This window comes from Lithobates pipiens, unplaced genomic scaffold, assembly GCF_037356315.1.
Source record: "Lithobates pipiens isolate NorthernLeopardFrog02 unplaced genomic scaffold, aLitPip1_a1.2 Scaffold_22, whole genome shotgun sequence".
Lineage (NCBI taxonomy): Eukaryota > Metazoa > Chordata > Amphibia > Anura > Ranidae > Lithobates > Lithobates pipiens.
The window spans coordinates 58,799,932-58,934,467 of NW_027507784.1; the positions used below are offsets into that span (position 1 = coordinate 58,799,932).

At 45.6% G+C, this 134,536-nt stretch overlaps 2 protein-coding genes across 2 annotated transcripts; one reads left to right on the forward strand and one right to left on the reverse strand.

Annotated features, from left to right (window-relative positions):
• Positions 1–639: 639 nt before the first annotated feature.
• ERMN (ermin) lies at positions 640–17,586 on the forward strand. Its single transcript, XM_077447657.1, has 3 exons — positions 640–1,115; positions 11,693–11,803; positions 16,034–17,586. The coding sequence occupies exons 1-3, from the start codon at positions 905–907 to the stop codon at positions 16,459–16,461; spliced, it is 750 nt and encodes a 249-aa protein (XP_077303783.1). The 5' UTR covers positions 640–904; the 3' UTR covers positions 16,462–17,586.
• A 9,097-nt stretch (positions 17,587–26,683) lies between these two features.
• Positions 26,684–102,562, reverse strand: GALNT5 (polypeptide N-acetylgalactosaminyltransferase 5). The gene is made up of 10 exons (XM_077447658.1): positions 100,251–102,562; positions 62,805–62,971; positions 59,277–59,396; positions 56,725–56,860; positions 50,786–50,905; positions 47,814–47,931; positions 43,292–43,615; positions 40,644–40,724; positions 38,479–38,637; positions 26,684–34,244 (listed from the first exon to the last, which is right to left on the reverse strand). The coding sequence occupies exons 1-10, from the start codon at positions 102,179–102,181 to the stop codon at positions 34,104–34,106; spliced, it is 3,297 nt and encodes a 1,098-aa protein (XP_077303784.1). The 5' UTR covers positions 102,182–102,562; the 3' UTR covers positions 26,684–34,103.
• Between the last annotated feature and the right edge of the window lie 31,974 nt (positions 102,563–134,536).

Below are 134,536 nucleotides of genomic sequence, written 5' to 3' on the forward strand. Positions count from 1 at the left end.
TATTGTATTATTTTACACACTAACTCCCATGCACATGTGTGGGAGTAGTGTCATCTCTCGCCAGCCAATCAACATGGCCAAAGACCCAAACCTGGAAGAAGACAGGGGGAAGATGGTGGTGCCAGTGAAACACATTGCAATGCTGGAGCTGGGGCAGTTGTGCGTTTAACAAGCAGTGAAATAGCAGTAATTAGCAGTATCGTATCATATATGTATCATGTATCACGTACATACCACCATTCATGACATTCAACTGCTTTTCCAAGTTTATTCTATAATACGGCTGATCTACTAACCAACCAATAGCCACAGATGGGTACTTTTTTTTAATTGTGTCAAAAGTTCAATAAGAATATTGAAGTAATTAGTGTTTCAAATTGGAAGCATTTGTCTAACGACGTTCCTGAGCAGATTAATAGAACAGAATGGTCAGTGTTGAATTATAAGCTGGTTGCCGGGACCTAATGTGACTAGCAGTGGTCATTTGCTCCGGATTAAAGATTAAGAAACAATTGTTTCTCTTGTTTACAATCAAAGCACAAAGGGCCATTCTTGTAGAAACTGAAAATCTCCACTGCTATCGGCCTAAAATTTGTAATAACTACAGGCTGCTTACACAAAAGCTTTATTACACTGCCCGTCCCCTTATAAGAAAGGCAAATGTGTCTACAATGATTCATGCTAACTAGGAGAAACGCGTGGGGTAACATCTCTGGAAGAATGGTGTTTTTCTGGAGATCGTTTTAATCTCCATAATGTCATTGGACCCTGTTTGTTTAAGCTGTGCGCCTTTGCTTCAGAAGTCCTAACCCAACCAAGAAACCAAGGCTATCATTTATTCAGAATTATTTGACATTGTCAAGTTTCACAAGAAGGATTTACAGTTATTTTTAAGACACTTATAATGGCAGACGAAATCCACCTCTCTGAATGCAATGGAGACAGACATCCTGAAATACCACAGATAACCAATATTATAGATGAAATGGATACATTTACAGTATGCGAAAAGCGTGAGATAAATCCAGTCGTTTCAAGTGAAAATAAAGAGGGATCTGGTATCTGTTTAGAAGACAAGATTGATTCTTTGGAAATCAAGGAATACACTGAAGAAGGTAATAAAAATATATATATTTTTTTAGGTTTTTGTAAATTATTTACTAGGTTTATTTTACTACTATTTTTAGGCAAATAGATCACTCTGAACATAACAATTGTTAAGGTTTCCACAATCTGGTTAATTGCCATAGTCTAGTAGTCCTGATGGCTAGAAAAGTGTTGATTGTATGGCCAACATTAAAAATTTCTCTTGTAGTGGATGTCGTTTTTTACCTAGTTGTCAAGATACAGTTTTATAAATATCCCCTTTATGTTGTATAATTTATACATAATTGACAGTTGCCAATTGCTAATGGCTACTAGTTTCTTGCCTCACTATAATAAACTTTAAACATAAGAAGTCCTATGATTAAAGTTGAGAGAACTGGCTCATGCAAACAAAGGTGTGACCTGGGTCAAGCCATGCCAGCTTGCCCAATTTCAATATCTGCAAACTTTTGACTGTTTATGCCAAAATTATTTGTGACATTTTGACATTGTGCCTTTGTGCAAATTGTTCATGGTGACTTGTCATGCCTGCCCTCTTGTCACAACTATATTTAGGCATCAAAAATAGTATAGCCGCACTCCCGATTCGATGCAAAAAAGAAAATTTATTGAGGAGTTTGAAAACAAGTACAAAAGATCAATGACATAAGCAAAGGCAGGGTGCAAAAAGGTGACATGTTTTACCCAACTAGCGTTCTTCGCCAAGCTAGTCGCTAGCCTTTGCCTATGTCATTGCTCCTTTGTACTTGTTTTAATACTCCTCAATACATTTTCTTTTTGCATCGAATTGGGGGTGCATCCTATTTTTGTTCATCTACATCTTCCTGCAGCAGTGACAGGGCATGCACACCACCTGATGCATGTTTATTTATAGCCTAGCAGTTTTCAACTGAAGCAGTTATTTTGTTTCATTATATTTAGGCATCATCCTGCACACCATGATTCTCATCATAACATGCAACTATTTAAAGAGGAAGTAAACCCTGATGAGTTTACTTCCTCTTTTTTTCCCTGCAAAGGTAAAGCATAATGGACTACTATGCATCGCATAGTAGCCCATTATGTGTCACTTACCTGACACAGGAGCCAGCGAAGTCGCCGCTGTCCCCTGTAGTCCGCCGCATCCATCTTGCTTGTGGCGTCTCGCAGCTCCGCCGAATGACAGCGGCGAAGCCGCGATGACGTCACTCCCGCGCATGCGCACGGGAGTGGCGTCTCGCAGCTCCGCCGCTGTCATTCGGCAAAGCCGCGATGACGTCACTCCCGCGCATGCGCACGGGAGTCGACAAATGCGGCAGCTCCATTCTTGGAACTGCCACGTTTAGTGCGCCTGCGCGCCGCTGTCTACGGCGCATGCGCCGTAGACAGCGGTGCCCGTTTTCGGGCAAATATCTCCTAAACCATATACCGTATATACTCGAGTATAGGCCGACCCGAATATAAGCCGAGGCCCCCAATTTACCCCCCAAAAAACTGGCAAACTTATTGACTCGTGTATAAGCCGAGGGTGAGACATGCCTGTCCATCCCTGTGTGTGTGTCCGTCCATCCCTGTGTGTCCGTCCATCCCTGTGTGTCCGTCCATCCCTGTGTGTGTGTCCGTCCATCCCTGTGTGTCCGTCCATCCCTGTGTGTCCGTCCATCCATCCCTGTGTGTGTGTGTGTCCATCCATCCATCCATCCCTGTGTGTGTGTGTGTCCATCCATCCATCCATCCATCCCTGTGTGTGTGTGTCTCCATCCATCCATCCATCCCTGTGTGTGTGTGTCTCCATCCATCCATCCCTGTGTGTGTGTGTCTCCATCCATCCATCCATCCCTGTGTGTGTGTGTATCCATCCATCCCTGTGTGTGTGTGTCCATGTGTGTGTGTGTGTGTGTGTGTGTGTGTGTGTGTGTGTGTGTCCAGCCTACCTGTGTCCCGAGCCTGTGTCCCGTGCCTTGCCTCCTTGCCTCCGTCCCGTGCCTTGCCTCCTTGCCTCTGTCCCGTGCCGTGCCTTGCCTCCGTCCCGTGTCGTGCCTTGCCTCCGTCCCGTCCCGTGCCGTGCCTTGCCTTGCCTCCGTCCCGTGCCTTGCCAGGATCGCCGCTCTTCGTCGGCGCCTCGGCGGACATTCTACCATTCAAACGCCGCGCCTCCGCCTCCGCCTTCGCCTGTGATAGGCGGAACACTGAATTTCCCAGCAGCCTGTGTTCCGCCTATCACGGACATCGTCTCATCCTCGTCCGTAGTACGAGGATGAGACGATGTCCGTGATAGGCGGAACACAGGCTGCTGGGAAATTCAGTGTTCCGCCTATCACAGGCGAAGGCGGAGGCGGAGGCGCGGCGTTTGAATGGTAGAATGTCCGCTGTCTGTCTGCTCGACACGCTGATCGAGCAGGCAGACAGCGATGACTCGAGTATAAGCCGAGGGGGGCACTTTCAGCCTCAAAAAAGAGGCTGAAAATCTCGGCTTATACTCGAGTATATACGGTAGGTTTAGGAGATATTTCTTGGACCTACAGGTAAGCCTTAATCTAGGCTTACCTGTAGGTCAAAGTGGTTTGTAAGGGTTTACTTCCTCTTTAAGTAAAAAAATATTTATTATAGAATGTGCTATAGATTCATGCATGCCATCTGCCATAAAATCCTTTTTAACTATAGAAACTAGAAGAGACGAGAGGTGATTTCAAGTTTCTTGAACCAGAGTGAGTCTTTTGACTCCTGTCAACAAGCACTGGACACAGTTCCATCTATTATTAAATTATAGAATTTAACCACAAATGTCCAGAGGTGGCAAGAAGATAATGAGGCTTGGTGATGCCCCCTCTAACCAGTGGCGGAATTATCAGGGTCGCAACAGTCGCAATTGCGACTGGGCCCTGTAATTCTCTGCCACTTCAGGGGGCCCACCGGCAGCCCGCCCGCCCGCCGCCCGAGGGGCCCACCTGACTGTCCGGCCGGGGGTGTGTGGTGACGGACCCGGTGTGATTCACTGTTGCTGCGGGTTCATGCCGTGGGGAGGAGGGGTGGCTTCCTTTCACCCACTACAGTGGAGAGACCAGCGTGAGAGAAGTGCTTTGTGGGCTCCGCCCCCGCCTATCCAGAGCAACTGTAAGGGAGGCGGGGCGGACACAGAAAAAACTTCAGCCAATTCAGTGAAGGCGGGGGAGGAGCTCTCTGAAGCAAGGCATTCCTGGAGGAGGCACGCTTTGTGGAGGAACTTTGCATCTGCAGGATTCTGAGGAGGGGGAATTGATCGATCCTGGATTGATTGGCGGTAAGTCACCACCCCCCTCCAGATTGTGCCCCCCTCCAGTGCCACCACACACCCTCCAGTTCCACCAGCCCCCCTCCAGACTGTGCCACCCCCCCTCCAGTGCCACCACATGCCCTCCAGTGCCACCAGCCCACTAGCTACTGTATTTGTATATGTGTGTTTGTGTGTGAGCATGCTTGTATGTGTGTGCGTGTGTGTCTGAGCATGCTTGTATGTGCATGTGTGTGTCTGAGCATGCTTGTGTGTGTGAACATGCTTGTATGTGCGTGTGTGTGTGAACATGCTTGTATGTGCTTGTGTGTGTGTGAACATGCTTGTGTGTGTGTGTGTGTGTGTGTGAGCATGCTTGTATGTGCGTGTGTGTGAACATGCGTGTGTGTGTGTGTGTGTGTGTGTGAACATGCGTGTGTGTGTGTGTGTGTGTGAACATGCTTGTGTGTGTGTGAGCATGCTTGTATGTGCGTGTGTGTGAGCATGCTTGTGTGTGAGCATGCTTGTATGTGCGTGTGTGTGAACATGCTTGTATGTGCGTGTGTGTGAGCATGCTTGTATGTGCGTGTGTGTGTGTGTGAGCATGCTTGTATGTGCGTGTGTGTGTGTGTGAGCATGCTTGTATGTGCGTGTGTGTGAGCATGCTTGTATGTGCGTGTGTGTGAGCATGCTTGTATGTGCGTGTGTGTGAGCATGCTTGTATGTGCGTGTGTGTGTGTGTGTGAACATGCTTGTATGTGCGTGTGTGTGTGTGTGTGTGTGAACATGCTTGTGTGTGTGAGCATGCTTGTATGTGCGTGTGTGTGAGCATGCTTGTATGTGCGCGTGTGTGTGTGTGTGTGTGTGTGTGAACATGCTTGTATGTGCGTGTGTGTGAGCATGCTTGTATGTGCGTGTGTGTGAGCATGCTTGTATGTGCGTGCGTGTGTGTGTGTGTGTGAACATGCTTGTGTGTGTGTGTGTGTGTGTGTGTGAACATGCTTGTGTGTGTGAACATGTTTGTATGTGCGTGTGTGTGCGTGTGAGCATGCTTGTATGTGCGTGTGTGTGAGCATGCTTGTATGTGCGTGTGTGTGAGCATGCTTGTATGTGCGTGTGTGTGAGCATGCTTGTATGTGCGTGTGTGTGAGCATGCTTGTATGTGTGTGTGTGTGTGAGCATGCTTGTATGTGCGTGTGTGAGCATGCTTGTATGTGCGTGTGTGAGCATGCTTGTATGTGCGTGTGTGAACATGCTTGTATGTGCGTGTGTGTGTGTGTGTGAACATGCTTGTATGTGCGTGTGTGTGTGTGAACATGCTTGTGCATGTATGTGCGTGTGTGTGAGCATGCTTGTGTGTGTGAACATGCTTGTATGTGCGTGTGTGTGTGAGCATGCTTGTATGTGCGTGTGTGTGAGCATGCTTGTATGTGCGTGTGTGTGAACATGCTTGTATGTGCGTGTGTGTGAGCATGCTTGTATGTGCGTGTGTGTGAGCATGCTTGTATGTGCGTGTGTGTGAGCATGCTTGTATGTGCGTGTGTGTGAGCATGCTTGTATGTGCGTGTGTGTGAGCATGCTTGTATGTGCGTGTGTGTGAGCATGCTTGTATGTGCGTGTGTGTGAACATGCTTGTATGTGCGTGTGTGTGAGCATGCTTGTATGTGCGTGTGTGTGTATGTGCGTGTGTGTGTGTGTGTGAGCATGCTTGTATGTGCGTGTGTGTGAGCATGCTTGTATGTGCGTGTGTGTGAGCATGCTTGTATGTGCGTGTGTGTGTGAGCATGCTTGTATGTGCGTGTGTGTGAGCATGCTTGTATGTGCGTGTGTGTGAGCATGCTTGTATGTGCGTGTGTGTGAGCATGCTTGTATGTGCGTGTGTGTGAGCATGCTTGTATGTGCGTGTGTGTGAGCATGCTTGCATGTGCGTGTGTGTGAGCATGCTTGCATGTGCGTGTGTGTGAACATGCTTGTATGTGCGTGTGTGTGAACATGCTTGTGTGTGCGTGTGTGTGAGCATGCTTGTGTGTGTGTGTGTGAGCATGCTTGTATGTGCGTGTGTGTGAGCATGCTTGTATGTGCGTGTGTGTGAGCATGCTTGTATGTGCGTGTGTGTGTGTGTGTGTGTGAACATGCTTGTATGTGCCTGTGTGTGTGAACATGCTTGTATGTGCATGTGTGTGTGTGAGCATGCTTGTATGTGCGTGTGTGTGAACATGCTTGTATGTGCGTGTGTGTGAACATGCTTGTATGTGCGTGTGTGTGAGCATGCTTGTATGTGCGTGTGTGTGTGTGAACATGCTTGTGCATGTATGTGCGTGTGTGTGAGCATGCTTGTGTGTGTGAACATGCTTGTATGTGCGTGTGTGTGTGTGAGCATGCTTGTATGTGTGTGCGTGTGTGTCTGAGCATGCTTGTATGTGCGTGTGTGAGTGTGAGCATGCTTGTATGTGCGTGTGCATGTGTTTATCAGTGGCGGTGCATCCAAAAGGGTGCACAGGTTCCACCCCCTCTATGACCAATGGATAGATTCATGCATAGCATGAATCTATCCATGGCCACCGCTGTCACCCCCATATTTAGGTGTCTGGCCCCTTTTCGGGTGCTGGGTGCCTGAATTAGAGCGGCGGGGGGGTGTTTTTGCAGCACCTGATTAAAGCCATGGGCTCTAATAGGCTTCAAAATAGGTGAACTGCGAGCACCATGCTTGACGCTCACAGTCCACCCAGGTGTGTTAGAAAAGTGAATTAATATTCACTTTCCTAACACTGAACCGCCTCTCCACCAATCAGGTGTGCGGGTCTGTTACCCATCACCCGATTGGCTGAAACGATAGACACAGCTATTGGACGCCCATCAGGAGGAGAGGACGGGAGATGAGGATGGCAGGAGATGCATGGAGGACCCCGCTCATGGCCGTTACCCGCTGCCCCACCAAGACAGGGTAAGTGGCGGGCAGACAGCGAGCGGGCGGTGGGGATTTACAGTGGCAGCATTTGATGGGCACAGTGGCGGCATTTGATGGGCACAGCGGCAGAGTTTGATGGGCACAGTAGTGACATTTGATGGGCACAGCGGCTGTAATTGATGTTTTTTAAATCGGTTCCTTTATATGCGGCCACCCACTTGGGACTGGGCCCTGGTGTTCCACCATCGGGCTCAGAGAAAAGAGCCCTGTCCGGAGGTCGGGGGGGGGGGGGGGGGCCGCCATGGTTTCCTGCATCGGGGCCCTGAAGGTTCTAGTTACGCCACTGCCTCTAACCCTGCTGCCCTAGGCCTTTGCCCCACAGCTCCCATTGTAGAAAATACAACTCTGCCTCCCATCTTTCTATGCATCTCTGCCCACCCTTTCCCACGACTAGTTGGGCAGGGTTGGGTCCTTAGACACAGCTCCCTTATTAAATCATCTTTACGTTCATCCTCTTCTTGGGAGGAAAAAGGCACAGAATTAACATTCCCTCCTCTCTCAAACCTCCTCCCACTTTTTTCGTTTTCTCTTGTTTGAGAGTAGTTGGAACCACTTAATCTAGTTACTTGTTTTTACTTTTTTGAGCAGGTATTTTCCTGTTAACGGCCTATTTTCTACAAAGTCCAAAGTCAAAGTTCCTCATGCTCTGTATTACGATTAATCAGATTTTATGGACTTATGGAAGACCCATAAAAAATGTATTGAAAAAAAAAAAAAAATCATAGGAGAACATCTCCCATCTTTGTCTGGGTATAATCATTCCTGACATTATCTCTTGATCTTCATTATCTCAGCATCTTCATCATCCTCCATTAGTATACTTTCACATGGTGCTTTAATTTTATCATGATCATTATTTTTCCTAGACACAGTGCATTTGGTAACTGTCAGCTGCCAGGAATTCTTATCAGTTCTTCTCAATGAGTGCACAATAACTGCAAAAGAAACTGAAGGTGTTGTCCATCCTGTTTACATAAGTGAAAGATAAGTTAGGAAGGGCCAGTTGTATGGTCTTTTAGTGACCTGTGTATGTTCAATACTCAAATGTATCCATACACCTATCTTGCCCCCTCTAGAGCATGTCCCAGAACTATATTTTTCTTTTAGTTTGTTCCGGTAGCAAGAAACAGCTTTTAATACTCCCTGTAACATCGCCAGGCTTGTAAAATGTTTTTAGGTACAGTACTGGGAGGTATGTTCCTATTAAGGTAGACAAGCCCCCAGAACTATATCTCCCAAAAGCCCTATCCCTAAGTACAGAGCAGAGGCAGGCTCTTGGGAGCAAAAGTCAACATTGTTTTGCATGTAGGGTGGGACAGAATGGTATAGGTCCACGGTCCAGCATTCCGGGCTGAAAACCTTCTTGGGGTTTCTGTGCAACGAAAGTACTGGGGTTGACTTACTAACTAAAGGCATATAGGTTGTTCACTTTGCGAGGGAAGTTGCACTTTGCAAGGAAATTTGTCCCAGAGCTTAATGAATGTGTGAAGTTTCACTTTGCAAAAAAATACCCATTCATGTGCAAGGTAAATAACCCCCCCCAAAAAAACAGCATTTCTACTTGCACGTGATTGAATGATGGAAGTCAGCAGAGCTTCATCTAATTCTTTAAGCTATGGGACAAGTTGTTGGGGAGATGTACTGGGCTGGGGGGGGGGGGAGGTTAATATATGCAGCAGACTAGATAAAAATGTTCTATTGAATGTAAAGAAGCTATTTAGTAAATTGTGACAAGGTGAAAAGTGGGTTATGGAATTCTCTAAGAATCTCATGTATCTGTTACTATGATAGATTACTGTTATGTGTGTAGCACCTTTCTAGGTAGGCTGCTGTTTTTGTTTGTTTTTTTGGTAAGGCAAATTTAGTAACCAGCAGAGCTGTGTGTGATTGCTTTGGGCTGCTCCGGGCTCTGCAGACTGCAAGTCTGGCTGCTTCCTCCTGTTTTTCTGGAGCTTTCCGTTACATAGTGGGTGGGAGAGTCAGATGATCAGTCTAAATATTTGTGTAACCCCAGCCATTCCCTGGGAAGGTGTTGCTCAGAAAATGGTTTGTGGGTACATAAATAATTCAGAGCCTATGAGAGCAGTGTTCTTGTCCAGGAGGTAAAGTTCCCAGCCAGGGAGGGCTGCCTGCCTTCCTGGCTGTATTGCTGAAGGTCCTGCCTGCTCACCAGGATCCCAGCCTTTGCTGAGAGGGCCTGCTCAGCCACAAACCCTTTCAGGGACTAAAGAGGGGAGCCACAGAAGACCTGACTTGGGAGTTTACAGGAAGAGCCTGTCTGCTGGAATTAGAGTTGCATAGTATGCTGGAAGGACACTGTGAGTACTAACCAAATGGAGAAAGGGTTTCAGTGACCGTTTGCCTTCATCACCCCTGCTGCACAATGTTCGAGGTTTGCCTGGCCTGGGTCATTGCTATTGGTGCCCCAGCGCTGTCCACTTTTTTTTCCCACTGTTTAAGAGACTGTTCAGCAGAGCTGCTACAAGGAAGAATGTCCTCATTGCTCCAGTTAGTAATGTGGAGTATCTCATAGCTCCCTGAACCCATTCAAGTTAATACTGCAGGGGTCTCCATACTTTCTAAACAAAGGGCCAGTTTACTGTCCCTTAGGCATAATGTTACCAGTGAGAGTAGAAATTGTCCTGGCATCAGTGAGAGTAAACAGTCCCCCATCTTTGGTATTAGGGGGAATAATAGTGCTCCATGACTGGTGTCAATGGGAAGAATAGTGCCCCATTGTTGGTGTCAGTGTGAGAAATAGTGTCCCATTGTTGGTGTCACTTGCAGGAAATGTGCCCTATGTTTTGTGTCCATTAGGGAAATAGTGCTCCAAGGGCCAAATGAAGGCAACCAAAAGGCCACATCCAACCCCCGGACCACAGTTTGGTGACCACTGTAATACTGCAATAATGCTTCTAAAAGGGCAACTCTTATGGACTGTGTTTCCTGAATCAGAGTGTGAAGATGCTGTTTGCCGGGATGCTGCACTAGCAGGAATAGAACATGGTTCACTAAATCAACAGCCCTAGTCAAGGGTAGTGTTACATGTGATTCAAGAGCTCTTGGCCCTCCACCCTCCTGAGGATCCTCTGTGGGATTTCTTTTCTGTACAATTTTTTTTTCATAAAGTTCCATGTGCCCCAAACAGCATTATCCTATACAGTAAAACCTTGGATTGCTAGCATAATTCATTCCGGAGGTATGCTTGTAATCCAAAGCACTTGTATATCAAAGCGAATTTCCCCATAAGAAATAATAGAAACTCAGATGATTCGTTCCACAACTATTTATTCAGAAGACCTTCAGTTTATAGTCCATGTAAAAAGATTATAGCAATGTGACCAGGTTGCGTAACCATAAAATGTCCATCCACAAATGGCAGCCTCCACAACGGGATTAGAAGCAAAGTCCAGCAGGTGCTTCAGAGTATAAAAGAGAAGAGAGGCACCTCTAAGTGTAGCAATATGATTACATTTAATGAAGGCACAACATTTAGAAACTCACATGGTTGATGATTAAGAGGCACATGTAAGTATGCAGGCATTCGGGGGAAAAGCTGCCCACATAGACCATCCCCCACACCGCCAGCTCTCACCACTATCAGTCTGCAATCGAGCATTTTGAAAGCGAGGCTTGAACCACTCGTAGAGCGCAGCGTGGAAGGATGTCAATAGTTGTGTGGAGGACGCTCTATATGGACAGCTTTACCCCAGATACCTGCATACTTAGATATGCCTGTTTTAATCTTCAGCCATGTGAGTTGCTAAATGTTGTACCTTTATTAAATGTAACCATATTGCTACACTTAGAGGCACCTCTGTTCTGTTTTATACTCAGTTGTGACGTGACGCTACTTGTATATCAAGACATCACTTGTATATCAAGTCAAAATGTATTTAAAAATGTTGCTTGTCTCTCAAACCAAGTTAATCTCAAACCAAGGTTTTACTCTAAATGCAAGCTGTTTCTATTACTGGAGTGCATTGTGTGCTGATTGCTGCTCACAGTTTTACAGGTAACCAAACATATTAGATTAAAAAATTATTTTCTATTGTTGTCTTCTTTATTATGAACATTATCAGTCTTCATAGCCAGTCCACTGGATCATTAATGGGCCCAATTTTTAAAGCACTTTTATCTCTACCGATGACAGTTCAGCACGTTTATAAAATGATGCAGGGCAAAGGTAATGGTTATCTTAGGCCCGCTTATCCCCAGCAGCATATACTAACCTCTCCTGACTCCCCTCTAATACACGTATCCACTGGGAGTAAAGAGAAATACCAAGTTGTACTAGGCATGGGTAGATATGAGACTCACGCTCATCTGTCATTCAAAATAATGAATGTTGTATAATTCTAATGTACTTATATTTTCATCTTTTGCAGAACATCAGGCAGAACAACACACAGTTCCTGCACAAGATTCTGGAATGTTAACCATCCATAATACCCATTCCGAGGAGCACAACAATGGAAAAGATTGTCAAACCACATTAGGTAGAAACAGGACTTTTACCATTTCTATCTTATAGCACAATTATATTTTTAAGTTGGCTATGGATCTTTTTACTTCACTTTATGTGTGTCGTTTACCCTTACGAGTGGCTGGTATTGGATATAGTATAAAAGCCCTACTCCAGACAAATGCTTTTTATTGTTTTAAATAGCAGAGGACGTAAAAACACCTGGCGAGTATTTATTGATGGCTGCGTTCCAATAGGGAGATTTCCCCTCACTTCCTGTCATGTGTAAGATGGTCAGAAGTAAGCAAGGGATAGGAAATTTCCCCAATAAGGGGAACAAAAAAACATTTTTTACAGAGTGGGTACAGTCTAAAACAGTGGTGACATTTCAACATAAAAGTTTCCCAAATTGCACAGTTGGGTACCAATATCCTTCAAATTATGAACAATAGAAGACCAAACATACATTGGATTTTGAAGGTGCCTGCTTACTTGACAACAACCACAGGCAGCTTAAAGGAGAAGTACATCTAAAGCTTGTTTGGCTGTACTTCTCCTGTGGATAACGTTTTCAGCAGACAGCAAGCTAAAGCTCGCTGTCTGCAAACATCACAGAGCAGGTCCAGGTTTGGGCAAGATCGTGACAATGAAGTCAGGATCCGCCCACATGCCTGGACCGGAACCTGGCTCAGCCTCTCAGCGGGTTGCTGAGAGCCTGAGCCAGCAGCTCCCGCCCCTCCACAGCCCAGTGCTCCAGTGAGCATGGGGGGGGCAGAGCAGAGAGCTGGTGACTGACGGTCATCAGTTCTCTGCTTGGGGAGCCCTAAGAACTGAGCTTTCAGCAATGTTTGATCGCTCAGCTCTCAGTGTTAGAGCCGGCAGGGTACAAATGCGGCATCAGACTGATGTTAAAAATGATGGGGCCCCATACAGCCTACCTGACAGGGCCCCCCTTCCCCCCAAAAATAATAAATTATATTTTCATTAAAAATAATCTAAAATCATTATTAGTGGACACAAACACAACAAAATGTGTGCTAAATCTAAAAGAAAAAATGTATTGAGTTAACCACTTAACAACCGGCCCATAGCCGAATGACGACTACAGGGCGGTTGTTTAACTCTGGGAGGCCGTCATATGACGTCCTCCCAGAATTCCGCTCTCGCGCGCCCCCTTGGGAGCGCACTCGAGAGCATCCGTGACCGCCAGGTCCACAGGACCCGGCGCATCACGGATCACGGTAAACGGCCGCTCATCGCGGGCGTTTACCACGTGATCGCTCCGTCAAATGACGGAGTGATCACTTGTAAACAAACCGGCGTCATGTTATGACGCCGGTTCCTCCCTCCCCTCTCTGTACCGATCGGAACAGCGGAGGGGGAAGAGATCGGTGTCAGCATCGATGTGGGCTGCATCTGCAGTGCCCACATCGCTGCTCACCGAAAATTAACCCCTCAATTCCCTGCCATTACTCTGCAATACACTGCAATACCCTGCAACACTCTGCAATGCTCTGCAACACCCGCCAATACCCTGCAACACACTCTGCAATACCCTGCAACACCCGCCAATACCCTGCAACACTCTGCAATACCCTGCAACACCTGCCAATGCCCTGCAACACCCGCCAATACCCTGCAACACTCTGCAATGCTCTGCAACACCCGCCAATACCCTGCAACACTCTGCAATGCTCTGCAACACCCACCAATACCCTGCAACACTCTGCAATGCTCTGCAACACCCGCCAATACCCTGCAACACTCTGCAATGCTCTGCAACACCCGACAATACCCTGCAATGCTCTGCAACGCAATACTCTGCAACGCCATACTCTGAGATACCCAGCCATACTCTGAGATACCCAGCCATACCCAGCCATAGTCGGTGATACCCTGCAATACCCAGCCATAGACATCCGCCCCCCTCCCACCGTCCTCCGGTACTTCTACCGACTCGCCAATACGATCAAAGCCAGAATCTTTTTTTTTTTTTTCAGGCTTCCCAGCTTGGAGGTGAGATGCGGGGTCTTATTGACCCCATATCTCACTGTAAAGAGGACCTGTCATGTCATATTCCTATTACAAGGGATGTTTCCATTCCTTGTAATAGGAATAAAAGTGATCAAAAAATTTATTTTTGGGGAAAAAAATGTAAAACTAAAATAAATAAAGTAAAATAAACAATAAAAAAATATATATTTTTTTAAAGCGCCCCTGTCCCCATGTGCTCGCATGCAGAAGCGAACGCATACGTAAGTCCCGCCCACATATGAAAACGGTGTTCAAACCACACATGTGAGGTATCGCTGCGAACGTTAGAGCGAGAGCAATAATTCTAGCCCCAGACCTCCTTTGTAACTCAAAACATATAATCAGTAAAAAAAAATTAAATCGTCGCCTATGGGGATTTTGAAGTAGCGACGTTTGGCGCCATTCTACGAGCATGTGCAATTTTGAAGAGTGACATGTTAGGTATCTATTTACTCAGCGTAACTTCATCTTTCACATTATGCAAAAATTGGGCTAACTTTACTGTGTTTTTTTTTTTTTTTTTTTAGCACAAAACAGTTTTTTTTCCAAAAAAAGCATTCGAAAAATTGCTGCGCAACGACTACCATTGTATTCTCCAGGGTGTTTGCTAAAAAAACATATATAACATATATAATGTTTTGGGGTTCTCTGTAATTTTCTAGCAAATAAATGATGATTTTTACATGTAGGAGAGAAATGTCAGAATTGTCCTGGGTGCTCCAGAACGCCTGATGGCGCTCCCTGCATGTTGGGCCTCTGTATGTGGCCACACTGTGTAAAAGTCTCACACATGTGGTATCGCCGTACTCGGGAGTAATAGCAGAATGTGTTTTGGGGTGTAATTTGTGGTATGCATATGCTGTGTGTGAGAAATAACCTGATAATATGACAATTTTGTGAAAAAAAAAAAAGTAAAAAAAATCTTGATTTTGCAAAGAATTGTGGGAAAAAATTACAACTTCAAAAAACTCATCATGCCTCTTACTAAATACCTTGGAATGTCTTCTTTCCAAAAAGGGGTCCATTGGGGGGTATTTGTACTTTTCTGGCATGTTAGGGTCTCAAGAATTGAAATAGGCCATCAGTACTTCAGGTGTGATCAATTTTCAGATATTGGCACCATAGCTTGTGGACTCTATAACTTTCACAAAGACCAAATAATATCCACCAATTTGTACTTATTTTTACCAAAGATATGTAGTGGTATAAATTTTGGCCAAAATTTAAGAAGAAAAAATTACTAATCTGCTCAATTTTATAACAGAAACAAAGACAAATTCATTTTTTTTACAGAATTTTCTGTATTTTTTCTTTTATAGCACAAAAAATAAAAAACCGAGCGGTGATTAAATACCACCAAAAGAAAGCTCCATTTGTGTGAAAAAAAGGACAAAAATTTCATATAGGTCCAGTGTTGCATGACTGAGTAATTGTCATTCAAAATGTGAGAGCACCAAAAGCTGAAAATTGGTCTGGTTATTAAGGGTGTTTAAGTGCCCAGTGGTCAAGTGGTTAATAAACAAAGTTCTGTGTGTGAATGAGGTTTCCATCCTAAAATGACCCCACTGTGTGCCCTTAGCAGCTGTCAGCGGGAGGGAGAGAATAGGAGGGAAGCCAGCAGAATTGCAGGTGAAAGGGGGGCTCACAGGAGGTCCTGAGCAGCAGAGGAATAGTGATGATCAGAGCAATGGAAGAGGGGTGGAGGGGGTGCCGTTACTAGGACCAATATCGGGGCGTTGCTAGGTCTACAAAAGATCTGGAGCTAGAGCCCATAGCAGCGTTGTAAAGAAAGTCATACGCTTAGTCGGGCATACACATGTATATAATGTGTGTGTGTGTGTGTGTGTGTATATATATTCCCAGAGAGCCCCCCACTTACATCAGGGTCCCCAGAGAGCCTCCCCCTTAAATCAGGGTCCCCATGGAGCCTCCCCCTTGAATCACGGTCCCCAGAGAGCCTCCCCCTTAAATCAGGGTCCCAGAGAGCCTCCTTTTAAATCAAGGTCCCCAGGGAGCCTCCGCTCTGCATCAGGGTCCCCAGAGAACCCCCAGTTACATCAGGGTCCCCAGAGAGCCTCCCCTCCCCTTGGGGACCCCTGCAGAGACTTGAAGCTATGGGCCCCAGATTCGGGGTTATAGCCCCAAAAGCCATCCCCTAGCGACACCACTGCACAATATCATGTACTTTGTTTTTTTTTGTTTTTTACATTAATGTTATATACTTTTACAGAGGTGGAAGGTGACAATGCCCCAGCGCATGACTCTCCGGGTCTGGAAGAAATAAACAAACCAGAAGACAAAGTAGAAAGCAAAGTCAAAGCAGAAGATCTATTTATATATGAGCCGGCTAAAGCCCTTTCTGAAACTAGGGAAGAAGAGATGCTGACTGAGACAGAGGAAGAAAACACATCCATTGAAACTGACAATGATAACGGACATGGGTCATGTGATGACGAAGAAGATAACGGCCCTGGGCCAATGTACTCGCTCAGTCCAAGTGGCAGCCATCTTGAATCCTACTCAGATGAGCAAGCACATGGAAACCACCCAGACATCTCCAAGAACAATTATTCCAGATACGACACCGTATCATATCGGAAGATCCGCAGAGGAAACACAAAACAGAGGATAGATGAATTTGAATCTATGATGAATTAACAATTGCCAAAGTTGCTTTGATTATTTCCTGTTCATGTATGCAATGTGTTGACTAATCATTTCCTCTATGATTTCCTCTGTGTAAAGAAAGCAGAATAACCCACTTTGCAGTAGTTAGCATCAAGTAATATCTCTTTTTGTTTCCATAAGGTTTTTATTAGGAGAGTACAAGCAAATGGAGAGTATTATGCCGTGTACACACGACTGGACATTCCGGCAGAATAGGTCCGACGGACTCATTCCGTCGCATAGTCCGATCGTGTGTGGGATAGTCCGATTGTTTTTCTTTAAAAAATTCAGACGGACCTAGAAATAGAACATGTTTCAAATCTGTCCGACTGACTCAATTCCTATCGGGAAAACCGTTCGTCTGTATGTTGGTCCGATGAACTAAAATACGATGCAAGGGCAGCTATTGGCTACTGGCTATTGAACTTCCTTTTCTAGTCCCATCGTAGGCCACCACGTTCAAAACAAACGGATTTTCGAACGGACATTAGTCCGTTCATGTGTGGGCAAGTCCGTTCGTTCGTAAGTCCGTCTAAAGTACGTCGGGAAGATCTTTTCTGATGGAAAGTCCGGTCGTGTGTACGCGGGAAATAACAGAAACACATAATACAAATCAGATGGCAGTTGGCAGGGTGTATTAACGGCTAGACTTATAAGGCTTTGAACATCAAGATGTCAATTATCGATACGCTGAAGGGAGTGAACTTTGTATCAATGAGGATTGAAACCTATTGGGGTTCATGGATTCTGGTAGGACTTGTGGATTTGTAAGTCTGAGTCAATATAATCAAGTAATATCTTAACAAAGAATTTGAGGTATACATTACTATGTCCTATTTAAAAAGATAATTGTGTGGAAATGATATATTCTGAGGGAAGAGTTCCCATAGCTAGAAGAATAAAAAAAATAGAAAATATAAATTAAATAATACACTTGTATTCCCACTTTTATCTGGTACTTCATGTAAAAAGGGGTATAGAAATATATGAATATGGCCATTGTTTAGCACAGAACTAGTCAAAAACTCAGAAATTAAAAAAATAAATAAAAATGATGTAATGTAAACTTTTATCCTTGGTAACAAGGTATAAACCGTGTGCTTGCTAACAGAGCCAGCTATACACTCACTGGCCACTTTATTAGGAACACTTTGCTAGTACCGGGTTGGACCTCCCTTTACCTCCAAAACTGCTTTTATTCTTCATGGCATAGCTTCAGCAAGGTGTTGAAAACATTCCTCCGAGATTTTGGTCCATAGTGACATGATAGCATCACGCAGTTGCTGCAGATTTGTCAGCTGCACATCCATGATGTGAATCTCCCATTCTACCACATCCCAAAGGTGCTCTATTGGAATGAGATCTGGTGACTGTGGATGCCATTGGAGTACAGGGACCTCATCATCATGTTCAAGAATCCAGTGGTGAGATGATTTGAGCTTTGTGACATAATGCATTATCCTGCTGGAAGGAGCCATCAGAAGGTGGGGACACCATAGTCATAAAGGGATGGACATGGTCAGCAACAATGCTCAGGTAGACCGTGGCATTTAAATGATGCTCAATTTGTACTAAGTGGCCCAAAGTGTGCCGAGAAAATATTCCTGTCACCATTACACCACCATCAGCCTGAACCTTTAATACAAGGCAGGATGGATCCGTGCTTTCATGATTATGCCAAATTCTGATCCTAACCAACTGAATGTCGCAGCTGAAATCGAGACTCATCAGACCTACATTTTTCCAATATTCTATTGTCCAATTTTGGTGACCCTGTCCGAATTGTAGCCTCAGTTTCCTGTTCTTGGCTGACAGGAGTGGCACCCGGTGTGGTCTTCTGCTACTGTAGCCCACCTGCTTCAGGGTTCGATGTGTTGGGCATTCAGAGATGGTATTCTGCATACCTTGGATGCAACGAGTGGTTATTTGAGTTACTGTTTCCGTTCTATCATCTCAAACTAGTCTGCCCATTCTCCTCTGACATCAACAAGGAATTTTCATCCATACAACTTCCGCTCACTGGATATTTTCTCTTTCTGGACCATTCTCTGTAAACCCCAGAGATGGTTGTGCGTGAAAATCTCAGTAGATCAGCAGTTTTTGAAATACTCAGACCAGCCTGTATAGCCCCAACAACCATCAGTCACTTAAATCCCCTTTCTTCCCCATTCTGATGCGCAGTTTGAACTTCAGAAAGTCGTCTTCATCATCTCTAGATGCCTAAATGCATTGAGTTGTTGCCATGCGATTGGCTGATTAGCAGTTTGTAACAAGCAATTGAAAAGGTGTACCCAATAAAGTGGTCAGTGAATGTAGATATTAGATCATATTAGATTAGATTAATGGGCAGTTAGGTACTCACTGAGATCTGGAGGTCCTTCAATACTGCCATTGACTGCTCTATAGGGTTGAATGTTTGCTTTTTAATGCGGTAAAAATGAATTTCAGGCATTGTTATATTATACCTGTACATTAGCCTAGTTTGGATCAATGTAACTATACCACTCCCTGACCGATGTTCCTGGAAGATGTAAATCACTGAAGTAGACATCCAATGCGTTTTGGGGGTCAGAAAAAACTCCACCGTCATCAGGGCTTCAGTTAACATAAGAATTGAATGGGCTTGAAAAATAGTTTTCCTGTGTAAATCTATGTAGGGAAGCTAATTACCGGATCAGGAGAGTTATTGGACAGCAGTATCTGCGTGAGCAACGAAGACCTTGTTCTTGATTGATCACGCAGATACTGCTGTCCAATAACTCTCCTGATCCAGTACTTAGCTTCCCTACATAGATTTACACAGGAAAAAAATTTTTCACGCCCATTCAAGATTCTTATTTTAACTGAAGGCCTGATGAAGGTAGAGTATTTACTGCCCCCCCAAAAAGCATTGGATGCTTTTTAGTATAAACTAATAAATTAATTTGGGCTCTTTTATCCTTTGGTATGGCACTTCTTCCATTAGTGCATGTTTTTTTTGGAAAACTTCCTGGGGTACCCACTGGAGGATAGCCTTCTCTGTTGTGAACAGCCTAACCTGAGCTTTTTAAATGTTGTTGTCCTCTCATTATTTTGTATGAACTCACATCAAGTCCCAGTGGGTGCTTTTTTCTTCATTGTAGATGAAAGAAAACTGTGCAGTTTTGTCCAAAGATGAATAATTGCCCTGAGTATGGGTGGTCATCTATGTACCTCCTGCAGCCTTGCTGAAAAATTCAGAGAAATGGTACCCCCGACCGTGCTGCCTTGTTGCTAGGACATTGCCAAGACACTCCCAGCTGGTCATGCCCTCCAACCAGAAGCAAGCTCTCAAACCCCTGCACATACATGGTTAACTATCTCATGCATTGCAGCATCACTGAACTCAGAGATACTGCAACAGGGAAGAGAGAACACATACAAGGGGGTTTGAATCAGAGAAAGTTTGTTCCTGTGATGGTGAAAGTGAGCAGAAATAGCTGCAAGTGTCTTAGCAATGTCTTAGCAACAAGGCAGGATGGGATGATGCCATCTCTGGGAGTGTTCTGGCCAGGCTTTGAGAGGTACACAGAGAATCTCACAAAAGTGAGTACACCCCTCACATTTTTCTAAATATCATTTTATATCTTTTCATGTAACAACACTGAAGAAATTACACTTTGTTACAATGTAAAATAGTGAGTGTACAGCTTGTATAACAGTGTAAATTTGCTGTCCCCTCAAAATAACTCAACACACAGCCATTAAGGTCTAAACCACTGGCAACAAAAGTGAGTACACCCCAAAATGTCCAAATTGGGCCTAAAGCGTCAATATTTTGTGCGGCCACCATTATTTTCCAGCAATGTCTCTTGGAGTTCACCAGAGCTTCACAGGTTGCCACTGGAGTCCTCTTCCATTCATCCATAACGACATCACAGAGCTGGTGGATGTTAGAGACTTTGCACTCCTCCACCTTCCATTTGAGGATCCCCCACAGATGCACAATTGTGTTTAGGTCTGGAGACATGCTTGGCCAGTCCTGTATCTTTACCCTCAGCTTCTTTAGCAAGTCAATGGTGATCTTGGAGGTGTGTTTGGGGTCGTTATCATATTGGAATACTGTCCTGCGGCCCAGTCTCCGAAGGGAGGGGATCATGCTCTGCTTCAATATGTCACTGAACATGTTGGCATTCATGGTTCCTTCAATGACCTGTAGATCCCCAGTGCTGGCAGCACTCATGCAGCCCCAGACCATGACACTCCCACCACCATGCGTGACTGTAGGCAAGACACACTTGTCTTTGTACTCCTCACCTGGTTTCCACCACACACGCTTGACACCATCTAAACCAAATAAGTTTATCTTGATCTCATCAGACCACAGGACATGGTTCCAGTAATCCATGTCCTTAGTCTGCTTGTCTTCAGCAAACTGTTTGTGGGCTTTCTTGTGCATCATCTTTAGAAGAGGCTTCCTTCTGGGACAACAGCCATGCAGACCAATTTGATGCAGTGTGCAGCGTACGGTCTGAGAACTGACAGGCTGACCCCCCACCCCTTCAACCTCTGTAGCAATGCTGGCAGCACTCATACTCCAAAGACAACCTCGGGTTATGACGCTGAGCACGTGCACTCAACCACTTTGGTCGACCATGGCGGGGCCTGTTCTGAATGGAACCTGTCCTGTTAAACCGCTGTATGGTCTTGGCCATCGGGCTGCAGCTCAGTTTCAGGATCTTGGCAATCTTCTTATAGCCTAGGCCAGGGATATGTAATTAGCGGATCTCCAGCTGCTGCAAAACTACAAATCCCATGAGGCATAGCAAGACTCTAATAGCCACAAGCATGAAACCCAGAGCCAGAGGCATGATGGGACTTGTAGTTTTGAAACAGCTGGAGGTCCGCTAATTACATATCCCTGGCCTAGGCCATCTTTATGTAGAGCAACAATTCTCTTTTTCAGATCCTCAGAAAGTTCTTTGCCATGAGGTGCCATGTTGAACTTCCAGTGACCAGTATGAGAGAGAGCGATAACACCAAATTTAACACACCTGCTCCCCATTCACACCTGAGATCTTGTAACACTAACGATTCACATGACACCGGGGAGGGAAAATGGCTAATTGGGCAATGGTGGCCGCACAAAATATTGACACTTTGGGCCCAACTTGGACATTTTCACTTAGGGGTGTACTCACTTTTGTTGCCAGCGATTTAGACATTAATGGCTGTGAGTTGAGTTATTTTGAGGGGACAGCAAATTTACACTATTATATAAGCTGTACACTCACTACTTTACATTGTAGCAAAGTGTAATTTCTTATTTTTCACATGAAAAGATATAATAAAATATTTACAAAAATCTGAGGGGTGTACTCACTTTTGTGAGATACTGTAGACGGCCTACACCTATCAAGGTCAAGGAAAAGGATCACAGCCAGTACATTTTTTTAAATCTACAGCTGCCCCTTACCCGCATAGGCAGTTTTTGGTAAAGGTGAATTAACCCTTTAAATCTCTTGCAAATGTTTGTAAAATATCGGTTTAGGATTGTAGATGCAAGGGTTGCAAATAAACACAAAAACTATAAGCCCTTACAAGAGAACCAGCACGATTTGTACCCGGAAGAAGTCTGATTATGTCAGTTTTGAGACACAGAACACCGCTGAAACAAACAGCAAAGTTCTGTCAATTAGATCACATTTTCTGGGAGAAGAATCTTTCTTTTGACACCAAAGAACATCAAACCAGCTAGTGTTGTTTGTGTTTCTTTTGTTTCCCAAGCACAAAGCAGGATTGACTACGCAAGCCTCAGCAATTCCTTCTTCTTATATTAGAACAGTCGTGTGTTTGTTCCTCCCAGCTGTTTGCTTGCTGCAGCCGGCCTCGCTCAATTCAGGCTATTGCGTACAGTGCTAAAAGCTGCGTCCTTGTGTCCGAAATGTACACAATAAGCTTAGAAGCCGCAGAGGTAAACACATAAATAAATGAAAGTAGCCATTTTATAGGCTGAGCAAAATGAAGAATGGATAAAACCTTATATTAGAATCCACAAAGGGAGAGAAATGGGGCACAAGGAGAGACTTTTTGATACCCACTAGATATGAAAAGTACAATAAACAGTGGCAGGGGGCGCTAGTGGTAAAGTGCTATAAACGTGATTTCCTATTTTTCAGACTTGGTGTTTACAAGTTAAAATCATTTTATTTTTTGCTAGAAAATTACTTAGAACCCCCAAACATTATATACATATATATATATATATATATATATATATATATATATATATTTCATACACTCTAGAGCAGGGATATGCAATTAGCAGACCTCCAGCTGTTGCAAAACTACAAGTCCCATCATGCCTATGCCTCTGGGTGTCATACTTGTGGCTGTCAGAGTCTTGCTATGCCTTATGGGACGTGTAGTTCTGCAACAGTTGGAGGTCTGATAATTGCATATCCCTGCTCTAGAGAATAAAATGGCGACCGTTGCAATACTTTATGTCACACTGTATTTTTGCAGCCGTCTTACAAGCGCAATTATTTTGGAAAAAATAAACTTTTTTGAATTAAAAAATAAGACAACAGTAAAGTTAGGCCAATTTTTTTTTTAGATTGTGTAAGATAATGTTACGCTGAGTAAATTGATATCCAACATGTCACGTTTCAAAATTGCGCCTGCTGGTGGAATGGCGACAAACTTCGACCCTTAAAAATCTCCATAGGCGACGTTTACACATTTCTACAGGTTACCAGTTTTAAATTACAGAGGAGATCTAGTGCTAGAATTATTGCTCTTGCTCTAACGATCGTGGCGATTCCTCACATGTGTGGTTTGATCATTGTTTTCATATGCGGGTGTGACTTACGTATGCGTTCGCTTCTGCGCGTGAGCTCGGTGGGACAGGGGAACTTTTAAAAAAAAAAATCTTATTTATTTTACGTTTTATTTTTTATTTTGACACTGTCCTTTTAAAAAAAAAAAAAATTTGGGTCATTTTTATTCCTATTACAAGGGGGGAAAAAAAAGCATGACAGGACCTCTGAAAATGTGAAATCTGGGGTCAAAAAGACCTCAGATCTAACATTTACACTATAATGCAATAAAAAAATAAAATAATTGAATGTCATTTAAAAAAATAAAATAATCCCCTTTAAGACCATTGGGCAGAAGTGACGTTTGACGTTGCTTTCGCCATCCAATGGTGTGACACCGAGCAGGTGACATCTTTCCCTCACTCTGCATCCAGCCTGTGAGGGGAGAGGACCGGACTGTCTCCGCCACTACAGATGGCTTCGGTAAGCAGCGGAGACCACCGCAGTGCTCCCGATAAAAGTGATCTTGCGGCAAATCCGCCACTGAGACCACTTTTATGTGAAAGTGGACCGCCCGTCGCCATAACAACGGTATTTCACTTTAAACAGCCGATGCAAAAACAATGGCAGGCGGTACTTAACTAGTCAACATATAATAAACATTACAAAGTGCACCGTGCTCAGAAAATTGTGAATACAATAAATTAATAAAAACAGTCCTTCAAAAGTTCATACATTTTTCAGTGATAAATTGCCAAATCATAACACAGATTGCACCCGATGTGTCTGATTACGATTTCCTACTCACCAGAAGAATATGACCTCTTTAGTTAAAAAGAAGGCCAGATAAGCTTGGTTTGTGGGTCTTTAGACTTGCTTAGATGTCACTGGAGATGTGACAGTTAACCTTGATGTATATAACCTCCCCTCCACTATGGTATCCTATAAAAATAAGAAATAAATGGCACCATAGCGTAAATTTTTTATTTAAAATGCCATTAAAACAAATTACAAATTGGTTGCTTAAATTCGAAATTGTCTTCTCCCGGCCCTATCCCACTGAGGATAATCTCATAAGACACTAGGCAGGGACCCATAGTCGCCCAGCCTCCGCTCATAGGTTAGCGTGTGTTCCACTGCCGTGATGATAAACCGGAAGTTCGGGACCAGGAAGTGACGTGACCAGAATGCACCTCGACGTACGTTTCGTTTTACGTCATCAGGAAGCGCTTCCTGGTGACGTTTCCTGTCACATCTCCATTGACATCTAAGCAAGTCTAAAGACCCACAAACCAAGCTTTGTCTTACCTTCTTTTTAAATATATATATATATATATATATACACACACAAATACATATATATGGTACAGGAACACACTGTACACCTTTTCTGCCACTGTGCTCTTGCTGGGTGTGCAGTGTGCTCCTGGTCCTTTAAGGGGGATTGGGCTTCCTCCATAGTCCACCTGCCCCTCATCTATCCATTAATGCATGTGCTTCCATTGTGGACACGCTTATAAACATAAATTCATTAGCATTAGGACTGTAAGCATACACAGGGTGCCGTGAAGAGGCCTTGCAGCTTATGCATGCATTTGCAAATGTGTGCTAACTAAACCCCTGTTTTTAACGCAGACTGTTGGACAGGTTAATTTGGTCAGTTAGCAGACTGGTTGGTAAGTTGAGCTATGGTATGTTCTTTGTTTTTCATGTGTCTGCCCTTCCATGTGCTCCTTGCTGTGAAGGCCAGTTATAGGTGGGGGCAGGGACCTTTTGGTTGTTACCAGCACAAACATTAATTAGACACCCCCGGAAGAGAAGAAAGCTATAGCGTGCAAGGCGGCACAGTGGTGTAGTGGTTAACACTCTCGCCTAGCAGTAAGAAGGGTCGCTGGTTCAAATCCCAACCACGACTCTACCTGCCTGGAGTTTGCATGTTCTCCCTGTGCCTGCGTGGGTTTCCGCCGGGTACTCCGGTTTCCTCCCACAAACCAAAGACATGCAGGTAGGTTAATTGGCTTCTGTGCAAAATTGGCCGTAGTATATGAACGGGGACCTTGGATTGTGGGCTCCTTGAGGGTAGGGACCAATGTGAGTGTGTAATGTACAGGGATAGGGACAATTGTAGACACTCAGGTTGAACTGGATGGACTGGTGTCTTTATTCAACCTTACTAACTATGAAACTATGAAACTATGAAGAGAGGAGGCTCTACTAGGGAATTGACTAGTCAAGTTTTCAAAATTTCAAAGGCACAGTGCAAGTGAATAAAAAAAAACTACAAATCAGGAAAAAGCTGAAAAGACCCCATGGAAAAGCTGAACCTTGTTCACTGCCCAAAACCAAAGAAAATCATTTTGACTAGAATTCTGATTTATAAATGTGTTTAGAACTTACAGACAAAATGAAAGACACATCCATGGTATTGAACTCTAACATATACCGTATATACTCGAGTATAGGCCGACCCGAATATAAGCCGAGGCCCCCAATTTACCCCCAAAAAAACTGGCAAACTTATTGACTCGTGTATAAGCCGAGGGTGAGACATGCCTGTCCATCCCTGTGTGTGTGTCCGTCCATCCCTGTGTGTCCGTCCATCCCTGTGTGTCCGTCCATCCATCCCTGTGTGTGTGTCCATCCATCCATCCATCCCTGTGTGTGTGTGTCTCCATCCATCCATCCATCCATCCCTGTGTGTGTGTGTCTCCATCCATCCATCCATCCATCCCTGTGTGTGTGTGTCTCCATCCATCCATCCATCCATCCCTGTGTGTGTCTCCATCCGTGTGTGTGTGTGTGTGTGTGTGTGTGTGTGTGTGTGTGTGTGTGTGTGTGTGTGTGTGTGTGTGTGTGTGTGTGTGTGTGTGTGTGTGTGTCCAGCCTACCTTTGTCCCGAGCCTCCGTCCCGTGCCTTGCCTCCTTGCCTCCGTCCCGTGCCGTGCCTTGCCTCCTTGCATCCGTCCCGTGTCGTGCCTTGCCTTGCCCCCGTCCCGTCCCGTCCCGTGCCGTGCCGTCCCGTGCCCTCTTCGTCGGCGGCCATTGTAAAGTTCAAAAGCTGCGCCGCCGCCTTCGCCTGTGATAGGCGGAACACTGAATTTCCCAGCAGCCTGTGTTCCGCCTATCACAGACGTCGTATCATCCTCGTCCGTAGTACGAGGATGATACGATGTCCGTGATAGGCGGAACACAGGCTGCTGGGAAATTCAGTGTTCCGCCTATCACAGGCGAAGGCGGAGCCGGAGGCGCGGCTTTTGAATAGAATGGCCGCTGTCTGTCTGCTCGACACGCTGATCGAGCGGGCAGACAGCGATGACTCGAGTATAAGCCGAGGGGGGCACTTTCAGCCTCAAAAAAGAGGCTGAAAATCTCGGCTTATACTCGAGTATATACGGTAACTCTGTTTGGAAATGCAAACAAATGAGTGTAAAAAAAAATTCTTATTGTCCAAAAATAATTTATTGCAACATCTTCCCAATTTACACATGAAAATACATTAAGAGAATAAAAACAAGACTTAACCAAAATGAACATTTCCTTCACATCCACAAATTTTTTTAAGTCCAGCTCAATTACAAAATGTCGATAATCATTCTACTGTACCGTGCAAAAATACATTTCTCTACATTTTCAATCTTGGTAGAACAGAATAACCCCAGGTGACCTAATAAAGAATGTGGTACCTTTTTATGAGTTTTTATATTGTTGTTGTCTGTGGTCCCAACGGATGTCACCAAACTAAATACTCAGACAGATGGACATTGTACTAACAACTTCTAGTTTCATGATCTTATGCTGTGTACACACGTTCGGATTTTCCGACAACAAAACCGTGTTTTTTTTCTCTAAGGATGTTGGCTCAAACTTGTCTTGCACACACACGGTCACACAAATGTTGGCCATACAATGGGACTATAAAAAGGAAGTTCAATAGCCAGTGCGGCTCCTTCTGCTTGATTCAGAGAATGTGTGAATTTTTGTGCGAGGGACTTGTGTACACACAATCGGACTTTCCGACAAGTTTTGTTGGTGGAAAATTGGAGAACCTGCTCTCAAACATTTGTTGGTGGAAATTCCAACAGCAAATGTTCGATGGAGCATACAAACAGTCGGACTTTCAGATAACTAGCTCACATTGAACATTTCCCGTCAGAAAATGTGACCGTGTGTACGCGGCATTACTGTTACAGCAGCTCTGGGGGGTGTCTAAATATGAATATGCAGTTCAAGAGGCACTAGAGTTGGACCTCTGAATAATCAGCACCCCTAGTCAGACACACCCCCTTTCCATCTCTGTGCAGGGAAGCTTGTGCTGAGGGGTGTGGCTGTTACTCTGCTCTGCCAGCACAGAGGAATCTCAGTGCTGAATTCAACACAAGAATATCATCTGATGCCGGAACATCTGCAGAACTAGATTGCTTGTTCCATGCACCAGGAAACAGCACCAGCTATGGACCCGGGCAGCAGAGTGGAATTAGAGGATATTCCTAACTAATCTTAAAACTGTCCTGTCCTCCCTTCTAACACCTATACTTACTAAGCTGTGTAAGAAAGATGCATATACTTACCTATTTTCAGGCCGCTCCCATGTGTTAGCCAGCGCTGCTGCAGGGGAGAGGAAGGAGTGCTGACAATGGTTGGGCCATTGAAGCCACCGCTCCAGGCTTAGCTAGCCATTGCTCTTTCCTCTCCCCTGAAGCCACGACGCCTGACACAGGGGATCATGTGACTGGACCGGAAAGGCCTGATAATAGGTAAGTATATACATCTTTCATAGGTTGGTAAGCATAGGTGATGGGGGGGGGGGGGTAGTTTTAAGGCTAGTTAGGATGAAGCTGGAATTCCACGTTATGTGAGCAAAACATGTTTCAGAAGGTATGAAAAAAAAATGTCCTGGATGAGTGATGGGGTGGGGTCGGAAGGGAGTCAACTTTTGCTTGCAGATTAAAGTTAAAAGTATTTATATATGTTTGACATCATTTTTGATTAGATGCAATACAATTACAATTTTAATATTCAAAATATAACTAGGAAACCCATTGTGATCGGAACATCAAAAATCAAAGGCCTCATTCACACGGCCCCAAAAACAAAACAAGACAGAAAACGTACAATAAAAAAAATGTACGGATCTGAACACAGCGGCATGGTTTTCCATGGAGACATCCACACAAGGGGCGTAAACATGCACCGCGTTCAGATCCATAACACCAAATCTAAGAGTCTGTAGCTGAGGACAAATATATACATGTATGCCAGATGCAGGTATTGGAAAAGAAAAAAAACAGGACAGTTTTACACAAGTATTTACTGATCATTACAAAAGGAACATTTGTGCTGGAAAAAAAAACACGCGTAATAAGATCAGGAAAATGTTTATGGCCATGTGAATGTAGTCTTTATGCAGAATATGGAAATTATAAGCTTTGTTCTTTCTCCAAAACCAATGATCACAGCTGACATCATTAAATAAAACCTCTCACTTAAGCCGGGTACACGGGTCGAATGTCCGCAGATATCGGAAGTTAAAACAAAAAAACGTCTCTCTTTCGGCCCGTGTATATGTCGGTCTGTCTGACGGAAGATGGGAACTCTCAATTTCAAAGTCCCTGACTGATATATAACATTAATGCCGCGTACACGCGACCGGACTTTCCGTCAAAATAAACTCTGACGGTCTTTCTGACGGAGTTCCGACTGAACGGACTTGCCTACACACCATCACACCAAAATCCTTTCATTTTGAACGCAATGACGTACGACGGGACTAGAAAAGGAAGTTCAATAGCCAGTAGCCAATAACTGCCCTTGTGTCGTATTTGGTCCATCGGAATAGCATACAGACAAACGGTTTTCCCGATAGAAATTGAGTCCGTCTGAAAGATTTAAAACATGTTCTAGTTCTAGGACCAGTAGAATTTTTTAAGAAAAAAGTCAGATGAAGCCCTCACAGGATCGCAATATCCGATGAAATGATTCTGCCGGAAGGTCCGGTTGTGTGTACGCGGCATTAGTCAATGTGCCAGCATCAATACATTTCATTTAGGTGAGGGTGACTCAGTCACTGGAAATTAGGGAAATTTATTTATTGAAGTTCTGGTGTCCACATTTTGTCATGTTACAACCAAAAATGTAAATGTATTTTATTGACATTTTATGTGATAGACCAACACAAAGTGGTACATAATTGTGAAGTGGAAGGAAAATTATAAAAAAAATTCTCATTTTTAAAAAAAAAAAAATATGTGAAAAGTGTGGAAGGCATTTGTATTCAGCCCCCCTGAGACTTTGTAGAACCACCTTTCACTGCAACAGCTGCAAGTCTTTTTGGGGATATTTTGTCTTGGATTTAGGTCTTGACTTTGACTGGGTCGTTGTCCTGCTGGGAGGTGAACCTCCATCCCAGTCTCAAGTCTTTTGCAGACTCAACCAGGTTTTCTTCTAAGATTGCCCTGTATTTGGCTCCATCCATCTTCCCATCAACTCTGACCAGCTTCCCTTTCCCTGCTGAAGAAAAACATCCCCATAACATGATGCTGTCACCACCATGTTTCACGGTGGGGATGGTGTGTTCAGGGTGATGTGCAGTGTTGATTTTCTGCCAGACATAGTGTTTTGCTTTTATGCCAAAAAGTTCAATTTTGGTCTCATATGACCAGAGCACCTCACATGTTTGCTGTGTCCCCCACATGGTTTCTCGCAAACTGCAAACAGGATTGCTTATGGCTTTCTTAGAAGAATGGCTTTCTTCTTGCTACTTTTCCATAAAGGGCAGATTTGTGGAGTGCATGACTAATAGTTGTCCTGTGGACAGATTCTCTCACCTGAGCTGTGGATCTCTGCAGCTCCTCCAGAGTTACCATGGGCCTCTTGGCTGCTTCTCGGATTAAAGCTCTCCTTGCCCAGCCTGTCAGTTTAGGTGGACGGCCGTGTCTTGGTAGGTTTGCAGTTGTGCCATACTCTTTCCCTTTTCGGATGATGGATTGAACAGTGCTCTATGAGATGTTCAAAGCTTAGGATATTTTTTTATAACCTAACCCTGCTTTAACCGCTTCCTGACTGCCGCACGTACATTTACTGCGGCAGGGTGGCCGGCGTGCCACTCCCGCTGTGTCCAATCACGCAATGGCCGCCACGACCTGCCGATCATTCTGTGGAGAGACAGGTCAGCAGTGTGATGATGTAAAGAAAGCACACCACTGATCTGTCATGGAGAAAAAGTAAGAGATTGTGTTTCAGCTGAGCTGAATCATGATCTATATTTTCCTCCAGTGTAACACTTCCCCCTCACAGTTAGAAACACTTCCCAGGGAACACATTTAACCCCTTGATCACCCTCTAGTGTTAACCCCTTCCCTGCCAGTGCCATTTATACAGTAATCAGTGCATTTTTATAGCACTGATCACTGTATTGGTGTCACTGGTCACCAAAAAGTGTCACTTAGGGTCAGATTTGTCCGCCGCATTGTCGCAGTCCTGCTGAAAATCGTAAATCGCCGCCATTACTAGTAAAAAAAGAAAGTCCCTAAATCTATCCCGTAGTTTGTAGACGACGCCATAACTTTTGTGCAAACCAATCAATATATGCTTATTGGGATTTTTTAGCAAAAATATGTAGCAGGATACATATTGGTCTAAGTTCCTAATAAAATAAATTAATTATTTTACATTTTTTTGGGCATATTATAGCAGAAAGTAAAAAATTATGTTTTTTTTCCCAAAATTGGCATTTTTTTTTTGTTTATAACGCAAAAAATAAAAACCACAGAGGTGATCAAATACCACCAAAAGAAAGCTCTATTTGTGGAAAAAAAAAGGACATAAATTTTATTTGGGTACAGCATCGCACGACCGCAGAATTGTCAAAGCGACACAGTGCCGTATTGCAAAAAATGGTCTAGTCAGGAAGTGGGTAAAACCTTCCAGGGCTGAAGTGGTTAAACTTTTCCACAACCTTATCCCTGACCCGTTTGGTGTGTTCCTTGGCCTTCACGATGCTGTTTGTTCATGAAGGTTCTCTAACAAACCTCTGTAGGCTTCACATCACAGCTGTATTTATACTGAGATTAAATTGCACACAGGTGGACTCTATTTACTAATTAGATGAACTCTGAAGGCAATTGGTTCCACTAGATTTTATTTAGGGGTGTCAGAGTAAAGGGGGGCTGAATACAAATGCACGCCACGCTTTTCAGATATTTATTTCTAAGAAATTTTGAAAACCATTTATCATTTTCCTTCCACTTCACAATTATGTGCCGCTTTGTGTTGGTCTATCACATAAAATCCCAATAAAATACATTTACGTTTTTGGTTGTAACATGACAAAATGTGGAAAATGTCAAGGGGTATGAATACTTTTTCAAGGCACTGTATGCACACTGACATCCATTGCAGTAACTGCAAGTACCCCTTGAGGTTATACCTGGTCCATTCCCCGTTAGGATGGTACAGCTCTGCTTGGAGCTCTTTTGCCATTTTATAGCAGAACTAAACCCTTCTATCGTTTTTTAGCCAGGGAAGATGCCATCTTGGCCTCTGTAGGATCTTCAACTGCCATGGTGCTGCACATGTGATCAGTTGTGACACCAGCCATTTGATGGTTGAGAGCACCAGCAAATTTGACAGTTATGTTCCTGCCAAGTTGCTGGGTTTAGTTCTGCTTTAAAGTGTCACTCTTAGAAAGGGGACCCTGCAAGGTCCAGAAACATTGGCATGGCAGTTTAAACTATGTGACATGATACATTCACAATCATTTGTGGAGGCACTTTTTTTCGGAGTGCCGGTGACTTACTATTTGGCTCTTTAGAACTGGCTGAGACTGGGCCATTTAAGGCCAACCTTGCATGAAAGTGCAAGGTCTCCTTCTGTTGCAGCCTCCCACATCCTCAATGAAAAAAGGGCTTAGTGAAAGCTATAAAACAATACACTTTTGAAGAAAAATGTCAAAAAATTTCCTTTACACATGGCTTCCAGCAAAGTAGACCAACCTTTCTCAACATCGAGGAACCCTTGAAATAGTTCTCTGGTCTCGAGGAACCCCTGCTAAAAATTAGAACTCTACAACTCATGATACATTAGTCTGATGGTCAGTGGGAAGAATGGTCCTTACACTTGTGGTCATTGGGAAGAATTACCTCCTTACAGATAGGTAAAAAGATCAATGGTGTCAGTGGGAACTTATCTGAGAGGCAGAAATTGCCCAATGCTGGAGGAACCCCCAGCAAGCTCTGGAGGAACCCTAGTTAAGAATCACTGCACTAGACAAATACAAATGAACAGTTACAGAGTTAATGTACATTCTTCTTCACATCAGTTTTTTAGAAATTTAACATAGTTGATAACTTTTGATATTATATTTTACTTCTCCTGTTTCCATGATCAAACCAGGGCCAGAAATAAATAAATAATTTAATGGTGGCCAAAATGAACACATAGATTAAAATGATCCAACAAACAGACACATTGTAACAGAATCGTACCATTTGGCTTACAGTGAAACTCCAGTTTTGTTGAAAAAAAAAAAACAGCCTTTTTGAGTCTTCTATATACAGTATACTACAAGGGAGATAGGCCACTCGGGTGCACCTGCCTAGAATGTTAGCAATGGGTGCTAAGTGGAAGGTTTGTGTTTCCTAGTGTTGAAAAAAATAAATAATAATGTATCACCTGCATCCTTTTAGATTTGCAAAGACAAAACTTCTAGTGCGGTAATCTAAAGGACATTCCCAGCGATGCTATATTCCAAACAGCAGGCTGCCCTTGACAGCACAGAGGAATGAGAGGATTTGTGGAACTCCCCTCCATGGCCTCATGCATAAGGCTTCTGCGTTTATCTTCAGCTGGAAGGCATGGGTGCACTGTCCAACCCCGCCACCAGTAGCCTATAAAACTCTATTGGAGTCTGACAGCTGCTGCAGCTGCATGGGGCTGAGTGGTGCATGATCTGGTATTAAAGTTGCCATCTGTCCGGGATTCACCTGGACAGTCCTAGTTTTGAATCATGTGTCCTGGTTTCAGGCGGCCTGAAACCTGGACACATTATTCAAACCAGGCTGCGGCTCCCCAAGTAACCAAGATAGTCACACACAAATCTGTTACTGTCCAGGAGCTTCTGCATCAATAGGCGGCAGGGCGATGATGTCAGCATAAGCAATTTGGCCACACCCACTGTTTGCTGCGTGCTGTACTACTCTCCCAAAGATGTCCCAGGCCACTAAAGTGTTCAGGTTTGGCTTGAAGAAAAGGTGGCAACCCTACCTGGTATGTATGTGTAGGGCAGTATGCACCCAGGTATGAATACCCAGAAAACAAGCAATCTCATCCCTGGGTGCCTTACAAGAAAGTACAACTGAGTGTACCACCCGGCCTCATCCAGCCACAGCAGCTGTCAGCCTCTCATATTTTTAGACGGGATGCTGGCAGTGGGGCCGGACAGCTTACCTGTGCCTTCCACCCCAAAGCTAAACACTGGAGCCTCAAGCACCAGGGTTAATGATGCCAATAGAGAACTATTACTATAGCTGAAATTAAAAATAAATTACCCTTTTTTAGCAGTTACAGAAATTGTTGCTGGCTGCAGAAACTGAAAGGTGTTTTAAATAATATAAAACTGTAAAAAAGGCTTGTGTAGCTGTTGGATATGTTATATCCAATTTTCACAAATACTGGAGTTTTTCCCCTTCAAAAATCAGTACAACCCACCAACCCTGATTAAAACAAAAATGAACTACAGGCCTCCCAAAGTCTCATTTACAGTAAGTCCGTGTTCTGTCCATGGTATAAGATCACAGTGTATGGTCCATGTCTCACTAACTACGTTATAAAAATAGACATAAGTCTGTAACAGCGGCACCTTCATGGCGCAAAGTATTTCTCAAACTGCCACTTTTGAAGCTTATTGGTAGGGTTACAGGCATTTGTTCTTAGGGTCTTATGTGAAGGATCCACCTCTAAACACGTTGGCCGCGGTATGCTTTCCAAAACGAAATGGGATTCCTGTAATGCAAAAAATATAAAAACAGCACTCAATTACTGGTCATTAGTAAAGGAAGAACAAATTACCCACCTAAAGTGCCCACAGAAGGATCAGTAAATGATGTTTGTGAATTACTCCTAAGCTATCATTTAGACTGATCCATCTTCGGGAACTAATCTTGGGGGTAGACATCCTCTTGGTGGACCAATCTTGGGAGAGGACATCCTCTTGGGGGACCAATCTTGGGAGAGGACATCCTCTAGGGGGAACAATCTTGGGGGAGGACATCCTCTAGGGGGACCAATCTTGGGGGAGGATATTGTCTTGAGGGACCAATCTGGGGAGGACATCCTCTTGGGGGACCAATCTTGGGAGAGGACATCCTCTAGGGGGAACAATCTTGGGGGAGGACATGCTCTAGGGGGATCAATCTTGGGAGAGGATATTGTCTTGAGGGACCAATCTGGGGAGGACATCCTCTTGGGGGACCAATCTTGGGAGAGGACATCCTCTAGGGGGAACAATCTTGGGGGAGGACATGCTCTAGGGGGAACAATCTTGGGGGAGGACATGCTCTAGGGGGACCAATCATGGGAGAGGATATCCTCTTGGGGGATCAATCTTGGGAGAGGACATCCCCTTGGGGGACCAATCTTGGGAGAGGACATCCCCTTGGGAAGGACATCTTCTTGGGGGACCAATCTTGAGGGAGGAAATCCTCTTGGGGGACCAATCTTGGGGGAGGACATCTTCTTGGGGTACCAATCTTGGGGAGGACATCGTCTTGAGGGACCAATCTGGGGAGGACATCCTCTTGGGGGAACAATCTTGGCGGAGGACATCCTCTATGGGGATAAATCTTGGGGGGGACATCCTCGTGGGGGAGCAGAGAGAGCCTCTGCTCTTGTGCACATCACTGGATAGAGATTGGGCTCAGGTAAGTATAAGAGATTGTTTGGGTGGTGGGGAACTGCACACAGAAGGTTTTTAACCTAAATGCAAAGGATGCATTAACCACTTCAGCTCCAAAAGATTTACCCCCTTCCTGACCAGGTCATTTTTTGCGATACGGCACTGCGTTACTTTAACTGAAAATTGCGCGGTCGTGCAGCGATATATCCCAAAAAAATGTCCTTTTTTTCACAAATAGAACTTTCTTTTTCTGGCATTTGATCATCGTTTTTATTTTTTGCGCTATAAATAAAAAAAAAATGATAATTTTGAAAAAAAATATATATATATTTTTTACTTTCTGCCATAAAACATATCCAATAAAAAAAATATTATATCAAATGTCTTCATCAATTTAGCCAATATGTATTCTGCTACATATTTGTGTTAACAAAAATCCCAATAAGAGTATAAAAGGCAAAAAAAAGGACTGTGCACTTTGCAAAGTTCAGTTGCACTCTGCAAGTGCAGCTGCTCCAGAGCTTAGTAAATGAGGTAAAGCTTCACTTTACAAAGAATACCCAATCACATGCAAGGAGAATAAAAAAAAAAACAGCATTTTTGCTTGCACATGATTGAATGATAGAGGTCAGCAGAGCTTCTGCTCATTTACTAAGATCTGGAACAACTGCACTTAGCAAAATGAACAATTTATTTGCCTTTAGTAAATCAACCCCATGTGGCCTACAAACTATGCCATATATATATATATATATATATATATATATATATATATATATATATATATATATATATATATATATATATATTTTTACTAGTAATGGTGATGATCAGCGATTTATACCAGGACTGCGATATTGCCTTTCATAAATAATCCCCAGAGAGAGCTTCTAGCAGAAGTTGTGTCTGTGTATTAGGCAAGGGAGTCTCTTGTGCTTAAAGTGACACTAAAGGTTAGTTTTTTTTTAAATAAACAAACATATCATACTTGCCTCCACTGTGCAGCTCATTTTGCACAGAGTACCCCCGAACCTCGTATTCTGGGGTCCCTCAGTCGGCTCTCGCGGCTCCTCCCCACATCAGATAACCCCCTGGGAGAAGCGCTCTCCCGGGAGCTTACCTTGTGGGCACGCTCCTGAGCCCAGCATTCAGCGTCCATAGAGGCCGAATGCAGGACTCGGCCCAGCCCCCCACGTCATTGGATTTGATTGACAGCAGCGGGAGCCAATGGCTGCGTTGCTATCAATCTATCCAATCAAGAGCCGAGAACCCTGGGCAACGGGACAGCGTGTCCCCGTAGGTCAATTTCTAGGGCTCAGGTAAGTAAAACAGGGGGGCTGGGGGGCCGGTCACTGCCAGGTGTTTTTTCACCTTAATGCATCACACATGTAGGTTTACAACCCCTTTAAATGAACAAAACAGTGAACGTCCATGTCACCCTGCTTTGCATCAATGCTTTCCCTACTGACAGAACAGCAATCTGCCTTGTTTACATTGGCGATCGCCGTTCTGTATGTGTACTGAACAATCGTCCAGTGGCGGTGGAAATCGATGCCTGCCACTTGGCTCCCGCTGTGTGAGATCACAACAGGAGCAGCCACCAGTGGCAAGCATGCACGCCCCTGACCCAAAGGAGCCAGATCCCGTACTAGGTATGTGATCTGGCGCCGGGTGGCCCTATCTGCTGCAGTGTATCTATGGTGGGCAGCCGTGAAGCGGTTAGGTCAAAAAAACCTTCAGCCTTTACATCCACTTTAAAGTGAGGGTCAGTGTCAAGGTCAGTGTTTCAAGCAGGGTTAAGATGGAGCACTTGCTCTGCTCAGGACTAAAAACTACCATCATCTGTTTTCCAGCACTAAGGGCCGATACATTATGTATCCCTTCCGCACTCAACACTAAAAAGTGTTTTTTGCTAGATCTGGAACTGAACCACTTCCAATCCACCCACCATCATTATACGTCGGTACTTTGAAGAGGAGTATCGTTGTTATGGCAGCAGCTAGCTGCCATAACCTCAGTATACTCTTCTTCAGCACCAGCGGGTGGTCTGCTTGAAGATAAAAAGTGGTCTCTGCAGCGGATTCACTTTTATCGGTGGCGGGAGAGGGCAGCGGTAGAGGCGATCAGATGTTGTCCCTTGTGTGACATGGAGACGGGTGAGGGGAAGATGGCCCCCACTTGTCTCCATATCATTGCAGGGCGGAAGCAACATCAAAACTTCACTTCCGCCCATAGCTCTTAAAGGGTCATTTTTTTTTTGTAATTTTTTTTATGACAAAATGTATTTTTTTTTATTGCATTTTAGTGTAAATGTGAGATTTGAGGTCTCTTTGACCCCAGATCTCATATTTAAGAGATCCTGTCATGCTTTTTTTCTATTCCAAGAGATGTTTACATTCCTTAAAATAGGAATAAAAGTGACACATTTTTTTTTTTTAAAGAACAGTGCAAAAAAAAAAAAAATATATGTTTTAAATGCACCCGTCCCGATGAGCTCGCGAGCAGAAGCGAACGCATATGTGAATAGCGCCCGCATATGAAAACGGTGTTCAAACCACACATGTGAGGTATCGCCGCGATCGGTAGAGAGAGAGCAATAATTCTAACCCTAGACCTCCTCTGCAACTCAAAACATGCAACCTGTAGAATTTTTTAAACATCGCCTATGGAGATTTTTAAGGGCAAAAGTTTGTCGCCATTCCACGAGGGGGGCGCAATTTTGAAGCGTGACATGTTGTGTATCAATTTACTCAGTGTAATATTATTTTTCACATTATAAAAAAAAAATTGGGCTAACTTTATATTTTTTCCAAACAAAGTGCGCCTGTAAGACTGCTGTGCAAATACGGTGTGACAGAAAGTATTGCAACGACCACTATGTTATTCTCTAGGGTTTTAGAAAAAAAAAACTGTATAATGTTTGAGGGTTTTAAGTAATTTTCTACCAAGACAACAAATCTCAGAAAGAAGCTCGGTCACTTAAGTGGTTAATATGTTAGGATAGTACATATTTTAGAAAGATTCCTTTATGCACATAACACAATCAGTGGCTTGGTCTCCCTGCCAGCCCAACCAAATGTAAACTATCAACGGCATGATTGCATCACAGTAAGAATGGCCAATGCTCATAATGAACACGGATCTCTCACAGCGTTTGTTTTCTTTATCCTAATAAAGCTTTCTCTGCCAGATCATTCGTCGGAGTGAAGCAGCCTGCTAGGGACAAGGCCTGCACACAAGGTCTGCTTAAAATAAAGTCAACATCCCACCTGAAGTGCATTCTGTCCACCTTTTTCCTTCTTCTGAATAAAATAAATACAGTGTGAAACTTTATTGACTCACCAGCGCTGGCTGAAATGCCGTCAGAGATTTGTGTAACCACCGGAGGCCGCTGTTTAGATTGTCACATTGTAATAAGGCCAATTTATCTTTGCCCCCGGGGGCGATGCAGAGACCCTTCTGTTTAATTAGTCTTAACCAGGTGAAGTTAAAATGCTGGTTCTGTAATTAGAAGAAAAATGTTCAATATAAAGTAAAAAAAAAAGAACTTCATTAACCACTTGACCTCATGACCAGGCCATTTTTTGCATTTGGGTACTGCGTTATTTTAACTGACAATTGCGCAGTCTTGCAACGCTCTACACAAATTACATTTATATGTTTCAGCCCCCCGCCCCACAAATATAATTTATTTTGGTGGTATTTGATCACCACTGAGTTTTTAAATTTTTTGCACTGTAAACGAAAAAAAGACTGATAATTGTGAAAAAAAACAAGAAAAACAATATTTTTTAACTTTCTGCTATAAAACATATATATAAAAAAAAAAAGTCTTCAAAAATGTAAAGCAAGATATATTCTGCTACATATTTTTGATTAAAAACAATCCCTAATAGGTGCATACTGATTCGTTTACAGAAAAGTTATGGCGTCTAAATACTAGGATATATATTCTGGAATTTTAATTATTTTTTTTCTTTAATACTAGTAATGGCGGCAAACAGCGACTTATAGCGGCACTGCGATAGTATGGTGACCAGTCTAACACTAGCTGACACTTTGTGGGAACCAGTGACACTAATACAGTGATCAATGCTTAAAATGCACTGTCACTGTACTAATGACACTGGCTGGGAAGGGGTTACCATCTAGGGCGATTAAAGAGTTAAATGTGTGCCCAACAGTGCTTGGTGTGTTTACTGAGAGGTGCTTTTACTAAGGGATGTGCAGGTTTTTATTACCTGCTTTGCAGGGAAACCTAATCCGGCCTAAAGACACTGACAGGCCAGAGCCGTCCTGCCTTCCGCCTCGCCAATCAGCAGGTGGCTGCAGTCATCCATTGGCGTGCACCCCCTACCCTGAAGTGCTGGATCACATACTAGATACGTAATCCAGCCCAGAAGAGCCGCTCTGCCGCCATACTCATGCGTGTTACACTAGCTGAATAATATTCGGAAAAGGTAAAAAAAATTGAAGAATATAGTTCAGCCATGTTCTACTGGCTATATGGGCACAGATCCCCTCTGCAAGACTCCTAAATCTTGTGGAAAGCCTCCTAGAAGGGTGCAAATTGGGTCAGGCAGCAACTCCATATTAATGGCCATGGTTTTGGAATAGGATATCCAATAATCTCATATAAGTGCGATGTTTAGGTGTCCACAAGCTTTTGGCCATACATTATATATACAATAAATACAGCTGTAGACCCCATTCACACTTGCAAAGGGGGCCGTTAGCAATTATATGTGGGAGACCGAGTAGGGGTTCCCGATGATTAGCTGTGGGTGGAAGCCCCATTGAAGGTAATGGGAGGCTGACAGCTCCTGAAGCTAATCGCACCCGCACAGTTGTAATCACTCAAGCAGCGATTACCTGTGAATGATCTGGCCTGGATGCATCCAGGGCGGATCACTAGCAGGTAATCACTCCATGAGCGATTACATGGGAGCAGCCACCAATGGCTGCATGAGCTGTCAGCCTCCCATTACTTTCAGTGGGGCTTCCGCCCACAGCTAATCATCGGGAGCCCCCGCTTGGTCTCCCCCATTACGGCACCATTTGTTAGTGTGAATGTGGCCTAAAAAAAGACTGGGTTTGTGGCTCATAAGGACAAGAAGTGGAAACACCATGGGGTGGATTTACTTAGGCAAATAGCCTGTGCACTTTGCAAATGTACAGTGGCTCCAGAGCTTAGTAAATGCAGTAAAGCTTCACTTTGCAAAGAATACCCAATCACATGCAATAAGAAAAAAAACTGCATTTTTGCTTGCACATGATTGGCTGGTGGGAATCAGCAGAGCTTCCTCTCTCTACTAAGCTCTCGGGCAACTGCTCTTGTAGAATGCAACTGCACTTTGCAAAGTGCACAGTCTTTTTGCCTTTAGTAAATCAACCCTAAAATCTCCAAAGCACACCATCACCTCTCAATTTTTATGACTGTATCTAAAAGAACAGCTGAATTGGGCAATTTATTGCTTATAAAAATAAATAAAAGTAATCACACATACCATTTTACCGGCATCACAATCATCGAGGATTAGAGTGGAGTTTTGTAAAGAAAGACATTTGCCCAGGGCGACGTTTGCTACCTAGGATACAATTAAATTCACAATATATAAGCCTGATTTCATTTCACCAATAAAAGAACAAACAAACAACTTCACGTCTAAAAGGAGGAAATCATTTTCCTCTTATTAAGTAGAGCTGTGTTCTAGTGCCCTCTTGTGGTAACTACTGAGAAATACAGCAAAGTTGCAAACTCTAAACCATGTGCAAATTGTAAAAATCTGAAAAAGATTAGGGAATAGGTTTCTTACAGCAACAAATTAGACTGCTGGAACGCAGGCCATAGAAGTAAAAAGTATTCGAAGCTAAAATTATTTAAAGTTTTCAAAGGGCCATGCATTTCAAGCTCAAGCACATCACTCTTTAGTGTTGGAAGAGTCACGTTTAATGCATGAGATAATGGGGTTGATTTAAAATCTGGTGCAGCCGTGCATAGCAGCCAATCAGCTTCTAATTACAGCTTGTTTAATTAAGCTTTGATTAACAAAAAAAATGGAAGCCGATTGGTTTCTATGCAGAATTGCACCAGATTTTGCACTCTCCAGGTTTAGCAAATCAACCCCACATTGTCTGAGGCTAGAAAAGAAAAGAATAATTCCACACATGTATTTGAATCTTTTAGCGTTGTCTCAAGAGCCTGCTTGTTTGACTTGTAGGGGGGAAATGGGAGCGAGATGTAGGTGAAATAGATGGCGATGCAATTGGTCATACTTCACTCTGCATATAGAACTCTGCACAATCATTTCAGTGGAGAGATTCTCCCCCCTGCCTCAAATTAATGAAGACATGAAGAGGACCTAATCCATGTGTTGTGGAGGTGTCCCAAACTAACCAGATGTTACTAGTACTATAGCCTTCATTTTAGACACTATTGTACTTGGGGGTGGCACAGTGGTGTAGTGGTTAGCACTCTCACCTAGCAGTAAGAAGGGTCACTGGTTCATATCCCAACCAAGACACTACCTGCCTGGAGTTTGCATGTTCTCCCTGTGCCTGCGTGGGTTTCCTCCAGGTACTCCATTTTCCTCCCACACTCCAAAGACATGCTGGTAGGTTAATTAACTTCTGTCCAAAATTGGCCTTAGTATATGAATGGGGACCTTGGATTGTGGGCTCCTTGAGGGCAGGGACCAATGTGAGTGGGCAATGTACAGGGATAGGGACAATTGTAGGCACACACTCAGGTTGAACTGGATGGACTGGTGTCTTTATTCAACCTCACCAACTATGTAACTATGTACTACAAGATCCTTTAGTATGGCACATTGAACCCATCTACAGGCATACCCCAATTTTAAGCACACAATGGGACCAAAAATCTACTTAAAGTGAAGCAATACCTTTTTTCACTTCTCAATGCATGTACTGCATTGCAATAGTCACTTACAGGCAATTCCGATTTTTTATTTGTTTTTGAAAAGCCTGTGGTGTGTGAAACACACCAAAAAACTCCACCCGGTGCCAAAAAAAAGTGCACACACATAAAGAGTGACACAATACGTGCAACGGGTGTTATACTGTCCTCCTTAGGAAAGACCTTACCCTGATCCCCCCCGGAGCGTTAGGCTCCAGACGGGGAGTGAGGTACTTCACTGGGTCCATCTGGCCGAAACCAGACCGACCCCCTTTCTCTGGAGGGTCTGCCAAAACAGACCCACCCAAGTACTCGGTGGGGCTCCCCCGAAGGGAGACCCCATGAGAGAGTGCAATCCAAGCCAGAAGGCCATGTTCGTCCCCCTCCCAAGACTTTCAGGGTAGGTTTGAGGACCCGCACCCTACTAATCACACTGTGACAAAACGTGTAACACATTCAACAAAAAAAATACAAAAATGTGACGAACAAGGGTGTAAATAAAAAGAAAGTGGGGAGAAGGAAGTGGGAGAAGTGAAAGTGACCATTGTGCAATACAATGGGCAGCCCTTCGGCCAGGAATAAAAAATTCCTCTGGTCCTTGCCAAAAGGCTAGACCCGAGAGGCAGGTGTGAAAAATGTGTGTATGGTGAAGTGACCATGGTGCCACAAATCAAAGTGACCCTCACAGTGACTGTACGGCACCCCTAAACTGCCACTTCAGGGGCACATTCACCACAGGCTTTTGTCCCAACCATGACCAACAGCCCAGTCAGCACAGCCCCCCACCCCAACCAGGAAGGCCTGAAGTTCTGAGAGCTTAGGGAGAGCCCCTGACCCCAAGTCTCAACCTCTTAAATTGGGGTGCGTGTTTTATACGCCAATGAATATGGTAATACTACCAAAACTTCATAAAGCCTATAGCAAACCAATATTGAATAAAATATCGCATGTGCACACTGTGCAACACAATGCAAATATAGGAAAGTAAATGTGCCCTTTGTGCAAAAACTGCACAGCTGTGCGTGAACACCAAGTCTTTATCCACATTATATTTCAGGCTGCTTCCAATCCACAAGATGACAAACATACTGAAAAATGCATTTAGTGTTTACATACACATTACAGAATTTCACAGAACTCTCTTCCTCACTTTTTAATGACTGGCTCTGTGATCTGACAAGCAGATGAGATGCCCAAATAGATGGCACATTTCTGGGCAGAGATCCTGACACTTACCACTCCGGAAGCCCTGACCAGAGGAGCGTCCAAGTCTGGAAAGACGTTATCTATGTACCACTTAAAGCTTTTACACTGTAACTTCTTCCTAAGTTCTTTTTGCTGCGTCAGGTCCCCGATTTTGGACACTTCTTGTAGAAGATGGTATCCATGACCATAAAAGATCTCCTTGTACTCATCCAGCCAGACTTCGGCAACACGAGCCAGGTTCCTCTCTACTGTTTTTACACGGTCCTTGGGGAACGAGTATGGGTTGTCGTTTCTGAAGATATGACCCACTCTGGAACATGGGATAATCTCAATCTCTCCACCGCACATCCAGATCTACGAAAGAAAGTGATCAAGGTAAATATATGTAATAGTCAGAAAAAAATAAAAATTATTTCATTTCAGGGTGGATTGGACTGAAATCAAGTCGATTTAAATCACAATTTAAATCAGGATTTAAATCACTAGAAAAAAGGCTTGATTTAAATCACAATTTTTAAACTGTCAAGTCTTTCTCACAACGCCTCCTCCTCTGACCCGCTGTTAACTCACCAACAGTCCCATTCCTTTTAACGGGATGGTTGGTGATGTGGCAGTGACACAACAAGGTGAGGGACGTGGCAGCAGCAGGTGATCGGATGCCCGCTAACAGGTGCTGCTATGGTGGATTTGAAATGACAGGTGCTCTTTAAATGTAAGGACTCATTCTTGCTGGTAGTTAGAATCTTTAATATTTGCAAACAAAATAAAGGTTTCCGATTTAGGCCCCTTTCACACGTGCGGACCGCATGTCCTTATTTCATCCATCCGTTTTCGGATGAAATACGGACATACATGCATCCCTATGGGATAGATGGTGTCAGCAGATGTACATCCACTGACACCCGATATCATCCGGGGTCCATGTTCTTCTGATCCCCCCATAGAGGAGAGCGGAGATCTGACAGGGCGGTCCCTGCACAGTGTGCAGGGACCTCCCTGTCATCCGCCGGCTCAGCGGGGGTAAATGGAGCGATCCCAGCTGAGCAAGCGGATGTTCAGGGGGCGAATCATCACAGACCCGTCCCGTATGAAAGGAGCCTTAGACTAATAACTGTCAGGTTAGTAAATATTCACAAACTGGGTCTCTTTTACAATCTGCTCCCATTTTGCTCCTCAAGGGAGGAATGAAGCACTCCAAGCTATGTGCAGAAAGATCACAAGGTTTATAAGCTGCTTAGAAGGTTTCACTTTCATTTTGACTGCTTGCCCTTCCTCCTCACACTTAGAGCTTGGTACAGATGCATTTCTCTTCAAACAATCATACATACAGATTGTAGTGTACACAGATTTGCAAAACATTGGGGTTGATTTACTAAGGGCAAAAAAACTGTGCACTCTGCAAGTGCAGTTGCTCCAGAGCTTAGTAAATAAGCAAAAACTCTGCTGACTTCCATCATCCAATCATGTGCAAGCAAAAAATATATATATTTTTTTATTCTATTTTCCTTGCACGTGATTGGGCACTCTTTGCAAAATGAAACCTTACCTTATTTACTAAGCTTTGGAGCAACTGCATCTATTTGCCATTAGTAAATCAACCCCAATGGGATAAAGGAATATTCCTGATTTTTTTTTTTTTATCTCATGGTTACTGTGACATTGTGTGAATGCATCAATGCAGTGCGTGTTATCTCAGCTTGCAGAGCTTGGATTCATTGAACGAGTTTACCAAAAACGTAAATATTTCAGAATATACAGCCTCATGTTACATACCTAAGCTCCATTTCATGCTGAATAAACTAAATTATTAACGTATCTTAAATAGAAAACTATTGTGATAAATGACAATTTCTGCAGGATTTTATTGCTCTGGCTCCATTGGGGAGATTTTCCCACTCCGGTGTTAATTCCCAGAATTTTCATGCACCTGGGAGGCACAGGTGCAGAGTAAAGCTCATTGCCATCAGCCTGTCAAAATCTATGATGAGCTGAGATACGTGGTTGCTCTAGGTGTGCGCAGACTATTGCATTAGTGTGTGCCCCCCACAGCTCAAACACACCGGCCTTTCTCTGCAGCCTCGGCTGCTGTTCATTCACAAATGGAAGCATAGTAAACACTTACTTAGTAAGTAAAACACTTTACTATGCTACAGCTATGAATGAACACAGTGAGTGAGTATGTTCACTATGTTCATTTAGAAAAGGGAAGGGAACAGTAAATGACATCCCCCGCAGAAAGTGGGGGGAGAGGAGAGGAGGGAAGCCAGCAGCACTGCGGAGGGTGCAACACAAGGGTAAGCCTGGGCAGTAGGGGAAATCAGCACCACAGAGTGATTAGGGTGTGCCCAGGCACACCTGGCATGCGCCCTGCGCACGCCTAAATGCCTGAAGCACTGTAGCCATATAATGTAAGTGACCCAGTAAAAATAACTGATACAGGAAAAGAGTGAAAGCAAAAGCAGATGGCATTACAAAGCTTAAAGTGCATGTCTGGGCAAACTGAAAGCACATATTCAGCAAAATACATCACTGCAATATATTCACATTTCCTATGACCTCCCAGAAATTTAGTAAGATCCTAAACTCCTATTTGAGCTGACAACACGGTGCTTCTGATGCAGTAAAATCCCCAGCAGTGTTGTCAGCCCTAATCAGCTTTCCCCAGCTGGACTACAGAATGCCACATTCCCATTCCATTACATAAGAGAATTGGGGGGGGGGGGGGGGGTCTGCAGACAAGCAGGAGGAGCTTGAGAGTGCTGCTAACTCGGTTTGGAGCATAAAGAGAAGTATGGGACTTTTTAATCAAACTTACCAAGGTGGCTGCAGCATCTGTCCCACGCCAACTCTAATGCCCCTTACACACGGTTGGATTTTCCGATGGAAAATGTTTGATGGGAGCTTTTTGTCGGAAATTCTGACAGTGTGTAGGCTCCATTGGACATTTTCCATCGGAATTTCTGACACACAAAATTTGAGATCTGGATCTTGTAAATATGCATGAGATCGTGAAAAAAAAATTCACTGATCTCATGCTGACAGCCGCGATCGCGGCTTTGTTTACATCTGGGAACCCGAGCGTGACGTTATAATGACGCTCCCGGGCCTCCGACGGTCATAGAGATAATCTCTATCGTAGTCATCTGGTGTCAGGCAATTCTTTCTCCAGGCCCCCGATGGCACGGGAGAGGCCAGAGAAGCACCAGATAGGGGTGGGGGGGGGGGGGGGGGCACGTCCCCTCCCGTCGCCCATAAGAACGATCAAGCGGCTGAACTGCCGATATGATCGTTCTTATGGTGCACAGAATCATCGGATAGAATGATATCTGAATGATGCCTCTAACTGCAGGCATCATTCAGATATCCCCACACAAAATCAAGGACGTAATTTGACTATGTGCAGTAGGGAAGTGGTTTTAAGCAAAAAAAAAAAATTGTGATTCTCAATTTAGCCAGAATCATCATGCAGCTCTAATTTCCAGTATTTTTAAAGAGATAAAACATGGGGATATGTCTGTGTATTGCAGAGATGTACTAAATATGTTTCAACTTTTTACTCCTATAGTTTAATCACTTGAGGTCCGGGCCATAGAAGAATGACGGGTACAGTGCGGAGCTCAATTTCTGGGAGGCCGTCATAGGACGTCCTCCCCTTTGCACGCTCCCAGCACGTGTGCTATGATCACAGAGTCACTGAGACTCGGGTGGTCACCGATCCGAGTAAGGAGCCGGTGCCAGCCCCGTACCATGTGATCAGCTGTCAGCCAATGACAGCTGATCACATGATGTAAACAAAAGCTGACAGCGTGAGGAGAAAAAAGCCGATCACTGGCTTATGGGACATTGGTCCCGAAGAGGAAGGAGGCCCATCTGCCTCCTCTGTGCCAATAGTACCCCCTGTCAGTGTCACCTGCCATTGCCACCTACCAGTACTCACAGTGCCCATTAGTGCCACCTATTAATGCCCATGAGTGCCACCTATCAATGCCCAAAAGTGCCACCTATCAATGCCCACCAGTGGTGCCAATCAGTGCCACCTAGCAGTGCTGCCTATCAGTGTAACCGATAAGTGCCCACTATTGCCACCCATCAGTGCCCATCACTGCCACCCATCAGTGCCCATCACTGCCACCTATTGGTGCCCATCAATGCCGCCTCATCATCGTACATCAATGAAGGAGAAAAATTTGCAAATTTTTAGAACAAAATATAAAAAAAAAAGTTTTTTTTTTTTTTAATTCTGTCTTTTTACATTTTTTTAACAAAAAATAAAAACCGCAGAGGTGATCAAATACCACCAAAAGAAAGCTCTATTTGTGGGAAAAAATTCTAGAAATGTAATTTGGGTACAGTGTTGTATGACCGCGCAATTGTCATTCAAAAATACATCAGCGCTGAAAGCTGAAAATTTGTCTGGACAGGAGGGGGGTTTAAGTGCCCAGTAAGCAAGTGGTTAAATAACATAGCATAGCACACTATATGGTCCACTATTGCATTATGTTGATGATACACAAGCATGTACATAGACAGACATACGCATATTAATGGATACCTTAAACGATATTTCCATATTTTCTCCTCCCCATACGTCCAGTCCTGGGTCATAGGTACCGAGCTCATAGAAGTATTTCTTATCAATGGAAAACAATCCTCCAGCCATAACTGGACACCTGAAATAGCAGTTAAAGAATATGTTACCCCAACATTCCATATTCCTAATATGAGCCTGCTGTACCATGTATTTGTATTAAAACATATCCTGTTCTGTTCGTATTGCTTCATTTGTGAGAAATACCTGGTGTTCCTGCCATTCCCTTTGCTTCGCTAATGAAAATTGACCAAACTAGGCATGAGAGCACAGTGTGGTCAGTTCTCTAGCTGTGTTGGGAACTCAGCCTGCATTGTCCTCCATTCATCAGACTTGTGCTGACCCCACCCTGCACAGCCATTCGCTGCAAAAACCAGTGTTCTGCTGTTTCTCCTGCCCCAGCTCACTAAACTCCTTATGCAGCTGAGAACAGCGGTTATGTGATCACTTATAAAAAAGGGAAAGGAAAGGTATATATATATATATATATATATATATATATATATATATATATATATATAATGTTTTTTCTATGAATATGCAAATGTTTTGCCTTTGATTTCTATTTTAAACTGAATGGTTTGTTTTACAAGGACGAGGGTTTATATATAATTTAACCTATAGAAAACATAGAAACGAATAAAGTAAAAGTTAGAAACACAAACGTCACTATGCTGTAGACCAGTTTATTGCCCTTTAGACTTTTGGGGGGCCAGACTGTGGCCTGTGAGAGTAGAAAATGGAATACAGAATTATAGAATAAGACCACATTGATGGTGTCATTGATGGTGTCAGTGAGAAGAATAATGTCCCATGTTTGGTGTCAGTGGAAGGAATATTGCCTCATATCAGTAAATAGTGTCCCAAGGGCCAGATAAAGACAAGCAAAGGGCCGAAGTTTGGAGACCTCTGTTGTACAGCATACTTCAACAGATTCTTCCTCATATGGAAAAACGATTCTGTAGGGTTTCTTCTAAAGGCAAATAGGCTGTTTACTTTGCATGGGAAGTTGCACTTTGCATGCGGTGACATTTTATTTTAAAAAGAATATCTAGTCATGTGCGAGGAAAAGAAAAAAAATATATATTTTGCTTGCGTGTCATAAAAGTCAGAGGCTCCTCACCTCATTCATTACTAAACAGCCTATTTGCCTTTAGGAAATCAATCCCTGTGTGTGTCTGGTTTAGGTGCCCTGATAATGCTTCTTAAGGCCTTATTGGTGAAAGACAGCTTATAGTGAATCACCATAAACTGGATATGCAGCAGCATCTATCGTTATGTTTTACCCTGAGTAGAAGTTGTAGGCCTTCAGGAGATCATAATTTCACAGGGCAACAGGGTAACTCTCAACCTCCCTCCCCAATGGTGACTGGTTTGTGCAGAAGTTATAGCGTCTACAATCTATGGGATATATTTGTTTTATTTTTCTAGTAATTACGACGATCAGTGACTTATAGAGGGGCTGCGATATTGCGACAGACAATCAGACACTACCTGACACTTTTTTGGGGAACCAGTCATTCTAGAACAGAGATCAGTGCTATCAGTGCTATAAATATGCACTGTCACTGTACACTAATGACTCTGGCAGGGAAGGGGTTAACAGGGGCGATCAAACGGTTAAATGTGTGCCTAACATGTGTTGCTGTGTGTGCTGTTTTTACTAAGCAATGTGCTGTTTTTTACTTCCTGGAATCTGATTGGTGGATCTGAAGGAGCCCAAAGAGCTGAAAAACCACGTAGTACATCTAGTACATCTCTACGTTCGTAATTGTAGGCCAACAATTGTGGCCGTGTGTATGCAAGACAAGTTTGGGCCAGCGTCCTCCCGACGAAATTCCACAGTTTTGTTGGCAAAAAGTCAGATCGTGTGTACGGAGTATAAGTGTACAGCAAGGGTAGGAGGTAAAAGCATCTGCCAACCCATTGGGGTTGATTTACTAAAACTAGAGAGAGCAAAATCTGGTGTCGCTCTTCATAGAAACCAATCAGCTTCCAGGTTTTATAGTGAAAGATTCAGGCTGGGTTTACACCATTGCGAATTGGATGAGGGTTCCTCGCATTCAATTTGCAATAGCAGGAGATTTTGACTGACTCTCTATGGAGCCGGTTGTTATATCTCCGCAGCAGGTGCAGTGCGTTTTGCAGAACAATGCTGTGCGTCTTTTGGCCCATTTCAGGTCTGAATTCAGCTAAAAATTCAGGCTGAAATCGGACCTGAAATGATGAACCAGATTGCACTGGACCCCTACTGTGAGACGGATGCGGATCATATGTGAACCCAGCCTAACTGAACAAGCTGAAGTTAGAAGCTGATTGGCTACCATGCACAGTTGCACCATAGTTTGCACTCTCCTGTTTTAGGGCTGGTACCCACTGGCGCAATGTCCAACTTCAAACTGCATGGAAAATCACATGTGATGTCTGTGCGATGCGATTTCAGACATTCAGGTAGTATGGCTGAATTTACATCACATTCAGACCAAGCCCCCACATGACCCTTTTTTTTGGTCTGCAGCAGAATCGGATCACATAAGTATTCACACCCATGCGATCCGATTCCTGTCCGAATTTGCAGTTCACACTGTGATATGCAAACTGATTTGAGGGTGTCATTAACTTTCAACTGACACTCCCAGCAGTTCACATAGGGCAGTGTGAGTTACTGACGGGAGACATGCGATGCGTGGATTCGCAGGGTTCAGCATCGCTGCAGTGTGACCCGAGCCTTAGTAAATCAACCCCATTGCTGTTTTTTTTTGCAATAAGTAACATATTTGCAACATAAAGAACATCAATCTGTTATGAGCAGAGATGTGCAAAAAAATCCCAAAAACATAAAATAGAGCTGCACTTTAACTTGATTGAATGCCCCATTATTGACAGCTAGAGGTGATAATAAAGAATTCATTTCTATAAAGACTAGACAAGCTTACTTTATTGGGTCCATTTCTGTTATGTTTTTCTCCCGAAGAACCGCGGTTGGGATCGGTTTCCAGCCAAAATTCATCGGCCATGAAAAGATACCTCTCTGGAAATTGTCCACCGTCATGTAGCTGGGATATAAGAGTAGAAAGATTCAGATCATCAGGACCTGTGCATTGTTATTCTGCTACAGATGTAAGACAAGGTTACTGTACATGTAGGTCACTGTGCATGGGAATAATAAAGAATACCTTTTCAGGCTATGTTTTAATATTTCAAAAGTAAAGTGGTCATAAAACTGTACATATGCCCAGTTAAGTGATTGCCCTCAGGTGAGGCACAGAAATGAAACAAATCCTCCTACATAAGTTATACCTGTTTATCTGTTGTCTTCTCTACATCCACAATTCATAAAGCTTGTCTGAGTAATTCAAAAATAGAGGGGGCGGAGAACTGAACTCACACACTGCAGAGCTCAGTGAGGAGAGTTCTGACAGCTGATTGGAGGGAAGGGACAGACCCCCTTCACACAGCACACAGGAGCAGCGTTGAGGCTGTCAATCACAGGCTGTGTGTTGGTGATCCCTCCCCATCACCTTTTTTCTCTTGGTGTCAGGAAAACTTGTCAGAAGTGACAGATAGCAAAGGAATGGAGCAGCAGACACAAATTGGGGTTTATTCACTAAAGGCAAATGGACTTTGCAAAGTGCAGTGGCACGCTGCAAGAGCAGCTGCTCCAGAGCTTAAGAAATGAGCAGAAGCTCTGCTGACTTCCATCATCCAATCACATGCAAGCAAAAATGCTGTTTTTTTTTTCCTTGCACGTGATTGGGTTATTTTTTATTTTTTTTTTGCAAGTGAAGCTTTACCTCAAGTGAAGTGAGGTTTTACCTCAAGTGAAGCTTTTTTTGCAAGTGAAGCTTTACTAAGCTCTGGAGCAACTGCATTCTGCAAGTGCAGTTGCTCCAGAGTGATTTATTAAGGGCAAAAAAGTATTTTTGCCCTTAGTAAATCAACCCCTAAGTGCTCTGGCTTGAGACAAGTACACACTATAGAGCAATGGTTCTCAACCTTACTAGTGCCGTGACCCCTTGATAACATTTCCCAAGTTCTGGGGACCCCTAACAATAAAATTATTTTCGTAGCGTGGGTTGTCAGCTCCCAAGGCAAGAGAAGTAACTTGCGCCCCTAACCCACTTATATAGTATTAAAACCCCCTATGGTATATATTAGGATGTACCACTCAGTCCCTTTGTTCTCCTTTCTTTCCCTTTTATCTCTCTCTATCCTAATGTCTTGTTTTTTTCCCCCATCCTTTTCTCTAGCCGTTTTTTTCTTATTCTTTCTCTCCCTTTTTCTTTGTTCCCCCCCCTCTTTTCCTCTCCCTTCCATGTATTCTCTATTTTATTCCTTCTTTTACTCCTTGGTGGAGGGAATGGGATGAGTGGCAGTGCTGGGGGAAGTTCTGATCAGCCAACTTAGGTTCTCTTTAACCTCCCTGGCGGTATGATTCAGTCTGGAATAAGGTGCTGAAAGCGGTACAATTATTTTGCATGAAAATTTGGCGTTTTATATTGTAGGCCTGCAATTCTTAGGAATAACGCTCTTAAATCTGTTCAAACCAGAGTCTAGCAGACATCCCGGGTATGATAAAGTTTATAATATAATAAAGAATAATAAAAAATATTCAGTAATGTAATCAAATCCTAAAACACTGAAAAAGGGACACGTTTGGTTGCTATGGACAATCTCCAAATTCCAGGCAGAAAAAACAGTATTTATAATATAAAAGTGCATGCAGGGCATTGCACAAACCACTAGGGACAAAGAGGGTGTGTCATTTTGTAATACAGCACTGTAATCTGTAAGATTACAGTGCTGTGTGTGTTTTGTGTAATTTTACTTTTTGAATTTGCCGCCGTTCTCCACTCCCGTGCGCCGTAACGTCGCAGGGAACGGAGCTCGGCGGCACTCGGCACTGTGAATCGAGCGGAGGACAGCTCGATCGCACAGCGCGGCGGATATCGCTGGATCCAGGGGACAAGGTAAGTAACTCTCCCTGTGTCCTCCCTGCATCCAGCGATGCGATCCCGAGTCTGGCTCGGGGTTACCGCTCCTGTAATTAATATCCCAACCCGAGCCAGACTCGGGATTACTGCTAGGGGGGTTAATGAAGGTCATCTGCTGATCTGAAATCTGTAGTGAGGACTTTTAATGGCAACTCTAATCACAGGTAGTGTTACTCACTGTGTCTCCGGCTCTGTGGTGTCTCGCAGCAGTGACACCTATGCCGAAATCAGGAGATAGGGTCTCCTCCAGCCCCTCCCACTTCACATTCCTCACCAATCAGCTGACCTCTAGTCTCTGCCCCCCCCCCCCCACCCATGCCGTGAACTGAATGAGCGGCTAGGAAGAGGCGGCCGCGGGCTCCAGGGACAGCCAAGCTGGGCTTCCACAGGCTCCAGGGATAGGCCTGCTGGGCAGTCATGAAAATGCTGAGAGAGCAGTGCGGGCTTCAGGAACAGCCCAGGATTCGGTGACCCCTGGCAAACCGTAATTTTGGGAATTTCCCAGAATGTCATGTGACCTCTTGGAATGTTCTGGAAAGGGGTTTATTATATATGGGACCCTCTCACAGGAGTATTACCACCAATGTACAGGTAGTCAGCATCGGTGCAACAAGCTTCCCACCCTCCCTCGTCACTAAGCACATTATGTGGTCTGTCACCCTTCATATTTGTAGGGGGGACTTTGGTTATAAGGACCGGTTCACACTATTGCGATGGCAAACATCACATGTAATTCGCAGCGCACTGCTGTTCAAATTACATGCAATGTCTGTGCAGTGCGATGTCAGCCATACAGATAGTAGGGCTGATATTGCACCGCATTCGGTCCAAACACGCACAGGACCCTTTTTTCAGTTCGGACCAGAATCGGATTGCATGTGTATTCACACATATGCGATTCATGACCAAACTGTCAGTTCGCAGTGCGATATGCGAGCTGAAATCAGGGTGTCGTTAACATATTTTTTTTTTTTATACATTTATATTTCTTTATACATTTATTTTTTAGTGGCACCATTTGCGCAGGACTTTTTACTTTGTTTATTCTTATGTGATAGTTGGTGTTAACTATTTTGTCCTGCTGCATTTTTTAGCAACACTTGCACTTTTGTATCACTTTCACTGTGGATTTTGTATTGCTATAATTTTAACTTTTCCATTTTTTGACACGTATTTAGTCATTTTTGCACGTTTGAGCACTTAATAGCGCGAGGGTCCATTTTTCACATCGTTAACATATAATGACACTCCCCAGCAGTTCGCATATGGCACTGTGAACTGCCTTGCGCGCCGGGTGCGATGCGAGAACCCCCAGTTGATTCGCAGGGTTCTCACATCACAATAGTGTGAACCGGCCCTAAATATTCTGTATGCTCGAGTCCTTTAAGATTGAGCTGTTTTAAGTTTATTGTTTGGAATTTTATGAATTAACCTCCCTGGCGGTAATCCAGAGTTGGGATTTTAGCAACATAAGCCGTAACCCCGAGCCAGACTCGGGATCGCATCGCTGGATACAGGGAGGACACAGGGAGAAGTTACTTACCTTGTCCCCTGGATCCAGCGATGTCCTCCGCGCTGTGTGTGCGAGCTCCTCCGCTCAATTCACACAGAGCCCGAATGCCGCTAAGCTCCGTTCCCTGCGACGTTATGGCGCACGGGAGCAGAGATTGGCGCCAAATTCCAAAAAGTAAAAAACACACAAAACACACACAGTACTGTAATCTTACAGATTACAGTACTGTATAAAAAAAATGACACACCCCCTTTGTCCCTAGTGGTCTGTCCAGTGCCCTGCATGCACTTTAATATTATAAATACAGTTTTTTCTGCCTGAAATTTGGAGATTGTCCATAGCAACCAAAAAGTGTCCCTTTTTCAGTGTTTTTGGATTTGATTACATTATTGAATAATTTTTATTATTATTTATTATATTATAAACTTTATCATACCCGGGATGTCTGCTAGACTCTGGTTTGAACAGATTTAAGAGAGTTATTCCTAAGAATTACAGGACTACAATATAAAACGCCAAATTTCCATGCAAAATAATTGTACCGCTTTCAGCACCTAAAACCAGAACTAATCATACCGCCAGAGAGATTATTAAAATTATCAGGATGTTATTATTATTTATTGATTTGAAGACACCAATAAATGTGCCGCGGCCAATATTTTGCCAACAAGTGGTTTTGTGTTGTTAATTAGATAGGTACTTGTCCTGTGGTATTCGGGGAGGGTAGGTGCGGCCTGCATTCCCATAGGAATTTTTAATATCATTAAAATACAAAATTACTTGTTTAGAACTTAAAATTCTTATAGCAATTTTAGTGGAGTGTTCCTTTAAAGTAGGGCTTTTTTTCAGCGATAAAGTGGGGGTAGCGCAGTTCTGGCACCTCCAGCACTGAATGGGGTGCTGGGGTGTGCTAAAGGGTCTACTGATGCTGGCTGCTGAGGGATCTTTTGTTAGTGGGGTGGATTACTTATTGCTGGGGAGATTGCTGGTAGGAGATCTATTTTTTCTGGGGGGATCTTATGTTGCTGGAGAGATCTACAGTTGGTGGCTGCTGAAGGGTCTGTTGATGCTTGCTGCTGGGAGACCTACTGTATTGTTACTGGCAGGGGGTTATTGTTGCTGGGGAGATCCGTTGTTGGGGGATCTATTGTTGCTGGTGGTGGATCCTATTCTTGCTGGTAGGGATTTTATGTTGCTAGGGGGTCAATTAATGCTGGGAAGGGTCTACTGTTGAGAGAGGGGTGCATTGTTGTGGGCTGCTGGAGGGTCTATTGATGCTGGCTGCTGGGAGATCTAGTGTATTGTTACATAGAAGGTCTATCATTGCTGGCGGGATCCATTATTGTTGGGGGGTATTTTGCTATGGGGGGAGTCTATTGTTGCTGGGGGGGAGGGGGGGGCAATCGTTGCTGGGAAGTATTTTGTTGCTGGGAATCTATTTTTGCAGTGGGAGAATGAATTTATTGTTGCTGGGGGGATCTAATGTTTCGGGGGATCTTTTGTTGCTGGGGGATCTATTGTTTCTGGGGGAGATATATTGTTGCTGGCTGCAGAGGATCTTGCTCAGAGGTGGGTAGAGGATGGAAACAAGGGGGTGACTCAAAAGAGGGGAGTACCCACACCTATTCTCTGAGAAAAAAAGCCCTGCTTTAAAGTATAACTAAAGGCAATTTATTTTTAGTTTTGGGAGAGAGTGGAGTTTTATTGCTGTCGGTTCCCCTATCAGGGAGATTCACCCTCTCTATTTGTCCTGTTTATCCTTATCATCAAAAGTGAAAGAAAGTCCCCCATATCTGTTTGACCTCAAAATAGTAATGAATGGGAAATCTTCCAATGGGGACACTAGTTCTGGTGACAACAAGCGGCTTCCTCACTTAGGAGGAATTTCCTCTCATTTCCTGTTTTGGTTATGAGACAGGAAGTGGTGTGAAATCTGCCCAATCGGACAAAATTGCAAAAAAATAAAAAAATTGACAGGGGTTAAAACCCACCCTTATACTCTATCCAAAAGGGAAAAAAAGTTTCCCTTTAGTTCTAATGTAAGTACAATTGGCCTGTAAATAGACAATCAAACCTATCCCTAATTATTATTATTATAATACAGGATTTATATAGCGCGAACAGTTTGCGCAGCGCTTTACAATCTAAAGGGAACCAGTACAGTTACAATACAATAAAATAAAAGAGGGTTAAGACTGTCCATAAGAGCTTACACTCTAATAATGGAGCTTCCAAAAAAACAACCCCATGTGAATTTATGGAAGGGCAAGCAGAAAATGTTGACTTCTCGGGGGGAAAAAAGCACATCTAACAACCTGAACACGTAAGCTGTAATTATCTAGGATAGAAAAACAAACCAGCAGCTTACCTCATGTCCTTATCACTAATCACTTCAATTACTGGGCAAGCCACTTTCTTTCTGTTTACTCGAACTTGTTCCAGGAGAGGCTCCAGCCACCCAACATTACATTCGACGTGCGAGTCAAGGAAAGTCAAAACATCCCCTGCAAGAGTGAATGGGCGCTTTATCATCCAGCAAGTGTACAATGTATACAGAGGCCTCGTACAGCATATGTCTGCACTCTGTGCTCTTCAAATATTTACACAAGGATACATATTGATTCTACAACATGACTTTGGGTGGAAAGCAGTTCAACGTAGAAGAAAGACCAGGGAGATTCATGTTCTAGGTACTACAAGGCTACAAAAGGGACCTTTAATATGATATTCAGGCTGGTCCAACTGGAGCCAAGGCAGAATGTGGCTTTCCAAACCTTTACAAAGTACAAGATTAATTAAAATGTTACTAGACATGATAAAAAATTGGGAAAGGGAAAATAGGAGGGAAAATACACTGAAATGGGACTTTTAAAGCACAACATATATCTAAAAACACACTTTTTTAATTATCACTGATCATAAAACATATTTCCCATATTAGTTCATATGACATAATATAATGTGCATATTATAACTTCAAAATGTGATGAAACAACATATATTATTAAAGATGGTTCATTCCTTTCGGACCAATACGTTTCATGGACTTGATCCACTTCTTCTCGGTTCGTTGTAGCCTATAGGATTGTTTCTCTCTTCCTTCATCTTCTCAGCGTCCAGGGGTATCACCCTAACACCCTAACAATTAAGATACCAGGATACAGAATGTTGAATAATCATTTAGACTATTATTTGAATAAAAAATGTTTGACGGCTCCTGAAGAAGTGGATTAAGATCACGAAACATGTCGGCTCGAAGAGAATGAACCATCTTTCATAATATACGTCATTTCATCACATTTTGAAGTTTTAATATGTACATTACATGATGTCATGTGGACTAATATGGAAAATATGTTGTGTGATCAGTGATAATTAATAATGTTGTTTTTAGATATACGTTGTGCTTCAAAAGACCAATTTCAGTGTATTTTTTCCCCTTCTATTTTTCCTTTTCCCGTTTTTATCCCATATATACTAATATAGCGCTACACAGGGATAAAAGTACAGGGACAGATCTACAAAGGGATAAAAGTACATGGATAGATCTACACAGGGATAAAAGTACAGGGATAGATCTACACAGGGATAAACTACAGGGGATAGCGCTACACAGGAATAAAAGAACAGGCATAGCACTACACAGGGATAAAATTACAGGGATATCACTACACAGGGATAAAAGTACAGGGATAGCGCTACACAGGGATAAAAGTACAGGGATAGTGCTACACAGGGACAAAAGTACAGGGATAGCGCTACACAGGGATAAAAGTACAGGGGATAATGCTACACAGGGATAAAAGTACAGAGATAATGCTACACAGGGATAAAAATACAGGGAATAGCATTACACAGGGAAAAAAGTACAGGGATAGCGCTACACAGGGATAAAAGTACAGGGATATCACTACACAGGGATAAAAGTACAGGGATAGTGCTACACAGGGATAAAAGTACAGAGAATAGCACTACAAAAGGATAAAAGTACAGGAATAGCGCTACACAGGGATAAAAGTACAGAGAATAGCATTACACAGGGATAAAAGTACAGGGATATCACTACACAGGGATAAAAGTACAAGGATAGCACTACACAGGGATAAAAGTACAAGGATAGCACTACACAGGGATAAAAGTACAGAGAATAGCATTACACAGGGATAAAAGTACAGGGATATCACTACACAGGGATAAAAGTACAGGGATAGCGCTACACAGGGATAAAAGTACAGAATAGCACTACACAAGGATAAAAGTACAGGGATAGCGCTACACAGGGATAAAAGTACAGAGAATAGCATTACACAGGGATAAAAGTACAGGGATAGCACTACACAGTGATAAAAGTACAGGGGATAATGCTACACAGGGATAAAAATACAGGGAATAGCATTACACAGGGATAAAAGTACAGGGATAAAAGTACAGGGATATCACTACACAGGGATAAAAGTACAGGGATATCACTACACAGGGATAAAAGTACAGGGATAGCGCTACACAGGGATAAAAGTACAGGGATATCACTACACAGGGATAAAAGTACAGGGATAGCGCTACACAGGGATAAAAGTACAGAGAATAGCAGTACACAAGGATAAAAGTACAGGGATAGAGCTACACAGGGATAAAAGTACAGAGAATAGCACTACATAAGGATAAAAGTACAGGGATAACGCTACACGGGGATAAAAGTACAGGGATAGCATTACACAGGGATAAAAGTACATGGATAAAACCAAATTGTATGGGCTAAAAAGGATGAACACATTTAGATTGGGGATTAGTCCAGATATGATTTTTTTTGCTGACCAACATGGTTAGGAGGTTATGCACAAAATCTTTCTCGGTTAATTCCTTACATGTGTTTAAACAGTAAACGAAGCCTTGGACTTGCAGTAGTAAGATGAACGTTACCTGTCGCAATATTTGCTCCAGCAATTCTGGCTCTAATTAATCCATGCCTTTCCTTTAAATGGAGAATCCGCACCTTGGGATATTGCTTCATGTATTCATCTAGATTTTCTTTGAGGTAAGCTAAATCAATAAAAAAAATAAAAAAAACAGATCGTAAAAGATATACAAGTGGGTGTAAATGTATATTTAGCCTCATTCGTCAATTGTCCTAAAGTAGCAGCTGTCACACTTATACTGTACTTTACCCTCGGGCACCCCTGCAAGTCCTATATTCACCTATCTCCAATCCAGAATAATATTACCTATGTAACTGTAGAGCTACATCTTCTGAACCGGTTCTGTGCATGCTCTGTACACTTTCCATTCAATCCTATGAGGGTTCATACTTCGTTGTCAGCTATATCTCGCTAGATCGGAAACTATGGAGTATACAGCTTACAGGAGGGGGCAGGCATGCAGTTACACTTTAAAAAGTACCAGTCATCACTGGGCTTATGGGAAAATATAAATATTCCGTTTAACTGCTTCTGCCCTGGAAGCTTTTACCCCCTTCCTGACCAGAGCACTTTAGGCAATTCGGCACTGCGTCGCTTTAACTGAGAATTGTGCGGCTGTGCGATGTTACACCAAAACAAAATTGACGTCCTTTTTCTCCACAAATAGAGCTTTTTTTGGTGGTATTTGATCACCTCTGTGGGGGGTTTTTTGCGCTACAAACAAAAAAAAGAGCGTCAATTTTGAAAAAAAAGCAATATATTTTTTACTTTATGCTATAATAAATATTTATGCCCTATATATATATATATATATATATATATATATATATATATATATATATATATATATATATATATAAATGTCCTCTGGTTAGGCCAATATGCGTTCTTCTACATATATTTGGTAAAAAAAAAGTGCAATAAGCGTATATTGATTGGTTTGCGCAAAAGTTATACAAAATAGGGGATATATTTACGGCATTTTTATTATTATTTTTTTTCTATTAGTAATGACGGCGATCTGCAATTTTTATCGTGACTATGACATTATCCCGGACACAGCGGACACTTTTGACACTATTTTGGGACCATTGTCATTTCTACAGCGATCAGTGCTTTAAAAATGCACTGATTACTGTGCAAATGACACTGGCAGGGAAGGGGTTAAACACTAGGGGGCGATCAAGGGGTTAAGTGTGTCCTAGGGAGTGATTCTAACTGTGGGGGAGGGATAGGCTATCACTGACATGACAGTGATCACTGCTCCTGACGACAGAGCAGTAGAAACCCTGTCATGTCACAAGGCAGAACAGGGAAATGCCTTGTTTACATAGGCATCTCCCCGTTCTGCCACTCTGTGACACAATCGTGGGACTCCGCAGGACATCGAGACCGTGGGACATTCGGGCACGGCCATGCTGTATGTGGCAGGCGTGTGCCCACTAGCCCCGCAAACTAAAGGGGACGTACAGGTACGCCCATTTGCCCACTGCTGCCATTGTGCTGACGTATATCGGCGTGCGGCGGTCAGCAAGTGGTTAAAAGGAGCACAGCTGAACATCCTTACTTTTAAATATTTTATTTACCTTCCTACTTAGCTTTATTTACTTTGCTTGAGCCTGTCTTTTCAAAGACAGATGTAATAAATCTTACTTAAAGCTGAACTCAACTATATCTGAGCACCAGAACCTGAAAACGCTATTTAATTCACTTGGTACCCCCCCTTCTTCCCCCGCAGCCAACCCAATCACAAAGCGCATGCAGCCTGTGCTGGCTGTGGGGGGGACAGCACCTGAGAGCCGATTCCAAAATCAGCTGGGGTGAGGATACCATTGGATGCCTGGGCAGGTAAGTACCCTAATAGTAAAAGTCAGCAGCTACAGTATTTGTAGCTGCTGACTTTTAATTTTTGGGTGGGGGGCGGAACTCCTCTTTAATGTTGAATTAGAGAATTTAGTTCCTTTTGCTGCTCCCGCCTTGTTAACTGCCTGAAACTCCTAATATCTTCCAGCTTCTCAGTGTAGGAAAAGGCTCCAGTTCTGCAAATTTTTGAGCTGCATTCAACCTTGGAAGAAACGCCTCACTCATTTTTTTATTCAGGTCTGGTTCTCATTTCCAAAAACAAAGCTTTCCAACCTTTGTTATCCTGGGGGTCACAATCGAGTACAATAAATAATGGTGAATAAGGGATTGAAAACACGAGTGTAGTAAAAGTAGACATCAGCACCGTGCTGTACACAATCTGTGCAGACGGTAGAGCTGTGGGAGGGGGTGCAACAGCTCCACACACTACAGACTGCATGTAGAAAACTACAGAAGGGGGCGGAGACAAGACCAGTCCCCCTATATAATCAGAGAGAGCAGCAGTGACTGGTCTTTATTACAGGAAACCTCTAGACAGAGGTAAAGTTTCACATTGGATTGCCACACAGATCTGGAAGAAACACACAAAGCACTCCAAGGTTCCAGTAAGAATACACACGCCTTCTGTATGTAGACAATATTTACTTATCCCAGAATTCAGATTTAAACAGCTTAGGTTGAATGCTTTCATAATATTCACGTGCAATGTACACTGGGCTGATCAATGTACAGTAAAACCTTGGTTTGAGATTAACTTGGTTTGAGAGCGTTTTGCAAGACAAGCAACATTTTTTAATACATTTTGACTTGATATACAAGCGATGTCTTGATATACAAAAAGTGTCAAGTCACAACTGAGTATAAAAGAGAAGAGAGGCGCCTCTAAGTGTAGCAATATGGTTACATTTATTGAAGGTACAACATTTAGCAACGCACATGATTGATGATGAAAAGAGGAACATCTAAGTATGCAGGCATCCGGGGTAAAGCTGTCCACATAGACCATCCTTCTCACCGCCATTGACGTCGTCCCTTCTACTCTGCGACCCACAAGTGGTTCAAGCCACACTTTCAGATCGATCTACTGCAGAGTAGTGTTTCCGGTCACGATCGCAGACTGACAGTGGTGAGAGTCGGCAGTGCGGACGACGGTCTATGTGGACAGCTTTACCCCGGATGCCTGCATACTTAGATGTGCCTCTTAATCATCAACCATGTGAGTTGTTAAATGTTGTAGCTTCATTAAATGTAACCATATTGCTACACTTTTCTTTTATACTCTGTAGCTCCTGCTGGATTTTGCTTTTAATCCCCTTGTGGAGGCTTCCATTTGAGGATGGACATTTTATGGTTACACAACCTGGTCACATTGCTATAATCCTTTTTATATGGACTATAAACTGAAGGATCTATGAATAAATGGTTGTGGAACGAATCATTTGAGTTTCCATTATTTATTATAGGGCAAGTTGCTTTGATATACAAGTGCTTTGGATTACAAGCATGTTTCTGGAACAAATTACGCTCGCAATCCAAGGTTTCACTGTAAATGTTGCCACAGTATATTAGTGCTCAGTGCAGGTTTTTCTTTTAGGAAAGCTTGGAAGGTTTCCACACAACCTTTGCAAATGAAACAATGTGACATGTCACAGCAAATGGCTTACTCTACCTTTTGTGCTACAGTCATCCACTAGAATGATTTCTTTGATAAGTTCGGGAGGCGATCGGTTTAAAGCGCTAAAAACTGAGCGGAGAAGTGTAGACCAAACCTCGTCCACAAAGCAGATGATGATGCTCGTGTTGGGGAGATCGTCATGGATCAGTTGGTTGGAACACCTGGAAAACAGAGAGTGTAAAATTACGATCCCATACTCTGGACAGATGAGTTACTCCACAGGCAACACAAGAAATTCAACATGACTATCAAAGGCACTTTTAGAAGAATTTCATGGATAACTTTAGATGCCTTCAGGCTCTTCTTGTTCCCTTTTGACATTGATGATAACAAAATGGCTGTTCCATTGTTACCATCTGCTATGTAATAGAAAAAAAAGCCTTCTCTTTGGCATGATCCAGAACTTTGGATCGGCCCAGCCTGTCTCTTTGTTGGTGGCCTAGTGTTTTTTTTGTTGTTCTCTGTGACCCAATTTGGAAGATTTCCCAACACTTGGAGGGCTATTTTTCGGAGGGCCGTATTTTTCCTAAAGTGGTTGTAAACCCTAACAAACCACTTTGACCTACAGGTAAGCCTAGATTAAGGCTTACCTGTAGGTCCAAGAAATATCTCCTAAACCTATACGGTTTAGGAGATATTTACCTGAACACAGCCACCACTGTCTTTCTCTGTTTAAAAGAAATAAAACCTCTTTGCATTTAAGAAGTGTCTGGCGCCCATTAATCTAACTCACTATGCCTCACAACCCACTCTGTACAGAAGGATGTCAGCAGTACTTGGCTCCAAAGATTCTCATTAGACTAAAGGAGGCCTGGGATCTTGCTACACATAATACAAGAGATGGTCAGTGACTGCGGACGTATTACAAGAGATGGTCAGAGACTGTGCACATAATACAAGAGATGCTCAGAGATTGCGGCCACGCTGCAGGAAACTGTCAGAGACTGTGAACATGCCATAGCAGTTGCTGGAGACTGAAGACATGGTAAGGAGACAGTCCTAGCCTGGAGACACATTACATGAGACTGATAGAAATCACTACTAACAGGGCAATAGGGAACACACACATTAGTGTTTGCATGTGGCCCCAGGTTCTAGGTGAACTAAAAGGTTGCACTGAGGGTGGAAACCAAGCAGTCAGTGAGAATAATTACTTAACCACCACCCATCCGCGCTATAGCCGAATGACGGCTGCAGCAAGGACCTCATTTGCCAGCAGGGCGTCCATAGACATCCTCCCTTGCTTGAGTGGCCTGCGCACCCTCTGTGGTCAATGAGTCTATGAGACTCGGCTGATCACAGATCGGAGTAAGGAGTCGATCCCGACCCCTTACCACGGGATCAGCTGTCAGCCAATGACAGCCAATCATGTGATGTAAACAGAGCCGGTAATCTCTGTTCACCGGCGGCTGTGAGAGGGACATCATTCCCGATCGTGGAGAGCCTGTGCAGAGGCTTCTGTGCTACCAACCAGTGCCCACCAGCACCACCTACCAGTGCCCACAGTACCACCCATCAGTGCCCACAGTGTCAACAGTGTCACCTATTAAAGTCACCACCAAAGTGCCTCATCACCAGTGCTACCCATCAATGCCACCTACCAGTGCCCATCAGTGCCACCTATCAGTACCAATCAGTGACATCTATCAGTGCCACCCATCAGTGCCGTCTTATCAGTGCCCATCAGTGCAGCCTCATGAGTGAATATCAATGAAGGAGAAAAATTACCCATTTGCTAAATTTTATATATAATATAACAAACTATGAAACGAGTTTAAAAAAAAAAAAAAAATTATATCTTTTTTCGTTTGTTTAGCAAAAAATAAAAACCCAAGTGGTGATTAAATACCACCAAAAGAAAGCTCCATTTGTATGATAAAAATGTCATTTGAGTACAGTGTTGTATGACCGCGCAATTGTCATTCAAAGTGTGACAGCACTGAAAGTAAGCAAGAGGATAAAGAATTGTCACTCATAGTGACCATTACTATATTTCATTCACTAAACTGAGTGACCATCCTTTACTCCTCCGAGAGTGCGGCAAATCCCTAAATTTTGAGCTGCCACCAAACAGTTATTGAGGGTCCGAGCCTCAGTTTTACTGCAATCCCCCCCCCCCCCCAACCACCCACTTTACCCTAATTTGGTGGATGGACGGGGTGGTCTATGTACTTTGGGGGTCTCAAGCTGATGGACCTCCAGCTGTTGCGAAACTACAAGTCCCATCATGCCTCTGCCTGTGGGAGTAATGCTTGTAACTGTCAGCCTTGCAATGCATCATGGGACTTGTAGTTTCACAACAGCTGGAGGGCCGCCAGTTTGAGACTCCTGATGTACTCCATTGGAGTGTTGCACACTAATGCCGCGTACACAAGTAGCCGACTATCCGACGGACTTAGTCTAGCGGACTTCCCGCCAGACTGTCCGTCGGACTTTCCGAACGGGCTACTTGCCCACACACGGCACTTTTTCAGTGGACTAATACGGCGTACTAAGTCCGCCATACTATCCGCCCTACTTTTGAAATGAACGGACTCGCCCACGCACGTGGAGGAAAGTCCACTCATTTCGAACGAGTCTCCAGGTAGGCGGGGCCCGCGAAGGAGACGTCGCTGGCCCCGCCACCTGGTATGGACTTAAAGGGGAACCCCAACGCCGAAAAAAATCGGCGTGGGGGTCCCCCCAGGTCCACATCAGACCCTTGTCCGAGCACGCTACCCGGCCGGCCAGGAAAGGGGGGGGACAAGCTATGTTCTTCTAGCTCTTTTACTAGCGGAGGAGCCCGGCTTTCTTCCTCACCGCGGCCTCTTCTTCCGACTTCTGGGGTCTTGTCCCCCTCTTCGGTTCTTCTGCCGGGCCACCGCGCCTTCTTATAGCTCTTTTACAGACGGTGGCCCGGTCTTCTGTTGCCGCTGTCACCTTCTGTTCTTCTCTTCTTCTTTTTCTTCAGATGTTGCCTCGTCGGATCCTCCGCTCACAATGGCTCTGACCGGGTGCGCGGCGACTTATATAGGGACATCGCCGGATGATGTCCCCGCCCATTATGGTGTCACAGTCCCAGAGGATGCTGGGACTGTGACATCATAATAGGCGGGGACATCATCCGGTGATGTCCCTATATAAGTCGCCGCGTGCCCGCTCCCCGTCATTGTGAGCGGAGGACTCGACGAGGCAACATCTGAAGAAAAAGAAGAAGAGAAGAACAGAAGGCGGCGGCGACAGCGACAGAAGACTGGCCCGGCAGAAGAACCGAAGAGGGGGACAAGACCCCCGAAGTCGGAAGAAGAGGCCGCGGTGAGGAAGAAAGCCGGGCTCCTCTGCTAGTAAAAGAGCTACAAGAAGATAGCGGAGGAGTCCGGCGAGAAGACCCCCGAAGACGAAAGACCCCTGGAGCTGTGCAATAAACTATTTTATCTTGTGTGTTGTGTTTTTTTGGACTTTATTTTACAGGTGAATGGGTAGGGTTACATTGTACCCCATACTCATTCACATAGGGTGGGGGGCCGGTATCCAGGGGCCCCCTTATTAAAGGGGGCTCCGGATTCCGATAAGCCTCTCACCCGCAGACCGCGACAACCAACGGCCAGGGTTGTCGGGAAGAGGCCCTTGTCCTCATCAACATGGGGACAAGGTGCTTTGGGGTGGGGTGGCCGCGCGGCCCCCCCCTTCCCCAAGGCAACCCCCCATGTTGAGGGCACGCGGCCTGGTACGGCTCGGGGGGGGGCTCTCACTCGTCCCCCCCTTTCCTGGCCGGCCGGGTAGCGTGCTCGGACAAGGGTCTGATGTGGACCTGGAGGGACCCCCACACCGATTTTTTTCGCCGTTGGGGTTCCCCTTTAAGTCCATACCAGGTGGCGGGGCCAGCGACGTCTCCTTCGCGGGCCCCGCCTACCTGGAGACCCGCTCGAAATGAGAGGACTTTTCTCCGGGCAGGAAAAGTCCGTTCATTTCAAAAGATTGGAGTGCAAAACTACTTTCTAAGTCTGCCGTACTTTCGGGTCAAAAATGTATGCCGGAGGCTACACACGGGGGGATTGTCCGGCGGACTTCAGTTTGCCGGACTTTTCCACCCGATTGTTTGATCGTGTGTACGCGGCATAAGTCAGGCTATATGACTACAGAAAAAAAAAAAATGCATGATTACCAGCTTCATATCCTGATAGATAATATAAGAGAAGTTATCTGGAATGTAGATTTCGTTTTCTGACCCGGTATCATTTATAAAAACAGAAATCCCCAATAAGGAAGAAATACAATAGGCAGGGCTCCGATAGGAGTAGATAACTCCAATAATATCCAGGCTATCAGCTCTCCCATTCTGTATACTGTGTGTACTCTGGCAGGCTGACAATGTGATATTGGGCGATTTCCAAAAGAACGCCAGTCACGCAGAACTTCTAATCCATCGAGAACGGATCTGCTGAGACCTCTCTAATCTCTGTGTATCTTTTTAGTGTCTAGTGCAAATATAGACAGGGGGCAACCTTTTACAATAAAGTAGAACTCCAGACAAAACTTTTAAAACCCCTGAGAAAGGGTATGAGGAGATCCAGACTAAAAAAAATAAATAAATATGCAAGTGATAGCATAGTAAAGCAGCTAAATTTGGGGTGGGCATCAAGGTTTTAATAACCCCTGATCGAGAAAGGGTTAAAACCCATCTCAGGGTAAATCGGCTCCCTTGAAGTCCCTCCTTGTAGTGGGGCTCGGCCCGCACACCAACGATTGAAGCATTTCATATAATGCAGCTTTCCAATTCTTGGATGTGATGGCTGCCTTGAATATTCTTAATTTAGGCTTGCTTTCATCTTCTGAGTGCACTATATTTGGTGATTTTGGGAGCAACTTGGACAGACATCTGGGCATGAAGTCGCACATATGTCTTCCAAGCCGCACCCAAAGTCACACTAACGTGGCTTTGAAATCATGCAATTTCAGATGAAGTCGCACGACTTCAAAGCCACAGTAAATGTGACCGGGGGGGGTTAGTCTATTGTGTTTCTAACACAGACCAAGCTGTCCTGCAGATGTAGCAGTGAAACAGAGGGTTGAGGCAAATCATTTACCACTGACAGGGGGTGCTTACAATGATCAGCTTTTATTTATTTATCCCCCCCCAAAAAAAAAAAAAAAAAGTTGCTGTAACTGCTTAACCAGATATATTGCGGCAAGCCGGCTCTCCTGCACGAACTGATGTACCTGTACATCAGTCCATGCAAGGAGGATAGCGGGCGCATGCGCGCCGCCTCGCGCCAGAGGAGAGTGCCCGCAAGTCCCACGGACTCGCTGTCTGCCAGCGACCCGATCGTGGTGAGGAGAGGCAGAACAGAGAACTGCCTATGTAAACAAGGCGATTCCCTGTTTTACATAATGACATGACAGATCTACTGTTCTACCCAGTGATCTCTATCATGTTCCTGGCAGCTCAGCCCCCCTACAGTTAGAACACACCCATGGAACACACTTAACTCCTTGATTGCCCCTAGTGTTAATCACCCTTTCCTGCCAATGTCATTTTTACATTGATCAGTGCATTTTTATAGCACTGATCAATGTAATAATGTCACTGGTCCCCAAGTGTCATTTGGGGGTCAGATTTGTCCGCCGCAATGTTGCAGTCCCGCTAAAAATCGCTGCCACAACCAGCAAAAACAATAAAAAATAAGTCCCTAAATCTATCCCATAGTTTGTAGACACGATAACCTTTGTGCAAACCAATCAAAATACAGGTATTGCAATTTTTTTTCCAAAAATATGTAGAAGAATATATATTGGCCTAAACTGATAAATACATTTGTAATTTTATATATTTTTTGGGGATATGTATTTTGGTCTGATCTATATAGTTGTATATAAAATGCACTTTTTATCTTTCAAAAAGTGTTTCCCGGAGCTAAACCTTTCATCCAATTTCCAAATTGCTGCATTTGTACATTTTAAAAGCCAATATAAAGGAATAGTGGTGGTAAAAAAAATCACTTGTGGATTTAATTAACTTTTTTTTGGGTTAATTCTCCTTTAACCCCCAGTCTGGCTCGAGGTGGAATTTCAGAACCAAAAACGGTAACCCCGAGCCAGACGCAGGATCCAGGATGAGGTTACTTACCTTGTCCCCTGGATCCAGCGATGTCCCCCCGCTGTGCGAGCGGCTCGTCCTACGCTCGATTCATCACAGCGCCAAGATCCGTTCCCTGCGAGCATTGCGACGCACAGGGGACGGAGAACAGCGCCAAATTCAAAAAATAAAACACACCATACATATACAGTACACTGTAATCTTACAGATTACATTACTGTGTGAAATAATTTCACACCCCCTTTGTCCCTAGTGGTCTGTCCAGTGTCCTGCATGCAGTTTTATAATATAAAAACTGTTCTTTCTGCCTGGAAACTGGAGATTGTCCATAGCAACCAAAACTGTCCCTTTACATCAAAAGTGGTTTTAGACCAGCTAGAAAACAGCGATAATAAATTGTAATCACTCGCAGAATTGAGCGATAGCGATTTGTGGGGAGATCCGTCATCAAATACTGAAAAGTAATGACAGTGACAATTCTGCAACTGAGCAAATTTCGTTTTTTTTTTTTATTTGATTACATTATTGAATATTTTTTATTATTATTATATTATTATTTGGTATAATTATTTATAGTTATTTATTATATTTTAATGTATGATTTTGTTTAAAATTTTATCATACCCGGGCTGTCTACTAGACTCTTGTTTGGACAGATTTAAGTGAGTTATTCCTAAGAATTACAGGACTACAATATAAAACGCCAAATTTCCATGCAAAATAATTGTACCGCTTTAAGCATCAAAAATCTGAAATAATCATACCGCCAGGGAGGTTAAAGGGGTGTGGAGGGGGGCGTGTCCTATGCCTACATACATTTGCTAGTAGGTGTCCCTCATTCCCATCTCAAAATGTTGGGCGGTATGCAATTGTCAGTTAAAATAAAAGTTAACATAGAGTGCCGTGTTGCCAAAAATAGCCTGGTCGGGAAGGGGGGTAAATCTCCTGGAGGTGAAGTGGTTAAATCAGTCTTGCACTGGGAATCACTACATGACTGCAAATCTCTCCAAAAGATTGAGCCTTATCCAGCAAGGCAATGCAAACAGCGACAATGACAATGCAAAAGCCAGTAATCAGTACCAACCAAATCAGAATTTACTGTCAGATCAGCAAACTATGACTATGGGCATGTACTATAATATATACTGACAATGACTACAGGTATGTACTATAATATATACTGTACACTCTATGAGACCTGAACCCTGTACTGGCAGGTGTTATTTAAACAGCAGAGAGGATTAGTATTGGGTGATCCTCCCATCGGTGGAGATGTAGAGATATCAGGACATTGTAGCTGTAGGAGTTTCCCATGGAGCAGGTGTGATAGAATGTGTCACTTTACACGCACTTCATGGTGACATCACACTACAGGGAGTGATAAGGCAGAAGGCTGCTCTATGTACCTTCTGTGTGAGCCGGCCACCATAATGTGACACCGGCCTATAATGAATCATGCTGAAGGAATTAACTATAAGCTGCCAGAAAACAGAGGGCTGAACGGCTGTAGTGTAACGGCCGGGATTGGCATTTTACACCATGTTTCCGATAATCAGCTCCTAGACCAGCTCTGACAAGCAGAGTTCGGGGACACCTACCTATTGATATGCATGACCTCAGTGTAAAATATTGTTTTATATATTATTTAACCCCTTGCCACCCAGGCCAATTCTGACATTTCTCTCCTACATGTAAAAACCATAATTTTTTTGCTAGAAAATTACATAAAACCCCCAAACATTATATATATGTACCATATATGTTTTTTTTTAGCAAAGACCCAAGAGAATACAATGGCGGTTGTTGCAGCTTTTTATCTCACACAGTATTTGTGTAGCAATTTTTCAAACATGTTTTTTTTGGAAAAAACTGTTTTGTGCTTAAAAAAAAAAAAAACTGTTATTTTAGCCCAATTTATTTGCATAAAGTGAAAGATGAAGTTACGCTGAGTAAATAGATACCCAACATGTCACACTTCAAAATTGCACATGCTTGTGGAATGGCACCAAATGGCTACCCAGCATGCACCTGCCGATCTCACGCATGTGCAGTGCGGTGCAATTTTGGTCAGCTTGGCATGGCACATTTTCCATAGACGCCAATGTTAAATGTTACTGGAGCCGTGCCATGCCAAGCTGGCCAAAAATTTCCAGAGATGTCATGCCAAGCTGACCAAGATCTCCCAGGAGCCAATGCAAAACCAGAAATGATGTGTGCGGCCCCGACCCCTAGAGGAGGAAGTGAAATTAGATATAGGCTTAAATCAGGTAAGTGAACAGGAAAAAAAAAATGCATTGGCAATTAATTTTAAGGATGCACATTAGTGCTGTATGGTGAGGAGTGAAAAATGTGGGTGAAAATCCGCTTTAACCGCCTCAAGCCGATGTACGTCGGCAGAATGGCATGGCTGGGCACAAGCACGTACAGGTACGTTGCCTTTTAAGTGCCCAGCCGTGGGTCGCGAGCGCACCACCAGCGGCGCACTCGCGACCCGGTCCTGAGCTATGTGACCACGGGATCCGCGGACCTGATTGCCGCTGGTGTCCCATGATCGGGTCACAGAGCTGAAGAATGAGGAGAGGTAAGTGTAAACAAACCTCTCCTCGTGCTTCCTACTGAGCCTGTCACTGATCGTCTGTTCCCTGTTATAGGGAAAGACGATCAGTGATGTCAGACACCAAGCCACGCCCCCCTACAGTTAAAAAAAATAAAAACACACATACACACACACACACTTAACCCCTCCCTGCCCCCTAGTGGTTAACCCCTTCACTGCCAGTGACATTTTTACAGTAATCAGTGCATTTTTAATTGCACTGATTGCTGTATTAATGCCAATGGTCCCAAAAATGTGTCAAAATTGTCCGATGTGTCCACCATAATGTGGCAGTCACAATAAAAATCGCTGATCGCCGCTGATTACTAGTAAAAAAAAATGCCATAAAACTATCCCCTATGTTGTAGACGCTACAACATTTGCGCAAACCAAATCAATAAACGCCAATTGCAATTTTTTGAAAAAAAAATGTGTAGAAGAATACGTATTGGCCTAAACTGAGGAAAAAAAAGTTTTTTTATATAATTTTTGGGGGATATTTATTATAGCAAAATGTAAAAAATAATGCATTTTTTTCAAAAATTGTCGCTCTTTTTTTGTTTATAGCGCAAAAAATAAAAAACGCAGAGGTGATCAAATACCACCAAAAGAAAGCTCTATTTGTGGGAAAAAAAGGACGTCAATTTTGTTTCAGAGCCACGTCGCACGACCGCGCAATTGTCAGTTAAAGCGACGCAGTGCCTAATCTCAAAAAGGGGCTTAGTCCTTTTGCTGGAAAATGGTCCGGGGCTTAAGTGGTTAAAGCTTGTCTGAGCTGTCAGAAAAAAGGGGGTAGAGAGAACATGTCACACACTGCAGAGCTCAGTGAGTATAGCTCTGAGAGCTGATTGGAGGGTAGGGACACACCCGATACACACAGCACACAGGAACAGACCTGAGACTGCCAATCAGCTGGAGGTCCCTCCCTGTCACCTTTTTCCTCCTGGTGTCAGGAACTCATGCAGACAGGAGAGGAATGAAGCAGCAGACAGAAATAACACACTTAGCCTTCGTTCACACTGAACACGGCTTTGAAATTGTTGCAACTTCATCTGACCTCACAACGATTTCAAAGCTGCATTTCAGTTCGACTTCAGGGGTGACTTGAAAGAAATCTGTGCGGGTTCTTGCACATTGCACAGATGTCTATTGAAGTCACCCCCGAAGCAGCCAAAATTAGTGCAGGAAGTATTTTTGGAAATCGGTGTGGCGCACTGCAAAGTCGGCGTCGCACTAATTGGGACATTCCCATTGCTGGCAATAGGCTGCTATTTGACATGCGAATTGACCTGTCAAATCGCATGTCGAATCGCGCCGATATGAATGGGTGTTAAGTGCTCTTAAATGAGACAAGCACACTCTATATAGAAGGATATGTTTCATTCATTTTTCATGTCTGAGGCTTACAACTACTTTAAAGCGATATTAAACCTAAAAAGAGAAATTAAGTAAATTGCAGCTTACAAATTCTTAGACGTAATAGATGCATTATTATTATTATTTTTTTGTGGCTTTTTTCCTTTATTTACATTTGGTGAGCCAGTCAGTAAATCTGTTATTTTTCAACTTCCATTAACAAACCAAGCTGTCCAGCAAAAGTGTCCGAGCAAGAGGTCCCCAACCCCCGTTCCGCAGACCGGTGCCAGTCCATGACTTGTTGGGGGCCAGGCAGCGTGGGAGGGTTGGGCGGTGAGCGAGGCCCCATCTTTATTTGCAGCTACTTGCATTGCCGTCTGGGCTCTGCCTCTTGTCGGTGCTGTGGGCTGCTCCTGCGAGGGATCTGAGTCCCTGGGTGGGTCTACTGCACTGTCACCCTCCCACCACCAGAGGGGACCCGCTCCCCTTCTCCCAGCAATACCGCTCCCTCTCCTTAGGAAAGGCCAAAGGTTACAATGCAGACAGGACGGCGACAATTCACACAAATGATGGAAAGACATATACTGAATGGATGCCACATGCAGACACATCCAATATTTCCAAGAGAAGCCGGTTATGGCGATCTTATGCAACTATTGGAAGTACTCTTCTTTTAAACTCAGAGATTACCCAATATGGATAAGCTGCAAAATACATGGATGAAATACATACAAGGGGCTCTTTTATCTGCCAAATGGTTTGTGTTTGTGTCCATTCATTTCTGAAATTTACACAGCTCTGCCACACAGTAAATGGAGATAAGTACTAGTAAAGCCTTCGTTAACAGGCTCCATTATTTATATCATATAGGTGGTGAATGATTGGCTTTAATGTAATGTATTTGCCATTTTCAGTGCTCCTATGATCTTTATTCCATATGGCATTTCACAAGTCTCCCTGTCTCTGCCTCATTAGAAAGCGGTTATACAACACATAGTTTACTGACCACAGGGAAAAGCTGGTGCTGGAATTCCTGTCTGCGGGAAGACAGACTCCTAAGTGCAAGAGGCAGACAAAAAAAAAAAACAATAAATATATATATATATATATATATATAGCACTGACCCCCCGAAGGAGCTGCTGTTTTTATTGGGCTTCCCGTTACCTCCTTGTTTGCTTCTCCATCTAGGGGTTCCCGTGGTAGATGGCCCAAAGAATGTGGAAACTGACACTGAATCTTCTTTTGGGTTATTTATTTGTAACAGAAACAGAGTCTTTCAAATAGAGGGTAGAGGGTTAGGAGTAAGCTCAGGTACTTTACACTGCAAAAATTAGACTTAGACTGCACTGCAAAAATTAAAGGAAGACCTTATAGTAAATCCAGAGAATAAAGACCGTTTCACAGCTGGATTTTACAACCCCGGATAGTCCTCCTCTCACTAGGCCTAGCAGCCGGTAGGGTGCTTGACAAAGTCTCTGCCACAGACTTGTGATGTACACTTGAGCGTTACTGAGGGACGTAGATGAATTTAAAGCGCTAACATACGGTACCAGGTTCTTGCAGCCGATCCGGCGATACCGCATGAGGGTAGATCCAGGTTGTGTCCTTCAACTAAGCCTGCAGGCTCCTTTAGAGAAGCCAGCCTTGCGCACGTCCTTCTCCTGAAGGAGTCCTCCCCTGGGGTTCTTCAGTTGCTGGGCCTGTCCCTTCAGAAGAGACAGCACCGGACCACTCTTGGATCAATAGGCCTCGAAATCCACTCGGGCCTGTCCCTGCAGTTGTGTTACCTCGGGCCAGCCGGCCCCGAGACTCAGAATGCATGGTTCCGCACCCCAGGCCAGGAGGGCCATGGGCTGGGTGAGGAGGACCACCAGAACCGAACAGACAGAAAATCCAAGATGGAACTCCGAACCCCGTGGTGTCGGTAACTTAAATACCACCCCCCAGAATGCACAGCAGGAGAACACTCCCACTGGGCTGGTTTCCGAGAGAACAGTGGCATTCAATACACGCAGCTAAACTAGTCTTGCCGGTGGTGACAGTGACACCTGCGGCCAAGGAGAACCCAGTTCAACCCAGCTGGCCTGGTACTGAAACTAGAAATTTAGAGAATAGTCCTGAAACCCAACTGTGGTTTCAGGCAAATTAACTTTAGAAATAAAAAACATAGCGCCTGCATGTTATCAGGAGCCAGTGCTATATATATATGTACTCACTTTTGTTGCCAGCAGTTTAGACAATGGGCGGGGTCATGGGTTGATGTCATATGGGTTGATGTCACGTGGGTTGATGTCACATGGCGACAGTCCCAGCATCCTCCGGGACTGTGACACCGTAAGGGGGTGGGGTCACCATGTGACATCAACCCATGTGACATCAACCCATGTGACATCAACCGATGACCCCGCCCCTTGTCCCTATATAAGTCGCCGCGCAGCGTGTCCCTAGCATTGCGGCCGGAGAGAGCGTCGAGTCAACATCTCCAGGAGAACAAGGAGAAGAACGGAAGGCGGCGGCGACAGAAGACCGGCTGTAAAAGAGCTATAAGAAGGCGCGGTGGCCCGGCAGAAGAACCGAAGAGGGGGACAAGACCCCCGAAGTCGGAAGAAGAGGGCGGCAGCGAGGAAGAAAGCCGGGCTCCTCCGCTAGTAAAAGAGCTACCAGAAGATAGCGGAGGAGTCCGGCGAGAAGACCCCTGAAGCTGTGCAATAAACTATTTTTAACCTGTGTTGTGTTTTTTTTTTTGTACTTTTTTTCACAGGTGAATGTGTAGGGGTACATTGTACCCCATACTCATTTACATAGGGTGGGGGGCCGGTATCCGGGGGCCCCCTTATTAAAGGGGGCTTCCAGATTCCGATAAGCCCCCCGCAGACCCCGACAACCAACGGCCAGGGTTGTCGGGAAGAGGCCCTTGTCCTCATCAACATGGGGACAAGGTGCTTTGGGGTGGGGGGGCCGCGCGGCCCCCCCTTCCCCAAGGCACCCCCCATGTTGAGGGCACGCGGCCTGGTACGGCTCAGGAGGAGGGGGGCACTTGCTCGTCCCCCCTTTCCTGGCCGGCCGGGTAGCGTGCTCGGACAAGGGTCTGTTGTGGACCTGGGGGGGAACCCCAGGCCGATTCGGCGTTCGGGTTCCCCTTTAAGTCCATACCAGTCCATACCAGGTGGCGGGGCCAGCGACGTCTCCTTCGCGGGCCCCGCCTACCTGGAGACGCGCTCAAAATGAGCGGACTTTCCTCCGCGTGTGTGGGCGAGTCTGTTCATTTCAAAAGTAGGGCGGATAGTACGGCGGACTTAGTACGCCGTATTAGTCCGCTGAAAAAGTGTCGTGTCTGGGCATGTAGCCCGTTGGGAAAGTCCGACGGACAGTCCGCTACGTGTGTACGCGGCATTATAGATACAGGGAATGATTTGATGGGGTTGTTAGGTGGGTGTGGGATAGGCTTCCCTGAGTAAGTGAGTTTTCAAGGATCTCCTAAAGGTGGACAGGGTAGGGGCTGATCGGACAGACTGGGGCAGGGAGTTCCAGAGGATGGGAGAGGCTCTGGAGAAGTTCTGAAGACGAGCATAAGAGGAAGTAACAAGGCAGCTAGAGAGAAGGAGGTCCTGGTAGAAGTGAAGGGGATGATTTGGGCGATATCTGCAGATGAGGTTGGTGATGTAGCTGGGGGTGATGTTGTGGATGGCATTGTATGTTGTAGTTAGCATTTTGAATTTTATACGGTGGGGTAGGGGAAGCCAGTGAAGGGATTGGCAGGGAGGGGCGGCAGTCACGGATCGGTTAGTGAGGTGTATTAGTCTAGCAGCAGAATTCATAATAGACTGAAGAGGGAGAGCCTGCGTAAGGGTAGGCCATTAAGGAGAGCGTTGCAGTAGTAAAGGTGGGAAATAATCAAGGAGTGAATATTTATATATATATATATATATATATATACACACACACATATACACACACACACACACACATACACTGTATATATGAGCGGGTTGAAGAAGAAAAAATGACTTGATTCCCCCGTCCACACAATCAATGTGGATGGGAGAATCCCTGCTGAACTGTTGTATTCTGACATTAGAACACACTCATCAGCACCTCTGGCTATAGCTGGTGGCACTTGATGTAGCACTTATTTCTGTACTGCTTGGACCTTGAAGAAGGGGACACACCAGGAAAGCTTGTCCTGAAAATTTGGACGTTAGTGCAAATAAAAAAAATAGCACGGACAGTACTTAATTGTTCTTACTAAATACACCAATCTGGAGGCAGGGCTTTTTGAACCTTCCAAAGGGCCATGCTGCAAGAAAATGTTGCCAATGCTTTATTGCATTCCCCTGTATGTATTACTACTATAAAACCATCAAATAAAGAATTAAACTTTAAAGAATTAACAATGTGTGTCCATTGACTTCATTATGGTGATAGAAAATTCATATTACTTAATCAACACTCATTAGTCATTCCTATATTCCCTTGCAGAGAGCTCGGTATGACATTCTCCCTAGAATGGTGTCACTCTTATGCCCTGTACACACGGTCGAACTTTCCAACGACAAATGTGCGATCGGATTGTGTTGTCATAAAATCCAATCCTGTGTGGGCTCCATCGAACTGTTTCCGTCGGAATTTCCGACACACAAAGTTTGAGACCTGGATAACAAAATCCGATCGTTTAAATTCTGATCGTGTGTAGACAATTCCGAAGCACAAAGTGCCATGCATGCTCAGAATAAATTACGAGAGGAAAGCTATTGGCCTCTTTATAGTCCCGTCTTACGTGTTCTACGTCAACCGTGTGTATGCTAGACAAGTTTGGGCCAAAATCCGTCTGAAAAAATCAGACGGATTTTGTTGATTTTGTTGTCGGAATGTCTGACCGTGTGTACAAGGCATAACAATCCCTTCCATGCACCAATTACACTAAAGAAAGATTTCCCTGAAACAAACAGAATCCACAATAAGAACACAGCAAAATACCCAACACAGCCACCAGTAAAACAGGAAAAACAACAATGCAGAATTAATGATGGGAGGGGTCTAGTAAGGACAATAACAGGTTTAAATCATTAAGGAGATTTTTGGATTATTGAGGCCACTTTTTGGATTTCTCCCAATCACCCCTTGTATACAAAATAAACCTTTAAATGGTGGGCTTTATATTTACTTCAGTTTATTGGTTTAATAAGTTATACTAATCAGGGACACCACAAATCCCTGAGAGCCGGTTCACACTGAGGCAGCACGACTTACAGCACGACTTGCAGAAACTGCCTCAGGCGACCTGCACACGACAGCAGCGGCGACTTGCAAAACAACTTCTATATAGAAGTCAATGCAAGTCGCCTCAAGTTGCCCCCAAAGTCGTACAGGAACCTTTTTCTAAGTCGGAGCGACTTGTGTCGCTCCTATTAGAACGGTTCCATTGTACAGAATGGGACACGACTTGTCAGGTGGCTAAGTCACCTGACAAGTCGTCCCAGTGTGAACCGGCTCTTACAGTTTACATTTTTTTTTTAGGTAAAATATTTTTTTTTGTTATTCATCCTGTTTTGTATCTCGATGCTGCTAGTCTCCTGCAGCCTCTTTCTGTCTATATGACTCTTTCCAGCATTGGTTGCAGGTCACTGCTCTGGACCTGCGTGTCTCCCAGAAAACAGCGGGGGGGGGGGGGGGGGGGTGGAGATGGACAGAGAAGAGTCTGGAAGTGGAGCAAATATCTGTATTACCACTTCACCCCTGGAGCATTTGGCTGGCCAAAGACCAGAGCACTTTTTGCGCCGCTTTAACTGACAATTGCGCGGCTGTGCGGCGTGGCTCCCAAACAAAATTTACATCCTTTTTTTCCCACAAATAGAGCTTTATTTTGGTGGTATTTGATCTCCTCTGCAGTTTTTAGATTTTGCGCTATAAACAAAAAAAGAGAGTGTCAATTTTGAAAAAAAAATGCATTATTTTTAACTTTTTGCTATAATAAATATCCCCAAAAAAATATAAAAAAATGTTTTCCCTCAGTTTAGGCGGATACGTATTCTTCTACATATTTTTGGTTAAAAAAAATCACAATAATTGTTTATTGATTGGTTTGTGCAAAAGTTATAGCGTCTACAAAATAGGGGATGGTTTTATGGCATGTTTATTATTATTATTTTTTTTTTACTAGTAATGGCGGCGATCAGTGATTTTTATCGTGACTGCAACATTATGGCGGACACATCAGACACTTTTGGAGCTATTTTGGGACATTCACATTTATACAGCGATCAGTGTGATTAAAAATGCATTGATTACTGTGTAAATGTGACCGGCAGTTGCGCAGTTTACACTAGGTGGCGCTGTAGTGATTGTAACTGTGGGGGGGAGGGGCTAGTTCTGACACATCACTGATCATCGCTCCCGATTACAAGGAGCTGTGATCTTCATATCAGCTCTTTTACTAGCGGTGGCCCGGTCTTCTGTCGCTGCCGTCGCCGCCGCCTTCCGTTCTTCTTCTTTTGGAGATGTTGACTCAACGCTCTCTCCGGCCGCAATGCCAGGGACGCGGTGCGCGGCGACTTATATAGGGACGAGGGGCGGGGTCACCGGTTGATTTCACATGGTGACCCCGCCCCCTTACGATGTCACAGTCCCGGAGGATGCTGCAACAGAAGACCGGGCCACCGCTAGTAAAAGAGCTGGAAGAAGAAGCGGTGGCCCGGCAAGACGAACCGAAGAGGGGGACAAGACCCCCGAAGTCGGAAGAAGAGGGCGGCGGTGACGAAGAAGAAAGCCGGGCTCCTCCGCTAGCAAAAGAGCAAGCAGAAGATAGCGGAGGAGTCTGGCGAGAAGAGCCCCGAAGACGGAAGACCCCCGGAGCTGTGCAATAAACTATTTTAACCCTTGTGTGTTGTGTTTTTTGTACATTTTTTTCACAGGTGAATGGGTAGGGGTACATTGTACCCCATACTCATTCACTAGGGTGGGGGGCCGGTATCCGGGCCCCCTTATTAAAGGGGGCTCCTGGATTCCGATAAGCCCCCCGCCCGCAGACCCCGACAACCAACGGCCAGGGTTGTCGGGAAGAGGCCCTTGTCCTCATCAACATGGGGACAAGGTGCTTTGGGGTGGGGGGGCATGTGCTCGGCTCAGGAGGGGGGGCCCGCTCGCTCGTCCCCACCCCCTTTCCTGGATGGCCGGGTAGCGTGCTTGGATAAGGGTCTGGTATGGATCTGGGGGGGGGGGGGGACCGCGTTCCGCTTAGAATCCATACCAGACCTAAGGGCCTAGTATGCTCTCGGAGGGGGAACCCACGCCAACTTTTTTTCATAAATTTGGCATGGAGTTCCCTCTTGAGAGCTGATAATTCTGTCAGAGTTGCCTCCGTATAGACGGAGATCTGACTTGGAGGCGACCTCCATTGAAATCAATGGGTACCAGTCACCTACAAGTCGGATTAAAGTAGTACAGGAACCTCTTCTGAAGTCGGTTCATTAAGACGGCTCTCATTCACTTACATTGATCTCTACATGTTGTCCGACCTGAGGCGACTAGGGGTGACCTGAAGTCAGATCTGAGTCACCCCTGTGTGAACCGGCTCTTAGGAGGTGTAAATGTCTTCACAGTCCTGACTGCAGACCACACCATGAATATGTCTGCACCTATTCTGCCATTAGGTTTGGTAAGCACACTCTGCCTGTGCCAATAAAAGATTAAATCTACGGACATATATTTAACGCAGCACCAACATTTTATCATAAATTCAATACAGGGTGAAATACAGAAGCATCAATGGAGCTCTACAGGGTTGCCAAATCAAGCCTCTGATTAATGACACATAACTTATACAGGTGCCTCGCCTAGTTCTCATTAGTGATGGACGAACTTCCGACGGGACGTTTCGCGAACGCGAAACGCGAACGGGCACAAACGTTCGCGAAAACGACCGTTCGCCGCGGGCTCCATTGACTTCAATGGGAGGCGAATTTCGCAAACCTTTAGGTCGAATTTGCGGCCACGGGGTAATTATTAGGGGGTAGCACGTAGTCCCACCACCTGGACAATAGCATAATACATGTATGAGGTGAATTTGGGATCGATAACTACAAGCATTTTTTTTTTATTTGGGAAATTGTTCTGACAATTCAGGACTATGGAGCTAATGAAGGCAATGGAGGAGAGGGAAGGTCAGGGACCAGGGTAGGCAAACAAGAGGGTGCAGGAGATACAGAGCACTGACAGCAGCACCGTAATACAGAGCACTGACATCAGCACCGTGACATACAGCGCTGACAGCAGCTCCGTGACATACAGCGCTGACAGCAGCTCCGTGACATACAGCGCTGACAGCAGCTCCGTGACATACAGCGCTGACAGCAGCTCCGTGACATACAGCGCTGACAGCAGCTCCGTGACATACAGCGCTGACAGCAGCACCGTGACATACAGCGCTGACAGCAGCTCCGTGACATACAGCGCTGACAGCAGCTCCGTGACATACAGCGCTGACAGCAGCTCCGTGACATACAGCACTGACAGCAGCTCCGTGACATACAGCGCTGACAGCAGCTCCGTGACATACAGCGCTGACAGCAGCACCGTGACATACAGCGCTGACAGCAGCTCCGTGACATACAGCGCTGACAGCAGCTCCGTGACATACAGCGCTGACAGCAGCTCCGTGACATACAGCACTGACAGCAGCTCCGTGACATACAGCGCTGACAGCAGCTCCGTGACATACAGCGCTGACAGCAGCACCGTGACATACAGCGCTGACAGCAGCTCCGTGACATACAGCGCTGACAGCAGCACCGTGACATACAGCGCTGACAGCAGCTCCGTGACATACAGCGCTGACAGCAGCTCCGTGACATACAGCGCTGACAGCAGCACCGTGACATACAGCGCTGACAGCAGCTCCGTGACATACAGCGCTGACAGCAGCTCCGTGACATACAGCGCTGACAGCAGCTCCGTGACATACAGCGCTGACAGCAGCTCCGTGACATACAGCGCTGACAGCAGCTCCGTGACATACAGCGCTGACAGCAGCACCGTGACATACAGCGCTGACAGCAGCTCCGTGACATACAGCGCTGACAGCAGCTCCGTGACATACAGCGCTGACAGCAGCTCCGTGACATACAGCGCTGACAGCAGCTCCGTGACATACAGCGCTGACAGCAGCTCCGTGACATACAGCGCTGACAGCAGCTCCGTGACATACAGCGCTGACAGCAGCTCCGTGACATACAGCGCTGACAGCAGCACCGTAAGCAGCCCCAGGAGGAAGTCAGCACAGCACAGGGATGGTGTGATCCCCTCATAATAAGAACCCCCAGGAGGAAGTCAGCACAGCACAGGGATGGTGTGATCCCCTCATAATAAGAACCCCCAGGAGGAAGTCAGCACAGCACAGGGATGGTGTGATCCCCTCATAATAAGAACCCCCAGGAGGAAGTCAGCACAGCACAGGGATGGTGGGAGCCCCTCATAATAAGAACACCCAGGAGGAAGTCAGCACAGCACAGGGATGGTGGGAACCCCTCATAATAAGCAGCCCCAGTAGAAATATGACACCGCTCAACCTCTTCAAAGAGGAGGGTAGGGGCATATAGTACGGTGTGCTTTTTTGGGTCAGGGAAGTGAGCCAAATGAATTAAGAAGGTCTGTGTGCTTGATTCCAAAAATTGTTTATAGACATATACATGGTCTACTGATCACATGTGTTGAATTCCTCCGAGATCCATGCCTCATTCATTTTTAGAAATGTGAGGTAGTTAACACTGTGGTGAGCTAGGCGAGTACGCTTATCGGTCACAATCCCCCCTGCTGCGCTGAACGTCCTTTCGGACAGGACACTGGATGAGGGGCAAGCCAACAGTTCGATTGCAAATTGGGCAAGCTCTGGCCAGAGGTCAAGCCTGCCCACCCAGTAGTCTAGGGGTTCATCACTCCTCAGAGCGTCCACATCGGCCGTTAACCCAATGTAGTCGGACACCTGACGGTCTAGGCGTTCCCTGATGCTGGATCCGGATGACACCTGTCGATGGGTCGGCTGAAAGAATGACCTCATATCCGAAGTCACCAACACATCTTCAAACCGGCCTCTTCTTGCAGGCGCTGTTGGATTGGTACCCGCAAATCCTTCTCTGGGAGTGGGAATTGCTCCTCTGCCAGCGCACGCAAAAGCAGAATGCAGCATTTCTCGAAGCAAGGCCTGGAAGTGCTGCATTCTGACAGCCCTCTGCGACGGCGGTAACATTTCCGCCATTTTGTGTTTGTACCGGGGGTCTAAGTACGTTGCCACCCAGTACTGGTCCTTGACCCTCATGCTTTTTATACGGGGGTCCCTATTAAAACACTGGAGCATGAAGGCCCCCATTTGCACTAAAGTGGAAGCGGTGTGGTGGCCTGGCTCCTGCTCATCATCCAGGATAATGTCGTCCTCTTCATTCTCCTCTCCCCATCCTCGCACAACAGGGATCCCAGAAAGGTTTAAAGCATGCTCTTCTTGCTCCTGCTCATCCGCCCCGGCACCATCCTCCTCTGACTCCTCATCAGACTCCTGTTGTTGACTTGTCTCAGATAGAGTAGCCCCCCCTGGGAATTCATCCAGCATTGCGACTTCCTCATCTTCCCGCTCCTGCTCCTCCACAGCCTGATCAATGACACGACGCAATGCACGCTCCAGAAAGAAGGCATAAGGTACCATGTCACTGATGGCGCCATGGCTGCGACTGACCAGTTTGGTGATCTCCTCAAATGGCCGCAGAAGTCTGCATGTGTCGCGCATGAGCAGCCACTGGCGCGGTGAAAAAAAACCCAGCTCCCCAGAACCGTTTCTTTCGCAGAGTTCATACAGGTAGACGTTAACTGCACGTTTCTGCTGGAGCAGCCTATCAAGCATATAGAAGGTTGAGTTCCATCGCGTCGGGCAATCGCAAATAAGACGTCTGACCGGCAGATGGTGTCGCCGCTGAATGTCAGCAAGGCGAGCCATGGCCGTGTAAGATCTTCTGAAATGGGCCGAGATTTTCCTTGCCTGCCGCAAGATGTCCTGGACCCCAGGGTATTTGACAAGGAATCGCTGCACGACCAAGTTTAAGACGTGTGCCATGCACGGCACGTGCGTGATTTTGCCCTGTTTCAATGCGCTAAGCAGATTGGCACCGTTGTCACACACCACTTTACCAACTGTCAAATTGAGCGGTGTTAGCCACTCATCTGCCTGTGAACGCAAAGCTGAAAGGAGTGCCGGGCCAGTGTGGCTCTTTGCTTCCAGGCACAACAGACGCAGCACGGCATGGCAACGTCTCACCTGGCATGTGGAATAGGTTCTGGGGAGCTTGGGCGGTGCAGTGGAAGAGACGCTAGCAGCGGAAAAGGAGGAGGCAGCTGAGGAGGAGAGGGAGGAGGATGGAGTAGGAGGAGGAGAAGAAGAGTCAGGCCTGCATGCAATCCGTGGCGGTAAAACCAAATCTACACGGGTGCCACGGGTTACATGCTTGACGGCCGTCAGAAGGTTCACCCAGTGGGCAGTAAAACTGATATACCTTCCCTGCCCGTGTTTGCTAGACCACGTGTCTGTGGTCAGATGTATCTTGGCACCGACACTGTGTGCCAGAGATACATTCACTTGCCGCTGAACATGGCCATATAGCTCTGGGATGCCCTTCTCTGAGAAATACTTCCTTCCTGGGACCTTCCATTGTGGTGTTCCAATGGCCACAAATTTGCGAAAGGCCTCCGAGTCCACCAGTTTATATGGCAGTAGTTGGCGGGCTATGAGTTCTGACAAGCCAGCCGCCAACCGTTGGGCAAGAGGGTTATCCGGCGTCATCATTTTTTTACGCTCAAACATTAGGCCCACGGAAGCCTGCCTTTTTGCAGAAAAATGTGAGCTTGGCGTGATGGAAGGTGGAGTGGAGGACAATTGTGAGGAGAGAGGAGAAGGAGAAGTAGAAGACGAGGCTGGACGGTGAGAGCCTGCAGTGTGGCTTTGTGTGTTCCGTTGCTCCCACTGGGCTCGGTGATGGCTGCTCATGTGCCTTCTTAAGGCGGTCGTCCCTAGGTGAGTATTGGGCTTACCGCGACTAACGCGTTGACTGCAAAGATTGCAGATGGCAACGCTATTGTCAGCAGCGGACACGTTAAAAAAAGCCCACACTGCGGAGCCATGTGCCGGTGTCCTGGGAGCGCCAGATGTGACCGTACATGGTCGATGACTCGCTCCTGATACATTTGCAGTCTGCTTTGTCCCTGCTGTGCAATGTAAGTCATTGCTGCTTCTCCTCCCTATCTGCTGGTCCATATCTCCCTCTGAACTCCCCTCCTCTTCCTCTCTTGTGGGCACCCACGTGACATCACTAGACACGTCATCATCAACGTCACCTTCCCCACCGCTATAAGTAGAGTAGGCAGCAACACCGGGGACCAACCTCCTCCTTGGGCTGATCTGGGTACTGGCGTCAGACTGCTGAGTAGCGCTTGTTGCTACCTCCTCTTCCTGATCCAATACCAAGAGTGGCTGCGCATCAGAAATGTCCTCTTGATATGGATCGGAAAATAATTCCAGTGACTCAAGCGGAAGGTATGTGGTGGTGGTGGTGGTGGTCGTGTTGTTGGTGGTAGTGTCTTTGGGGGTGCACATAGCAGAGAGTGAAGAAGAGGGTGCAGATCGAGAGGATGAGGAGGGTGCAGAAGAATAAGGCTGAGTGAGCCACTCAACCAAGTCTGGTGCGTCCTTTAAAGTAATTGAACGCACCTTCTGCAACTTCCCACTTTGGCTCAAGGCTGTTGCTCCTGCCCTACCCCTACCACCCCTGCGGAAGGGCCTGCCTCTTCCTCTGCCTGTCATTTTTTAAATCACCCTGTGACAAAACTCTTAGTCCCTATACCGCTGAAGGACTGCTGCAGTATAGGGCAGCGGTCAGCAGTAGTGCACGTCAACCCTATGTATTGTGGACCGATAGCGGTCCTTACAGAACAGCAGACTGTACTGCACTCAGGCCTATGTACCGTAGCACCCTATACCAAGTTACCAGTCCTTATAAAAACTTTTGTGGACCAAGCAGGTTGTGTGTTAGTGATTAGCAGACTGTACGTCAGTCCCTATACCAATGAAGGACTGCTGCAGTATAGGGCAGCGGTCAGCAGTAGTGCACGGCAACCCTATGTATTGTGGACCGATAGCGGTCCTTACAGAACAGCAGACTGTACTGCACTCAGGCCTATGTACCGTAGCACCCTATACCAAGTTACCAGTCCTTATAAAAACTTTTGTGGACCAAGCAGGTTGTGTGTTAGTGATTAGCAGACTGTACGTCAGTCCCTATACCAATGAAGGACTGCTGCAGTATAGGGCAGCGGTCAGCAGTAGTGCACGGCAACCCTATGTATTGTGGACCGATAGCGGTCCTTACAGAACAGCAGACTGTACTGCACTCAGGCCTATGTACCGTAGCACCCTATACCAAGTTACCAGTCCTTATAAAAACTTTTGTGGACCAAGCAGGTTGTGTGTTAGTGATTAGCAGACTGTACGTCAGTCCCTATACCAATGAAGGACTGCTGCAGTATAGGGCAGCGGTCAGCAGTAGTGCACGGCAACCCTATGTATTGTGGACCGATAGCGGTCCTTACAGAACAGCAGACTGTACTGCACTCAGGCCTATGTACCGTAGCACCCTATACCAAGTTACCAGTCCTTATAAGAACTTTTGTGGACCAAGCAGGTTGTGTGTTAGTGTTTAGCAGACTGTGCGTCAGTCCCTATACCGCTGAAGGACTGCTGCAGTATAGGGCAGCGGTCAGCAGTAGTGCACGGCAACCCTATGTATTGTGGACCGATAGCGGTCCTTACAGAACAGCAGACTGTACTGCACTCAGGCCTATGTACCGTAGCACCCTATACCAAGTTACCAGTCCTTATAAGAACTTTTGTGGACCAAGCAGGTTGTGTGTTAGTGTTTAGCAGACTGTGCGTCAGTCCCTATACCGCTGAAGGACTGCTGCAGTATAGGGCAGCGGTCAGCAGTAGTGCACGGCAACCCTATGTATTGTGGACCGATAGCGGTCCTTACAGAACAGCAGACTGTACTGCACTCAGGCCTATGTACCGTAGCACCCTATACCAAGTTACCAGTCCTTATAAGAACTTTTGTGGACCAAGCAGGTTGTGTGTTAGTGATTAGCAGACTGTACGTCAGTCCCTATACCAATGAAGGACTGCTGCAGTATAGGGCAGCGGTCAGCAGTAGTGCACGGCAACCCTATGTATTGTGGACCGATAGCGGTCCTTACAGAACAGCAGACTGTACTGCACTCAGGCCTATGTACCGTAGCACCCTATACCAAGTTACCAGTCCTTATAAGAACTTTTGTGGACCAAGCAGGTTGTGTGTTAGTGTTTAGCAGACTGTGCGTCAGTCCCTATACCGCTGAAGGACTGCTGCAGTATAGGGCAGCGGTCAGCAGTAGTGCACGGCAACCCTATGTATTGTGGACCGATAGCGGTCCTTACAGAACAGCAGACTGTACTGCACTCAGGCCTATGTACCGTAGCACCCTATACCAAGTTACCAGTCCTTATAAGAACTTTTGTGGACCAAGCAGGTTGTGTGTTAGTGATTAGCAGACTGTACGTCAGTCCCTATACCAATGAAGGACTGCTGCAGTATAGGGCAGCGGTCAGCAGTAGTGCACGGCAACCCTATGTATTGTGGACCGATAGCGGTCCTTACAGAACAGCAGACTGTAACGCACTCAGGCCTATGTACCGTAGCACCCTATACCAAGTTACCAGTCCTTATAAGAACTTTTGTGGACCAAGCAGGTTGTGTGTTAGTGATTAGCAGACTGTACGTCAGTCCCTATACCAATGAAGGACTGCTGCAGTATAGGGCAGCGGTCAGCAGTAGTGCACGGCAACCCTATGTATTGTGGACCGATAGCGGTCCTTACAGAACAGCAGACTGTAACGCACTCAGGCCTATGTACCGTAGCACCCTATACCAAGTTACCAGTCCTTATAAGAACTTTTGTGGACCAAGCAGGTTGTGTGTTAGTGATTAGCAGACTGTACGTCAGTCCCTATACCAATGAAGGACTGCTGCAGTATAGGGCAGCGGTCAGCAGTAGTGCACGGCAACCCTATGTATTGTGGACCGATAGCGGTCCTTACAGAACAGCAGACTGTACTGCACTCAGGCCTATGTACCGTAGCACCCTATACCAAGTTACCAGTCCTTATAAGAACTTTTGTGGACCAAGCAGGTTGTGTGTTAGTGTTTAGCAGACTGTGCGTCAGTCCCTATACCGCTGAAGGACTGCTGCAGTATAGGGCAGCGGTCAGCAGTAGTGCACGTCAACCCTATGTATTGTGGACCGATAGCGGTCCTTACAGAACAGCAGACTGTACTGCACTCAGGCCTATGTACCGTAGCACCCTATACCAAGTTACCAGTCCTTATAAGAACTTTTGTGGACCAAGCAGGTTGTGTGTTAGTGTTTAGCAGACTGTGCGTCAGTCCCTATACCGCTGAAGGACTGCTGCAGTATAGGGCAGCGGTCAGCAGTAGTGCACGGCAACCCTATGTATTGTGGACCGATAGCGGTCCTTACAGAACAGCAGACTGTACTGCACTCAGGCCTATGTACCGTAGCACCCTATACCAAGTTACCAGTCCTTATAAGAACTTTTGTGGACCAAGCAGGTTGTGTGTTAGTGATTAGCAGACTGTACGTCAGTCCCTATACCAATGAAGGACTGCTGCAGTATAGGGCAGCGGTCAGCAGTAGTGCACGGCAACCCTATGTATTGTGGACCGATAGCGGTCCTTACAGAACAGCAGACTGTACCGCACCCAAGCCTATGTACCGTAGCACCCTAGACAGACCAAGTTACCAGTCCTGATAAAGAGCTTTGTGGAACAAGTGAGTTGTGAATGATTAGCAGACTGCAGCAGAAGGGCAGCAGTCAAGTATAATATTCTTTCTATATTTGGAAGAAAGAATATTATACGTGTACAAGCCTATTACCGTACCACTGATACCAGTCCTGAAAAGAACCTTTGTGGAACTAATAGTAACAGCAAGTCTTTAAAATTATCCTCACTGCCTGACAACACTGCTTCCTGCCTGTCCCTATACAAATTGGCAAAAAAGAGTAGGCTGGAACGATTAGCTGGAACAGCTCTTTTGTGGACCTGATAGTAACAGCTAATGATGATGATGATGATGATGATGAAGAAAGACTAATCTGGCTGAGCTGTCCCTAAAATAGCAGCATACAGCGCTCTGTCCCTTTATCTAAACTGACAAAAGAAACTCAGGCTGCTGACCTAACACCTATACCAGTCCTGAAAAGAACTTTTGTGTACCAAATAGCTAGCGTTTTCTCTGTCCCTACTCCACACAGGATCCTTTCCCTACAGTGACAGAAGAAAGAATGTAAAATGGCCACCGGATCGGGTGTATTTATAGGTTAGGGGGAATGTCCAAGTGTCCATGAGCTGTCATGTCTCAATTGGTTGTCCTGTAACACATGATAAACGTGTCACGAAAGGTTAAAGTTCTTGTATACATTAAACACGTAAGTCCGCCGGGGCGAACGACGGAAAAAGGCGTTCGAACCCGCGGACGGCGAAAGTCGGAAATTCGCCGCGAAACGACCGCCGGGCGAACCGTTCGGCCATCACTAGTTCTCATCAGTCTAAAACATGTCAAATCCCTATTTGTCTTGCATTTAGAAACAAAACTGATCTCCACACCCATCAACATGGTTTTCGTTATTACCAATTAAGTTACTAACTGAATCAGGAGTAGAATTGGGATCTGCAGTAGGTACCGCATATAGGCAGGTAAAGACAACTTTCTCCACTGCCGGTGGCGCTCAGCCGCAGCAGCATTGCAGAGGGAGAATGCTGTTGTACCCTGCAACTCTGTCGGCCATCTTTGTTCAGGCAGAGTCTATTTAAAGCAGGGGTTCCCAACCAGTGGCCCGGGGCCCACATGTGGCCCGGGGAGCCCTCTGATGTGGCTCACGACCTCCTTCTAAAGAGATGTCAGATTGGCAAGCCCAGGTCATGGGTTGCAGACCCGCCATCCCAGAGCATCTGTGTTGTTAATGAAGCCGGCAAAGCAAGCAGCTGTGGAGCAGAGCTGTATAAGCTGATGCTTCCTGTATAGTGCCGTCTCTTGCCACAGGCGGAGTGATACCAAATGCACTCTGCCGGGGACAGCAACAGCAGACGATACCTGAAAGCAAGACTGTTATTAAAGGTCAGTTTATTACCAAAATTGCAGTGTATATATGGGTATATCTGCGCAGTGGTTACTGGGCTGCTTTCAAACTGATCCGCAGGTGCAGTGCACCTTCAGGTTACCTGCACTGAGGCATAGACTTCTGTTATTACCTGTGTGTTTGGTGAGCTTTCAGAAAGTGCACCATACCTGCAGGATATAATAGAAGTCTATGGCAAAGTGTAGCTAACCCGCAGGAAAGACACAGGTGCACTGCGCTGCATTTGTGTGAAAGGCCCCTTTCACACAATCGTTTCGACTCAATCAAACCCTCCATTCACCTTATGAAACGGCAGATGTAAACAGATTTGTGTCCTTTTAGACCCGTCTACCTCCAATCTGATTCGCAAAAAAAAAAAACACAGAAGGGGATCGATCCTCTTCCGTTAGGGCGGATCAGAGGACCCATAGAGTAGTGTGGGCTGTGTACCTGTCCACTCTGCACGGACCTGTCATCCACCTGCTCTGCTCATTGTGGCCTCGCTCTTCAAAAGGTTGGGCACCCCTGATTTAAAGGGACACAAGGTGTTTTTTTTTTTTTTTAAAACATGCTATACTTACCTCCTCTGTGCAGTTGGTTTTGCACAGAGTGGCCCTGATGCTCCTCTTCTGGGGACCTTCCGTGGTACTCTTGGCTCCTCCTCACACTGAGTGATCCGTTGGAGAAGCGCTCTCCTTCAGGGCACCCGTGCGGGTGCGCTCCCATGTCCTACTGCTGCATCCATAGACACAGGACGCAGGACTCAGCACCGCCCCCCCGGCGCCCTCATCATTGGATTTGATTGACAGAAGTGGGAGCCAATGGCTGTGCTGCTATCAATCTATCCATTCAAGAGCCGAGAACCCCAGCGAGAGAGGGTGTGCGCGTCTCTGGCGTGGGAACGAACGGGCTCAGTTGAGTAAAATGGGGGGTGGGGGCTGGTGCAATACAAGAGGTTTTGAATGCATTGAGATGAAAAACTGGGAGGGTTTACAATCCCTTTAGAACCCTGGCTCCCAGGCTTGGCACACATTTTACGTGTCGGTAGTGTAGGGACAGGGACAGTATTAGCAGTAGGGAGAGGTTCCAGATGAGTAGAGAAAGAGCAGGGACACGCAAGCCTTCCTGAAAGCCTCCCAGTTTTGGCACAGACCGAACAGGCTGCATGTGGTGGTGATCACCAAAAGAAGGCTCTATTTAAGGGTAAGAAATTACATAAATTGTATTTGAGTATAGTGTCGCATGACAGCGAAATTGTCAGTTAAAGTAACGCAGTGCCGTATCGCAGAACACGGCATGGTCATGAAGGGTGTAAATCTTCCGAAGGTCAAGTGATTAAAGGTAACTGTGACTTACTGGTCAGCATTGCAGCACTAGAGTGCTTAGTTTGAATCGCAACCAGACCATTGCCTGCATGGAGTTTGCATGTTCTCCCTGTGGTTGTGTGGGTCTCCTCTACATACTCCAGTTACCTCCAACACTCTAAAGACCTGCTGGTGGGTTAACTGGCTCTATTGTGTGTATGTGAAATAAGGTCCTCAGATTGTAAGCCCGTTAGGGACAGGGACTGATGGGCGGGTCAGATCGCACAGGAACGTGCTGCGTTTTCCTGTGCGGTGAACTTTGAGCCCCTTCATTGCAGGTGTGAAGTGAACGGGGCCTTAATGTATAACATGCAAAATCACTTCATAACTTATTGGCACTATATAAATACTTGTAGATCTGGCTCATAATCTTTTTTATTACGCCTTTTATGCTCTGCACAGTGCCAAGCAAGAAAGACTGTTGAATTTACCCTTCGGGGATAACGGCCTTAATGGTAAAATATGTTGTATGCTCATTGTTGTTTAAAGTGTGAACAAAGTGTAAACATTAAAGATTGCCAACAGGTAGGCTCTTTATAGCAGAACTGACATGCTGGAAGGGTGGATTTTTTGTTTTTATATTGCTGGAGTTGATCTTTAATATAAACAGCTAAATACAATACAATACCCCTGTGCTGCCTCTCCTTCTCCCAGCCTGAGCTCTGCTGTAAATGGACTGCAAAAAGGCGGATACTGAGTCCATTTCAGCTACTTACACTGCTTGCATTTAAAAAAAATACCTAAATATAGAGCAACATTAATTAATGCCCTTTATATTTGCCTAGAGTTCAGTTTTACTTTTATGTTTGACATTTAAAAGGAAATCCAGGAATAATGTCAGATCACTTCAAATTGTATTAAACCTGGACCTAGCACACTGCCACATAGGGAACATACTTTTGTAAGTACGGACACCGTGAGAGCCACTTAGACTTTCTCTTTTAGTAGGCCCCCTCTGTTTTTTATTTTCACATTTTGTCTGCCTGCTGTTCATTTACTTTACTCTTTTAATCTCGATATTTCTTCTACTGTCTTCTCTTTTTATCTCTCTCCTAATTTCTAATACCCCCCTCCAGGTCTCCTAATTCCATATTTGAAGACTTTTTGACATACCACGGCTCCAATCATACTTTGTTCTCTCAAAACCAGAAGATTCAATGCTCCCACCAAGTGATCCCAGATCCTGAGGTCTCTCCACAAACGAAAGGTCAGCACCATTCTCTTCCAGGAGACGTAACCCATCACCATCAAATATCTAGGGATCCACATCCCTTAAGATCTCTCTAAATGACTTCTACTACTAAAGCCTCATACACACGATCGGACTTTGTAGAAACTTTCCCGTGGACTTTTGTACAAAGGGCGTAGTCCACAAGTTTGTATTGCATACACACGATCTGACTTTTTAGGCAACAAACGCGAACGTAGTGACGTTTCAACGTACTGACGACACTTCAAAATAGGACGTTCAATTACTCCAGCGCCACCTTTGGTCAACTTCTGTATTGTTGTCTGATCTTTTGCATTGGTTCTGAGCATGCGTGTTCGTACCTTGTACAAAAGTCCGATGGTTTTGCGTACACACGATCGGACTTCGCTCCATCGGACTTATGTTGTCAAAAAGTTTGTCCGTTCGCACAGCCAACAAAAGTCAGAGGAAAACTGAAAAAGTTTGTCCGATGGAGCATACACACGGTCGGATGTTGCTCCAAAACAGTTAATTTGCATGTTTGTTGTCAAAAAGTCTGATTGTGTGTATGGGCTTAGATTGAACTACTTCTACTACTTAAATTGAACTACTCCAGGATACTCCATTCTACCCAACAGTTTCTTAAAATGTATGTGAAATCCTCCTTTTCATGGATAGGCAAGATTAATATAGTAAAAATTCACTTTTTACCCAAATTGCTCTATGTTATTTACGCTGTCCGGCTTACACCTCCTACCAAAGCACTTGTCGTACTTCAGAAAGCAATAAAAAAACTTTATTTGGGCCCACAAATCCTCACGTATTAACAGGCCCACCCTTACAAATCGTAAATTGGCTGGCGGTCTTGCCCACCCAGATATTACCACTTACTTTAAAGCAGACTCCCTCACGAGAATTGTTGACTGGTTCCATAATGCTGCCTCTAAATAATGAATGATCTTAAAAGAGGATATCATATACTTAAAACTCAGATCTCTACCCTTAATAGGTCCTCGGCGGCGCCCTCTTAGCGAAGACACACCTAGAAAGTATGGGGCGCTTTAAACAATTTTTATCCACCTAAATAGGCCCCATGACCCCTCTTATTTCTAACTTGGACTGCCCCCCGGTTCTCTACACTCCCGCCTTCCTGTTTGGGAAATCTTGGGACAACACCAGAATAGTCCAGACTTTGGTCAATGATAACATCCCCTCAGCGCAATCCATTGCACATCAGCTACCCACCAATAGGTCAGTATGGCCACAAAGACACCCGCTTCATACTTTTATTCAAACCCTCAACACCATCTCTTCTCTTCTCTGAACAGACCTCTCACAGAATTTGAGACATTTTAGTTTCAGGATCAGAGACTGATGTGCTGTCCATGATATATAAATTGCTCTTGTCAATGATTTTCCTTGGCACCCCTTCGTTATGGGCCAGTTGGGAGTCCAACCTGGGAACTTCCATATCTCCTTCAGACTGGAATAGGCCTCTCTTGTTTACACATAAACTTTCTATTTCTGCTAAATATCAGGAACATAACTACAAGATTATCTCTCATTGGTACAAATGCCCTACAGATCTCCATGCAATGGATCCCATCAACTCAGATACACGCTGGAGGTGCTTGACAGCACCTGGGACCATTATTCGTGTGTTGGCCACCTGTCCTCTATTGGCCCCCTTCTGGTCAAACATTTTCCAGATTTAAACCAAGATCATGAATGCCTCATTACAACAATCTCTTTTAGCATACTCTCTGAGTCCTTTAAATCCTATCTGAAAGATTTAATGAGTCATGTGCTTACGGCAGCCAGAACCATGAAAACATGACTATGGGGGTTATTTACGAAAGGCAAATCCACTTTGCACTGAAAGTGCACTTGGAAGTGCAGTCGCTGTAAATCTAAGGGGTAGATCTGAAATGAATGGAAGCTCTGCTGATTTTATCATCCAATCCTGTGCAAGCTAAAATTCTGTTTTTTATTTTCCTTGCGTGTCCCCCTCGGATCTACAGCGACTTTACTTTCAAGTGCACTTGCAGTGCAAAGTGGATTTTCCTTTAGTAAGTAACCCCCTATGTCGTAAACGAACCTGCCCTTCTATGGCAGAATGGCTTTGTGAAATGGGCGAGATGCAATTCATGGTACAGATGATATAAGATGAAAAGAAACCTCTTGAGAGGCTTCCAGTCGCATTGGCTGTAATGGGAATGTTTCGGAAGCTCAGCTGCATTTTCTCGATACCTGTGAGTGACAGTTGTCATCTGCACCTCCTAAAATCTTTGGTCACATCCTCTAATCCTGAATGCGGAGCCCTGGATCACCCCTTCATACCCATTTCCTTCTCCCCCCCCCACCCCCACTAGTCTTACCCCCACTTTTTATTGTTCTCTCTCTTTCTTCTTCATCTTTTCCTTCTACTTCTTCCTTAGGCCGCGTACACACGGGCGGACTGTCTGGCCAACTAAGTCCGTCAGACAATCCGACAGACAGTCCGTCCTACTTTTGAATGAACGGACTTGACCACACACGATGAACAGACAGTCCGCTGAAAGCTTGCACGATGACGTGTACGGCACGTGCGACGGGACTAGAAATACGACGTCCAATACACTGCAATGCAACCTTCGGCCGTGTAAATCCTTTCTGAGCATGCGCCATACTTAGTCCGTCCAACTTGCCTACACACGAGCGGACTGTCCGCTGAAACCAAAGTTGGATGGACAATATTACGGAAATTCCGAAAGACTCAGTCCGCCAGACTGTCCGCTGAAAAAGTCCACTGAAGCCCACACACGAGCGGACTGTCCGCTGAAACACGTTTCAGCGGACCAAGTCCGTCAGACAGTCTGCCCGTGTGTACGCGGCCTTACGCTCTCTTTCTTATGTTTGCCATTTCATGATAACCACAATTATGTAGTAACTATATGACAACTATGGGATATATTTATACGATTATCACAGGGTTGGTATTGACATCTTTTATGGTCAATAACATACTCTAATGGGGTTCCCCCCTCCTAGTAGATTTGAACTTGTCATGATCTTTTCTCTATGATGGGAATTGTTCTCCTAATGAACCACAACTTGATGTATTTGATCCTGTTTATTTTTCTTATATGTTTGTAAGTGACTTCTACCTATAAATCTTTATTACTCAATGGATGTACCATGTTACTTCAAAAATCTTTGAAAAACAAAGATTATAAATAAAAAAAGTAAGCAATGCAGTGTGTTGTACCATCACATTACCCTATACAAAGCATGCATGTGTACGTTTTACACCTAAAGCTTGTCCGCAGATTTTTCAAATATTTTTTTCTCACCGGGTTTAGCTGTCTCTCTGTACACATACGGGTGGTATAAATAGACATGACACAGAAAAGTTAGAAGTAGGTCATGTTAGGTGATGATCTCAGTCACTGCTCTGTTTTAGCACCAGACAAGGGTAAGACCCCTTTCACACTGAGGGGCTTTGCAGGCGCTATAGCATTAAAAATAGCGCCTGCAATACGCCCTGAAACAGCGGCTCCATTCACTCCAGTGTGAAATTTCGAGGACTTTCACACTGGAGCAGTGCGCTGGCAGGGCGTCAGAAAAAGTCCTGCCAGCAGCTTCTTTGGTGCGCATTAGGAGCAGTGAACTCATCGCTCCTAAAGTGCCCCTGCCCATTGAAATCAATGGGCAGTGCCGCCGGACCTCCGGAAAAGCACTGATACTGGGAGGTTTTAACCCTTTTTTTGCCGCTAGCGTGGGTTAAAAGCACCCCGCTAGTGGTCGAATAGCGATGCAAATACGACGGTAAAGCGTCACTAAAAATAGCAGCATTTTACCGCCAATGCCCGGTGCGGCTCAGTGTGAAAGGGCTCTTATGATATTATACACATACATACTGTATGTACACATTCACTAGAATATAAAAGTTAAATAAAAACAAACTATAAAGTAAACATATACATAAGTAGTTGTAAATAATTTTACTTTAAGGCCTCTTTCACACTAGCAATCAATTCAGGTCAGTTTTTCAGGTGGACCTGAATGGATGCTCCATAGAGGTCTATGGAGCGTCGGATGTCAGTGGTAACATTTCCGCTGACATCCGACCCGCTCCAATCCGAAAAAGTGTGACAGAGGAAAAACATACTTTTACATTCATCATCGGATCGGGTGACCACGGACTCTGCGGTCTGTCGTCATCAAATCTCCCATAGGGGAGAGCGGCACACTGACAGGTCCGTCCCTGCGCACTGTGCAGAGACAGACCTGTCATCTTCCTGCTCAGCGAGGATGGACGGAGCGGTGAAAGGACCCTTAGCCTTTAATTGTACTTTAAACCTTAGAAATTGAGTTGTTAAAAAATTCCTAGATAGCAGCTGTGAAAACTCTGTGAATATAAATTTTACCTTCAGAAGTTGGAGCTGCAACGTGCACAGTATGCAGACACAAAGATATAATTACATTATCTCTCCTTTACCAATGTTCAATAGTAAAAATAATAATATCAACAAGTCAGGAAATAAGGAATGATGTCACTATAAGCCGCAAATGTAAACAGTGTTCAAATCACACATGTGAGGCATCGCCGTGATTAGAGAGAGAGAACAATAATTCTAGGACAAGGCCTCCTCTAACTCTCAACAGGTAATTGTTACATTTTTTAAAGCATCGTTTAAGTACCATCGTTTGTCACCATTCAATGAGCATGCGCAATTTTAAAGCCTGACATGTTAGGTATTTATTTACTCGCCATAACATTATCTTTCACATTTTTTAAATGCATTAAAGTGTATTTTCCCAAAAAATTGCTTTTGAAAGGGTCTCTGCTAAAATATTATATTTAATGTTTGGGGGTTCTAAGTAATTTTCTAGCAAAAAATACAGATTTTCACTGTGTTTTTCAACAAGTGTAAGAAATAGGCCTGGTCTTGAAGTGGTTAATGGGTGGATCCTTTTTACAGGCTGCCTATATATTCTACAGTAAAATGGATATAAAACCTATACCATGTGCTATAGTGTTAAATGTGAAGAAATGGCCCCCCTGGCTCAATTTGGTAGATTAAAAAAGAGAACTCCTGGTCACTATACAGTTAAAATATAGGAATATGAACTTCTAAAAAAAATACAGGTATGCTTTAAAAGCCCAACTCCAGGACATCTAAAAACTCCCTTGTATTGGGGCTGCACCTGCACTGCAATTGTTAGGAGCTTATTTAGGTCTAGGGGATTTGTTAAGGAAGATCTAACTACCTGGTCCTCAAGTGCTGCAGACCGGTCCCTGCAGCATCTTCTCCACCATCCCCAGCGATCTAAGGTCCTGAGGCCATCAAGACCAATGCAGGGTACAAATCGGATATGATGATACCCAGGGACAGTCCACTGGCAGAGCGTAGGAGAGTGCCACCTGCCAGGGGAGTAGAGGATCGGGTATGTTCAGGCACGTCTCTTCTCCCCTAGAATAAAACAATTAACCCTTCCAGTGCGAGTGCAACCCCACTGCATGGGATATCTTTTACATTTACCGGAGTTGGGCTTTAAATTCTTTCCAGTCACTTTTATGATTCATACATCTCTGTCCGATAGCACAGCCAAGGGGATGACACCTCTTTCTCTGTTAGGTTTTTCTGTCAATGGTGTCACCTCTCTGCCTGCTGACTGGACAAATAAGGAGCAACAACACCCATCATCTCGCCTTATTCTGCTTTTACCTCCTGTTAGTGTGTTCCCTGTTAGCACACACACCAGAGCCTGATTGGCTCCATGCTTTGCCCCTCCCTCACCCAGAGTGCTGCTGTAAAAGGGATGACAGAAGGCTAAAAACATCATTCAGGTTCTGTTAGTTGTTTTAAAAAATATATTTACTTATTTTTAAAGTAAGGGTCCATTCACATGGGGTGCTTGACTGTGTGCGCCAAGTTTTCCCAGAATGGGGATGCACAGGTGTTGCATGCATCTTCTTGCCAGCAGTCCACAGAAGTCTATTGGGACACGTGGCTGAATGGACAGATTTGCTGTGTCCCAATATGACATGTGGGTGCGTGTGGGTGCAAGTCCCTGTACTCACCCTGTGAAGTAAATGGTGTCTTTTTACCTGCCTTTAGTAGAACTGATGGCAATCATTTTTTTTAGCTTTGGATCAAATGGAAAGGGATTAGAACACCTGTCAGGTTTTATTACTGTCTGTGTCCCCATTAGGGAGATTCAGCCTCTCTTGTCCTGGTGACCCCATTGACAACCAGGGATCCCCTCATTTTATAGCAATGATCTCTCCAAACTGCAGTTTGGGGGGCCAGATGTGGTTCTCTGCTTGCCTTTATCTGGTCCTTGGGGCACTATTCCTCCTACTGAGACCAACAATGCGGCACTATTCCACCCACCGACACCAATAATGAGACACTGTTCCTTTCACTGACACCAATGATGAAGCACTATTCCTCCCACCGACACCAATGATGGGGTACTATTCCTCCCACCGACACCAATGATGGGGTACTATTCCTCCCACCTACACCAATGATGAGACACTGTTCCTTTCACTGACACCAATGATAGAGCACTATTGCTCTCACTGACACCAGTGATGAGATACTATTCCTTGCACTGACACCAATGAGAGGGCACTATTCCTTCCACTGACACCAATGATGGAGCACTATTTCTCCCAATGACAACAATGAGTGGGCACTATTCCCCCCACTGACACCAATGATTGGGCACTATTCCTCTCACTAACACCAATGATGAGGCACTATTTCTCCCACCGACACCAATGATGAGACACTATTCCTTCCTCCGACACCAATGATGAGATACTATTCCTTGCACTGACACCAATGAGGGGGGACTATTCCTTCCACTGACAGCAATGATGGAGCATTATTGCTCTCACTGACACCAATGACTGGGCACTATTCCCCTCACTGACACCAATGATTGGGCACTATTCTTCCCACTGATACCAATGATGAAGCACTATTGGTCCCATTGACACCAATGATGGAGTACTACTGCTCCCACCGACCCCAATGATGGGGCACTATTCCTTGCACTCACACCAATGATGGGGCACTATTCCTTGCACTCAAACTAATGATGGGGCACTATTTCTACCATCAAATGCCAATGATGGGGTATTGTTTACTCCAATTGATGCCAGGGTATTTTCTACTCACCCACAAAGTCTGAAGGACAGTAAACTGGTCTTGTTTAGAATGTTTGGAGATCCCTGCTTTATAGGGATCTCTTCTCACTTCCTGCTGTGGTTATGGTACAGGAAGTGAAGGTAAAATATTCCCAATGGTACACATAATTCTTTTAAAAAAAATATCAGGGTTTAACCTTCGCTTAATCTATCCAAAATGAAAAATACAATTTTTGCCTTTAGTTCCACTGTAACTTTTTTTTTTTTTTGTAATTTTAAACATTACACTACATAAACACCCGGCATAGTCATAGCCTTGTCTCCCGCGACACTGGAACAATTTTTTTCTTCTTACTGAATTACAGTTCTCATTAGTCTCATTAATATGCTGAGAGCTGTGAAGCTGACATTTATAGTAAAAAAAGAGTGAAAGGAGAGAACTTAGAGCTCCTACCCTTTTGGCCTGGTGTCCTCGATTGCTCGATCCAGAGGGATGATGTCACTCAGATAGACGTTAAAGTTTCCTTCCTTCCATCGCTTGTTTGCCTCTTGCTCCTTGTCTTTGGGAACTTGCATAGACCTCCCAAACTGGCCGGGAGCTTTGAGGTCTCTTGGTTTCACAGTTGCATCCAGTGTTCGTACTTTGTGCATTCCGGTTCCTGCTACTCTGCTCTCTTGAGCATGATGGATTAACTGTTTATTTTCCACATCAGCATTAATGGAAGAACTAATATTGACATTGGCCAGTTTATGTGTAATATTCTTTGTCAACGTTCCTTTTACGCCCTTATTCTCTGATTCTACTAAAAGCCCTCCTTTGAAACCAATCCTAGAGTTTTTTACATCAACACCCGCGCTGTGTGTATCTGGCAGTATGGCGTCCTTCGAAATGTTTAACTTTTTAACTGTCTCTTGAACTTGGGGCTCACCAATGGCTGCACCAGCTTTCTTTATAATGATGTCTGATCCATTGTTGAACTTTTCAGGATATTGGTTTTCTAGGCTTTGTTCTTTAAATGTGTCCGGTTTTAAAGTAGCAGAAGGTGGACCTTCTGCTTTGTCTTTTGAGCCTCCTGCAGCTTTACCCTCTGCTGCAATTCTAGAGTCTAGTGCATTATTTTCCTTCACTATAACTTTAGCGGCCTTCACATCTTTGTCCTTACCTCCAACCTTAGAGCCCTCTGCATCCTGATCCTTGACTAAAACCTTAGAGAGCTCTCCATCCTTTTCCTTGACTAGAACCTTAGAACCCTCTGCATCCTTGTCCTTGACTTCAACCTTGGAGACCCTAGTATCTTTGGCTTCTACTATAGCAGCGCCTAGATCCTTGACCTTATCAGTATCTTTGGAAGCTCTGATATCAGGCTTAAGGTCTCCTACATCTTTGGCCACTGCATCATGTTCAGGAGCCTTTGCATCTTTGGCCTTTACTTCATCCTTGGATACTATAACATGTTTAGGGTCGAGGGGCTCCCCTACTTTTTTAGTGGCTTCTGCTCCCTTAACATCTCCTTGAATCTTAGAGTTCTCATTATCCTTGGTTTCCACAGTGTGGTTAGAGTCCCTTGCCTTTTTAGAGGCTTCTGCATCCTTGACCCCTCCTAGAACCTTAGAAGGCCCATCATTCTTGGATTCCACAGCATTTTTAGAGGCTCCTACATCCTCTGCCCCACCATCTTTTCCCTCCAATGCATCTTTAGAGCCTGCTGCATCCCTGCCACCCACAACATCTCTAGAGGCCCCAGCATTTAATATTTTAGGAACCTCTAAATCACTAACTTTCCTTGTGACTTGCACTGATTCTACAAGTTTGTCCGCATTATTTATCTCCCCCTCCCTCACAACAGAAGCTGTCATATTTTGCTTGATAATGAAATTCTCCTTTGCTGGAGCTTTTGACAGGTGAATTTTTGCCTCCAGCCTTTGTGTGTCATTTGCTGACTGTAACTTGTTATATTGCTCCTGACCATGCAGACCAAAGGAGGACAACTTGGTCCCAGGTACGCCCATCGGAGCGATCGTTTTATCCAACGCAAGAGGCTTCATTGTCCTTTTCCTCTGCCTGAACATACTTTTCGAGTCCGCATTAGCTACCTTACCCAATTCATCCCCAGGAGGGTGGAATATCCCTTTAAGCTTGGTGGTGTCTTCGCCCCAGGGCTGCCCACCTTTCCCCCACTTGCCACGGACCATGCCCGGGGGGTTCCAGGGCTCAGAGCCCTCCTGCTCTCGTTTGAAAAGTTCCTCTCTGTGCAGCTTGCTGTTGGTCTCATTAAAGGAGAACCTCAGGGCTACCATGTCAAAGATCAGCCAGATGACAGAGGCGACAAAGATAAATGCCAGGGCTCTGCCACTGCCTCGGAAGTACTTTCTTACCCTGTGCATCCTGGAGGGCTGCTGGCTGGCAGTACCAGGGGGCCACTACTGCTGAAGCTGGTCACACAGCCGGCACCTGGGCTGCCTGGCTCACTGCTGCCTGCGTGGCATTCCTAGGACAGGCGATGAGCTCTCTGCTGCGGCGCTGCGCTGCGCTGGGCTTCCTCCTGCAGCGCTGATCTGTAATCCGGCTCCGCGCTGCCCAGCAGCGTCATCGTTGTCCTGCCAGCGCTGCCCTCGGCATGACTTATTATCCCGGATCGCCAGCGGAGCGGAGGTGGCAGCCCGGCAGACGTGGACTCTCCCCACCCAGCCAGCGCACTTCTCCTATCCCTCCTGCTTGTAGTGAAACTTGAGAAGCAGCCACATATGAGGAAATGGTGTCAGTGAATGAGCCGGCAGAGCAGCCCTCACCTTGTCAGCCCGGCTGGGATATTAACTCTTTCCTTGCTGGAGAGAACATGACAGCAAACTCAATGAAAGCTTGCAACAAAAAAGGCAGAAATTTTCATTAACCACTTCCTTGCCCGATTCTCTCATATATATAAAAATCGTTGTTTTTATAATTTTTTTTGCTAGAAAATTACTTAGAACCCCCAAACATATATATATATATATATATATATATATATATATATATATATATATATATATATATATATATATATATATATATTAGCAGAGACCCTAGAGAATAAAAAATAATATAGCAACCATCACAATTCTTTACATCACAAAGGATATTTGCGCAGCGGTTTTGCAAACGCAATTTTTTGGGGAAAAAAAATACACTTTAAACACTTTGCGTCCGCTACAGAGCGGGCTTCCAGCGTCGGGAGGGTGTCCAGAGATGTCCTCCCCTCATTGTGCTGCTCGCACACCAGGCGTCGCGCTCTGTGATCGCCTGAGTTCTTTGGACTCGACAGATCACAGAACAGGGCCCTTTACCACTTGATCAGCTGCCAGCTAGTGACAACTGATCGCAGAAGTAAACAGAAGACCGCTATCAGATTTTTTCTGCCCATGGTCAGCGTTAGGCGAAAAGGAGAAAGCTGGTAACTGGCTTCTGTTACAGGGACATCGGTCCTAATCTGTGCCCACCAGTGCTGCTAATCAGTGCCAACCAGTGCCACCTATCAGTGCCCACCAGTGTTGCTAATCAGTGCCAACCAGTGCCACCTATCAGTGCCCACCAGTGTTGCTAATCAGTGCTCACCAGTGCTACTAATCAGTGCTCACCTGTGCTGCTATTCAGTGTCCACCAGTGCTGCCAATTAGTGCCTCATTATCAGTGTCACCTATCAGTGCCCATCATCGCCGCCTATCAGTGCCCATCATTGCTGCCAACCAGTACCTCATCATCAGTGCCACCTATCAGTACCTTCTCATCAGTGCCCACCAGTGCCACCTCATCAGTGCCCATCAGTGCAGCCTCATCAGTGCCTATTAGTGCCGCCTCATCAGCACACATCAGTGAAGGAGAAAAATTACCTGTTTGCAAAATTTTATAACAAGTTATAAAAAATGTATTTAAAAAAAAAATAATTGATCTTTGTTTTGTTTCTTTAGCAGAAAAAAAAAAACAGTGATGATTAAATAACACCAAAATAAAGCTCTATTTGTGTGAAAAAATGCTAACAATTTTGTTTGGGTACAGTGTTGCATGAATTGTCATTCAAGGTGTGACAATCCCAGTGGTGGCTGGTGCTTTTTCTTTTTTTGTTTGCCGTGGCAAACAACCACCACGCTGTCGGTTTGACATCCTGCCCCGCACTTACCCATCTAGGTCACAGGCGGGGACTTCCATCACGTCTCCTCCTCCTCTGCATCATGGCTGCTTCCGCCATGCATCTCCTCCCAGGGCCATCTTTAAGGCAGGGCAAAAGGGGCAGCTGCCCTGGGCCCTGTCATTGTTGTGGGGCCCAAAGCAGCTGCCACTTGTCAACTATCCCAGTTTACATTCCCTTGTCCCTTGAAGTTTTAGTCCTGTGCTGCTACTAATGCTGCCCAGCTCTGCCCTATTGTTGTGTACAGATGACTCACCTGCAGACCCTGTGTTTACATGTAAATACTGGCATTCATATGTAAAAAGCAGTGACATGCATATGTAAATAGCTGAGGCCAACTGCATTGATATGTAAATAAAGGCAGCATTCATAGGTATATCATGCCCCCCTGCAGTGAGGAGAGGATGTGCTGTAACCTATAGCAACCAGTGAGCAGTATTACTGTACAGCAATCTCTAGCAGCCAATCAACAAGCAGAAATGTGCTGTAACCTCTAGCAACTAATCAGTGAGCCTTAAGGAGTGCTGTAACCTCTATCAACCAGTCAGTAAGCAGTAATGATATGCTGTAACCTCTGGCAACCAATCGCAATCGCTGCCTGATCTGATACAGTAAATTGATTTTAAGTCTAGCTGCTATTTATTATGTATGTCTCAGAGAAGGTGGAGAGCGAAATTGCATGGGGGGAGGGGGGCCCTAAGAAATTTTTTGCCCATGGTCCAATCAATATTAAAGACAGCCCTGTCTCCTCCCTCCACCTCCTAGGCGTCCAAAAGGATCACCTGTCCTTTCAGCCAATTGGTTGACAAGTCTCAAGACCCACTTCTTGATTGGCCGGGAAGAGGATCATTGTGACAATAGAGAATATTTATTCGCCATTGTCACATAACTGGGTACGCCCTGAGCCCACCCTTTTTTGAAGCCAAATAGAACCTCTGGCCACCAGTGAATAGCGCTGAAAGCTGAAAATTGGCATGTGCAAGAAGAGGGTATAAATGCCCAGTAAGCAAGTGGTTAACGTGGAAGTCATTTTTTATATGTATACCTACAGGTAAGCCCATGTGTGTGTGCAGGGGGTTGCCTGGGCATGTCCTAATCACTATGTGCCAATTCCTCTTACTGCCCGGGCACATCCCCCTTTTTGGCACCCTCACCCCACAGTGCTGCTGGCTTCCCCCCCCCCTTCTCTTCCCCCTGCGAGGGATGTTTCAGGATGGAAAGGGGCTGGTAAACGTAATTTTCCGACCCCTTACTTCTAAATGAACACACTCGCTCACTGTGTCCAACACTTTGTGGGAACAGTTTGGGGATCACCCCTTCTTGTTTCAGCATGACTGCGCACCAGTGCACACAGCATGGTCCATAAAGACATGGATGAGCGAGTTTGGGGTGTAGGAACTTGACTGGCCTACACAGAGTCCTGACCACAACCTGATAGAACACCTTTGGCATATATTAGAATGAGACTGAACCAGGTCTTCTCGTCCAACATCAGTGCCTGATCTCATAAATGCTCTTCTGGAAGAATGGTCAAACACTCCCATAGACACACTCCTAAACCTTGTGGACAGCCTTCCCAGAAGAGTTGAAGCTGTTATAGCTGCACAGGGTGGGCCAACTCAATATTGAACCTTACAGACGAAGACTGGGATGCCATTAAAGTTCATGTGCGTGTAAAGGCAGGCATCCTAATACTTCTGACAATATAGTGTATAAGATGTTTCTGGTCTGTTTTCTAATGATTCTTTTATATATATATAGTATATGTATGATCACTGTTTTTGAATGTATTGTATATTGACAGCATTTCAAAGGGCATGGATCCTGAGGAAGCCAGCTATTCATGAAACACGGTGATCAGCCATCTTCTGCACTAAACGGATGCCTCTGTATTTAACCACTTCCCGAACGGGCGCACGCTGGTGTATGTCGGCAGAATGGCACGGGCAGGCATATTGGCATACAGGTACGTCCAATTTTAAATGCCGCCCTGCCATCGCAAGCGCGCCACCGGCAGCACACTCGCGTGCCGGTCGGGACCCCCGTGAGTCCAGTCTCAGGTCCCGCGGACTTGATGGCCACAGGCATACCCGCGATCGTCTCACGGGGCAGCTGAACTGGGAGATGCCGTTGTAAACAGCATCTTCCCGTTCTGCCTAGCAACAAGTGACGCTGATCTCTGCTCCATGTGATTGGAGCAGAGATCAGTGTTCACTAAAAGAAAGCCCAGCCCCCCACAGTTAGTAACACACCCCTAGGAACACTTAACCCCTACACTGCCACCCACTGGTTAACCCCTTCACTGCCAGTGTCATATACCCAGGAATCATTGCATTTGTATATCAGTGATTGCTGTATAAATGACAATGGTCCCAAAAATGTGTCAAAAATGTCCGATGTGTCTGCCATAATGTCACAGTCACAATAAAAATCGCTGATCGCCGCCATTACTAGTAAAAAAAAAAATTATTACCGTATATGCCGGTGTATAAGACGACCGGGCATATAAGACGACCCCCTAATCTTACTGTTAATCTTACATTTTTTTCTTGTACTTACCGTATAAGACGACCCCCTTCCAAGGCTTCCGACGCTTGATATTCCGTCCTTCTTGCTGGAGCAGGAGCTGGCGCCATATCCTTCTTCCTGCTTTTGCTGGAACCAATCACAGCGAGCGATGTATTCTATTAATGAATACAAAGCCTGCTTGGATTGGCAGAGGCTGTATCATCATCAGCCCGCGCCTCTCTGACTCTCAAAGCCAATCCGAGCAGGCTACAGAGTAGCCTGCTCGGATTGGCAGAGGTTGTTGCTCCAATCCGAGCAGGCTCTGTATTCATTTGAATACATCGCTCGCTGGGATTGGCTCAGCGGTATATACTGTATGTAGCCGAAGCTACATACAGTATTACCGAACCCTCAGCAGGCATCGGAGGGGCTGATCCGGCGTATAAGACGACCCCCGATTTTCGGCCAGTTTTTTTAAGTGTAAAAGGTCGTCTTATACGCCGGCAAATACGGTAATAAAAATGTCATAAAACTATCCCCTATTTTGTAAACGCTATAACTTTTGGGCAAAGCAATCAATAAACGCTTATTGCGATTTTTTTTACCAAAAATATGTAGAAGAATACGTATCCGCCTAAACTGAGGGAAAACTTTTTTTTTTATACATTTTTGGGGGATATTTATTATAACAAAAAGTAAAAAATAATGCGTTTTTTCAAAATTGTCGCTCTATTTTTGTTTATAGCGCAAAAAATAAAAACCGCAGGGGTGATCAAATACCACCAAAAGAAAGCTCTATTTGTGGGAAAAAAAGGACGTAAATTTTGTTTGGAAGCCACGTCGCACAACCGCGCAATTGTCAGTAAAAACGACGCAGTGCCAAATCGCAAAAAGTGGTCTGGTCTTTGGCCAGTAAAATGGTCTGGGGCTGAAGTGGTTAACCCCTTCACAACTAAGGGGGTAAAACAAATCTAAATACCTAAGCACAATTTTGAAAACTGTAAATATAACAAGTACTTTGTGCATCCAGGTGGATTATACCTTGTTTGTTCAGAACAAACTGGGCTTTCATTTGGTTGTAAATGGTTATGGATATCTCCTGATATTTTTATTTTTAAAAAAACTGGCCCAAAATAGTAAAAAAAATATATATATATATATATTAAATTTAGTTGTATATTTCTTGTTACTACCATAACCTACTACCAAAAAAAAACCCTAAATAAATTTTACTGCTCCGGAGGATCGCAATGATACCACATATGTGTATGTTAGTTGTTGTTTGTACCCGTAGTACAGCCCAGAAACAATAGTGCGCATTTTCTTTTTTTTTTTTTTCCTACCATCTAGGTATTTTTTTCCTTTTATTTATTTCTTTTTTTACAAACACTTTTTTCCCCTCTCTGCAAGGAAAGAGAATGATACATTGTATCTTTCCTTTCCATTCACAGAAAGAGGAAAACACAGGGGCTGGCTTCACAGTGACTGGTGACTTTTTTTTTTTTTTTTTAAAACATACAACGAAAAAAACTGTAAGTGTAAAAGAAAAAACATGCATGTGAACACACACAACAAAGTGCACTTAAAGCGGGAGTAAACCCGCTGATGTGTTTTATTGTTTTTTTTTCTACCTGCAAAGGAAAAGGCATAATGAGCTAGTATGCACCGCATACTAGCTCATTATGAAATACTTACCTTAGAACGAGGCCCCGACATCTGGTTCGATCCACGCCGAGGGAGCATGTCAGCTTTCTTCCGGGTATTGCAAGGGGAATATCTCCTAAACCGTACAGGTTTAGGAGATATTTTTTTGCCTACAGGTAAGCCTTATTATAGGCTTTCCTGTAGGTAAAAGTCCCAAAAATGGCTATACAACCACTTTAAGGGTGTGCTTTAGTCCACACCCGAAGGAGAAGGACTTCTACCCTGACCCCCCAGGGCTCAAGGCTCCTGACAAGGACATAGGTTTACATGGTCTGCCTAGCCAGAAAGTCTGGCTGACCCTGTTCTCCTTGGACAGCCGAAGTCATCATTAAATACTAGGTCAGGTTAGCTCTCCCGAAGAGAGACCCCCCCGAGGCAGGGGAGGAAGGAACCTGAGGGCCACACATCCTCCACCTAGACATCAGGGTAAGCCCGAGGACTCTCATCCTTCATCCAGTGAAAACACACACAAAAGTAAAAGGTGACAAACATGGGAGAAAAATAAATAAAAATAACAAAGTGGCCGTGCCAAATAGTGCACTAGCCAGGCCCTGAGGCCTGGTAAGCAAAAAATGTCCCCAGACTTAAGCCAGAAGATCCAGCCCTGAAGGCGCAGCGCATAAAAAGGGTTTGGAGCTGTGACCATGTGATCTTTTCACACCGTGGGGTTCCCACACCCAAGTGTTACTAAGAGCACCTCTGGAGGAACCACTCCCAGAGGGCACAGACATCGCAGACTCTCTGCCTTCCCAGCCCATGGCCAGACAAGGTAGGCTACTCGAACCAGGAGGTACTGGAGCCTTCCAGCTTTCATGGGGAGAATTTACTTTGCGATGTTGGGGCCAGGAGTAAATTGGCTACAGTGACTGGTCACTGTGGTGGCCAATCAAAGTCTACCACAGCGGTCAGGTGACCCGAAATCAGGAGGTCCGGGTCCCGATCCTTAGTACGGGACCCGGGGCTATCGGTGAGACCCTGGCTTCTGTGCTGGGAGCTCGCCAGGGCCGGACTGACCTACCAGGATACCGGTACATTTCCCATAAGGCTGCCTGCCCTGAGGCCGCTTTGATTGTGGTTGTGGAGGCACTCCCCTCCCTCCTGTTCCTCCCTACTTGTCAGCGGGAGACCGCTGTGCCACGGAGCTCAGTGTTTGACCACGCTATGACAAAAGTCCCGCTCTCCTCCTAGACCAGCTCTTGTGATAGATGCAGTGTTCTGTCTATCACACAAGCTGGTCTAGGAGGAGGGCGGAACTTTTGTCATAGCATGGCCGAACATCAGAGTCAGCTCTGTGAAACAGCGGGAGATGCTGCAATGGGGGCATGGTGAGACGACAATGATGGGCACAGTGAGGCTGCAATGATGGACACTGTAAGGCTGCAACGATGGTGAGGCTGCAATGAGGGCACGGTAAGGCTGCAATGATGGGCACAGTAAGGCTGCAATGTCGGCATGGTGAGGCTGCAATGAGGGCACAGTAAGGTGGCAATGATGGGCACAGTAAGGTGGCAATGATGGGCACAGTGAGACTGCAATGATGGGCACGATGAGGCTGCAATGATGGGCAAGGTGAGGCTGCAATGATGGGCAAGGTGAGGCTGCAATGATGGGCACAGTAAGGCGGCAATAATGGTGAGGCTGCAATGAGGGCACAGTAAGGCAGCAATGATGGGCACAGTAAGGCAGCAATGATGGGCACCGTAAGGTGGCAGTGATGGGCATGGTAAGGCTGCAATAATGGGCACAGTAAGACTGCAATGGGGGCACGGTAAGGCGGCAATGATGGGCACAGTGAGGTGGCAATGATGGGCATGTGAGGCTGCAATGATGGGCACGGTGAGGCTGCAATGATGGGAACAGTGAGGCGGCAATGATGGCCACAGTGAGGCTGCATGGACTAGCACAGAGGCTGCATTGATGGGCACAGTGAGGCTGCATTTGGTGGGCACTGGTGAGGCTGCATTGATCTCTTATATCAGGTCCGCCATCTCTGACCATCACCTGTATCAAGTCTACATTCTCTTAACATCTTCAGTATCATGTTCTTAGTCTCTAACCATCTCCTGTAATATGCCTGTAGCCTCTGACATCTCCTGTACCATGCCCGCAGCCTCTGACATCTTGACATCTCCTGTACCATGCCCACAGCCTCTGACCATCTCCTGTACCATGCCCACAGCCTCTGACCATCTCTTGTCTTATATCATGTCTGCTGTCTCTGAGGGAGTCTGGAGAGGAGTCAGGAGTGGGAGTGCCGTCAGGATGGGGGACATGAGAGAAGTCAGGCGTGTGTGGACTGTGGAGAGGAGACTATAGGAAAACCAGAGCTACCAAGCTGGAGCCGACTGACTGAGCCCTGCAAGGAGGTCAGTGACAGCGCCGCCAGGCCAGTCTGAGGGGGAGGGGGGGGGGGTCACTGATAAGGAGGGAGCAAATATAATAATGTAAGGGGGCACTGATGTAAAGGTTTCACTCGTATATCAGTAACCCCCCCTTTACCTTAGTGTATTTTCTGTGGAAGGTGGTCTCTGGTTCCCCCCTCCCCCCTCACATTCCCAGTGACCCCCTTGATGATTGCTTCACTTTTACTACTTTTAACTGAAATTTGCTGATTATATATATATATATATATATATAAAAAAAAATCTATATATATCCCTAGCCCTATGTGCTTTCATATCTGTCTCATCTATATATAATATGCTCTTCATATGTGCTTTAAAATGCATGGTTTTTCCCTTTCATGAACAAGAAAATAATGACGTTGGGCTGGTATAATAATGCTATGGGTATGGTATGAAATCATTTCCAGGGCTGGTTTTTATTCCCAGTCCGGCACTGGAGCTCGCTCCCAGCACAAAGGGAGATACACATATATGCGGCTCCACGGAAAAAAAGCCCACATCCGCGATGCTGCATATATGTGTTACATTGGCGGGAAGGGGTTAATATACACCAAATTTGCTCATGTTTTTACACATTTTAATTTTGTAATGAAGACTGTATATATATATTTTTTTATTTATGTGTATGATCTTTTTGTGGCAAATTTAATGTCCCATAACTTTTTATCCTTTTGGGCAGCCAATACCTACTTGCAGAGCTCCCCCATTCAATTGAATGCATTGCACTTGGAGGGCGCTGTCCCTACTGAGAGTGTCAGGGCCTATAATACTGCCACGCTGCTTGGATTGGATTGATTGGGCAGGCAGAAGCCCCAATTTGCTCTTCTGAAGATCAGTAACACTTACACTTCGACTAGACAGTGAAAGGAGAAGCAGCAGGCTGATGAGCTCATCTCTCCATCACTCTTCTCTCTAATCCCATCAGAATGTTCATTGCACAGCAGCACAACTACTTGGCCCTGCCTCCTCCTTCTCCCAATATGATTCTGCTGTATAGAGCCTGCTAGGGGCCGATACCAGGTCAAGTGCAGGTACTTTCACTGTTTTTATTAAAAGATACAGTTAATAATGTATTATTGAACACAGAGTATCAAGAAGTTGTCAAGACTCCACCTTCTGCCCTGGATGTGTCAGGGCTGGGCTCAGCCCTTCCTTCTCAACGCTAGCAGCTCAGCTGTTGGCTAATTGCCAGCTCCTATCTCTCCACAGTGACTCACCTGTTGATGATATCCTGCTCGTCAGCCCTGCCTACTTAAGCCGTCCAGCCCAGGTGATCTCTGCCTTCATCTTGGTCACGTTTCTAGGGAAGCTCTCCTGTGTTCCTGTTAAAGACTTGTTTGGGTGATATTCCTTCTGGCTCCAGATCCTGCTTGCTGTTCTACTATGCTCATCTCTGGCTCCCTGACGTGTTGGCTTGTCTGACTATCCGTTCCGGTTCCTGAACTCTGGCTATGTTTTGACTGTACTTTAACTGTACTTCTGTCTGTCTGATTCATGGTTTCTGACAGGATGCAAAGGCGTGGCTTCACATCCAAATGCCTGTGAGGGGGGTGGGGGGCAAACATGAGGGTAGGAACATGAGCTTGGATTTGAGCTTTAAATCCATAAGTATGAGTAGGCCTTTAACCACTTACGGACCACTCGCCGCAGTTTTACGTTGGCTGTTTGAAGGAGGATATCCTTGTTATGGCAGCAGCTAACTGCCCTAACCCTAGTATCCTCTTCTTCAGCGGGTGGTCCACTACAAGATAAAAATGGTCTCTGTGGCGTATTCGCCATGAGATCACTTTTATCGGTGGCGGGAGAGGGCCCCCCTCCCACTGCAATCCGGTGCCCTCCGCCCCTTACCGGAGCTCTTGGCAGCGGCAGAGGCGATCGCATCCTGTCTCCTGTTAGGTATGGAGACGAGTGAGGGGAAGATGGCCCCCACCTGCCTCCATAACAATGCAGAGCTGAAGTGACGTCAAAACGTCACTTCCGCCCATAGCTCTTAAAGGTAAATTTTTTTAAATAATTTTTTTAAATGACAAATTTATTTTTTTATTGCATTTTAGTGTCCTGTTGACCCCAGATCTCATATTTAAGAGGTCCTGTCATTCCTTGTAATAGGAATAAAAGTGACAACATTAAAAAAAAAAAAAAAGTGTCAAAATAAAAATAAAAGGTTAAATAAATAAGAAAACATTATTTTTTTTTTTAAATGTGCCCTGTCTGGATGAGCTCGCGTGAAGAAGTGAACACATATGTGAGTAGCACCCACATATGAAAACTGTAAAGGCCCGTACACACGGTCGGACTTTTTGACAACAAACATGCAAATTAGCTGTTTTGGAGCAACATCCGACTGTGTGTACGCTCCATCGGACAAACTTTTTCTGTTTTCATCGGACTTTTGTTGGCTCTGCGAACGGACAAACTTTTTGACAACAGAAGTCCGATGGAGCAAAGTCCGACCGTGTGTATGCAAAAGCATCGGACTTTTGTACAAGGTACAAACACGCATGCTCAGAACCATTGCAAACGATCAGACTACAATACAGAAGTTGACCAAAGGTGGCGCTGGAGTCATTGAACGTCCTCTTTTGAAGCGGCATCAGTACGTTGTGACGTCATTACGTTCGTGTTTGTTGTCAAAAAGTCCGACCGTGTGTATGCAATACAAACTTGTGGACAACACACTTTGTACAAAAGTCCACGGAAAAGTTTGTACAAGTCCGACCGTGTGTATGGGGCTTTAGGTATGGCCGCGATTGGTTGAGCAAGAGCAATAATTCTAGCCCTAGACTTCCTCTGTAACTCAAAACATACAACCTGCAGAATCTTTTAAACATCACCTATGGAGATTTTTAAGGGTAAAAGTTTGTCGCCATTGCACGACCGGGCACAATTTTGAAGCGTGACATGTTGGGTATCAATTTACTTGACATAACATTATCTTTCACAATATAAAAACAATTGGGCTAACTCTACTGTTGTGTTATTTTTTTATTCAAAAAGTGTATTTTTTCCACAAAAAGTGGGCATGTAAGACTGCTGCTCGAATACGGTGTGACAGAAAGTATTTCAAAGACATTTTCAAAGAAAAAAAAAAGTATAATGTTTGGGGGTTCTACGGAATTTTCTAGCAAAAAAAAACAAAACAGTTTTTAACTTGTAAACAACAAATCTCAGAAAGAGGCTCAGTCCTTAAGTGGTTAATCATCTAAAAGCTATCATCCAATAGTATTACCGTATAAGGCTGCTTTCACACTGGGGCGTAGGTGGTAAAGCGCAGCGGCGTTTTACTGTTGTCTTTGCAGAGGTTTTCGCCCGCTAGCAGGGTGCATTTAACCCCTGCTAGTGGCTGAAAAAGGGTTAAAATTACCCGCTCCAAAGATGCTGCTTGCAGGAGTTTTTTTTAACGCCCTGCCAGCTCATCGCCTCAGTGTGAAAGCACTCGGGCTTTCCCACTGACACTGCAGGGGAGCCATTTTTCACGCGTTTTACAGGCGCTATTTTTAGCCCAAAAGCTCCTGAAAAACACCATGGTGTGAAAGGGGTTTAACGCGTACTTTATTCCCCCCTGAAAATAGGGGCAAATCGTGTGTGAAAATTATACTTTGATATTGTACATGGCTGCCTCGGACCTCAGAGGGGAAGGGGGGGTGGGGAACCATTACACAAAGCCAGGATCACCTGTGTACTCGGCACTCGCAGTTACACACAGTCCTGCTTCCTGGACCGGCTCTTAGGATAGACATCACATGTCCTGGCATTGGACAGGTGTTCTGTCTATCATAAGAGACAGCCAAGGATGCGGGACTGTGTGTGACTGCGAGTGCCGAGTACACAGAAGATCCCTCTGTGTAATCCGGCACAGATCAGGCTGCAATGATGGACTATGGTGAGGCTGTATATGGGCACATAGGCTGCATTGATGGGCAATGTCGAGGCTGATTATCGGCACATATCAGGCTGCAATGATGGGCAATGGTGAGGCTGCAGATGGGCACAGATCAGGCCATGATGATGGGCACAGGTGAGGCTGCAGATGGGCACTGATAAGGCTACATTGATGGGCACTGGCCCTTATTTTGCTACAAAGTTCTTTATTTAAAATGTATGTTTTGTACCTGAAACTTACCTCATAAAATCAAGGTGCGGGTTATACACCAATAAAAAAGCTATCTGCAAATGTATTAAAAAGTATAAAAAAAAAAAAATCCAAAGTTTTTTTGTTAACTCCTGGAATAAACCAGGATGATGTCATGTCTAGTGATGGCCGAACGGTTCGCCCGGCGGTCGTTTCGCGGCGAATTTCCGACTTTCGCCGTCCGCGGGTTCGAACGCCTTTTTCCGTCGTTCGCCCCGGCGGACTTACGTGTTTAATGTATACAAGAACTTTAACCTTTCGTGACACGTTTATCATGTGTTACAGGACAACCAATTGAGACATGACAGCTCATGGACACTTGGACATTCCCCCTAACCTATAAATACACCCGATCCGGTGGCCATTTTACATTCTTTCTTCTGTCACTGTAGGGAAAGGATCCTGTGTGGAGTAGGGACAGAGAAAACGCTAGCTATTTGGTACACAAAAGTTCTTTTCAGGACTGGTATAGGTGTTAGGTCAGCAGCCTGAGTTTCTTTTGTCAGTTTAGATAAAGGGACAGAGCGCTGTATGCTGCTATTTTAGGGACAGCTCAGCCAGATTAGTCTTTCTTCATCATCATCATCATCATCATCATTAGCTGTTACTATCAGGTCCACAAAAGAGCTGTTCCAGCTAATCGTTCCAGCCTACTCTTTTTTGCCAATTTGTATAGGGACAGGCAGGAAGCAGTGTGTCAGGCAGTGAGGATAATTTTAAAGACTTGCTGTTACTATTAGTTCCACAAAGGTTCTTTTCAGGACTGGTATCAGTGGTACGGTAATAGGCTTGTACACGTATAATATTCTTTCTTCCAAATATAGAAAGAATATTATACTTGACTGCTGCCCTTCTGCTGCAGTCTGCTAATCATTCACAACTCACTTGTTCCACAAAAGTTCTTATAAGGACTGGTAACTTGGTCTGTCTAGGGTGCTACGGTACATAGGCTTGGGTGCGGTACAGTCTGCTGTTCTGTAAGGACCGCTATCGGTCCACAATAGATAGGGTTGCCGTGCACTACTGCTGACCGCTGCCCTATACTGCAGCAGTCCTTCAGCGGTATAGGGACTGACGCACAGTCTGCTAAACACTAATACACAACCTGCTTGGTCCACAAAAGTTCTTATAAGGACTGGTAACTTGGTATAGGGTGCTACGGTACATAGGCCTGAGTGCGTTACAGTCTGCTGTTCTGTAAGGACCGCTATCGGTCCACAATACATAGGGTTGACGTGCACTACTGCTGACCGCTGCCCTATACTGCAGCAGTCCTTCAGCGGTATAGGGACTGACGCACAGTCTGCTAAACACTAACACACAACCTGCTTGGTCCACAAAAGTTCTTATAAGGACTGGTAACTTGGTATAGGGTGCTACGGTACATAGGCCTGAGTGCGTTACAGTCTGCTGTTCTGTAAGGACCGCTATCGGTCCACAATACATAGGGTTGCCGTGCACTACTGCTGACCGCTGCCCTATACTGCAGCAGTCCTTCATTGGTATAGGGACTGACGTACAGTCTGCTAATCACTAACACACAACCTGCTTGGTCCACAAAAGTTCTTATAAGGACTGGTAACTTGGTATAGGGTGCTACGGTACATAGGCCTGAGTGCGTTACAGTCTGCTGTTCTGTAAGGACCGCTATCGGTCCACAATACATAGGGTTGCCGTGCACTACTGCTGACCGCTGCCCTATACTGCAGCAGTCCTTCATTGGTATAGGGACTGACGTACAGTCTGCTAATCACTAACACACAACCTGCTTGGTCCACAAAAGTTCTTATAAGGACTGGTAACTTGGTATAGGGTGCTACGGTACATAGGCCTGAGTGCGTTACAGTCTGCTGTTCTGTAAGGACCGCTATCGGTCCACAATACATAGGGTTGCCGTGCACTACTGCTGACCGCTGCCCTATACTGCAGCAGTCCTTCAGCGGTATAGGGACTGACGCACAGTCTGCTAAACACTAACACACAACCTGCTTGGTCCACAAAAGTTCTTATAAGGACTGGTAACTTGGTATAGGGTGCTACGGTACATAGGCCTGAGTGCAGTACAGTCTGCTGTTCTGTAAGGACCGCTATCGGTCCACAATACATAGGGTTGCCGTGCACTACTGCTGACCGCTGCCCTATACTGCAGCAGTCCTTCATTGGTATAGGGACTGACGTACAGTCTGCTAATCACTAACACACAACCTGCTTGGTCCACAAAAGTTCTTATAAGGACTGGTAACTTGGTATAGGGTGCTACGGTACATAGGCCTGAGTGCGTTACAGTCTGCTGTTCTGTAAGGACCGCTATCGGTCCACAATACATAGGGTTGCCGTGCACTACTGCTGACCGCTGCCCTATACTGCAGCAGTCCTTCATTGGTATAGGGACTGACGTACAGTCTGCTAATCACTAACACACAACCTGCTTGGTCCACAAAAGTTCTTATAAGGACTGGTAACTTGGTATAGGGTGCTACGGTACATAGGCCTGAGTGCGTTACAGTCTGCTGTTCTGTAAGGACCGCTATCGGTCCACAATACATAGGGTTGCCGTGCACTACTGCTGACCGCTGCCCTATACTGCAGCAGTCCTTCAGCGGTATAGGGACTGACGCACAGTCTGCTAAACACTAACACACAACCTGCTTGGTCCACAAAAGTTCTTATAAGGACTGGTAACTTGGTATAGGGTGCTACGGTACATAGGCCTGAGTGCAGTACAGTCTGCTGTTCTGTAAGGACCGCTATCGGTCCACAATACATAGGGTTGCCGTGCACTACTGCTGACCGCTGCCCTATACTGCAGCAGTCCTTCATTGGTATAGGGACTGACGTACAGTCTGCTAATCACTAACACACAACCTGCTTGGTCCACAAAAGTTCTTATAAGGACTGGTAACTTGGTATAGGGTGCTACGGTACATAGGCCTGAGTGCGTTACAGTCTGCTGTTCTGTAAGGACCGCTATCGGTCCACAATACATAGGGTTGCCGTGCACTACTGCTGACCGCTGCCCTATACTGCAGCAGTCCTTCATTGGTATAGGGACTGACGTACAGTCTGCTAATCACTAACACACAACCTGCTTGGTCCACAAAAGTTTTTATAAGGACTGGTAACTTGGTATAGGGTGCTACGGTACATAGGCCTGAGTGCAGTACAGTCTGCTGTTCTGTAAGGACCGCTATCGGTCCACAATACATAGGGTTGACGTGCACTACTGCTGACCGCTGCCCTATACTGCAGCAGTCCTTCATTGGTATAGGGACTGACGTACAGTCTGCTAATCACTAACACACAACCTGCTTGGTCCACAAAAGTTCTTATAAGGACTGGTAACTTGGTATAGGGTGCTACGGTACATAGGCCTGAGTGCAGTACAGTCTGCTGTTCTGTAAGGACCGCTATCGGTCCACAATACATAGGGTTGCCGTGCACTACTGCTGACCGCTGCCCTATACTGCAGCAGTCCTTCATTGGTATAGGGACTGACGTACAGTCTGCTAATCACTAACACACAACCTGCTTGGTCCACAAAAGTTTTTATAAGGACTGGTAACTTGGTATAGGGTGCTACGGTACATAGGCCTGAGTGCAGTACAGTCTGCTGTTCTGTAAGGACCGCTATCGGTCCACAATACATAGGGTTGACGTGCACTACTGCTGACCGCTGCCCTATACTGCAGCAGTCCTTCATTGGTATAGGGACTGACGTACAGTCTGCTAATCACTAACACACAACCTGCTTGGTCCACAAAAGTTCTTATAAGGACTGGTAACTTGGTATAGGGTGCTACGGTACATAGGCCTGAGTGCAGTACAGTCTGCTGTTCTGTAAGGACCGCTATCGGTCCACAATACATAGGGTTGCCGTGCACTACTGCTGACCGCTGCCCTATACTGCAGCAGTCCTTCATTGGTATAGGGACTGACGTACAGTCTGCTAATCACTAACACACAACCTGCTTGGTCCACAAAAGTTTTTATAAGGACTGGTAACTTGGTATAGGGTGCTACGGTACATAGGCCTGAGTGCAGTACAGTCTGCTGTTCTGTAAGGACCGCTATCGGTCCACAATACATAGGGTTGACGTGCACTACTGCTGACCGCTGCCCTATACTGCAGCAGTCCTTCAGCGGTATAGGGACTAAGAGTTTTGTCACAGGGTGATTTAAAAAATGACAGGCAGAGGAAGAGGCAGGCCCTTCCGCAGGGGTGGTAGGGGTAGGGCAGGAGCAACAGCCTTGAGCCAAAGTGGGAAGTTGCAGAAGGTGCGTTCAATTACTTTAAAGGACGCACCAGACTTGGTTGAGTGGCTCACTCAGCCTTATTCTTCTGCACCCTCCTCATCCTCTCGATCTGCACCCTCTTCTTCACTCTCTGCTATGTGCACCCCCAAAGACACTACCACCAACAACACCACCACCACCACATACCTTCCGCTTGAGTGCAAATGGGGGCCTTCATGCTCCAGTGTTTTAATAGGGACCCCCGTATAAAAAGCATGAGGGTCAAGGACCAGTACTGGGTGGCAACGTACTTAGATCCCCGGTACAAACACAAAATGGCGGAAATGTTACCGCCGTCGCAGAGGGCTGTCAGAATGCAGCACTTCCAGGCCTTGCTTCGAGAAATGCTGCATTCTGCTTTTGCGTGCGCTGGCAGAGGAGCAATTCCCACTCCCAGAGAAGGATTTGCGGGTACCAATCCAACAGCGCCTGCAAGAAGAGGCCGGTTTGAAGATGTGTTGGTGACTTCGGATATGAGGTCATTCTTTCAGCCGACCCATCGACAGGTGTCATCCGGATCCAGCATCAGGGAACGCCTAGACCGTCAGGTGTCCGACTACATTGGGTTAACGGCCGATGTGGACGCTCTGAGGAGTGATGAACCCCTAGACTACTGGGTGGGCAGGCTTGACCTCTGGCCAGAGCTTGCCCAATTTGCAATCGAACTGTTGGCTTGCCCCTCATCCAGTGTCCTGTCCGAAAGGACGTTCAGCGCAGCAGGGGGGATTGTGACCGATAAGCGTACTCGCCTAGCTCACGACAGTGTTAACTACCTCACATTTCTAAAAATGAATGAGGCATGGATCTCGGAGGAATTCAACACATGTGATCAGTAGACCATGTATATGTCTATAAACAATTTTTGGAATCAAGCACACAGACCTTCTTAATTCATTTGGCTCACTTCCCTGACCCAAAAAAGCACACCGTACTATATGCCCCTACCCTCCTCTTTGAAGAGGTTGAGCGGTGTCATATTTCTACTGGGGCTGCTTATTATGAGGGGTTCCCACCATCCCTGTGCTGTGCTGACTTCCTCCTGGGTGTTCTTATTATGAGGGGCTCCCACCATCCCTGTGCTGTGCTGACTTCCTCCTGGGGGTTCTTATTATGAGGGGCTCCCACCATCCCTGTGCTGTGCTGACTTCCTCCTGGGGGTTCTTATTATGAGGGGATCACACCATCCCTGTGCTGTGCTGACTTCCTCCTGGGGCTGCTTACGGTGCTGCTGTCAGCGCTGTATGTCACGGAGCTGCTGTCAGCGCTGTATGTCACGGAGCTGCTGTCAGCGCTGTATGTCACGGAGCTGCTGTCAGCGCTGTATGTCACGGAGCTGCTGTCAGCGCTGTATGTCACGGAGCTGCTGTCAGCGCTGTATGTCACGGAGCTGCTGTCAGCGCTGTATGTCACGGAGCTGCTGTCAGCGCTGTATGTCACGGAGCTGCTGTCAGCGCTGTATGTCACGGTGCTGCTGTCAGCGCTGTATGTCACGGAGCTGCTGTCAGCGCTGTATGTCACGGAGCTGCTGTCAGTGCTGTATGTCACGGAGCTGCTGTCAGCGCTGTATGTCACGGAGCTGCTGTCAGCGCTGTATGTCACGGAGCTGCTGTCAGCGCTGTATGTCACGGTGCTGCTGTCAGCGCTGTATGTCACGGAGCTGCTGTCAGCGCTGTATGTCACGGAGCTGCTGTCAGTGCTGTATGTCACGGAGCTGCTGTCAGCGCTGTATGTCACGGAGCTGCTGTCAGCGCTGTATGTCACGGAGCTGCTGTCAGCGCTGTATGTCACGGTGCTGCTGTCAGCGCTGTATGTCACGGAGCTGCTGTCAGCGCTGTATGTCACGGAGCTGCTGTCAGCGCTGTATGTCACGGAGCTGCTGTCAGCGCTGTATGTCACGGAGCTGCTGTCAGCGCTGTATGTCACGGAGCTGCTGTCAGCGCTGTATGTCACGGTGCTGATGTCAGTGCTCTGTATTACGGTGCTGCTGTCAGTGCTCTGTATCTCCTGCACCCTCTTGTTTGCCTACCCTGGTCCCTGACCTTCCCTCTCCTCCATTGCCTTCATTAGCTCCATAGTCCTGAATTGTCAGAACAATTTCCCAAATAAAAAAAAAATGCTTGTAGTTATCGATCCCAAATTCACCTCATACATGTATTATGCTATTGTCCAGGTGGTGGGACTACGTGCTACCCCCTAATAATTACCCCGTGGCCGCAAATTCGACCTAAAGGTTTGCGAAATTCGCCTCCCATTGAAGTCAATGGAGCCCGCGGCGAACGGTCGTTTTCGCGAACGTTTGTGCCCGTTCGCGTTTCGCGTTCGCGAAACGTCCCGTCGGAAGTTCGTCCATCACTAGTCATGTCCCCATGCTGTGGGTCTCTGCCACAGTGCATGCAGAACATCTTACAAACTGCCTCCTGCAATTAGTTACATTTATTTATTTATTACTGGTACTTACATAGCACTGACAATTTAAGCAGCGATTTAGATATATATTGCACATTCACTTCAGTCCCTGCTCTCAAGGAGCTTACAATCTAAGGCCTCTAACTCAAAATCTTACATACACACTATGGGGTTTATTTTCTAAAGGCAAATCCAATGGGGTTGATTTACTAAAAGACTACGCATTTTGGAAAGTGCAGTTGCTCCAAAGTTTAGTAAATGAGTAGAAGCTTGGCTGACTTCCCTCATCCAATCATGTGCAAGCCAAACTGCTTTTTTGTTTTAATTTTTGCTTGCACATGACTGGGGATTTTTTGCAAAGTGAAGTTTTGGGGTTGATTTACTAAAGGCAAATAGACTGTGCACTTTGCAAAATGCAGTTGCTGCAAAGCTTAGTAAATGAGGTAAAGGTTCTCTTTTCAAAGAATACCCAATCACATGCAAGAACATTTAATAAACAGCATTTTTGCTTGCACATGATTGGAAGATGGAAGTCAGCAGTGCTTCTGCTCATTTATGAAGCTCTGGAGCAACTGCACTTTGCACAGTGCCCAGCCTCTTTGCCTTTGGTAAATCAACCCCACTGTGCACTACAAGTTCACTGCAAGTGCACTTGGAAATCCACTTGGAAGTCCAATCGCTGTAGATTTAAAAAAAAAAACAGGATTTTTGCTTGTCCATGATTGGACGATAGAAATCAGCAGAACTTCCCCTCATCTTTGATCTTCCCCTCAGATCTACAGCGACTGCACTTCAAAGTGCACTTGTATTGCACAGTGGATTTGCCTTTAGTAAATCAACCCCTAAGAACAGGAGCCAATTAACCTACAAGCATGTCTTTGAAGTGTGGGAGGAAACCACGTATACACAGGGAGGACATGCAAATTACATGCAGGTAGTGCTATGGTTGGCATTCAAACCGATGACCCTAGTGATGTAGGCTTCCCAGGAGCCATTTGCGAGATGCAGACACACCGCAGAGTCTTTGCCAGACCTGCAGTGTGTCTGTGCATGCATGGAGTTCCTGTGCATTAGCAGTAATGCTGTAGGGGTTTGTCAGCGCATATGCTGGATCTCCATTAATGTTGGTGCTGGAGAAGAAGGGCAAAGGGATAACTTTCACTTCAGGCAAAACAACACTGGACTCAATGGTCTAGTAAGTTTGACTTTTTAAAAAAAATTCTAGTGCTAGGGAATTTTTTTTTTTTGGGGGGGGTGGTTAAGCAGAGTGGCGTTTCTATATAAAATTTATCTGGCATCGACTTACATGAGTCCCTTCAAACATTTGAAATTATCATTCAGCCCTAATGTGGTGGAAGTTCGACAATCATTTTATGAAACAAATAACCTATTTTTGGTTGCCATTTGAGTTACTTTCCATTGAAGGGAGCCCTTGTTTCGCATGAGCAGCCTTACCAGAGAGAGTTTGTTTATTGAAGGATTATGATATTTCCATGTCCTGGAATGAATAAGCTTTAACGTCCCAGTGCCTTTTTGATATATCTTTTTTAATCCTTTTATTAGGTCTGAGAAAGTTCTTCCACTGTCATGTGACAGAGATTGGTCCTAACAATTGGCTGCTTAGGTACCAAATAATTGACTTGTGGGGAATGTGATAGGTATTTGCTTGGATTCTGAAGGTGGGGTAGCAAGGTAAGTCTGCATGGTGCCTGTTATGAGGTTTGGTTTGTTGTTGGTTTTCCTTAAGGTTACATTTAAAGATTTTGGAAAAAATGTACCCTGGCTGGAATATGCCTAATTCCATATATTATTGAAAATACATTCCCTACAGTTACAAAGTATATACATGTGTTTATGTTCATTTAGAGCCTTATATTTTGCTGTGTAATCAGTGACACGGCTGGTCTGGAACGGATGCTAATGCAGCTGCAGCCTCGGGTCAGTTCTTGAAATCTTAAAAGCACATTAATAATGAATTTAAAATTGTCATCGTCTGAGCTCAGGTCTACGGTAATAGCAGCATCTGATAACAGCAGCAGTCTTCCCCAGGAAAACATCTCATCTCTTCATAATATAATAATTTTATATACAGTTGTGTTCATAAGTTTACATACCCTGTTAGAATTTATGATTTCTTGGCCATTTTTCTGAGAATATGAATAATAACACAAAAACTTTTCTTTCACTCATGGTTAGTGTTTGGCTGAAAGCATTTATTACAATTAACTGTGTTTACTCTTTTTAAATCAAAATGACAACATAAACTACCCAAATGACCCTGATCAAAAGTTTATATACCCCAGTTCTTAATATCGTGTAGTGCCCCCTTTAACATCAATGACAGCTTCAAGTCTTTTGTGGTATTTGTGGACGAGGCTCTTTATCTTCTCAGATGGTAAAGCCGCCCATTCCTCTTGGCAAAAAGTTTCCAGTTCCTGTAAATTCTTGGGCTGTCTTGTATGAACTGCGCGTTTGAGATCTCCCCAGAGTGGCTCAATGATATTGAGGTCAGTAGACTTAGATGGTGACTCCAGAACCTTCACTTTATTCTGCTGTAGCCAATGACAGGTCGACTTGGCCTTGTGTTTTGGATCATTGTCATGTTGGAATGTTCCAGTACCTCCCATGTGCAGCTTCCTGGCTTATGAATGCAAATGTTCCTTCAGTATTTTTTGATAACATACTGCATTCAATTTTGACCAAATTTCCTGTGCCTTTGTAGATCACACATCCCCAAAACATCAGTGATCCACCTCTGTGTTTCACAGTAGGTTAATTGGCTTCTGTCCAAAAATTGGCCCTAGTATATGAATGGGGACCTTGGATTGTGGTCTCCTTGAGGGTAGGGACCAATGTGAGTATGCAATGTACAGGGATAGGGACAATTGTAGACACTCACTCAGGTTGAACTGTATGGACTGGTGTCTTTATTCAACCTTACCAACTATGCAACAGTAGGAATGGTGTACCTTTCATAATAGGCCTTGTTGACTCCTCTCCAAATGTAGCATTTAAGGTTGTGGCCAAAAAGCAAAATTTTGGTCTCATCATTCCAAATGACTTTGTGCCAGAAGGATTGAGGCTTGTCTCTGTGCTGTTTGGTGTATTGTAAGCAGGATACTTTGTGGTATTTGCATAGTAATGACTTTCTTCTTGTGACTCAACCATGCAGCCCATCTTTCTTCAAGTGCCTCCTTATTGTGCATCTTAAAACGGCCACACCACATGTTTTCAGAGTCCTGTATTTCACATGAAGTTATTTGTGGGTTTTTGCATCCTGAACAATTTTCCTGGCAGTTGTGGCTTAAATTTCAGTTGGTCTACCTGACCGTGGTTTGGTTTCAACAGAACCCCTCATTTTTCACTTCTTGATTAGAGTTTGAACACTGCTGATTGGCTTTCTCAATTCCTTGGATATCTATTAATATCCCTTTCCTGTTTTATACAGTTCAACTATCTTTTCCCGCAGATCCTTTGACAATTCTCTTGCTTTCCCCATGACTCAGAATCCAGAAACTTCAGTGCAGCACTGGATGAAAGATGCAAGGGTCTGTCAGGAGTTCAGAAACTCATTGTCCTTTTATACACACACACTGATTACAAGCAAACAGATCACAGGTGAGGATGGTTAACTTTAATAGCCATTCAAACCCCTTTGTGTCAACTTGGGTGCATGTTATCAGGCCAAAATTACCAAGGCATGTGAACTTTTGATCAGGGTCATTTGGGTAATTTCTGTTGCCATTATGATTTAAAAAGAGTAAACAAAGTTGATTGATAATAAATGATTTCAGTAAAACACTATAACCATGAGTGAAAGAAATGTTTTTGTGTTATCACTCATATTCTCTGAAAAATTACCAAGAAATCATAAATTCTGCCAGGGTATGTAAACTTATGAGTACAACTATATATATATATATATATATATATATATATATATATATATATATATATATATATATATACACAGGGGCGTAACTAGAAATCACAGGGTCCCGTAGCAAGATGTTGTATGGCCCCCCCCTGCAAACAGCCCCCCCCCCACAGCCGCCCTAGTGTCAATGCAGCGTGGCCTGTGCCCCATACAGCATGACCTGTGCCCCATACAGAGTGATCTGTGCCCAATGCAGCGTGACCTGTGCCCAATGCAGTGTGACCTGTGCTCCATGCAGTGTGACCTGTGCCCCGTACAGCGTGACCTGTGCCCAATGCAGCATGACCTGTGCCCCATGCAGCGTGACCTGTGCCCAATGCAGCATGACCTGTGCCCAATACAGCATTATCTGTGCCCAATACAGCCTGGCCTGCCTGTGCCCCATACAGCCTCACCTGTGCAGAGGAAGAGGCAAGCTGCCTGGACCAGCAGAGAGTGGGAATGCCTGCTGTAATAGCTTTCATTTCAATTTCCCGTCTTCCCGGGGCTTATCGTCTCATAGCCCCACCTCTTGGCCCAAAACCTTTGATGACATCACACATCCCGCATTGGACCGGCGTTCTGTCTATCAAAGGCGCCGGGCCAAGAGGTGGAACTATGTGATGTGAGCCCCAGGAACACTGGAAGTTCTATTGAAAGCTATTACAGTGGGCAATTCCACTCTCTGCTGATACGGACAGCTCACCTCTTCCTCTCCTCTCTCTTCTGGGAGACTGTGCCGGTGGTGCTTTCATTCTCACACTGGGCCCCACTTGGCTGCAGGCCCCATAACGCCCACGTGGGTCACTATGGTGGTAGTTCTGTCATATATATTTATATATATATATATATATATATATATATATATATATATATATATATATATATACATATATACACACACATTATCTCACAAAAGTGAGTACACTCATCACATTTTTTGTAAATATTTTATTATATCTTTTCATATGACAACACTGAAGAAATGACACTTTGCTACAATGTAAAGTAGTGGGTGTACAGCTTGTATAACAGTGTAAATTAGCTGCCCCCTCAAAATAACTCATTAATGTCTAAACCGCTGGCAACAAAAGTGAGTACAGCTCTAAGTGAAAATGTCCAAATTGGGGCCAATTAGCCATTTTTCCTCCCCGGTATCATGTGACTCGTTACTGTTACAAGGTTTCGGATGTGAATGGGGAACAGGTGTGTTAAATTTGGTGTTATCGCTCTCACTCTCTCATACTGGTTACTGGAAGTTCAACATGGCACCTCATGGCAAAGAACTCTCTGAGGATCTGAAAAAAAGAATTGTTGCTCTACATATAGATGGCCTAGGCTATAAGAAGATTGCCAAGACCCTGAAACTGAGCTGCAGCACAGTGGCTAAGACCATACAGCGATTTAACAGGACAGGTTCCACTCAGAACAGGCCTCCTCATGGTTGACCAAAGAAGTTGAGATCACGTGCTCAGCGTCATATTCTGAAGTTGTCTTTGGGAAATAGATGTATGAGTGCTGCCAGCATTGCTGCAGAGGTTGAAGGGGTGGGGGGGTCAGCCTGTCAGTGCTCAGACCATACGCCGCACACTGCATCAAATTGGTCTGCATGGCTGTCGTTCCAGAAGGAAGCCTCTTCTAAAGATGATGCACAAGAAAGCTCGCAAACAGTTTGCTGAAGACAAGCAGACTAAGGACATGAATTACTAGAGCCATGTCCTGTGGTCTGATGAGACCAAGATAAAGGTAGTTTGTTCAGATGGTGTCAAGGGTGTGTGGCAGCAACCAGATGAGGAGTTCAAAGATAAGTGTGTCTTGCCTACAGTCAAGCATGGTGGTGGGATTGTCATGGTCTGGGGCTGCATGAGTGCTGCTGGCACTGGGGAGCTACAGTTCATTGAGGGAACCATGAATGCCAACATGTACTGTGACATACTGAAGCAGAGCATGATCCCCTCCATTCAGAGACTGGGCCGCAGGGCAGTATTCCAACATGATAATGACCCCAAACACACCTCCAAGAATACCATTGCCTTGCTGAAGAATGAATATATGACACTTTACGACCGGCGCACGCCGATGTACGTCCATTTTTTGAAGAGGGATATCTCGGTAACGGCAGCAGCTGCTGCCACAACCGAGATATCCATCTCTTCAGGCGCCGGTCATGTGTGCGATAATTGTGGTCTCTGCGGCGGGTTCGCCACGAGATCACCGCTATCGGCGGTGGGAGAGGTGCCACCCCCCTCCCGTCGCTCTCCGATAGCGGTGATCTCGCGGCAAACCCGCCACAGAGACCACCATTATCACACACACGACCGGCGCCTGAAGAGATGGATATCTCGGTTGTGGCAGCAGCTGCGATCGGCGATCGGGTCCTTTCCTGTGCTGGGTATAGAGACGAGTGAGGCTAAGATGGCCCCAACTCCTCTCTATACCATAGGAAGGCGGAAGCAACATCAAAACGTCACTTCCGCCCATACCTCTTAAAGGCACATTTTTTCAATGTCATTTTTTCAAATGACTTTTTTTTTTTTTATTGCATTTAAGTCCAAATATGAGATCTGAGGACTTTTTGTCCCCAGATCTCATATTTAAGAGGACCTGTCATGCTTTTTTCTATTACAAATAAAAAAATGATCAATTAAAATAAATAAGAAAAAAAAAGGTTTTTAAAAACACTCCGTCCCGACGAGCTCGCGCGCAGAAGAGAGCGCATACATGAGTAGCGCCCGCATATGAAAATGGTAGTCAAACTACACATGTGAGATATCGCCGTGATCGGTAGAGTGAGAGCAATAATTATAGCCCTAGACCTCCTCTGTAACGCAAAAAATGCAACCTGTAAAATTTTTAAAATGTCGCTTATGGAGATTTTTGAGGCTAAAAGTTTGACGCCATTCCACGAGCGGGCGCAATTTTGAAGAGCGACATGTTGGGTATCAATTTACTCGGCGTAACATTATCTTTCACAATATAAAAAAAAATTGGGCTAATTTTACTGTTGTCTTATTTTTTTATTCAAAAAAGTGAATTTTTTTTCCAAAAAAGTGCACTTGTAAGACCACTGCGCAAATACGGTGTGAAAAAAAGTATTGCAATGACCGCCATTTTATTCTCTAGGGTGTTAAAAAAAAACAATATAAAATGTTTGGGGGTTCTAAGTTATTTTCTAGCAAAAAAAAAAAACTGTTTTAAACATGTAAACACTGAGTCTGAAAAAGAGGCCTGGTCCTTAAGTAGTTAAAAGGTTATATACATAAATAGGTCAATTATAATACAAACATAATTAATATAAAGTATTCCAAAGAACAATAATGCTCAAGCCATGATATATTAATAATAATAAATAATCTATAAGTAATATAGAGGACTCAATCATCTCAATTCATGTGTGTGCACATTAATATAAAAGAGGGAAATACTAAACCCCACAATTCATCAGACCATAAAACATAATAGACAAAGATACACAGCGAAAAAGCGCAACCTGAACTCATTAATGACAGAAGTCCCTGGGCGATCATACTCTGCAAAATAAATGAACTAAAAATAAAGTGACGCTTATGGTACAGCTCAAATCCTAATGGTACAGTACAAGCTATAAATCCTACTTATATAGACAGATAATTTAATAACAAGGATTAAAAGAATAACATAGCATGAGAAATATACCCACAATTTGTAGACATTTGCCATGTGGTAGATGCAACTCTACATTTGCACAGAGGGTGAAGCATTTGTTGGTGGGTACACAGTCGTGCCCCTGGAAGCTCATGCAGGTTCCAGGGCTCACCATCTCCGTGAATTCTAATATCAACACTTGCTGTCCCCAAACTGCGCCACTGCCAGTTGCTTTGGATTTTTGCTTTTCCTTTCACAATCCTGAGAGTGCAGGTTGGTTATTTGCCGTGTGCAACTTGCAGGAGAGGAAAAGGATTTGTGTCATTCACTTTGGCAGGATCTCACTGAGGAAGACCTGCTTGAAGGGATTGTGACTGCACATGCCTTAGCCATTAAGGGTAGATTTTCACTTAGTGAAGGTCTGTTCTGAGCTACTATTTCAGGTTACCTCTCAGGGCCATGATGTTTCCACTCCTCCATTCACTTTGTACCAGGCTGGATTTTTGGGATGGTTGCTAAAACATTGTGCAGGTGTGTTTCTCCAGCAGTATTCAGCCTATCCACAACAGGTGTTGTTGGATTGTATTGCTTCTGTACACCGTTTAATTGAGCAATGTGAGCAAGGGAGAGACAAACTAACTTTAGTTCAACCTCTACTACAAGCTTGGTCAGAGATCATATACCCAGTGCAAGATGAGTCACATAAGTACCCTGCCACCAGTAAGCACACTTCCCCTGTATGCAATCCATTGAAAGCTCCCACTGCAGTGCTGTTACCCATAGCAACATCTCAGGCCCCTTCCTGCATTTCTAATACTCTTCCCTCTATTCTTCCTGGCAGAGGCGTAACTAGAAACCTCAGGGCCCCGATGCAAGAAATCAGGAAGGGCCCCCCCCCCCCCCGAAAAGCATGATTTTGATACTATATTTTTTTCCACTGTAGAGCAAAGTAAAACATTTCTGTGCAGCCTGTGTCCCGAGTGAAACCTGTGTCACCAGTGCAGTGGTGGTACTGGAGGGGGGTGGCAGTGGTACTGGAGGGGGATGGTGGTCCTGGAGGTGGGTGGCGGTGGTAGTCCTGGAGAGGGGTGGCAGTGGTACTGGAGGTGGGTGGTGGTGGTGGTACTGGAGGGGGGCTGATGGTGGCACTGGAGGGGGGTGGCAGTGGTGGTACTGGAGGGGGATAGTGGTCCTGGAGAGGGGTGGCAGTGGTACTGGAGGGGGATGGTGGTCTTGGAGAGGGGTGGCGGTGGTACTGGAGGTGGGTGGCGGTGGTGGTACTGAAGGTGGTAGCGGTCCTGGAGAGGGGTGGCGGTGGTACCGGAGGTGGGTGGCGGTGGTACTGGAGAGGCATGATGGTCCTGGAGAGGGGTGGCGGTGGTACTGGAGGTGGGTGGCATGGTGGTGGTACTGGAGAGGGGGTGGCGGTGGTACTGGAGGTGGGTGGTGGTGGTACTGGAGGTGGGTGGCGGTAGTGGTACTGAAGGGGGGTGGCGGTCCTGGAGAGGGGTGGCGGTGGTACCGGAGGGTGGGTGGTGGTACTAGAGGAGGGTGGCGATGGTACTGGAGAGGCATGGTTGTCCTGGAGGTGGGTGGCGGTGGTACTGGAGGTGGGTGGCATGGTGGTGGTACTGGAGAGGGGGTGGCGGTGGTACTGGAGTGGGTGGTGGTGGCACAGTCTGGAGAGGTGGTGGCCTGGTGGTACTGGAGGGGGGGTGGTGGCACTGGAGGGGGGATGGTGGCATTGGAGGGAGGGGTGGCACTGGAGGGCGGTGGTGGAACAGTCTGGAGGGGGGGTGGTGGAACAGTCTGGGGGGGGGGGGTGGTGGTGGCACAGTCTGGAGGAGTGGTGGTGGTGGCACAGTCTGGAGGAGTGGTGGTGGTGGCACAGTCTGGAGGGGGGGATGGTGGCATTGGAGGGAGGGGTGGCGGCAGTCTGGAGGGGTGGTGGTGGTGGCACAGTCTGGAGGGATGGTGGTGGTGGCACAGTCTGGAAGGGTGGTGGTGGTGGCACAGTCTGGAGGGGTCTGGAGGGGTGGTGGCACAGTCTGGAGGGGTGGTGGTGGCACTAGAGGGGTGGTGGTGGCACTAGAGGGGTGGTGGAGGCACTAGAGGGGGGGTGGTGGTGGCACAGTCTGGAGGGGTGGTGTTGGCAGTCTGGAGGGGGGGTGGTGGGCTGGTGGTACTGGAGGGGGGGTGGTGGCACTGGAGGGGGGATGGTGGCATTGGAGGGAGGGGTGGCACTGGAGGGCGGTGGTGGCAGTCTGGAGGGGGGTGGTGGAACAGTCTGGAGGGGTGGTGGTGGAACAGTCTGGAGGGGGGGTGGTGGTGGCACAGTCTGGAGGGGGGGTGGAGGGCTGGTGGCACTGGAGGGCGGGTGGTGGCACTGGAGGGGTGGTGGCACAGTCTGGAGGGGTGGTGGCACTGGAAGGGGGTGGTGGTGGCACTGGAAGGGGGTGGTGGGCTAGTGGCACTCGAGGGGTGGTGGTGGCACAGTCTGGAGGGGGGGTGGTGGCACTGGAGGGAGGTGGGGGTAGCGGCACTGGAGGGGTGGTGGTGGCAGTCTGGAGGGGGGTGGTGAAACAGTCTGGAGGGGTGGTGATGGCACTGGAGGGTGGGTGGCACAGTCTGGAGGGGGGGTGGTGGCACTGGAGGGAGGTGGGGGTAGCGGCACTGGAGGGGTTGTGGTGGCAGTCTGGAGGGGGGTGGTGAAACAGTCTGGAGGGGTGGTGACGGCGGGTAGGTGGGTGGTGGTGGCACTGGAGGAGGTTGTGGGCTGGTGGCACTGGAGGGGGGGGTGGTGGCACTGGAGGGAGGTGGTGGCACAGTCTGGAGGGGTGGTGGTGGCACTGGAGGGGGTTGTGGGCTGGTGGCACTGGAGGGGGGTGGTGGCACTGGAGAGGGGGTGGTGGGCTGGTGGCACTGGAGGGGGGGTGGTGGCACTGGAGGGAGGTGGTGGCACAGTCTGGAGGGGCGGTGGTGGCGAACAGTCTGGAGGGGGATGGGGTGGAACAGTCTGGAGGAGGGGATGGGGTGGAACAGTCTGGAGGAGGGGATGGGGTGGAACAGTCTGGAGGGGGGGATGGGGTGGAACAGTCTGGAGGGGGGGATGGGGTGGGACAGTCGGGGGGGTGGGGTGGGGTGGAACAGTCTGGGGGGGGGATGGGGTGGAACAGTCTGGAGGGGGGGGTGGTGGCACTGGAGGGGGGGTGGTGGGCTGGTGGCACTGGAGGACAGGGGGTGGCACAGTCTGGAGGGGTGGTGGTGGCACTGGAGGGGGGTGGTGGGCTGGTGGCACTATGGTGGCACTGGAGGGGTGGTGGTGGCATTGGAGGGAGGGGTGGCACTGGAGGGGCGGTGGTGGCAGTCTGGAGTGGAAGTGGTGGAACAGTCCGGAGGGGGGTGGTGGAACAGTCTGGAGGGGTGGTGATGGCACTGGAGGGCGGGTGGCACAGTCTGGAGGGGTGGTGGTGGCACTGGAGAGGGGGTGGTGGGCTGGTGGCACTGGAGAGGGGGTGGTGGAACTGGAGGGGTGGTGGTGGCACAGTCTGGAGGGGGATGGGGTGGAACAGTCTGGAGGGGGATGGGGTGGAACAGTCGGGGGGGATGGGGTGGAACAGTCGGGGGGGGGGGGATGGGGTGGAACAGCCTGGGGGGGATGGGGTGGAACAGTCTGGGGGGGTGGGGTGGAACAGTTTGATGGGGGGGATGGGGTGGAACAGTCTGGAGGGAAATGGGGTGGAACAGTCTGGGGGGGGGTGGAACAGTCTGGGGGGGGGGGATGGGGTGGAACAGTCTGGAGGGGGATGGGGTGGAACAGTCTGGGGGGGGATGGGGTGGAACAGTCTGGGGGGGATGGGGTGGAACAGTCTGGGGGGGATGGGGTGGAACAGTCTGGGGGGGGGGTGGTGATGGCACTGGAGGGGGGGTGGTGGGCTGCTGGCACTGGAGGGCAGGGGGTGGCACAGTCTGGAGGGGCGATGGTGGGCTGGTGGCACTGGAGGGCAGGTGGTGGCACTGGAGGGGGGTGGCAGGCTGGCACAATCTGGAGGGGGGATGGCGACTTACCGCCAATCAATCGATGATGATCGATTCCCCCTCCTCAGAATCCTGCAGAGTGATGCTGATCAAGTGATCAAGTCCTGCATGAAGCGTGCCTCCGTTCCTACAAGAAAGCCTTGCTTCAGAGAGCTCCTCCCCCGCCTTCACTGAATTGGCTGTTCCCTTTCAGTCGCTCTGGATAGGCGGGGGCGGAGCCAAACAAGCAATTCTCTCACGCTTTCTCTCACGCTGGTGAAGGAAGCCCCCCCCCCCTCACCACGGCATGACAAGCGAAAATGAATAACAGCACACGCACACCCCCGGCCGGACAGTCAGGTGGGCCCCTCGGGCGGCGGGCGGAGGGCGGCGGGCGGGCTGCCGGTGGGCCCCCTGAAGTGGCAGAGAATTACAGGGCCCAGTCGCACTTGCGACTGTTGCGACCCTGATAATTCCGCCACTGCTTCCTGGTACTGTTACTACCTTCCCATCAGCAGTACAGTCTGGTCAGCATAAGGCAACTACATGCAGGACTCCAATATCTAAGCCTTATGCCGCGTACACACGGGCGGACTGTATGGCGTACTTAGTCCGTCGAAACACATTTCAGCGGACAATCAGCTCGTGTGTGGGCTTCAGCTGACTTTTTCAGCGTGCAGTCTGGCGTACTAAGAATTTTGGATTTTTCGAAATTCTGTCCGTCGTACTTTGGTTTCAGCGGACAATCCGCTCGTCAGTATGCTAGTTCGACGGACTAAGAATGGCACATGCTCAGAAAGGATTTACACGGCGGAAGGGTGGTTTGCTGTGTATTGGACTTCCTATTTCTAGTCCCGTCGTACGTGCTGTACACGTCATCGCGCAAGCTTTCGACGGACTGTTTGTGCATCCGTGTGTGGTCAAGTCCGTTCAGTCGAAAGTACGACGGACTGTCTGTCGGATTGTATGACGAACTAAGTACGCCATACAGTCCGCCCGTGTGTACGCGGCATAAGAAAAAGAAACAAAACTCGTCTCCTGCTCTTATACCTGTGCCACTATCCATGTTGCCTGCTGATCCTGTTCTCACCGATCCAGTGCCTGATGCGATCCAGTCCTCCTCCATGCAGATGACTGCTGCTGATGCGATCCAGTCCTTCTCCATGCAGACGGCTGATGCGATCCTGTCCTCCTTCATGCAGACTGCTGATGCGATCCAGTCCTCCTCCATGCAGACTGCTGATGCGATCCAGTCCTCCATGCAGATGACTGCTGCTGATGCGATCCAGTCCTCCTCCATGCAGATGACTGCTGCTGATGTGATCCAGTCCTCCTCCATGCAGATGACTGCTGCTGATGTGATCCAGTCCTCCTCCATGTTGCCGCATGCTGCTGATGTCCATGCCTCCTCCATGTTGCTGCCTGCCCATGGGGTCCATGCCTCCTCCATGTTGCCACCTGCCGATGGGGTCCATGCCTCCTCCATGTTGCCACCTGCCGATGGGGTCAGTCAGTTCTGTAGGTTACGGAGGAACTGTATTGGCATCCGTGATTATGATGTTCAGGCCAACA

Excerpts from the sequence above, each read along its gene's own strand:
- ERMN (XM_077447657.1), top strand. The coding sequence starts at position 905 with ATGGCAGACGAAATCCACCTCTCTGAATGCAATGGAGACAGACATCCT. Across the intron at positions 1,116-11,692 it reads CAAGGAATACACTGAAGAAG|AACATCAGGCAGAACAACAC; the intron begins GTAATAAAAATA and ends CATCTTTTGCAG. Across the intron at positions 11,804-16,033 it reads AGATTGTCAAACCACATTAG|AGGTGGAAGGTGACAATGCC; the intron begins GTAGAAACAGGA and ends ATACTTTTACAG.
- GALNT5 (XM_077447658.1), bottom strand. The coding sequence starts at position 102,181 with ATGCACAGGGTAAGAAAGTACTTCCGAGGCAGTGGCAGAGCCCTGGCA. Across the intron at positions 62,972-100,250 it reads GAGGACACCAGGCCAAAAGG|GTGTTCCAACCAACTGATCC; the intron begins GTAGGAGCTCTA and ends TCTGTTTTCCAG. Across the intron at positions 50,906-56,724 it reads ATTAGTGATAAGGACATGAG|CTACATGACGGTGGACAATT; the intron begins GTAAGCTGCTGG and ends CTTATATCCCAG.